This window comes from Dipteris shenzhenensis, chromosome 16 (genome assembly GCF_047967505.1).
Source record: "Dipteris shenzhenensis isolate YYH24624 ecotype China chromosome 16, Dip_SZ_1.0, whole genome shotgun sequence".
NCBI lineage: Eukaryota > Viridiplantae > Streptophyta > Polypodiopsida > Gleicheniales > Dipteridaceae > Dipteris > Dipteris shenzhenensis.
In genome coordinates, this window is record NC_141611.1 from 15,069,978 (window position 1) to 15,214,156 (window position 144,179).

At 44.6% G+C, this 144,179-nt stretch overlaps 3 protein-coding genes and 1 pseudogene across 3 annotated transcripts; 1 reads left to right on the forward strand and 3 right to left on the reverse strand.

The window, feature by feature from the left end:
* Positions 1–19,955: 19,955 nt before the first annotated feature.
* Positions 19,956–92,852, reverse strand: LOC147892598 (uncharacterized). Its single transcript, XM_087386755.1, has 17 exons — positions 92,628–92,852; positions 81,204–81,476; positions 72,751–72,862; positions 57,786–57,865; positions 45,609–45,631; positions 45,361–45,442; positions 45,098–45,246; positions 44,770–44,923; positions 44,552–44,659; positions 38,136–38,249; positions 37,940–38,000; positions 33,658–33,780; positions 33,251–33,438; positions 33,023–33,091; positions 32,788–32,934; positions 30,767–30,820; positions 19,956–20,483 (listed from the first exon to the last, which is right to left on the reverse strand). Exons 1-17 carry the CDS (start codon positions 92,850–92,852, stop codon positions 20,424–20,426), a joined length of 2,022 nt encoding a protein of 673 aa, XP_087242881.1. The 3' UTR covers positions 19,956–20,423.
* On the reverse strand, positions 92,504–93,623 carry LOC147892599 (uncharacterized). The gene is made up of 2 exons (XM_087387675.1): positions 92,993–93,623; positions 92,504–92,874 (listed from the first exon to the last, which is right to left on the reverse strand). The coding sequence occupies exon 1, from the start codon at positions 93,467–93,469 to the stop codon at positions 93,002–93,004; it is 468 nt and encodes a 155-aa protein (XP_087243801.1). The 5' UTR covers positions 93,470–93,623; the 3' UTR covers positions 92,504–92,874; positions 92,993–93,001.
* Positions 93,624–111,952: 18,329 nt separating this feature from the next.
* Positions 111,953–133,258, reverse strand: LOC147892600 (uncharacterized). The gene is made up of 5 exons (XM_087387151.1): positions 130,525–133,258; positions 130,022–130,273; positions 115,041–115,121; positions 114,168–114,842; positions 111,953–112,216 (listed from the first exon to the last, which is right to left on the reverse strand). The coding sequence occupies exons 1-5, from the start codon at positions 131,878–131,880 to the stop codon at positions 112,160–112,162; spliced, it is 2,421 nt and encodes an 806-aa protein (XP_087243277.1). The 5' UTR covers positions 131,881–133,258; the 3' UTR covers positions 111,953–112,159.
* Positions 133,259–139,263: 6,005 nt separating this feature from the next.
* LOC147892601 (uncharacterized) lies at positions 139,264–140,942 on the forward strand (annotated as a pseudogene).
* Positions 140,943–144,179: the final 3,237 nt, after the last annotated feature.

The window sequence follows — 144,179 nt, forward strand, 5'->3', positions numbered from 1 at the left end:
GCTGGCTGAACTGAGAGAATAATGCACTCACATGGCACAAACACAAGTGGAAGAAGTCAACGTCGGCCTGGAAAGGAATGAGGAATGAGGCCCATGGGAGCTGCTTTATATAGGCGACCAAACTGACCGACCAGAGGCTGGATCTGACTGACCAGACCCTTGGTCTGTCCCGGTATGTCCATGCTGGGGACAGGTCTGCTGTAGTGCTCGGCTGCCACAGGCTGCCGCGTGGCTGTTTACCAGGCACTAATGTGAGGCCTGCATGTTATCATGGTGCCTACATGGCATTTGCGTGGCATCTGCGTGGCTACGCACTGTTGATGCGCGTCTGGTAGGTCTCATGTGCTTTGGAAATGCAGTCTTTCATGGACTCCATGGTCTGCTCATAAGTCTCTGTAATGCGATCGGCCTCGTACACATTTGTGGATATTGTTGTGAGAAGGGACTTGAACTTCTTGTCGAAGATTGCTTCATAGGGAGTCCTACTCACATGGGTAGAATAGGTGTCGATTCAGGATCCCCTGGACCAATTCAAGAGTGCTTGCAACCCCTCTATGTCTGCCAACTATGGAATCATGCATATCATGGAGTATGATAGCTCGGAATTGGGGCAGCACACAAAGGTGTCCTTTGAAAACAATCATCCATCATGTATAGCATAATCGTCAGGCTGGTTATCAAGCATGACCTTGTACCAATGGACCTGGAAATCTGAGTTGGTATTGTACTGGTTTGCATCGTTGCAAGAGAAGACTCCTCAAGTATGGAGGTGACCATGCCCCTTCTAGTGAGAGTAGCAGCCACGGCATTTTATGACGGGGGCTACTACTCAATCATTCTGCCAAATTGTTAAAAAGTCTGGCTCCATCAAACCTGTCGGGACCACTGGGCAGCTGGCATAGTCTAAAGCCTCATCAATGCTTGATGATCTGATCGAACAGTGAAATCGTGTCCATACAGAAAATGTTTACATGTTTTTAAAGCATCAATCATTGCACATAGCTTCTTATCATAAATTGAATAAGTAATCTTGGCCGGAATCAACTTGCGCCCTCAAATGCAACTGGATGACCGTTTTGCTCAAGGGCTGCTCCTATGGCATAGTCACTAATGTTGGTTTGTACATCAAAGGGGTGATTCCACTGAACCAATGCAAGGCGTGGAGTTGTGGTAACTTCTTCCTTCAACTGAGCAAAGGCTGAAAGGGCTGCTGGAGGAAAGTGAATGGGCTTCTTCTTGGTCTCTACTCCTTGTAAAAGATTGGTGATGGGTAGGGCAATCTTTATCAAGTCTTTGATGTGCTTTCTATATGCCTTTCAAATGCCCATGAACATGTAGACCTCCTGAGCTGATGTAGCCACCTCCCACTCCACACTGGCTTTCACTTTGACTTGATCCAAGCGAACACCCGTTAGAGTGATGATGTAGATTAAAAAATGTACCTCCTCCATGGTGGTGTGGTTGGAAACTTTGATCTGAAACCGTCTATCAGACAGGGATGTCCAATCGCACCACTTCTATTCGCTATTAGCACGGTCCCACTGATGAATCTTTTCAAAAGAGTAGTTCAGCTTGGGGAGATGCAGGGGGTAAGTTTGCCATCAAGAAATCAGTTGTCTTCCCAGCTATTTGCTGATGACATCATGGTATTTATGCAGGAGAATGAGAAAGGGATGGTGTCTCTCAGGCAGATAATGGACATGTTCTACTGTGCCTCGGGGTCTTCTTGTAGTAGCTGGTAGAAGTCATATGCTTTGAGAACTTGTTTGGACCCGCTCCTTGAGTCGGCTAAGGTGTTGCCAGTCTCATGGATTCGCCGTGGTGAGGTGGTAAGATATCGGGGAGCACCCATTGGTCTGGGTGTCTGAGTTAAGCAGAGTTTTCTACGGTTTAAAGATGTGTTGGTACAAAAATTGAGATAAAAAAGAAACTACTCTTCTTGGCATTGATGTACAGTCGGTTGTCCAAGAGCTGAAGAACCTATTGAACATGCATGACATGTTGTGCGGATGGGAATATCATTTAAAAAGTCAAAGGGGCTTTTATTGATAAGAGGCTTGAAAATTGTAGCATCATGCAATTGAATGTCGTTGGCGCCGCCGTTAAACCAAAGGGAATCACAATGAATTTGTAGTGAGCCTTCTTCACGTGCGAGTGCAAAATGTTGACTTTGGACATCTAGCTCGTGAACTGGATATGATGGTACCCACTATGGCTGAAAATGTTTCTGAGGTAGATAGCATAGTAGGAGAAATGGGATGGCTTTTGAAGAAACCCACATATAGAGTAGACTTCTCTATGAAAATTTCTGTATGATCCATCTTATAACTTTTAGTTAATGGAGACCCTCTCTCAACCTAGCCTCATGAAAGGTTTATCCAAAGAAACCTCATTGAAGTAAGCCATCAAGGTAGTTTCGCCAGCGAAACCCTTTTGAAGTAGGTCTTCCAAGGTAGTTTTGCTGGTGAAACTACCATGGACAACACTTTTAAAAGTGGCATAATTTTCACATCCAATGTCCAAATATAGTCATTCAGTCACTCAAATTGATCGGAAATTTTCCTTTGAGTACATCTACGGGGTTTTTATTTTGAAAAATCTTGCATATATAGTAATAAATTATACATCTATTTTATGAGAGTGATATATAAGCCCAAGCTAATACTTATTCATAGTAATTTAAACTTCTTTAGAAACGTATCCATAAATATCTTGTTATTTATGCTATCAAAATACTAGAAAGCTCTTGTCATATTGATATAAATGTGTTTAATAAGTAATTATATATGTATAATATTATTACATTGAGAGTGATTATGAGGGATGTTTCTTAAAGGAATTATTTTGTAACACTTTTTAAAGGTAATAATAGGGGTACAAAAGACGCCTATGAAGAAGAAAATTTAAGTTATGTGAAATTGAATGAGCGACAATTGTGTATGTTTTTATGATAAAGGGATCTAGTTTTAGTGAAAATAAAAGTGTAAAAACCATGTTTCCTAAAGAAATGCAAATTTTTAAATCTCTTGAAAAACACGCTCGGATAAACTTGCTTTCTCATGGGTTTTTGCTCGTAAAATTGACGCATCCTGCTGTGCAGGATTCTTGGGAAAAATGAGAATGTTATAAAAAAAGACAAGACACTTTTACTAATAAGAGGTTTGAAAATCTGCAGCATCATGCGATTGAATGTCGCTAGCACTTCTTTGTGAAATCAATATGCATCACAATGAACTCATACTGAGCCTTCTCCATGGGAAAGGTCAACTTCACAATATTCGGCTCATGAATACGGATCTGATGGTACTTGCTCTTTAGCTCAATCTTTGAGCACATCTTGGACCCCTTCGGATGCTCCAACATGTAATGGATCCTCGTCATGAGAAACCTGCTCTTGACTATTAGCTTGTTGAGTGCACGGTAGTCCACATATCTTGGCAGTGCTATCCCTCTTCTGGACAAGAGTATTGGGGTCTTTTCAGATCTTGTTTGTACCATAAAATTGTGGTTGTCCTTGAATGAATCTCCCTATCTCAAGCAAGAAATTCTGAGCTCTAATACCTATTGAATGACACATTTAGACATGGGCTAAGCTCCTCAATCATCATCATTGACAATGATGCTAGGAAGGCCATATACACAAGATGGCAAGAACACAAATTTACAAATGATGATCCTACTTCTACAAGCCATGGCTTGGTCTCATTGATTCCAACATTGGATTGCTTTTTGAAGAAATGATGCAGTTGCTAGGAAGATACTCCCTGTTCAGGAGGCAATAACATAATTATGCACCTATAAGCCACAACTCAATCTTTGTCTAACTTTCATATAGGATTGATGCACTCTATCCTGTTCAGGAGGCAATAACATAATTATGCACCTATAAGCCACAACTCAATCTTTGTCTAACTTTCATATAGGATTGATGCACTCTATCAAGGATTTTGGCGGATCAAAAAATGTAAAAAGAAAATGATCACTTCTAGAGTCATTGACGGTGAGAGATGGTCATATGATCAAAGATATGCTTTCTCGAGACGATTCTCGAGACGACATGTGTAGCAAATTTACTATAGAGATTAATACACTATTTACCTTCGCTACATACTAGTCTTGCCATAATGATGCGATTCGGAAGCAGGTTGTGTAAAAAATGCTAGAACATGCTTGAAGTTTGAATTTTTTGTAAAGAACCCAGAACATGCTTGAATTTTAAAGGATCGTTTTGAAAGTTCTACTAGTGCTTGCAGAGGAGAACAAGCTTTCTAGTGTTTTGACTATGGAATCGGAGGGATTTGTATGTTGGTGATCGATGGAGGAAATGAACAATGATCCATTACAGCATATTTAGTTGCAAGTAGTGAGCAATGAGGGTAGATTTAGTAGTCGTCGTGAGTAGAGGCACTGTCTTCAAGACTTGACAGTGTTTGTTTGCCAGGCAATGAGCTTGGTGGCCATCCTAAGCAAAGGGGCATTACGTGCAATTAGAAGAGCTCACTAAGGCTGGGTTCACACAACCGGCCTACCTAGCTTTCTAAATGAAAGCTGGGCAGGTCGAGGCTCGCCTGTGTTCACAGTGCACACCAACTTGCTCAGCCTAGCACTCATAAATGCAATGGTCATCTGTAGCGATTGTCATTGGAGGATTTTGACTTTCACAGTCCCGTGAAAAATTATGACATCTACTTGGGCGGCTGGTTCAAGCTTGGGCTAAGGGATGGTGCTGCTCAAATTTTGCAGGCACCGGATATCTTTTGCATCGAATCATGGTGCGACTACTCAATCAATGCCCCTTTTACATCCTTGGCCATCGCTCAATGTGAACCAGCCTAAGGCCCTTTACAGACTTTTCCAATGTAAGGGCATTCCTCTGAAAAAGGCTTGGGCAGGGGTCTTTACATACCATCTAGAAAAGTATCACATAAGAAACTCATAAATTAATATGATTGATGGATAAGTAGTTGCCCAAGCTTGGGCTGTAAAGCTTGGCCACCTAGGAATTCAATTTTGATGGCCGCATAGTCAGCACCATGTCAGGCAACAACAAAAAATTGATTGGGTAGCCTGTAAACACATTGTGCCCGCCATCCTCCTCATGCACTCATTGGTTGGAGAAATCCCCCGGCTTGGGCGATCCTGTCTGCAAATAGCCTAATTTTGTGGCTAATGAGAAGGGCATGTTATCATGTGTGTACCAAGAAATGTGCTACTAAACAAAAGCCATTGGTAATAATTGATTGTGAGGTGAGGTTCATTATTATGACCCTCATGATCATGATTGGAATCCTTATACGATTGTCCAAGTAAGAAGGGTTGGTGGACCATTGATTTCTTCATACAAGTGCACCTTCATTGTACAAATGGGATAAATATAAGACCATTCTCCCTATCTATATAGTTATTATTCAAGAATGCATATCTTAGGAAATCCACTTCTCTATCTCAATCCTCTAAAGCAAGAAAACTCCTCTCATACCTTAACTGTTCATTTAACTCCTCTCATGGCCTCTCCATAACCAGCATGCAAACATCATTGAGTTCCATATTCTAGTTTCAGGTTCACAATAATTCGGTCTACATCCAAATTAGGGCATCATTCTGCTACTATGGGTCCATCATTCTACTCTAGGACCATAATCCCAATCTAATCCATTGCAACCCATATGTCCAACCTCTGAATCGTGAGAATATATGTAATAGTGTCCATGGGAATTTGTTGTTGAAAGAATCCTGAGAATAAACATCACGGTTTGTATTCAAGCACATGCAACTTTTATTTAACCATTTTTGAACACTTGCCAATTGCGTACTTCCTTATGTCAACCTTATTGCCCTTTGAAGCCTTCCCTTCTTTTCAATCACGAGCTCAAATACTAATTTTGACATAGCTCATGCCGTGGAAATGCCTCTAGTCTACTTTTGTCCTTTTGTTCACTCAAATTGTGGGAGTTGAAGGTGCTTATGCAAGGATTGGATGGGGGATTGTTGGAACTTTATATTGAGGGATGTTCAATTATGGAAAGTGAGCTCCCGTTCTTTGCAAATACTTCTTCTTCCCACACATATGTTTGCTTGAATGTTGCCATTGAGGTGAGGTGCAAGCTTTAGATATAGAAAAAATTAATCATTATGTAATTGAGTCTTCACTATCAATAAACAAGTATGTGTGATAGTACATACATAATCTAATAAACCATGGATACAAGGTGGATCAACGTCATATTGTGCTAAGCTGGTGCAGGAAGATCATGATTCAATCTCATCCTAGGATATCTTGGAGAATGTTGGTCCTTCTTGTTCACTGATGCATGGAACTTAGATTGAGTGAGCACAAGGGGAAGAGTCTGATTGCCTCCACAACTAAAGAAGGTGGCCAATATGTTGACCTTAAAGCTTGATTGTCCTTGCTACGTACTCGACTCTGATGAAGGTTCGCACTAAAGGAAAAACTTAAGAGATCATGGCTGAAACTTGAACTGCACACATTCTAGTTATTAAATATATTTTCAATTGGTGCAAAAAAGATGAGTGAAGAATATCCTGATGTTGATGATCTAGATGAAGGTGGACCAAATATATTAATCACGATGGAGGTGGAGCAGTCACAGTCAAAGGTGTTGAAGCATCAACTACCTTTGAAGTTTGGGGGAAAAAGAATGTCAATGGAACTCCCTCTTTCATATGGATAAGGTAAATGGAATTGATAGCATGGTCTAGAAGTATGATGGTCACATATGGCTCTTTATGTCCATGATATCCAAAATTACTAATTTCTATTGTGATAAAATCATGTAGGTTTGTAAGGGTTGTTGCTTTAGCAACGGGGGAAGGATTTGGTTACTTAAATTTTTTTCTATTTATTCCTTTTTCCACAATCGTCGTTTTCTGGGATAGGTTTTATTAGATGAAACATGTTCAAGATGTCCATCATCCTAATTAGACCTTGTAAATTGAATCCAAATAAATGTCCATCATCCTGATTGAACCTTGTAAATTGAATTCAAATAACCAAAGAGGAGTGGAGATTTATGCAATTCGTGTCTACAATTTGATCACATACATCGTCATGAATCGAAATACAATGGCATGTCATATATATGACACAAGGTACTTAGACACACTTTTGTCATCTTTGGTATTAAAACTAGACTTTGGTTCTTCAATACCTTGGTCATCTTTGGTATTAAAATTACAGTTTGGTCATGTTTCATATTTAAAAAAATGTTTAAAATTGTCTTGCATAAGAGCTGATTTGACAATAACCACATGTGACGTAAAGAAGAAGATTCAAGTAGCCAAGTCTTGTTTTGGGAAATGTTGAATGCTATTGAGAAACTGTGTGATTACCATCCACAGGTTCATGGCAAATGAAGCAAGGGAAATTGGAATGTAGCGAGAATAGTTTTCCATAGGGGGACCCAAGACTCAATAAGAAGGCCAAGTGTGATAGTGTCTATTCCATTGGCGACAAAGCTTGCACAAATGTGGAAAATCAAAACCAACACCTTGCCATGTGTGAAAGATGGAGATTGTGCACTGGTATAAGGAAGAGGCAAGCACGGAGAGTATGATGATGGTGAGAAGGCCATGCACTCAAAAACAATATCCAATACATGAATGTATGGTTAAGTTGGTGGAAAGTGAAGAAACCTATGTTTGCGATATGAGTCATTAACCTACTTTGATTGTGTTGGATCTAAAGAAAATTCTCTTCAATATTTATTGAATTGAATATATGTGGCAAAGAGTCCATCAAAAGAGACATGTAGTCCGTAGACAAATCTGGCTGAGAGCATGCATGGAAGTTGTTTGTCTGGGAAAGGTTACAAGAGTAAGACAACTCTTTATGATGCATGTGTATAAGACATGGAAAATGCCTTCATGCAAAGTGCTAAGTTAGCATGTATATTTGATGGGAAAGCATGTTGAGGAAGGTCCTAGTTTAGAAGTAATCATAAATTGAGCAGCCTCAAGGGACATTCCCATGCCAACCTCAAGTAGCATACCAAGAACTTCAAGGACACCAATGTTTGAAGGACACCAATGTTTGAAGAGCTGCAACTATACAAGAATTCACATCATCCAGGTTAATGTGATGGAGAATATCAAGTGGAAACAAAGAGGATTACAAAGGGAAAGTAGTTCTCAGTATCAAGATGGAGTCTAGAATGGCATGACTTCAATACAGCACGAAGGACAAGGTGCAGGAGAGAGGTTGTTTACTGTGGAAGAGAAATTGCATATAACTTGATGGGCATTTGAAGAACCCAAATGAACGTCGAGGTCAAATGCTTTGGCATGATAGATGGTAAAGCAAAATGTAATCAATGCATTCAAAACTATGCAAGAGGTGGTACCGTCTCCTCGCCTCTTTTCCAAAAGACATCACCTAGGACTAGGAGGTCCAAAACTACAAAACTAGGTGGTTTTGTAATGATGATACCACTCATATATGTCCCATGGATCATAATATCATGTCATGAGATTTCCAAAACTCCCATGTGTTTGGATAGTGGAAGAACGAACAAACATCACATCAAAAGAGCTAAATACTCTGCTCTTTGACAATCATAGGATGCAAATTGTGGATGGGTCTAGTAAGGCTTCACCAACACCAAGTGATCATGGGAGCAGCATGTACACCAAATGATGTACCCAAGGGGTCATCAAGACATTCATGATGCAAGGAGGTGAAAAAAGAATACAAAGTGCACAGTGCCTATCATAGCTGAGATTTCAATTGAGCCTTTAAAGCAGACAATTTTTCATACGGCAAGAAAGGGCTCTAAAAACAATCAAGACAGAGCCCTTGTGTACATATCCTGATTTCAAAAAAAGAGAGTGCACATCTAGACCTTACTTGGCATGCAAACGTTTATGATGTATTTTCTTGCATGTGTTGGCGTTTCACAAGCATGAGAATATATTGTGCATCAACCCACCCTTTCAATTGTAGCAATAGACCTAAACCATCCGAGATGGTATGTGTAGTAGCCCCCTATTCTTTGTTAGTGCTGTCCTCAAAAGAATTATGCAACTTCAAAATTTTTGTCATGATGATTGTATTGTATGACCCTTTTTTGGTGGTTATGATGACAATGCATATATGAGTTCTCCTGTACGAGACCTCGATTACTATCATCCCTTTGCATGCAATGGTGGCCCATAGCAAAAATGAAGATGAGTGTAGTCACATCAGAAAGACCTTTGCAAAATACCCAAATTGATTTGTTTGTTTTGAGCAACCCAAATCTTAGTGAGGAAACTATCTGCGCGAACAGGTAGTCTTACCTCATCTTCACAAACTCTTCCCTTGTCATTGGTTCTTGCATTGGCTTGTCTCCATAGAACGTCAATGTTGAATTCTTTAGGATGGACTAGCTCTCTATGTGGCAACCAACTTCAAACATGGAAACAAATTTTCTAAAATGACGATTTCCATGTTGCTGACATGTCATGCTTCCTTATAAATCAATACATAAGATTTCAAAGAAGTGGAAATCAAGGCAATGGAGTTGTAGTGATACTGCTTCTAAGCTCCCAAATAGACTGACAATGCACGAGAGCTCCATGAGTCATTGGAGAATTGAACTTTGGCCAGTCATCCGTCACAATGGGAAGAGAAAAGATAAATGGTAGGTGTGATCCAAAAATTCAAGAGGACACACCAATTAGTGGCAGTGGTACACTACTCTAAGAAGGTCATCACATGAATCGAGGGCAGTAGTCAATTTGCTGAGCAAAACTTGGTGCACTTCTCATCAAAGCAACGTGGTGCCCAAGAGGTAAAGGCCTTAGAATAAATGCACAATAAAGCAGAAGCTAAAAGGAAACAACTACTCATGGTGCTGTGGTAGAATTCAAGGCGGTGCTACAAAAATTCCACGACAACCTACAATTGTGACTTGTGACGCAAGCTACAATGTTGAGAAGTAGGCATGTAGATATCACAAACGAAGCCTAGAGGCCTTAGTATTCATGTCAAGGGCCACAAATTTGAAGCTACAATAGACGAGGATCTAGATGATGCCAATATCATCATGTGTTACGCTCACTTGCAAGGTGTAAGGTTTCAAAGGCCTTAGCTAGCCGAATAGCAAGATGAGATATGTCCAAAGGAGTGACCAAAAGGAAATTTGCAAGTAGCACATCGTAACATTACAATGAAACAAGCCAACTTTACCAAACATCATAACATTAGAGGAAATCCACAAGTAGCACATCATAACATTATAGTGTTAGGCAATCACCATTACCAAACTGCAAGAGGTCTAGGTAAGTGGAAGCACATTTTAAAAAGATTGATTATGCATGACGTTGGCATCATGTGTTAGGATCACTTGCAAGGTGTAAGGTTTCAAAGGCCTAGCTAGCCGAATAGCAAGACGAGATCTGTAACGAATGTCCAAAGGAGTGGCCAAAAGGAAATCTACAAGTAGTACATCATAACATTACAGTGAAACATGCCAACTTTACCAAACATCATAACATTATAGGAAATACACAAGTAGCACATCATAACATCATAGTGTTAGGCAATCACCTTTACCAAACTGCAACAGGTCTAGGTAAGTGGAAGCACCTTTCAAAAAGATTGATTATGGGGGTCGTCTCTACAACCAGGGTTCAAATTTGAACACCATCCTCACCAATATCCAAGACTTCATTCCAAAAGTCACTCTCAAAGTTTTCTGAACTCATACACAACGGTCAGCTCTACACTTTGTAGTTGGTCTTGGTCCAGTATCTTCACGGTGAGCAAGAAGTAGCTGAGTGTTCTAACCTAAATTAGTTGACAAAATGTGACTTACGAATACAATGCTAACAAATACCACATGAGAAGATATGAGTCAAGCAACATCTTATTCACAAGCAGGTTGGAAATAGTCTTAGAGTATTATAACCATATCCAATGGGAAAGCACCAAAGAGGTCAAGTTATTATGAAATAATTCCAAGGCATTGGACATTCTCACTGTATGTCTAAAAGACACATGTATTGTGTCCATTTATTGAATTAATTAGTTAAAATTTGACGCCGTTTGTCAAATAATATTTTCAATGATATACAAAATACATTCTCTCTCTACCTTATAAATGCAACTAGATGATAATTAGGCCTTCACATTGTCACTTTTCATTTTGTGTACTCCAATTTCAAGGATTGAAGTTTACCATGATACAAAGACAACAAATAAGCCATTGACTACAAGTAGCACATCATAACATCATACATCACACATCAACATCCAATTTTATACAAACATGCAAGGTAAGCTTACACAACACAACTCAAATTCCAATTTCCAATCCTCATGCATCATTAGGTGAAACATCGATGTGCTTCGCTGTGATTACTCCAATGCCTTCCAAGTGGTAATTTGTTGTCATCAACATAAATATTTGAGTTAACCCAATTCTTGCTTTGACTTAAACCAATCCTTTCTAAAGTTGAATGGACTCTCTTCAATCTATATATATAATATGCTAAGAGTAAATATCTCTAGTGCATGTTCATCTGATCGCTAACAGAATCTCCTCCTGAAGGGGATCTTATGCGTATGCAAAGAGCAGCTTCACTCTTGGAGTAAAAGGAAAGATCAACAAGGAATGTCATGCTCTGTGAGGCTAGACATAATAGGAGAGTAGAAATGAAGAAGACACATGGAGAGGATCAATGTGCTAGACTAGGAGACCTTGAATCTGTTGAAAGAGCTTTTGGAAGTTTATGGAGAGAGAGAGAGAGAGAGAGAGAGAGAGAGAGAGAGTGACCTTAGTAGATCTTGTTCTCTCCCAGTTCAAAAAGCTGAATATGGAAAGTAGGGGGCGGACGTAACCAAGTGGATCAAGGCAATGGATTATGGATCCATCACACGCGGGTTCAATCCCCATCGTTCGCCCATCAAGTTGGAGAACTCGTCTTTATCGTGAGATGAATAAAACAGCATACCAACTTCCCACTATCCCATGCAGAAACATGACCAACGCTTGTCATCTTTACTAGCATCCTTCACTTCACAGCTGTGACATCAGCCATGAGTGAGATATATGTTTGCATCTAAGGCTAAGTTCGTATTTATTAAGTCACAACTCAAAAGTGGCAAAGAAAAAGGGAAGATGAAGCTAGAGAGCAGTCAAATTTAGACTAAATTTTTAGAAAGGGGCCTAAAAGGAAGGAAATGAAGAATCAACTACATCATTTGAGCCAAGGAAGGAAATGGCATGCTTTATAAAGAAGTATCCTTGAAAATATTAAATTTGAATACTTCTTTTTCCATTCTCCTTACGCATAGAACAATTGGCTACCAATGGATATCATTTTTTCTATTTATCTGGTCTAATACACTTGCACATTATTCTCAAAGATTGGCCATGAGAACGCTAGACCTGTATATTTCTATGCCCCTCAATGTAACCAACATTTGATATATTTAAATCCCGTTGCATCATTCTTTCTTTACCGTACAATCTATTTCATCATTGCTATTTCTACCATTCATTTTCATCTCACAATTCTTTGATGCAAGCACAAATATGTCTGTAAGAAGCCTTCATTGACATACATCATATGAGCCAAGGAAGGAAATGGCATGCTTTTTACAGAAGTATCCTTGAAAATATTAAATTTGAATACTTCTTTTTCCAATCTCCTTATGCAAAGAACAATTGGCTAGCAATGGATATCATTTTTTCTATTTATCTAGTCTAATACACTTGCACATTATTCTCAAAGATTGGCCATGAGAACGCTAGACCTGTAAATTTCTATGCCCCTCAATGTAACCAACGCTTGATATATATATATATTTTTTGCGCAAAAAGTAGTGCTAGTTATATTACTTGAAAGCGAGAGTACAAGAAGGCCTGAAGGCCAACGCGCTGTAATCACAAAACAGATTCAGCCCGAGAAGTCAAAAAGCTAAATACAAGCCTCCTAGGGCATAATCATCGGAGAGTGGACAAACAGCCACGGTGGAGGGGCGTAATGCCACTGAAGACTCTGAGTGGAGTGCTGGAAGAATAACTCCCGGTGGTCCTAGTCGCGAAGGAAACGTTGTCTCTTTTCCTTCCCTGCCCGGGACTCTCCCTGAATCTGATCCCACTGACCCTTGAGCATGTGAATGATCGTGCTCCAGAAATTTGCGAGGGTCTGGGTAGTAGAAGAAGTCTGAGCTCCTACAGTCTGCGCGCATTTGGAAGTCCAGATATGCTAGCTTGTGATGCTCCCTATGATCTCCCAAACTGGGTGCCGAGGCATCGCTCCTGCATTTGTCTCTGTCAAATGCCATGGGAAGCTGTCCATGTATGCCCAAGTGGCCTGCGTGATGAAAAAGACGGGATCCTGTCTAGAGAACTCATAGGCCAAGTGATGTCCCGGCTCAGTGCTACACCAACAAACGGCTCCCCAAGTGATCGGTCCTAGCTCAGGTGTAGCCCTAGCTAAGATCCCCATGATTCCCTTCCAAACCGTCTGTGTGTGCGAGCAGCTCCAAAGGCAATGCTTCAGGGACGACTCCTCCTGAAGACACATCTGACAATGCCCCTCCTGCCCCATCTCTCTTAGCCATCTACCAACTGGAAGCCCCTTGTGTGCCACCATCCAAAGGAAGTAGGAGATGTTCCTCGGACGCCAACTAGCCCAGAGAGTCTTCCAGAAGGTGCGAAGAAAGACCAAGGATATCCTCTGGGCATACAACCTATGTGCTTGTGTGGGTAGCCCACGCTGGAAAGCCCCAAGAGCACGCCGGCCCGTGCGCGCACTGTAAGAAAAGAAGGGGGTAAGCTTCTCTGAGGTCTCCGACGGTGGCCAAAGCCACTCCCCTGGGTCCCACTCCACCTCTGACAAGGAACGGCCCTCCCATATCCAGAGTCTCCAATCCTGGTCCTGCATAATCAGGGGGTCTATATGCCAAGTCTTCCCTTGCAGCCCTACAATGCGAAGGCGCTGCCAGGGAAGCTAGGGGTCGATCACGGCCTCTCTGCTCTGTAGGCGACTGTCATTAGTGATGGAGAAGAAATGTACCGAAGAACCCGAGAAGAGGCTTTCCACCACCAAAGGAATGCCTCGTGGAGTGAACTGTCCTAGCCACCTCTCATCTCCCGGGAAGAGCTGTCCGGTGCCTACGAGAATCCTCCAACATGCAGGGATGGCAACATCAATCTCCGCTCGCCGAGCCTGGATCCCACGTGCCGTACTTACTGTTGCTGCCAGCTCGCCTGGGCTCATCCTACTATAGACATCCCTCCAAACCCGGAACGAGCACGCGGGCCCATGCACCCAAAGCACCCAAGGGATATGGGATCTCTCTCCAAGCTGACGACCTGTATCATCTGTCACCTGGCTGCTCCAAATCAAGGACTGTCTGTCTGTCTCCTCTCGGCAGCTAGGGGGAACCTGAGAAAGGCTGTGTCGCAGCTTCCTCCATACCGAAATGAGGCTACAGAGGAAGGGGGAACGGGGCTGAGTCAAAGGAGCTGAAGTGAAGATCCATCGAATAGAAGGCTGCCAAACACCCCCTCTCTGGGGAGTACACCCACTGAGACCATGCTGTAGCAAGAGCTTCCACGTCTGTCCTCCTGGGGTCAGACCGCGGATGACTAGCTTGCCAAGAAGTGCCTGACTCTGCAGCTCTGGATCTATAATGCCAAGGCCGCCCTCTGCCTGGGGAAGAATGACCGTCTGCCAGGCGACCCTAGCTCTGGTGGTGCCGGAACCGTCTGAACCAGACCATAGGAAGTTCCGCACCAATCTCCTCAACTGGGCTACACAAGACCTCGAAAAACACCAACAAGAGGCCACATACCAAGCAGTGGCAAGAAGGACCTGGTTGACCACAAGGGCCCTGCCTGCCAAGGAAAGCCGAGCCGTGCTCCAGAAAGCAAGCTTCCGTCGTATGGAGGCTAGGACCGGCAAGAACTGCTGAGCCGGTGTGATGTCCAGGCCTACCTGGAATCCCAGGTAACGTGTCGTCTATCCTCTAGGGATCCAGCGAAACCCCAAGAAAATACCCCAATGTGAGCTGGCTCCCGGATCTGTAAGAAAACCAACTGACTTATGCCAGTTGATTTTCGCCCCAACCGCAAGGCAAAAAATCTCTAGGGATAGTCTCACTCGCTTCCAGTGACTCGACATCATCCTGCACATATAGGGCTGTGTCGTCTACATACTCGGAGTCCAGCAGCTCGGCATTCTCTCGAATAGGGAGACGCATCCCACGAAGACCAGTGGTACGAGCTCGAAGGAAGTGTGTCATGGCCTCCGCAAAAAATAGAAAGAGGTAAGGCGCTAATGGACAGCCCTGACGCACCGAGCGCTCGAGTGTGAATCTCTCCCCCATCCTGCCGCTAATGATAACCCGATTGGAGGCCGATCTGTAAAGGCTAGCAATACCTCTGATCCACTCGTCCGGGAAATCGAACCGAGCGAGTGTACCTTCCAAGAAGGACCAGTCTACCCTGTCGTACGCCTTCTCAAAGTCGAGAAGGAGTATGGCAAGGTGCTGGCCACTATGCTGGGCCCATTCCGTCGCCTCTGAGAAAGTGAAGATGTCCAAGATGCTGCGATCTTGGACAAAACCAGTCTGAGTGTCATGAATCAAGTCGTGTAGCAGGGGGCGGATGCGACTGCTGATCATCTTGGCGAGGATTTTGTAGGCGGTCGGGAGGAGGGTGATTGGGCGCCACTGTCTGATCTCCTGGCGGTCCCCCCCTTTGGGGATGAGGCAAATCAAGCCTGTCGCAAGGCTCTCTAGCATCTGCCCACTGGAGAAGATGTGCTGGAAGGCTGCGAGCAAGGGTCGGTGGATCTGCTCCCAAAAGGTGGTAAAGAAAGCTCTAGAGAGGCCATCCTCACCTGGGCATTTTTGCCCATCAATAGCACTCACCGCATCTTGCAACTCCGCAACAGTGAAAGGTGCGAGAAGGGTGTCGCTCATGCTGGGCTGCACGAGTCTCGGTGTAGACCTCCACACCTCCTTTCTGCAAATGCGGCCACGAGGGTCTGGGGGCTCCTGCTGGAATAATGATCTGTAGAAGTCTGTCGCCAAGTCCCGGACCTCATCTGGATCTGTCCTGACACTACCATCCTGCGTCCTAAGGGAACGGAGCTGCTCCCCTGCTGACCTCTGTCCATGAGTCTTAAAGAACTCACTGCACATCCTGTCGCCTTTCCTATCCCAGAAGGACTTGGAAGCATGAAATGAAAACTCTGAGCGACGCTGGGTAATCTCCTCTAGCATGGCTCGGGCCCGAACCTCCTGCTGTCTGAGCTCCTCAGAGCCAGGAGAAGACTGCTGCATCCTCTGAATCGAGGCGAGATCACGTCTGAGACCCCTCTCCCATGCCCAACACCGCTGTCGGACCTGAATCGCCTCCTGCTGGCAAATGCGGCTAGACTCAGCAAGCGCCTGAGCTACCTGTGCTGCCATATCCCTGGTGGGTCCCACTCTTGCTACCAAAGGTCCACTATCCTGCTGTGAACCGCTGCTCTGGTGTAGATGGAATCTGGGATCCGGCATGAATGTGGAGGTGAGGAAGAGGCCGAGTCCAGGACTAGGATGACTGGGGCATGGTCTGAAAGTGTCGTCCCTGGAACCACTCCTGACTCTCCTCCTCTGCCAAGCGCCCAATCACTAACATAGAAACGGTCCAACCGCTCCAGGAGTCTGCCTCCCTCCCTCCTGTAGCCCCAAAAGAAGTCCAGACTCCCAGGCCATCTGCGAAAGGACGGCTCTCTCCAGCTGTCCCGACCTCCCACTACAAAGAGGAAGGAGTCCCAATCTGCCTGCTCTGCCTGAGCTATACCGAGAAACTCTCGGCCCCTTCCCTGCTGATCCTCTAAAGTCTCAAGGTTGTTGAAGTCCCCTCCTACAATCCAAGAGTCCATCTCTGGCAACAGGTCTGTCAAGGATCTCCAAAAAACGGATCTACGTCTGAGATCAGTCGGTGCGCAGATATTGAGGATACCGATGCAGGATCCCTCAATATGCAGGCCCACCCAAAGCGCACGTCCTGGGATCAAAGTGCCAAAACCAAATACATGTTGAACTAGAGAAGCGTCGATGGAGGTGCAGACACCCCCGCTTCTCCCCTGCTCGCCAATCGAAGGTTCCCAGTAGGTGTGGGAGCCTCCTGTGAGGACCTTCCCACAAATACTGGTCTGTGATGCCGAAAGCTTGTGTTCCTGTAGTAGGAGCACATCTACCTTTCCCACCAAGGCTGGCTGGAGCTCCTGTCTGAGCACCATCTTCTTGGGGCCATGGGTGCCTGATGAGTGGAACCCGTTAACGTTCCAAGAGATAATGCGTAAACTCATGAGGAGGGAAGGTGGGCCACAAACAGCTGTCTGCTTGCGGTCGAAGTCGAAGTGGTCGGAGGATGTCCTATGTGGAGACGAAGGCGCTTTTGTGAAGGTTTCGAAGGGAGGTCGGATCATCGGACCCATCCTCTAAAACCTTCAGCAGAGGGGAAAGGCCCTTCGTCCCGTGGTGGTAAGCTCTCTCTAACCAGCTCGACGCCTCTGCCAGGGAAATGCCGTAGAAGCCCGCAACCTCTGAAGTCCTCCAGGGACGAAGCCCTTCCGCGTAGGCCCACTCCAGCGGTGGCCTAATAATGACAAGGAGTCGGAAACGTTTGGCGCTGTGGCACCAACGCAGACGAACATCACCCTCATGCCACTGCTGCTGAAGAAGCTCCGCTGCTCTGCTACCAATCCAGTCCTGCACCTGCTCCTAGGTCTGGTCACGTATTGTCTCCCAAACATTTTCATTCGTCCATTGCTCACTCCCTTCACTGGAGATAGTGAAGGAATAGCTAGGACCATCGTGCGGAGCCAGAATGGACACCTTACCCTCCGCCCCCTTGCGGAGGAAGAAAATGCTGATGTCTAGGCATGCGGGAAAGGAGCCAATACCCGCTGCATCCAAGTAGTCCCAAGGACCTGCTCGGTAGAACTCCAATGGAAGAGCTCTAGGAGCAGCCCTTGGGCTTGGGGACGAAGATGAGGAGTCTGAACCGGAGGGAGGGGAGCTGGCCACCTGTGGGGAAGGGCCTCTCCCCGTCGTCGGGCCCGGAGGGATGGACGAGGGTGAGGTCTGTGCTGGCTTCGGGGCTGCAGGTGTTGCAGATGGAGGGGGGGATTCCTTCTATATCATGCTCGAGAAAGAGAGTGGCGCGGAAACCATTGGTGCAGGGGGGAACCTGGAGGGGGTGGGGGTCGAAGAATCGAGGAGGAGGGGGGAGGGGGGGGAGGGCGGGATGAGGGCTGAGGGGGAGGCTGGCTGACCTTCTCCTTACCCTTCTCCTTCCCCTTATCGGACTGCTGATGAGTAGGGATCATCTGAGGGGGCTCTTGCTGTGGCTGGGAAGGTTTTTTGGGGCCTGCTTTGTTGCCCTTCCGTTTTCGTTTGACTTCCGTCCAGCCTTCCCCTTCCAGAGGGGATGTCGCTGACTGGAGCAGAGTATCCTGAGCTGCCTGAGGACATGAGCGAGCCTGGTGCTCGAAGCCGTGGCATCTCAGACACTGGTTTGGGCGACCAGTGACCAGAATGCGCTGCGTCACCACACCTGTGTCTGTCTCTATCTCGAACTCCGAGGGGATGCTCTGTGGATCAAGGACTGCCACTTTGACACGTGGCACCCCTTGGGCTGCCGCCGCATCAATGTAGGTGTCTTGCATAGGCCAACCAAAGTGCGCCCCCAGGTCCTTGATGATCGGGCGAAGCTCGGTTGCGAGACCTGGGAAGATAAGGGTAACTGGGTGTCGAGGAATACGAAAGTGGGCGTCGAAGTCCGCTACACTGAAGCCCCTGTACCAAGGGACCATGAGAATGATCTTCCCACACACAGAAGTAGGGGATCGTCTCACCATGTCGCTCGCAGCCTGTGCTGAGGAGAGCTTAAGCCAGAAAATGCCACGTCCCATGAGTGCAACCTCCTCAATGTGATTGTCCTCGAGGTAGAGGGTGGACTGCAACCAGTCCCTGATGTTTGCTCGTGAAGGGGAGTAGCCAATGACCCTCCCATAAACTGATGTCAGGGAGAAGTCCGTGGCGGCCTGCTTCACCAAGGAGACCTGGTGCTCTGTCAAAGTGACGCGATAGGCTGATGGAGGGAGGGGGTCCGTCTGGGCCACCGGTTCCGGACACGTAGCCGCCATATCGCTTGACTAACTGCGAACTCCCAAGGTGGGGAAGGAAAGGAAGAGGAAGGGGGGAGGAATGGGAAGCGGAGCGCGAGCGAAAAAAAAAAAAATCGGGTGAGGTGAGGTGAGGTGAGGTGAGGCGAGGGTGGGGTGAGGTGAGTGGAGTGGAAGTCGGGTGAGGTGAGCGGAGAGGGAGTGAGGTGAGCGGAGAGGGTGGGGGCGTGGAGCGGGCGGGTGGGTGGGGAGCGTGGAGCGGAAAGGGGTGGGGAGCGTGGAGCGGACGGGTGAGGCGGGTGGGTGGGGAGCGTGGAGTGGAAAGGGGTGGGGAGCGTGGAGCGGAGCGGGTGAGGCGGGTGGGTGGGGAGCGTGGAGCGGAGAGCTTGGAGCGAGGAGCGGAGCGGGTGAGGCGGGTGGGTGGGGGCGTGGAGCGGAGAGGGTGGGGAGCGACGAGCGGAGGGGCGGTGAGGAGAGGGGGAGGGGGAGCGTGACGGAGAGGAGGAGGAGCGTGGAGGAGAGGGGGCGGCTGGCTGCGCGGCAGCAGCTAGCGGAAGGAGAGGAAGGGGCCGCGCAGAAAGCGAGGGGGGGGTAGACGGGGCACGACGGGGAGGGAGGGAGCTCGCAGGAGCGGGTCGTGACAGCACACCATTTCTCACGCTTGATATATTTATATCCTGTTGCATCAATCTTTCTTTACCGTACAGTCTATTTCATCATTGCTATTTCTTCATTTTCATCTCGCAATTTTTTAATGCAAGCACAAACATGTAAGAAGCCTTCATTGGCATACATAAATAATTTAACAGTAAGCTTGGGCACTATCTGTAATACTCAATTCTGAATTGGCATATATGTCATGTACAATGATCTTTACAAATGACGTTTCTGTCTATACAAAGCAAGCATAAAGCATCCCAGAATATTCTTACACTGTTGAAACCTTCAAATTCTACTGTTAACTCTAACCAGGGCACCAGGAATACAGAACTCTAACAAAGTTGAAAGGTCCATGAGCTTTTGAGCATATTCAATTCTTCTCTCTCCCGCGCCTTTGCCCTGCATCCAATAGACTTGATGACCCACCTCAAGACAGAAAATAGGCTTCAGCAGTCAATGTGTCGTGGAACTGGGTATGCATAATGGAGAGTCAGGATGGTTCCACCAACAGGCACCAGCATGAAGCATGTGTCTGCATTATCGTTGAGGGAAGGACATTTTTTTGACAAAGTGCTAATGCCAAGCCAATCATTTTTTAGAACTGGGAATTTGAAAACAATTTCCCTTCATCTATCCATCGGAGGTAGCGCATAGGGTGTTAGCTCCCCTATCTCTTTCTTTTCATTCTGCATTGAAGACACGGAAATATTAACTAAGTCAGTATTGAATGGCGTAAGCATAGGTAAGCCCTAAGATCACACAGTGTCTTTCCAGTTATCTCAGCATGTACGACTTTGCCCCTAATCTCTTCAAAGAATTATCAGTCATATTTCTTCAGAACCAATATATGGTGACAGAGGTCCTTTATATGACTTATCTTCAAAAAGGTTCAAGAGATCAGAAATATTTTCCCAGACCAATGTGGCATAGGGCTGAGTGTGTGTGTGTGTGCGTTTTTCTTTTTTTTTTTTGGGGGGGGGGGGGGGGGGGGGGGTTTGCACACACATGGGGGTTCACAGAAAAGTTGTATCACAGAAGATTAGTAATCAAGATACAGAGATTCTACAGTATTCTATTAGCCAAGATTCTTTTGTTACATTCAGGACCAGCACTGTGCCAAGACATTACCTCAGCATATTGCTAAAATGAATGCAGACTGACTTCCTCGTAGGTAACTGGAATCCACAACAGATGAAGGCTTATACAGAGCAGGGATTGAATGGATGGGATGTTGGAAGCATCTTGGAAGACAGGTGAATCAGATCTTCCAGAATTAAGTTATCATTGTATATCTTAATTGTATATCTCATAACACAGAAGATGTCAGCCAAAGTATGGCCTGAATTGGAAAGATATGAAGAGAGAAATCAACCCCATACAATATGTGATGTCACAAATGCCTTAAGCAGGACCTCTCTTGTAAGCAATCCAGAGCGGCCAACACAAAGGGCACTGGGTGTGGACCTCTTCCCTACAGCTGTGTAAGCCTCCTCACACCCCAAAAAGAGCCAGCTGGGATAAGAGGAGGGGCTTCAATCAACTCATCTATCTAAGGATCATCAATTTACAACTTCTTATATGGGGCTATTGTCCCCCCAGTTAACGTGTCATAAGCGCATCCAAGAGTTCTCTATCCCTCTCAATTACAATGCCACATGAGGGACTTGGCCCCCACACACATATTCCAGCAACCCCCCATGACCCAAGCACCAAATGCGAGATTTGACCACCCAAACAGGGCCAGGCACCAAGTAGGAGATCTGAACAGCCACAGAGGGCCAGGCCAAGCATTAAATTCGACCCGTGCAGAACAGGTCACACAGCCATCAGAAATCTTTAATCAAGGCACCTGTGGGAAGTCACATCCCACACTGCAGCCACAATCAACGCTGCCAGTGTGCACAGTCAGTCGATGCCATGCAGTAGCCGCTGTCATGCAACACACTGTGCAGCACAGTCCAGTCTTCAATTCGCAGGCTCCAGTTCACGGTCTCTGATACCATGTAAGCGACCCAAAGAGGGCCGCGTGTCCACACAGGACTGCCGGGTGCGGAGGGTCCTATACCTCCACCCCATAACATTGCAAGCCTCCTCACACCCAAAAAGAGCCAGCTGGGATGAGAGGAGGGGATTTAACCAACTCATATATCCAAGGATCATCAATTTACAACTCCACATATGGAACTATTGTCCCCCAAGTCCACGTGTCACAAGCACATACAAGGGCGCCTCTATCCGTTTCAATTACAATACCACATGAGGGAATTGGCCCACACACACATAATCCAACATATTCAAACATCCCTGTCTTCAATAGACATCTTGTATGCAAGAAGCATTCACACGACCTTGAGGTGGAAAGAGGCAGATGAGAGACGCAGGGTGGAGAGGCTGATATAGGCAGCGCAGAAGAGGTAGCAGAAGGGCCTATACAATATTGTTATGCCAGGTACCCCCAAACTAGATCCAGTCCAAGGGGGGCTTGGTTGACGGTCTTTTCCTCAATTTCCCGAGTTGACTAACTACGCCTGTGCCCGAGCTCGGGTTGTAAGTGCACGTTTTGTAGAAGGGACCCTCTCATGTAGAAGATGCTCTGTCTTGCACTCCTCAGGTTGCTGTGCAAGGCTTCCACAAGAAACGACGTGGGAAGGAACATTTGCCAGCATGTAACTAACAAAACCGGGTGATGTGCAGAGTGGGTGAACTGTATGGAGACAGGCACTTATACACTTAAACAGAAAGAGAGTGGAATACCAGTTGTATAATGAACAATGTCTGTATCACTGGAATAGAACTGATTACAGCAGCTTATAGCTGCACACACGCACAACAGACTTCACACTTGGTCACCTTCACTCACCTCGACTTAGGCTTGAAGCTCTATGAGCTAGCAGCCTTGCTCTAGACTCTCTATGGCCTAAGTACTCACTCCCAGCTCACTACAAATTGATTAAGTCTGAGCTCTCCCTACCTAACACCTTCCTATGTAAGTGAGCTCACCGCCTGAATGAGGACGGTTGAGCCTACCGCCTTCTAACCCTGTACTCTCCCTAAAGGACGGGGCCTTATTCTATGATTGGCCACCACTGCTTGCATTACTCCATGATTGGTGGAGGTGCACCGTCCTGGAAGAAGGTTCTGACCAAACCCGCACGCCTCTTCTGTGTGAACCTGCCTGAGCTCCTTTGTGCCAAGTTGGAACTCAACCTGAGCTGCCTGTTAACTGGGGTTAACACTCACCTCGACTTATTGTGACCTGTGACTTCACAGCTTGTATTTGGCCATTCTTTCCAAGCATTGCTCGAATGAGAGAGTCTCGCCAATAGTCTACTTTCGGCCGCAGGCTCGTCTGCGCCGTCTCTTTGGTAGGGCTAGAGTTTGTTGTTGTTGCTGCTGCTGCTTTGTCGGAGGGGTCTTTCTCTTAGGGTCGTTGGGGCTGGGCATCGTTGTTGTGCATGAGTCCTTTGGTGGAAGCCACCATCGGCTAACCTTCAGCCACTAGCTCTATTGGTGCAATTGGTGGGGTAGCTTGTGTTTGGGGAGTTATAGAAGACGAGTCGGTGCCCCATGGAGACACTCTTGGTATCTGTCATTCTGCTTCACACTGCCATGTTGGCGATACAGGGGGCCAAGGGTATATGCCATTGATATCCACTGGTGGGACTTCCAGACACCTCTCCCACACGTCGATCCAGTCACAGACCATCTACCCAAGTTAAGGGCTCACCGGATCCATTTATTATATGAGGGCTGACAGAGATCTGTTATATGCCCAAAAAATGTCTTATCTTCCATTAATGCATTCCCGAGAGTTGCTCCATCGGTATATACTTCACTTAGCGCCTTAATGCGCTATTCCTGGTGCATCATCAGCTTCCTCTGGGAGGCTATGGTCTCCTAGGCTTGTACTGGTGCAACAAAAAGCCATGGTCCCTTGATGCGCTATTCCTGGTGCATCATCAGCTTCCTCTGGGAGGCTATGGTCTCCTGAGCTTGTACTAGCGCAACAAAAGGCCATGGTCGAGCTGGCGCTATTCATGCTCGGTCTGTAGCTGGGTAAGCTTTTTGTCTCTCTCTTTTTCCCTATCTGTTATTGAGCTCAACAATTTCATCATACCAGCTCCTTAGCTCCCATTTGTATCGTGCGGGTTCCTAGGGCTTGTAGAACAGAGCCTACGGAGGTATCCATGTATGGGCCATGTAATGTATGGTATGAGCTGCCTCCATGATTGATTCTCTGAGCTACTGCCAATTCCCAACAACTACCTTTGGTCCAAATAGGTCGTCCAAATAAAAGAGGGGATTGTTATCCTCACCTGTCTTGAAGGAGGCAAGCGAGGTACTTGCTTGATAGTTTGTGGAGAAAGGACTTGGAATATTCGAGCCTAGTGCTGCTAATCATTCTCCTCCTCTTGAATCTTTCCCTTCCCCTTGCCACCCTTCTGCTTCTTGGAAGTATCAAATGCATCTAGGACTTCTGAGGCATTGCCCCCCTGTGGCTATTTATCTGAACTCGGGGCATGAAGGTCAATGATTGCATCTACAGCTTTAGAGGCTATATGGTCCAGCCATGCCATCGCAGTTTCTACTTCTACTAGAGGCACAATGCCTGTACTTGGACTTAGAGCTTTGGAGATGACAACAGTTGTTTGGACCTACCTTTCCGCTTCTGCTGCTATTCTTTGCACTTCAACTGTAGCTTCCTCCGACCTAGTTGGCGTCTGAAGGTCCCTTAGGATTTCCTGCTTTCTTATTGGACTTGGTAACTGGTGGTTCCAACTGTGCAGAGCTGATCTGTGGGTGGGACTTCCTTGCTGTGTTGCAATTCCCGTATGTCGTGACCTCCTGTATCACTCGTGCCAGGTCCCGAGGTGACCTGGATGCTTCTCGACATCCTTCGCTTTGCTGATGCGGTACCCCTGTAACTAGTGGAAGACACCTTCCTCAAACTGCTGGTCAAAATGGGTTGAGTTTTGTTGATCTTTCTTATTAGAGTGCTTGACTGGCAATGGTGCCAACTTAAAAACTTCGGCATACAGCCACTTGTCCAGGTGAACCCGTTGACCTTGAATGCTAATGCTATGTGCATTGACCTCATACGAGTTGAGGAGCTTCTCTGCCACTTTAGAACTCGACATATCGAACCATGGTGAATTCACCATGTCCAATAGCTTGTTGCGCTTCAACATCTTAACAGTTGTCGCGCGGTGGATTCAATCGGATATGGCCCTTGGAGTTGCAGAGCCACCTTCTATCATTTTGCTGGTCTTTCTCCTCTCCTTGAAGTTGAAGAAGGCACAGGTGTGGTTGGGTTCGGAAAGACAACCAAAACGAAGATGGAAGGATAGCTGAGGTCATGAGAGCGATTGTAGAAGCGGATGTGAGAGATGGGTAGCAATGAGTAGGAGTACTGTGAGTTGTTGCATGGAGCAACGGCTTGTTGAAGTTGACATGCTGCCACTTCCAATGTCCCATGTGACACCTCAGCCGGAGCCCACTCAATGTAGTTCTCATGATTAGTGCTAGTAATGGAGAGTTTAAGAGACTCATTGCCACATAGCATCCCATCAGGGCTTTGTAGACTGTCTACTGTAACCAAACTCGTAGTTGCCCTCCTGTATGGCTTGACTCGGCTTTCATTCATCAACTCAGGAATTACCCTTTCTTCCAAGTCAGCCATCTCAACGGTACTATTATCATGCACCCAATTAGCTTATATGGACCGTTCCAACCAAAAATGAACTTCCTTTGCATCATACAACAGCACGAGCATACCCTTTTCGGATTTTTGGGCATTGTATACCTGTCATGCCAAGCCTTCCTCCTCCAAGTGGCTCATTATTATTTGGACAATTAAGTAGAGTGCCACTGTTACTATTTAACAGTGGCCCCGAACGTGGGAAATGCTATTTGGCTACTCTGCTCCACGCTCCCCACTTCCAACTCTCATTCGCTCATCCGCTCCCCTGCTTTGCTATTTGGCTAAAGTTGCTCCACGCTCCCTTCTTCTAGCTCTCATAAGCTCATTGCTTGTGGATTGTCCAGCTGCTCAAAGTGTCTAATAGTGCTCCCTTAAGATGTGGCCAGGACGCCACGGGCCATACGTGTCTCCACCTGGGACATGGCAAGTTGGTTGACAGAGGAACGACATGCTTTCCCCATCGAGATGGTATGTCAAGCCTACAAGATGGATGGAATGAGTGTCACGTGCTTGGATATATCAGAAACCAAAAGCGGAAGCACAAAGGAGAGAGAGGGAGGGAGAAGAATACAAAGAGACACGCAGATGGGGCAACCAAAAGCTTAATGGAGGATTCCAAATACAAAGGTTAGGAGCCTTTAAATAGGCTAGTCAACCCATGCACAAAAGGGCCGACCCTCTACCCAAGAGACTAATCCCGTACTACACCCAATTGCCCCCCCCCTCGTAGGCACACAGCCTACTCACACACTGTGGGCGGGCACACCCACAATAAGGCCCTCTCTAGATGCACACATGAGATGCCCTATTCTAACACCCTCTCTGCAGCTCAGGTGTGCACAGAATCCGTAGAAGAATGCCGATGAAGATGCAACCATGGACACTCCAGCATCGCGAATACTGGATACACCTCGGAAAGAGCACCTGTCTGCCTCGCATCTCGGAATACACTGTCACCACAAACAGAGGAGGATCTGCTTGCCCACTCCAGCTTCCCTCACGTGGAACCTTGAGCTATGGACACACCATGCTCCGCCTTATCCACTGTCAACCTTGACGTAGGACCTTGAGCTATGTACACGACATGGTCTATATCGTTCCCTATCAGTCAACATGAACACATCATGCCTCGAATGATGAACTCAGAACACATCCCCTCCATATCCACTTCCGTACCATGCAATGACCTCGAAACTCATCCTATTCAAAAGTTGGTACCACGCCAGAGTAATTTCAACACGAGCTATTGCTAGCCCATTCTCCCGCCCACAAGCCCTCTCTTGCCGTGACAAGTGGGGGGAACATTCACTGCTCAGAAAAGTTCTGGGACATGACAATCCTGAGCAAGGTCTGCTCTCGGATTATCACCCTGTGCCTTTGTCGATGAAATCGCGTCACTCTCTTTAGATTTGCCCTTGTTCTTAGACCGACAATCTTTTGCCTGATGACCTTGCTTCCCGCATTCAAAGCACTTGCCCTGGAATTTCCTCTTCTCTATCGATGTCGCGAGTGCTTGCTCATCACCTTGAGACACCTTCAGCTTACCCTGGGACACAAGGACAGTTTCCTCCTCCATGAGAAGAGAGCAGAGATATTTGAAATCCAACTGATGGCTCGTGACCTGGCACCGCAAGGATCGAGCAACCATGTCATACTGCTCCGAAAGCTTCGTGAGGATAAGTGCAACCAACTGTCCAAGAGACAAAGCAGCACCCATTGCCGCTAACTGATCATGAATGATCTTCACCTTGACCAAAAACAGCTGCATCGAGCCACTCTTGGAGAAATCAATATTGTAAAGCTGACCTTGCAATGTGATAGCTCGCATAGATGAATTTCGTTCATAGAGATCCGATAACATGGACCATACTGTAGCGGCACTATCCAATGTTTGCACCACCAAAGAGACCTCCTTCGAAATAGTTCGCACCAGTGCCGAGTGTGCCTTCGAGTCGCGGCTTTCCCAATCCTCCAATTCCTCAAGAAACTCGTCCTCCTGAACCTTGGTCCACCGTTTTGGACTCTCGGGTCATGCCGGCTTCTTCTCATGGCCCTAAATGAGGTTCCACAGACCCTTGTGGATGAACCAAACTTGCATGTTCAGCTTCCAATGTGCGTAGTTCGTTCCATCGAGCTTGTCTTCTTGGCTGGTACACGGGGGAGCCATTGAATTCGAGAGCACCAAAGTCGTTTACAACGTCTTCACTTCAGCTTCCCTTGCTTGCACTCTCAATCTCAAGCTCTTCTACGAGCTATTCAGCCGATCAACGCCTTCTTCTTTGCCTTGACCGCTAGCACATTGTCACCCATGCGTAGCCTTTTCTTGCTGGATCTTGATAATGTTCAACCTTGAATTGTCACCAACCTTGGTACGGCTATAGCTGCGACGTTGCCCTTGCTGCTCATGCTAGGCATGCCAACAAGCTAGTGACGATCTCAGCCTCAACAGGAAATGTGCCAACTAGCACTTTGTTATTGCACAGCCTTTAGCTCGCCGACCTGTACACGCTTACGAGCTGCTGTCCAAAGCTTTCATGCTGCCGTTGGAACCACTGCCTCCTTTGGGTTGCGCTGAATAGATCAGCCTTGCAATCGTCTTCATTCTCCCTCATCCCAGGTCTAAGCCAAGTCTACCCAAGCTCTGATACCATATCAGAAACCAGAAGCGGAAGCACAAAGGAGAGAGAGGGAGGGAGAAGAATACGAAGAGACACACAGATGGGGCAACCAAAAGCTTAATGGAGGAGTCCAAATACAAAGGTTAGGAGCCTTTAAATAGGCTAGTCAACCCATGCACAAAAGGGCCGACCCTCTACCCAAGAGACTAATCCTGTACTACACCCAATTGCCCCCCCCCTCGTAGGCACAAAGCCTACTCACACACCCTGGGCGGGCACACCCACAACAAGGCCCTCTCTAGACGCACACATGAGATGCCCTATTCTAACAGGATATTCAATACTCTCTCCCTCACTCTTGCCAAAGACCTAAGTTCTCTCCAAAGGACATTGCCTGTGTCACAGCCTCCAACATCTAGGTAGCATGTTGCAATTTAGTGATCGGGGGGCAGCTTATTGGCCTGCAGCCACTCCATCAATATCTAGAGGAATGACATGGCAGGTTGGTTGACAGAGGAACGACATGCTTTCCCCATTGAGACGGTATGTCAAGCCTACAGGATGGATGGACTGAAAGAAAGAAAGAAAGTTGTATTAACATCTTCAAGAGACCTCACGGGTCTATGAGACAAGATACAAGATATATGTAACCCATACAAGCCACTGTGGGCTGAAGCACAAGTGCACACTAAGGCCCTTGCTGAGTGCTAAATGATAAGAATGCAAAAAAAAAACCTAGTACAACTAGTACAAAACATAGTAGGAAAAAGAGGGCAATCAACTACTTAGAACCAGAGCTCCAAGTACATGTGGAGGCTCTATATAGCCCAGCTCCTTGATGGCCCTCTGATGTGATGGATGGACTGAGTGTCACGTGCTTGGATATTCAATACTCTGTCCCTCACTCTTGCTAGCGACCTAAGTTCTCTCCAAAGGACATTGCTAGCATCACAACCTTCAACATCTAGGTAGCATGTTGCAATTTAGTGATCGGAGGGCAGCACACTGGGCCTGCAGCCACTCCATCAATATCTAGCATGATATCAAAAGCCTGTGAACCACTTGGGAATAAGGAAAAGATATCTAGAAAGACTGCCAACGTGTCAAGTGTAATGTGGACCCCATGATGTGGCACCGTGGTCAACTATGATCTTGCACCGGGAGTGGTTTGGCGTGTGAGCATTTTGTACACCGTCATGGGTCAAGGAATCTGCTTGCTGTATAACCTTCTACCCTGGTTGTCGGCACCTATTTCAGGGATATACCTAGATGAATCCAGGTACATTCCCAAACTCATCCTCTAAAAACACAACATAGTGCAGTTTCAATCTCATGATAGTCACTCACAAGGTTGAAAACCATAAACTCCAGGGACTAGCTACTATGACATCCCCACGGATGTCATCAGCGCCCAACAATGGGTGTAGACCATAGTATAAAAATATGCTCTCACACGTACAAATCCACACCCACACATACTTGAGCATCCATTTATACCAAGTCTTCGTACTGAGTTTCTGTCAGCACTCCAGAGGTGAAGGGTAGACTCAGCCATGACGAAGGTTAGCACTAAACAAGAAGGCTAATCAAAAGGTAGTCCAAAATCTATTCATTCAAGCTACAACTGCTTGTGAAGTCTAAACGTTTTCATTTTAGTCTCTCCCCAACGCTATTTCAGGGATACTCTAGGCAATGAGCTGGGATCCTAAGGAGCAGATTGCATACCAGCCAGCTGCCCATTTTTTATTGATCAAGCATCTCATGGATTGAAGATTTGTACCATTTTCTCAAGTTTTCTAATCTCTCAAGGGGGAAAAAAACAATGTTTATTATTCAAACTTCGAGGTTCATTTTTACCATCTACAATCTGCAATTTGTTATGTGGACGTGTTCTAAGTGATTTCTGCTTCCTAGGAACTTAGGGAGGGCTACCAAGGGGGTTAGTGACAGGTGTAGTATATTATTTTTCCCTGCAAAATACCAAACGTTTTAAATTGTATCATTATTCAAATGTTTGATTGAAACAAGCGTCTGGTTGGAACTGTCCCAAAGATACTTTTGGTCTAATGAGGATGTCAATAAGTTCTTTCATTCTTTGTCTATGTAAGGGAAAAGGCTGTAGGGGGGTGTGCAAAGATAGAGGAAAAAGTTGCACAAGACAAAGTGAGAAGAGGAATAGTGCAGAAAAAGGGAAACAGAAAAGGAAAGGTCAGACTACAAGGATGAAACAGAGCCTGTGAGAAGGCACACGTGGAAAGTGAAGGGAGAGAGGGAGGAAGAATGTCATGTCCTAGAAAGGATGGGCAGCAAGACAATGCTCTGAAAGGGGTGGGTAGCAGACTTGCTGAACTTGAAATGAGCTTAGCATTTTTCCCGTGTCACTGAAAAACAAGGATGAACTTGTAAAAGAACTCTATACATTATAGGATTACTTTTCTGCTTGCTAAAGTGGTTACACGTATGATCAAGCTCAATATTAAAGAGGAAATTGATTACTCTCTGCTTGCTACAGTCGTTAGACACATGATTAAGCTCAATATTAAATAAGAAATCGATTACTTTCTGCTTGCTAAAGAAGTTAGACACATGATCAAGTTCAATATTAAACAGGAAATCGATTGTATCTGACTTCTTTAGAGTAAAGGAGTACCAGGAGCTGTGTTACATTCCATTCGTTTCGAAAAAGTAACACTGGTCTTCCCCACTGCAAAGAAAACACAAAGGTGCTAAAATCAACCTTGTCGCACAATTGGAGCTGCAAAATATAAATGGAACTCTTGCACATATAACTTCCGACCACCACAAGGAAAAGATGTATGAAACATTCAACCTACACACTACATATACATCTAGCACACATCTGTGTGTGTGTGAAAACACATACATACACATATTTTAACAGGCTGTATGAAATCATTTCAAAAGAGGACACCACTTGGGTCTATGTGCCAGTGTAAGTCCAATCAGTAGAGCAAGCAGTAACTCCTTCAGCCTGTTACTCTTCTAGTGTTACGGATGCCTTCCATTGAAGCGTAACGCCATCCTTAGTATCATTATTATCATTGCTCAGCAAGTGCATCCAGTTTATGTGGCATGGGCTTACTGGTAAACTAAGCTATTAAAACAGCCAGATATGAACCTTTTCCAAGATACAGACAGGTTGAACCCTCTGTGAATACCTAGTATCTCATGGGAAACCACACACCCACATAGCCTAGAATTCTGTAGACTGACTGGATATAGCCTTATCCAACACATGCTTTTAAGCAAACGGTGAACCAAATACCCATTATGTCAAAGATCTACTCCTCATAAACATCTGCTAGCCCCCAAATTGTGTGAAGGAACCGGTGATGAAGGCTATGTTTCCAACTGATTTGAGGGCACAATTGCTTTGCTTCATCTATGTTTACAAGGCAGAATAGAGCCAGTTATATTCCCAGTCGAGAACATGAAAAAATCAAATCAGAGGGCAATACCAGGTACAAAATCAATACACTACAAGGGATTTCAGGTACTACTGGCTGGGCTAGCCAGAATTCAAGATTCCAATTTTATGAGGGAAACTGATGGGAGTACTCATTCATAACTATCATAAGAGCCCTTTTCAAGGAGTTAGAAACCTTAGATGACTCAGAGTGGAGGGTGTATCTTGGAAATGTTATGTGATTCAGTTTCAAAACAGAATTTCTGGCACCTGGACACCTACCAAAGTGCTCCAGTCTGATTGGAAATGGGCAAAGTGGACGCTTCAGTTACATGATGAGAAAATTAGGAGAAGAAGCTCAGGAATGGGGGTCGATTGGAACCCTACTGATCATTTTTCTCACTACTGAAGAAGGGGAGCACTGATTTGAAATGGTAGGAACCAATGACCTGGTGAGATTGCCCCTTATAAAGCCATGCAGTTTGTTCCTTGCCATGACATCCCACTATTAGTGGTTGCTGTAAGAGCCAGAAGTGCAGGCAGACTATTAAGGCAAGCATATTTGCACGACATATCGACATTTTTGTGCCAGCTTCTCCTTGTTATGAACAATTCCTTGTCTGTTGACTCCAGCATAACTATGAAAGCCCACTACTAGGGGCAGACATCAAAGAAGCAATGAGTGCAGGGAACTGGTTTTACCTGAGATGAAATACCATGAGAATATGAGAAAATTCCTACCAAGGGCTAATATGTACCTTTATCAAGCATTACCACCTAGTCAACTCCTTGTTACGGTCTAGAGGTACATATGGTTGTTCACACATTGGTCTTCACAGATCGTTCAAACATTTGTACCAAAGGAGTGTGTGGGTCAAGTAAAGTGGCAACTTACACGTCCAAACACGTCATGGTTATAAGTATGGATGAGCACGCCCGTTACATGTGGATCTGACTCAGGAGGCCCTCATCCACGGATGCGTATATTACCTAATACTTTCCTCCACAGACATTGCTGCTCATCACAGAATGCTGGGCAGAAAACAAGGGAAACAGATATCCATCGACATGGATGCAAGCCTCTGTTACTGGTGGCAAGGCAGTTAACACTAAAAGTTCACAAGGGTTATATACTGAGGGACTTTCAACCACCAACATGGATGCATGTGATTAACATCAATATCTTGCAAAAGAAAACATGGGAATGAAATTTTCAAAACACAATAGCTAGTTTTGTGTCTGACCCAGTCTTTCACTGTGGCACAATTGTATAGCTTGCCAGCCTTCTCAATAGCAGACCAGCCTCCGGTAACCCATCTAGCAACACTGTAACCCAGAGGCTCAAGCTGCACCTCCACTCCATATTCACTCAACATTCTGTGCTCTAATACCTGAACAAAGGTTGCTGAAAAGTCAAATCTCAGCTCTTCATATACATTCATTCCTCAGCAAATCATTGGCACATCTAATGATTATAACCTCGAACTGTAGTTGCCCAACAGCAGCGAGAATCGGATCTGTCCTTCCTGTATCAACAGAGTAGAGTACCTGCCAGTATGTAACAGCTTCAGAGTTGCAGAAAGCAACCACCTATGTTTCAGGTTGTGCTAAGAAATTGATCCTCATGATCAAGTAACATTTCAAAGGAACTGCTGCAATGGGGAACTGATATTCAAGGTTGATACAAATATACTGAATGACCATCACCTGAACAGCACCCTCCCCTAGAAGTTCTGTTAGGCCTTTCTGAAACTGCTTATACTTAGAAGGGTTGGGATTGCGCATGTAGCAAAACAATTCTGGAGAAAATGAAGGAATCCCAGGGAATGACAGACGCGGGCCAGTGTAGATAGTATCTCCAATGGCAAATGCATTTGGATTGTTCAGCCCAATAACTGCAGGGTACAAATGAAAATAAAATGTGTGCTCAGAGGAATGGGTAAATAGCCATTAAACAAAGCTGACAATTTCTATACCTGTTTGGAAAATTGATCACTGTTTTTCAGGTGCGCTCTTTCAATCTTTTTTCTACCTTAAGCCTCCTCACTCATCTAGTTGGAATTGTAATGAATTAAGATGCAGGGTGCTATTAAGGTTCAGATAAAAGTACTCACCATCTCCTGCAAAACCAGTCTCTATAGTTGAACGATCTTGCGCGAACATCTTCTGTGGCCTTGTCAAAGATAATGATTTACCTGTCCTAGCTAGTTGAACTTTCATGCCCTTCGTAAACTGACCTGCCACGGAAAATAGGAAACTGTCTTGAGGGTATTAAACATGTCAACATATCAAGTCACAAGAATATTTATTAATGCTGAATGAAACCTTCATAATCAAATTACTGCTGGTTCCATGCTTAGGGTCATAGTAATTAAAAATGAGGAACACTAGCTGAGAGAGAGAGAGAGAGAGAGAGAGAGAGAGAGAGAGAGAGAAGGACATGAAAAGTGATGTAAAGTACATTTGTAACTCAACCCACGCTTAACCCAGGGTTAACCATGGTTAAATGTAGTAATGGTTTGGCCGTGAGGGAATGCCTAGGGGAAGTGCAGACTTCCTAGAAGTTCCTAGGGGCAAAGTCTAGGTGCACCACTAGGTCCTAGGGGCAAGGCAAAGGCTTTAGAGAGGGGTCTAAAAGTTGGGCCAAGGACAACCAACGTCGTCCTTGGTATGGTGGTTAGGAGCTTTAATAAAGGGCCAAGTGTCATGCATGCAGGTGCATGCCCTTCTACCACCTACCATCTCTCTCCCCTCACCCTCCTAGAGCATTGTAGGCCTAGCTGAAGCCTTCTACACAGAATTCGTGGCATCTTCCTATCTCTCTAGCTGCATTTGCTGCTTGCACAATGCATTTTGCTGCTGCTCTGACCTTTTACCCAGCTCCTGCACACATCAGAGCCAGCCCATGTGCTAGCACAAGCCCCAAGGCTGCTGTACGGTTGTGGCACGAATCCCCAAGCGATTTGTGGCACTAAAAGCAGGCCGTACGGACTGTACAGCCTTGTAAGGACAGGGGCACGGTTCCCAAGGTGGCGGCTGAGGCTGGTTGAAGCGAGGATTCAAGGCATAGATCGCGGTGTTGAGGCTCTGGGGCAGATCTGCAAACCTATGGTCCTCTCTAGCCTTTTCTTGCCCCTCTACCGCTCTCATTCTTCCTTTTTCTCTTCTCCCGGTAGCTGGAAACCTCCTGCACCTTGCGGGGAGCCTGGACGGAGGATAGGCGCAAGGAAAGAGCTCGCCCCTCTGCCACAGATAGCGGGAATACGTTCCAGGTTCTGTTTTTCATTGTTCTTTCTTGCTTTGGATCTTTTGCAGTGCACGTGTGTTGTTTGCAGTCCTTTCTGGTCTCTCTCAAGTTCTAGCAAGTACCCAGAGGCAAGGGTGTTCTTGGAAAAGGCCTAAGGACAATGTGGATGCATGTGATAGCCTTGAGGCTGCTTTGAGCACAGTTTACTAGAGGATTGGATGCCTGACTGCCTCTCTGTTGGCTCAGGTCAGAAATGGATGCCTGAGATTGCCTTGCCAGTTGGTATTCTAGTGGTGCACTTGGATTAGATGCCCACAGGATAGATAGAGGATTTTGTAGAGAGGAACAGTGCAGGGGTGGACCCCTGTTGTAAAGTATTTTCCATTCAGAAGCATTAAATAAATACCGAAAGGGGTGCCAAGGAACTTGGGGCCAGTGGGTGTGGTGTACTGTTTTTCAATGAGCAGGGGCATTCTAGTCTCCCCTAGTTGTTGTTAAAGTTCATTTCTGAGTTTTGCTAAGTGGTTGAAGGAAATAAAGTTTGCTCTATGGCTGTAATTGAGGTTTAAGATAGAGTAGAAGAAGATCACTGCCCTTTAGATTCCTGAAGGCTGGTTACAGAGAGAGAGAGAGAGAGAGAGGGGGGGAGAGAGAGAGATTAATGTCTTCTAGGGGCCTCACGGGCCTATGAGACAAGGTACACAAAAAAAAAAAAAATCTCATACAAGCCACCATCTCTTACAGAAGGGCTCACTAGGGCCCCTGCTAAGTGCTATACTACCTACTTCTTGTCATGTTGTCTGTTTGATTAAGCCAGTTGAGTGGAGTGTCTCCATTCTAGGATCTTGTGGTCGTTCCTTGGACATGCCTTTCATGCTTGATAATCGGTTCTTGAAGGACAGAGCTTTGTCAAAGTAAGAGCATGGTGTGCTGCCTTCAAGACTAGCGGATGTGATCAGGAAAACCGGCTTTCCAATATGTATAAGGCCTTAAGGTGTGCAGTCTTCGACTGCCCCAACGATCTGGTTGTGGCAACTCTGTTGTCTGAAGTTGAATCCACTATCCACACTATGGAACTACAGAATGCAGAGGTAGCTAGGATCAAAAGCAGACAGCTTTGGCTCCAGGTTGGTGATTGCCCCTCCAAACTGTTTTTCAAGTCAATTAACAGGAAGTACTTGAAGTAAGCTTTAGATGGAGTGCAGGACCGGAATGGTAATCTGGTAACTGAGTATTGGCACATAGCTAAGGTTTCCCTGACTGAGTTGAGTAGTATTGTTGGAGAGGAAGGTGAAAGGGATCAGGCTTGGCAGCTTTGTCTACCCCTAGACTCGGGATAGGTTCTTGTGGCATGTATGATGCAACGATCTCATCAAAATACAAGACTGGTTCTTGTGCTTCTACCTTGTTCATGGAGTTGGAGCTCCTGCATGTGGAAAGCCAATGAATCCATAGAGAAAGTCCATTGGTCCACACCATTAAAAATGACAAGATCATGTATCATGCCCATGTCCAAGAAAGCATGCCTATAAGATGTGACCGGGGCTCGCCTGTCTGAAAGTATAGGGATATCCCTGCCTCATATAGATCAAAATTTGGCAATGAAATAGAGTCATCTTGAGAACTCCAGAGGTGACACCTGATGTGTACCTGTCCTCGTGTTGCAGTTCCCAACAAGGAGGACTTTCTGGCAGTTGAGAAGTCCATGACGTCTGGATGCAGGGCTGTGTACGGTGAAGTCTCAGCCTCCTCATGTAGATCTCTAGCAAAGTGTGAGGTCTTGGGGAGAAAGTAGCAGTCTGCAATGAAGAGGTCTTGTCGGGAGGAGTGTTGGATCTGAATCCACAGAAATCTCGAGGCTGCCTCCCATGTGTATGCTTGAAGCTACTATCCCTACTTCAAAGTCAACACTGCAGCTACTGGTTTTTCCAGAGCGGATGTGAGGTAGAGGAGAGAGAGAGAGAGAGAGAGAGAGAGAGAGAGAGAGAGAGTTCTTCTTGTTCAGAAACACAAATTCAAGGCAATAATGTTGCACCATTGTCAGTGCTTGTACTGATAACAAGCAGCAGATGGAAGTAGAGGGAGCATTTATTCTCCATTGCAACAAGATGTTGCCCTGAAACTGTGAAAGATGGAGGCTTAAAGGGGGCAAAGAAGTTTGTGTTGTTCTTCAGCTTCCAAATTGTACCCTTGGTCTCTTCTTTCTGTACAATTCCACTCTTGCAAGTTGGAGGATGTCATTATAGATCAATCCTTGTAGGCTTAAAGGAGTTTCTCAAGCTGACTTCTAGATTGTTGGGAAGGTGATTTCAACATGAAGATCAAATTTCATTTTGGAAAAGAAAAGAAAATTTATGTAACGCAGCATATAATTCAAATACAAAAAAAGGACACTGGAAATACTGCCATCAACATAAAGAAGAGATTGCTCATGAAAATCAGACATTTTTTTAAATGCCTGGACATGCAATATTAAAGAATTATGATTTCCTTAATGAAACATATAACCAAAAATCAATTGACAATTAAAAGAAAAGGAGTCAGAATGAAGATTCATGTGGCCATTATGTCCATCCAGACCTGGAGGAGATTCTAAAAACGAAGGTTTGAGTAGTAAAACACAAATGCATATTGATATTTTCCACTGAATGCACACTACCAGCAAGTTATTCAGGTAGATAGGATTTGTGGCACTACGATTGGCTCAGAGATTAAAATGCAAATTACACACCCCCTTGCAGCCAGTCGAATGGTTGCGGTTGTGATTCTAGACTAATCAGGGAGAGAATCCAGGTTTTGGAGGCATGGGACATTTTTCACCCTTTTTTACTTCACAGGAGGTGGCATCAAAGCCATCTAGCCAGAAGCATTGGATCTTAAGAAAACCCTCTACTGGCGCTCCCTCCTAACATATTCACAACGTGATCTGTAATAAATTTGTTGTTTTTATTGAAACCAAAGGAAAAAAGAATAAGCATAATTATCAACAACAAAATCTTATAAATATTTTCAACACAAACTACCTGGAAAGATAAAGAAACCACTTACAAACCATAATCACTAAAAAACCATGATTCACGACACTCTCACAGTTTTTCTTTGCAATAAAGCTTATCATGCCAATCAACTGCGCAACAAACTATTCTCACCAGAACAAACACGAACAAAAGCAACCTTATCCCGGTGTTTTGGATCCATGTTTGCTTGTATCTGTAAAAATGCCAAGTTCCTTCCATGTTAAGTAACAATGGAATAGAGGCCGTATTACTAGAATAAGTGTGCTTCTCTCAATTATATCTATACAACAAGAATGGATGACTTCTCTTCACAGTACGGTTACATTACCTTGAAGACAAATCCAGAAAATTCAGGATGGTCAGGGTAGATTATCCCTTTGTCAGCTATATGGGGTACCGGTTGTTGAGCATACTTGAGAAAACTTTCAAGAAATAATTTCACCTGCACACAAACTTGCTTCCTTGTGAAGATATTCATCCACAGAAAGTCATGTCTTCAAAATTTGTAAAACACATCGCCCCTACATCATCTAATTGGAGCCTTAGCAAGGGACATCCCTCTTTAAATTTTTCTCCTCTTTAATTCTAAGAATATATCAATTTTTACTCAGAAACTAAACATGCCTTCAAGAATAATCATTTATAGAGGACCTGAAGTAGACTGTGGTACGCCCCTCCAAGAGGTTAAGTTCAAGAATCTGTCACTCTCAATGCTCTTTTAGCAAATTGTATAGTAGTAAGCTCCACAAACTCATATCAAAGACAATATTCCAAAATTTCAGAAATCACTTATAATTTGGATGCACATGACCTCTATCGCAGATTATTTATAATGACCTCCTTGGATGCATATCAAGGGGTTATTTGCTGTTTTGTACAGGTTGTAATATCTCCCTCCTTCCATCTTTGTGTCCTTTTCCTCAAAATATTTATAAGACATTTGTTCTTCTCCAACTCTCTTCATCCTCTTCTATCTGCTCGCCTCCCATATTCATAGTCCCATCTTTACCTCGTATGATTCCACACTCACTTGTCCACCACTCCACCGCCATCCTCTACTTTTGCTGCTCCCCTTACCTCATCAACATCACTGTTGCAATATCTCATAGTAGACAAGCCTCACCCTCCCCTGTGGCATTGCCGGCCTCACATCATGGCATAGACATTTATAAATGGCTTTTGGATGAGACAACCTCAATCCCATCTTGTGTGCAGGTTGCAAGTTCTTGCTCCAAGTGTGGCCAACTGTCCATGCCTCGTGGAGAAGATTTGGATAGGAAGAACTTCAAGCTCCTGTTCTCCCACCTTTACCTTGCATTTTTAAGTCGACCCTCCTCAACATGGTTTTCAGTGATGCCTCGTGAGGCACAATAGAGGCCCTTGCCAAGCCTTCGAAGCCTACAAAACATGCATCTAGATGAGGGGTTGCTAAGCCCTAACTTGGGTGAAATCCGGACCAAACTCTATAGCTCCTAATCTGAACCACCAAGAATTAGCAAGGATCTCCTTAAGGGAGGTGGTGAGCCCTCCACCCAACCGTAGGTCCACTATAGAAGATCACCCTCTGAGCCTAAAATTCGCCAAGCACTGAGCCACATCCATCGTCACAACACCTGTGTCCCATACCATGGGAGTGCACCACTCCATATGTTTGTCTAGATTAGGCATAGGCCTGATCTAGATATCCACCCCGTAGAATTGTCCACAAATGAGTCCTCTGTTATATATATAGCCCTTAGTCCACAAATGAGCCCTCAATTCACATAACTACCTACGGAGGTGTCCCTAATTCAAGAGCACCCATGAAACTTTTAGGCTAGGTGGGACCCTAAGTTGGGAGAAGGAGCTTTCTGAGTTAAAACTAGATCTTCTGCCTCTGCCTAGGCTGTTTCCAGGATTGCCTGATGGAGACACGCAAAGATTGAGGAGAGACGTGTTTAGGAGATTCACATCAAGCTTGATTTGTCAAGCTCAAAGCGTCCAACACATGCTGCAGCACTGCAAGCATTCCAAGGAGTTGTCTCTGCCCCATTTCCCAGGACTGCCCATTCTCATTGCACTACCAGTCCTGCAGAAGACAAAAACGCACCTCCTCCTAGAGACCTGTCATCTGCCTGAGAACCTAGAATAAACACAACAGAAAATGCATGAGAGACGCGCAAAGATTGAGGAGAGACGTGTTGAGGAGATTCACGTCAAGCTTGATTTGTCAAGCTCAAAGCGTCCAACGCATGCTGCAGCACTGCAAGCATTCCAAGGGGTTTTGTCTCTACCCCATTTCCCAGGACTGCGCATTCTCATTGCACTACCAGTCCTGCAGAAGACAAAAACGCATGTCCTCCTAGAGGCCTGTCATCTGCCTGAGAACCTAGAACAAACACAACAGAAAATGCATGAAACCAGTGCTGTCATACGTCTTACCATAGATGCTGGACCAGATGTCCCTGTACTTAGAGACACCTCAAAAAACACAGTTCAAGGAGAGAATGCTGGAACTAAAAAAAGTATGACTATATCTGTAACACTTGATGAAGAGGCATTAGGAGAACCCATGCTTTGATTGGCATTCTGTCTCACTCCCGACCTCCAGGTGCTACTATTAAGTCTTGCGTGAGCAGCTTTTGGGTAAATAAAGGGATGGTAGTCCCTAATGTTAGGTTTCTTAGGAGGGGTATTATGTGTTTGTGACTAGGAGATGGCAACCAAGATACACCACCAAGGATTATGAACTATAAGAAATCAACCCCTCTATCTAGTGAGTTGGTATCCTTATTTTACTCTTATAAGGTGAGGTCCACCTAGTCGAATTGCTAGTCTTGCCCCTAGCTTGTGCAATGAGGCTGCAACCCTGTGTGCGGGTCTAGGAGTGGTTCTTGGGGTTGAGAAAGAACAGTTAATTGATCCTAGAGGAAACCCACAAGTTTGTATTCAGGTTGATCCAGTTGAAGACCTTCCCAGTACCCTATCCAAAATGGAAATGTTTATAAGGAACAACAGCTAGACATGCCTAATTCTTGCTTTCTATAAAGGGTTTCTAGCCACATTGTCAAGAAAGTCGATAGAAATTTTGTAAAACTATCTCCAAAAGTCAACGGAGAGTCAAGAGCAAATTTGTAGAACCATCTCTGTAACAACCCCCAACCAGGTCTGGTCAACCCTAAAACCCGGTGGGATATTCTCATCAGCTCCATAACTAGAAACCCTAACAGAACACGGCCAAGCCCAAAAGCAACCCATGCAGGTCAGGCATCCGCCATAGACACAACCCATAAGGGTTGGCGCTAGCAGCTCCTCTCCCAACCATAGGCTCATCTGAGCCACCCCTGAGCTAGATGTCTAAACCACCTGGATATGAGAGCCAACTAGCCCCAGGATTCAAACTTGCGTCCCATAACACAAGCCCTTCAACCTAGCTGCTGCCGTCTGGCCAGCAGGTCTTCGTCACTGAGGAAGGCATCCTCAGGACACCTAATAATGAGCCCCTATCCTATACTTATAGGTTAGGTATTCTGCTTCATTGGCTTTAGCCATATTCTTAGCTAGGCTACTCTAAAGCAAGCATCCCTTGCTTTATGCTCAAGCCTTAGCCCAACTTGGCTTACCTTGACTTGGCTAGCACTCCACTGCCAAGTAGCAGGCTAGCTCACCCCATGTGATCTAGACCTCACAATTGCTAGATTCCATCTATCCCTAGGTTATCCTTAGTGTCGGATTAGACCCTATGCTGACCCTAGATCTAGTCCTAGATCCTTGCCAGCTAGGCCTAGGGTTTAGCAAACCCTATACCTGTGTTACGTCTAGTCATGGATGTAACCTCTCCTTCCCTTAAAGTAAGACTTATACTGGTATAAGTCAGGGTAGGAAGACAAACTCGAGCTGCAACTAATTTACAGCCCTCAACTTTCTATCCGAAAGTTGTCAATGACCCACTCGCTGGGTAGCAAGTCTATGGTCATCCGTTACCCAACTACTTTAGGGTAACAAACAGTAGCCCATTGGGTAGGTTTGGCCACACCCATTCACTAATGGCTGAACATCTGATACTCCATGGTATCTAGCAACTAGGAGTTACTACCCTGAACTCCTCTGGTCATCCTCATTACCAAAGAATGAACCTTCATCTACCAAATGCGGGCCCCATGGTAGAGGTTTGCCAAGCCACCAAATGAAAGCAAGCCCATAGAAGAGGCGATCGATATCCGAAGCTTTCATTGACCCCTCCGGCACATTCCCAATGCCCTTGGTTCCACAAATTGATGTCACTACTTGCATACAAGTGGAGCTCATTAACTATATTAGCACCTTCGATCTCACAACTTAGTAAGCAATGAACCTTCTATGCCATGTGGTGGAAAAATTCATGCCACCAAGAGTTGTCAAGCTCAAAGCTCAAAGATTAGAAGAAGAAAATGAGTCTATAGGTAACATATGAGGACCAAAAATAGTGGCAAGATGGGGTAGCAAGGCCATTGAGCAGCGAGCAATAGCCTTCCACAAAGCTAATGAAGTGCAAAGGGAATCAAGGGCAGTGCACAAAAAAAGAAAGAAGCTGAAGCATGAAAACATAAGAAGAATCAAGCCAAGTATGCATATGCACACAGCAATGGGATGATGATAACAGTGCTACTACATCACAACTTCCGTCCTCACCATGGGCTCCAAGATTTGTTTTTCTATAGTGGTGTTTCTATGATTGTGGCTATGTTGTATTTGCTTTGGGTGTTGATGCCCACTTAGAGGCTCCACCCTTTCAGCTCATTGCATCAAGTTCTTTTAGTCGCATAGACCCTTCCATCTTTTGAAGACTTTTAGTAAGCTCTCTCTCTCTCTCTCTCTCTCTCTCTCTCTCTCTCTGACCCACCAACGAAGTGCTCGCTTTTCGACACCCTAGTGAGACCAACTGCCATGTATGCAGCACCGTTCTGGGGGTGTGATATTTCAGCAGCAGAGTGGAAGAGATTTGAGCGGCTACAGATAATCATGGGATCCAGGATGATTCGTAGTAAGCCCTCAGTCCCCCATCAGATAGTACACGCAGAGTTTGCTATGACCCCTCTTCAGATCGATGCCACCTTTCAGACAGTGACCTTCCTCCATAGAGTCTGGGATCTACCTCGTGAGAGGCTACCGAGACTGGCATTGGAATCCTCTATCTGACTGGCAGAGAGTGGGTTTGATATAGCATGGTATTCACGCGTCTCTGCTTGGTTCGCCAGTCATGGCATTCAGATGGACAGGCTCCCTCCTTTTCAGTATAGCATGGATGCACCCCCCGAGCTGATTCCACGAGATGAGATTAACCGCATCATACGGTTAGACCTCCTCCAGCTTCACACACTTCGGACTTGGGGGGAGGACCAGGATTTTCCCACCAAGACCCAGCTCTACTATGACCATTTCTTGAGAGTATCGGAGGATGGCCTCAGCATCAGACCCCAGCATCTTGAGGACAGAGGAGTCTCACATGCACTGAGGATTGCCATTGGACAGATGCGAGTCTCCTCCCATCAGCTGAGGATTGAGGCAGGGAGAGCTGCAGGCATACCCAGAGAGCAGCGGACTTGTATGCTATGCACAATGGGTCCGGTCGAGACCGAGGAGCACTTTCTTTGTATATGTCCCGCCTACTACAAGATCCAAGGGTGCTACCATTGCATTTTTCAGGAGGGACACGGGTTTGGCCCACTCTTACGACTGATCCACTTCCACGATCAGGTCTGTATTGGGCTCAACCTAATGGAGATGCGGAGACACAGAGAGACACTACTGCGACGGATCAGAGAGCAGTAGGATGCGACCACCACGTCACAGGACACTGAGGTGGACCGAGCGCAAAGGCAGGTCACCAACTTCTATGCATTTGAGTCAGCTCCAGGGGGCACTCGGGAGTAGAGGAGGAGCAGCTAGCTGACATGAGAGATAGATGGGTCAGTAGAGGGAGTCGACACGACAACACTACTGGACGAGGGTCACGGGGATCTCACATGCGACAAGAGACCAGAGCACACACGATTGAGGTTAGACCTATCTCAGCTCTTCTCAGAGGCGACCGACAGAGACGTGGCATTACACTTGACATACCCCATCGGATCCAGAGATCTAGGAGACCACGCCCCCCACCACAGCGCCAGACAGCTCGACAGATGCAGATACGTGAGCTCTTTGTCACACCAGAGAGCTATCACGGAGCCTGGATACATGGAGCCGGATCATGTTCTTGGAGCATTAGCCCTGCGCGCCTAACATGCCCCACTCATGTTACACACTATTTAGCTTTTCTGGCCTGACTTGATATGATGTACTACATTAGTATTTTCAGTTTATGTGTTTTCTAGTACTCAGCGAGGGCCTTAGCGAGCCCTTTGCCCCAGCCCCCTATGGCTTGTATGAGTTTACTTTGTTTTCGCACATTTGTCCCATAGGCCTGCGAGGCCTCCCGCAGACGTTAATACATCTTTCTTTCTTTCTTTCTCTCTCTCCCTCTCTCTCTCTCTCTCTCTCTCTCATGCACACACATACACATTTTTTTTTAAAAGGGAGTATATCATTAAGAGAACATGTACATTCGAAGCTGCTCTAAGGGGTAGCAACTTCTACTCAAGAACTCACTCTTTGACAATACACAAAGATTGGTACAAACAAAAGATGACAGATAATAAAATGGCAGGCGTGTCCCTTAGATAACAACATCAGTTTATGTTGGAGCAGCAGTTGAAGTGGAATTTTTTTTGAGAATACACTTACCCCAAAATTATTCATAGCACTGCCAAAAAATACAGGTGACAACTGGCCAGAATGGATCTTTGCAAGATCCAGAGGTGGTGCCAGTTCCTCAAGAAACTCAATCTCCTCCTGTGAAAACAACTCACAATCTAAATAGAGAGAATCCAATGTTAAATATGATACATCCCCTCCAAAAACATCTTCTTGTTGAAGTGCAAACGTTTTGTTAAGGAGACCACCTCTAATTGTGCATACATGTCTTCTGGAATAATGTCCTTTAGCACAGGATCCCCCCAGGAAAGAACACGTACAGAAGCTTCCTTGCTTCCATGCCTCTGGTCCCTCTCAAACAGATGTACTTGTTTGTCTGGTCTGTAATATAATCCCATGAACCTACAGTGAATCATGCATCAAAGATGGGACGACTTAAGCCCTCAATGTGATACTCTGTTTACATCTAGCATTGAATTGCCACTGAAAAAAGTGAGCTGTAAAGAAAAAAAAAGAACCCTCACACAAAAAACTATGTACTGAACCACACTGAGCATTTTCCCTAGAAAGACGAACCTGTCACCTGAGCCAATGGGCCAATCTACTGCATGTGTGGAAAGCCCAAACTCCTTTTCTATCTCATCTAAGAGTTCTAAGGGCTGCAAGGCTGGACGATCCATCTTGTTTATAAACGTAAATATTGGAAGATCACGCATTCTGCATACCTGAAGTAATATTCCAATCAAAAACATATCACATAAACAAGCACATCGACTTGGATAGTTTAATAAATTCCATCAATCAGAAGTTCTTTTTTTGGCCTGATCTGTAAAGCAAACCTCAAACAGCTTCTTTGTTTGTGGCTCCAAACCCTTGCCAGCATCCACCAGCATAACTGCGTTATCCGCAGCAGCCAAGGTGCTGGAGAAATTTTTGAAAATGACCACTTACCTGTATCAGAGCTTTTTGCAACTAACAAAAAAGTGTTGAATATGACAAGTGCAGCAATTAGATCTAGATAAGGACAAGTCAATTCAGACAAATATAGGAATGCATTTAGCACACTCATTGGAAGAAAGCACCTTACCGATACGTATCTTCACCAAAATCCTGCAAATAAAAATAGAGAACTTAGGCAGCTATTCACACAGCCCAACACTCTTTATTGGTTTGTAAAAAAAGAAACAATTTGTTTGACGTAGCACACGAAGTGACAGAGGACTTCTCATTTATGACATTATCTAGAAAAGCATGATTTATCACATTCCTCTATAAAAGCATCACTTTTGCAATAACAAAAATAAAAGGTGGACTTATCTCATTATATTAAAGACTCTACAACAGTAGAAAACAAATATTAAAGCTGTTGAAAGGCCTCTGTTAAAAGATGATCAGCCAGAATCCACCAGAGCGTGATCACTGAGTTTTATTAGTCGGATAGAACGGACCAGCAGTCCCAAGGGAGATGGCATGACGAAGACTGGAGCAAGAGACATGACAAACCTGTGAGCGTGTCCATGCATAGATTAAGCTTGGGGATCTTGGGGATCTTCCCTCCGTGTTTGCCAGACCAGGGGCACCGCTCCACAGGTGTGGCAGTGGCACTTGTCTAATGGAGAGCTACAGCTAGGAGACCACAGTGGACCACGTAGACTGACCAACATTAACGCTCTATCAGGGGTTTCAGGCCCCTGCAGCACTGGCCACCACTGGAGTCTCTCTCGGTCAAGAACCTCTTATCCATTCTCAGCCACCCAGTGGACTTGGCTCCTCAAACAGCATATAGAGGACCACCATAGTAATACCAAACTGTAGTTCCCATCCTCTCCATGGGATCAAATACTTTGTAGGTTTGCATTTGTCTTGGGTGCAGCTGCCCGCTTAGAGCCTCTAACCCATTCAGCTCATCGTATTTGGTTCATAGACACTTCGGTCTTTCAAAGACTTTAATAAACTTTCTTTCATTCTTTCTCAATTCAAGAAGGAGCAAGCCCAAATTTGATAATTCTTGGAGACTAAGCAAAGATTACTCACAAGAGAAACCCTGGATAGTCAAATTGAAGGATGCAAAGGCAAGATTTGTCATCGTGGCGAAGAGGGCTGCCTTGAAAGGGAGTCCTATCTTTGCCAATGATAGTCTCATGCAGATGCAAATAATGGCCTTTAAATATTTTCATATACAACAAAGATGAAGTGCCAAGACAGTATACAGCAAGTAAGATAGAAAAGGTGCATTTAGTACAGCCCAGAATATATCCAATTGTACAAATTCATATTAAAAATAAAAAGAGAAAACGAAAGACAAGATAAATGAGCTAACAAAATTTGTTGAAAAACAAAAGGTAGGCATCCCTAGCAAGAAAAGCAATGCTTATGTCGTATCAATGCCCAAGCATAAGCAGCTATACTATTTTTCTAGAGACCCACGGCGTCTGTCACAGGGACGTGATTTTTATGTGCAAATAAACCCGTGGATACTTTGGCCGTGGGGGACTGGCCTAGAGGAAGTGCAAACTTCCTAAAAGCCCCTAAAATCTGATGTTAAAGTAGGGTCGAATTCTAAGGGCACCCACTACGTGCAAGGACTAGGCCAAGACCTGCTCCCACCTAGCTGCTCCTGCTGCCAGTCCTCCCCACCATCTTCCGCCTCCCTTCAGCCTCCTCCTTCCTCCGCCTTCTCCTGCCTCCATCCCCGCCTCCTCCTTCCCCCTCTTTCCCCCACCTCCACTCCTCTCCCTCCTCCTGCCATCTCCCGCCTCCAGCCCCGCCTCCACTCCACCACCTCCTCTACCTCTTCTCTGCCGCCCTCCCACCTCCATCCCTCCGCCTCCCCCCCCCCCACCTCATCTCTCTCCCCTTACCGCCTCCCTTCCTACTCCCCTTCCGCCTCCTTCCCTTTCTCCTCCTCCCTGCCTCCTGCCCCTTCTCCGCCTTCTTTTCCGTCTCCCCCCCGCCTCCTTGCCCTCCTTCTCCATCTCCCTCCCCGCCCTCCTCTCAATCATTCAACCCAGCACCTGGTCCTTATGCAAGAGTTGCAAAGGGCAGCGGTAGGGCAAGCAATGGACTTCCTTTTGATAGAGGAGCACATGTTCTCAGCATCAGACATCCAACCATGCCATCACCTTCTTCCTGGGAGAGGCCCAGAGGTGTGGTCTCCTGCCGTAGGACGGAGCGGAGGGGTCTGCAACTCGGTCTCCCAAGCGGTGGCCCCAGAGGTCTACGATCAGGGTGAACTTATCTCAGGGAAGGCAGTTTGGATGGGAGTCACGATGGGAGAGTCCAGGATGGGATCTTGAATGTGTATGCCCTGACGTGCAGACACCACCGTCTGACCTTTTTGAGGAGGCTAACACAGAATCTGTCATATTTTAATTCCTGGATCGTTGGAGGAGACTTCAACAACCTAGAGTTTGGGGAGGACAAGCAGGGGGGTGCCTCCTTTTCCGAGATACCACCAACAGAGCGGAGCACGTGGAAGAAGTTCATCTTCACAATCAGTGGCAGAGACCCGTGGAGAGAGCAAGAGTTCAACAGGATCTCTGGCAGCCTCCTCTTCTCATTTGGCCAGAGGCGACATGATGAGAAACTGGATCGCTTATACGTTGGGGACTGGGCACTCCACAGAGGTGGCTCTACAGGGATTCTAGTAGGCACCACGATGTCAGACCACTCTCCAGCAGTATTATACCTAGAGCAGTCTCTCGTGGTCTTCCCCAAAAGGGAGTCCACATTCCAGAGGACCTACTCCAGGATGAGGAGGTTCAGCTAGTTATTGTAGAGATTTGGCTGTAGCCAGAGTCGGTACCCTGCGAGGGCTGGGCTTCGTGAGTGGCAAATGCGATTGAGAGGAGCAGCCAGGAATTGCATTCTCACACCCTTAGGCGGAGGAGGGCGCTTCAAGAGCGTGAGCATGCACGGCGACGAGACCTCGTCTCCATAGAGAGGCTCAAGGAACAGGACCCATGATCCTAGTGGCTCAGGGATAGATTTGAGAGTGCGTGCCTTGAGCTTCTGTGTTCGGCGGGCTGAGTTTTCCTACCACTCTACCCGCGCCTGCTGGTCTCAACAGGGGGATAGAATGACGAAGCAGTTTTTCAGACCAATGGGCCTCGATCGGTAAGCACACAGCTACAGCAATTACGGAATCTGCAGGGCATCTTGCACACTAATCTAGAAATAAAATTTAGAGCTAACAACAGATTTCTACAGCCATCTCTTTCAGGCGGAGAGGGTGACTCCAGCTTGCCTTGTGGCCCATGAGTTAGTTTGGGACCATGTTCCGACAATAGTTTGGAGGGAGTCGTACGAGAGCCTGGAGGAGCCTTTCACGAATGAGGAGCTTTGGGAAGCCCTCAAGGCCCTTCTGACCCACAAGTGTATTGGCAAATATGGTTTGACTTCGGTCTTCTTTCATAACTTATGGGAGATCATTGCCAACCTTTTCCGCTCAGCCTGCCAGGAGATCTTCAACATAGGCTCCCTTACTTACTCAGTCCCTGAGCAGGGAATGGATTTATTTGATCCCGAAAGGGGGAGATAGGCCATACATCCGGCAGTGGAGACTGATCACCCTGCTAAACACCACATACAAGATCCTTGCTAAGGTCTTGAGTTTGCGGTTGCCACCTATCTCACTGACATCATCCACGACACACAGACTTGATAGGAGAGCAGCATCTTGGACTACATTTTCACGTTCTAGGAGACAGTGGATTGGGCCAAGGAGGAGTCACATCCTTTGGTCATCCTTCTCTTGGATTTTGAGAAGGCTTACGACAGGGTGAAGTGGTCTTTCTTGGAGGGCACTATGCAGAGGTTGGGTTTCTCACACAGATGGATTAGAGGAGTCTCTACACTCTATGCATGGAGCTCAAGTTAGATGCTTATAGGTGGACACATGGGTAAGGCCTTTTTTCTCTTGCGCTCGGTCTGCCAAGGCTGTCCCCTAGCTCCCTTTCTCTTCCTCTTTGTGGGGAGGCGTTGGGCCACTACTTGAGATCGCAGGTGCCGAGCCTCACAGGGTTGAGGCTCCCACTCAAACGGGAGGAAGAGCTGTTGGATTCCGAGTTTGCAAATGACACAACCTTGTATGTAGAGGGCACCATAGTGAGCTCGGAGAGAGTCCGGGGAGCTCTGGGTACTTAATGTGAGGCCTCCGGTGCACGGATAAACTAGACAAAATCCATCGGCTTCGTCACAGGCTATGAGGTGACACATGAGATTTGAGAGTGGGGGAGTGCCTTTGGCTTCCACAGGACACCATGCGACCAGACAACAAGATACCTCTTGGGTGTCAGGTGGGTATTCATATTACAGTAGAGCACCTGATCGCCCCGATTCTTAAGAGTGTTCGGCGCAAGCTTCTCTACAAGAGCTCAGCCAAACTCTCCCTAGCGGGTCGTGCCTTAGTAGCAAACCAAGTCCACGGCTTTGTACATTGCCTCCTGTTAGTGCTTTCACAGAGGGTGCATTGGACAGCTCCGATGCTTAGTTCGGAATTTCCTTTGGGCAGGTTCAAACAACATGAGGAATACCAGAGCCCGAGTCCCTTGGCAGACGGTGATTATGCCACAGGCATAGGGAGGCTTGGATATCATTGATCCGGAGATGCAGAGCAATCTGGATGGGATTCATTGGCAGATGATTAGAGTCGTGGGCTGATTAAGGAAGTAGTGGCACATTGATCCTCCCAGCATCCTAGAGCAGGATGCCCCTAGATGGAGCCTCTAGCTTTGGGAAGGTAAGCCCCTGAGGGAGGTCCAGTGGGATTGGTTTTGGCCTTTCAGGATCGGCCTCACCGAGCAAGTGGACAAGGTGCCCTTCTTTTCCTATACCACTCGGATTAGCAAGAGGCTTCAGATGGACTCTTCGACATCGATCTCCTACTTTTTTTGGCTGGCCGCCCACGGAGGCTTGCCCATAGGCCGTGGTTGGAGCAGATGCGGGTGAAAGGGCAGTGTCACTGCTACTCTGTTGGAGTTCTAGAAAGATCCCTCACTGTCTTTAGAGCTGTCGTAGCGCAGAGAGGATCTGAATGGGAGCCCTCTGGATTATGACACGCATGCAGAGCCTTCAGAGGGACTACACCTGGGGGATGGTGGCTGGGTTGACTGAGGGAGGTCATGCATTCCAGATTGATAAGGTCTCTCCAGCTGGCCGAATACAGGGTCAAAGCATTCAGAGGATAGAGCTCCATGAGGCGGTCCCTCCTGATAGCCCGGATCCTCATTCCCCTCCACAGGATAGCGTGTGAGAGGTAGTAGCCAGTATCCCGTCGTGGAACATTTGGGTCGCTCGCTATAGTTTGGTTTTCTTCTTTCAACCTTTATCGGGTTTTTCCATACTCAGCACCTTCGGGGCTGCTGTTTTGTATGAAGTTTTTTCAAGCATTAATAGAAGGTTCCTTTCTTTGAAAAAAACAAAAAAAAGTACTAGGCCAAGGCAAGGAAAAGAGGGATCAAAATGTTGGGCCCAAGGTAAGGCATAGGTGTGTCCTTGGTGAGTGGGTTAGAGGCCTTAATGAGCCACATGGCAATCCTTTCTTTGCATGTGATGGCATGTGGTTTTCTCTCTCTACCTTGGACTTTGAGACTTCTCATTTTTCAAGTACGGCTCTTCCTGCTCACCCGTGATCATCCGTACGGATTTTCTTCACACCCTTTATAGCTGTACGATCTGTACGGATCGCCTAGCATGTATTCCAAGGCAGATTGTGGTGGTATGGATCTCCTTCACGCAGCCCAAGGCAGATTCCCTAGCTGTACGAATTATTTGGCACACCATTCGAGGCTGTTTTGCCCATTGTAAGGCCTGTTATACATATTTCGAGGCTGGCTGTACGGTCCTTCTCCACGCATTTTGAGAACTTGTGCCTTCTCTCTCTTTGGGTGCTAGTGCGTGCTTGGGATTGGATGCCTATTGAAGCCAGAATTGGCTTGGACAGTGGAATTGCCAATGAAGCAGAGTACAAGGGTGAGCCCTTGTTGTAAAAGCATTTTCCATTGCCAGAAGAAATAAATAAATACCGAAATAGGCGCCAAAGCATTTGGGGCCAATCTGCGTCTCTTGTGTATGGTTTCTGAGGAGGGGCATTCTAGCCTCCATTTCATTGTTCTTAATGTTTGCTCTTGCCCTTTAGCTTGCTAGAGGCCGGTTTTAGTGGGGTTCCATTGCCACGATAATCACCATCTTCTCATAGAGGTGAGCCCTGGGCCTTTGCTGCATTTCTATTCCAGCCACAAATTTCAATGGAAGCCAAGAAATGCTTCCAAGGCTCCATTCAACAAAGGGAAAAACCATGATAGGCCAGGCTTTAATTGGCTGTCACATGAGGAAAGGAAAGCTTTGGTGGAGACCAATAAATGCTTTTGCAAGGAAGAGGGGCATGTGGCACAGGAATGCCCAAAATGCAATCTTAAAGGGAAAATGGATGATAGGGATGAGCAAAAAGGCAAGAAGTCTAAGCCTTCTACGGGATGGATGCCTGATGTGATCGGTAAGTAGCCCAATGGGGATGCTATGGAGCTTTGTAAGGCATGAGGCAAAGTGAGAGATCAGATGTCATTTATCTTCTTTGACTCAAGGGCTCGTGCAAACTTTCTCTCTCCGGAGTTGGCACTCAAACTTGGAATCCGTGCGCAGAGGAGATGGGGCCTACAAAGCGAGGCAGGCTTGGCTTGTCCTGAGTTTAGCACTCTAGTCAATCCTATAATTGACAGTGAAGGTAGTGGAGCACTTTTTCTACTGGCCACTTTGAGACGGGAGGTGGATGCCTTTGTCAGAAAATGCATCATCTGCCAGAAGAGCTTGCAAAATGTACGGATTTGCAGCAACCTGTACGGACGTAATGTACGGATGTAGTGATTCCTATGTACGGACGTATGGTCCTCCTTCCTGTACGGACAATCGGCGCAGATCTGTACGAAACAAGTAGTACGGTGCACGTACGGCTGATGTACTGACTAGCTGCGAATGTACGACTATACGACGAATGTACTACTGTACGGAACAGTCCATCTGACTTGTACAGACAGCATCGCAGGACCAGCGTACGGACGACGAGCTGCAGTACGGAAGTCCGTACGTTGTACGGCGGCTGTAGCTGATGCAGGTTGTACGGACGATGAAGCGGAAGGCTGTACAGTCCAGGAGCGCAGGTTGTAGGGCAGAGTGTACGACACCTAGAGGCTGGTGCGCAGGTTGAGCTACGTGAGCTTGGGAGCTGAAGTAGAAGATGTGGGAGCTAGTCTAGAAAGCGAGAGCTCAGGATCTAAGAGCACTCTCACACACGGACAATGGCAAAAGTCCGGGGAGAGAAGTAGATGCTCTGATACCAAATGTTAGAAAAGAGAGTATGAGAGCTAGAGAGCTGAACGTAGTGCTTGCAATAGAAGAAGTGAGTAATACAAGAAGTGGGATAGGTTTTGTCTAAGTGACAAAACCTTATCCTTCACTAACCGTAGTTAGTGAACTAACTAGGGTTAGGGAAAAAAACCTCTAAATGAGGGAAAAGTGCCCCTAACCTACTTATTACATTACATTGGTCACTGCTAAATTATAATAATAATTCTAACAAGATCATCCCACCCACTCAGTTGGTTCGACACCTTGGTTATCCTTTGGGCTGGGGACTTACTCGTCGACAGCAACTTGGCCTTTACATGTTCACCTCCGAATAGTGCAGTCAATACTTGTGGCATACATTCAATTTTATTTGCCTTTGATCATGTTCACCAAGGCAGATCTTCATTCCTTTATGTATGTCATTATGGAGATCTTTTGGCGTTCCAAACATGGCAGAAAAAGTCTCAGATTGCTTTCGGTGCATCAAATTTGTTCCCCTAAGATGCATGGAGGTTTGAATATCATAAATATCCAAGAGCACATCCTTGCTCACAGGGGGAAAATGTTGCTGCAATTTCTGAAAGGTGATCAGCCCTGGGCTCTCATGATTCAATCTCTGGTCACACATATCAGTACTCCTACTTTTGGTCATTGGCAACCCATTCAGTGGGATTTCTTGTTTGGGTGCATTGATGGCACTTTGCATGGCTGCCCTATGGTCTCCAGCTTGCTTCTTGACTAGAAGCATATTCTGTCTCACTTGAAATGGCATGGTCAACACTCTCTGATGGGTAGTTCTTTGCGGGTTGAAAGCATTCACTGGTCCAAAGTTTTTCAGCCTTCGCTTGCTTTACAGGAATTTCTTTTAAAGGGATCAATATTGTTGCTAATGTTATTCATGATGATGGCTCTATGCTTCCCTTTTCCCTAGCAGCCACACAGTATGGTTTGGGTTCTCATTATCGTACTTTGTGACAGCAAATCCCTTGTATGCTTTTGCCTTTGGTTCCGATTCCCCCTTTGGAACTCCAAGATCGATTACAGGATTGGACATTGACTTCCCCTGGGTCCTCCTCTCGTCCTTTGAGGTTATCTCAGATTACTATGCCTGCATTATACAAAATCCTTTTGCCTCACCCCTAGGTTTCAGAAAGGGGTAATTCTCTTTGGCGAATGCATCGGTCAACTAAGTGGTGGAGAAAAAGACTGCGGCAACTTTGGGCATATAAGGTTCCACTTCGGCAACATGTTTTTTTATGGCGAATGCTTCTGGGAATTTTTCCATTTGGACAGTTGCTAGCCCGTAGCTACATTGCTCCTGCTTTATGTCATCGGTGTTTGATTTCTCAGGAGACTGTGCCTCATTTATTCTGGCATTGCCTGTCTTCTCGGCAGTTTCTGGATTCTCTTCGATAGAGGCTACGAGTGAGATTCTAGACTGTTCTCTTCGAAAAATTTCCCTGGCTCTTTGGTTTTCATCCATAGTGACCGGAGTTTCATCTTTCCTTTGTTTGGGTTCGCTATTGGGCACTTTGGACTTTATGGATCCCAATTTTTCTTTGTTTGCTTTCTTTAAGCATTCTCTACAGCAATCTTTCTTTGATTGCTTGCAGACTCGCCAAATAGATCAGGATGTATATTTGGTTTATACTGAGATCTTCAGTTGATGTATTTTCTAGCGCCTCTTTTTTGAGGTGACTATTCTTGTAATATAATCAATCAAAGTTTTCACTTAAAAAAAAGTGTGTACATAAATACATCTGATTTATCTATGTATATGTATATTTAAAAATTTTAAATTTATTTGGTTATAAATATGTTTGGATGTATAATCAAACACACACTTTTTTTTGGAGGGGTAAAAGGGAGCATATCATTAAGCAGAAATGTACATTCGAAGCTACACCAAGGGGGAGTAACTTCTACTCAAGAACAACATACAGTGAAAGAACGCTTCTAACTAGACTCGAGGAAGATCTTCTTGGACGTACACATCCGAAAGGGATTGCTGCGGGAATATTTATCGATTTTCTGATCCACACACACACACATATTTTTTAGTGAAATTTTTGTTGCTTTATATTACAAGAGAGCTTCCCAAAAAGGGAAAGCTGGACAATACATCAACAAAAAATCTTAGTATAAGAAAGATATACATCAGAATCTATGAAGTGAGTTTGCAGACAATCAAAGAGAGATTGCTGCAAAGATCTACGGAAGAAAAAGAAACACACACACTTTTTTTTTTTTGGGGGGGTAATTCCACAGTCATAATATTACAATTTCAATATTTTACAAAGAGATTCTCGAAAGAGTAGAATCTGATGCACATCAAAAACACAAGAAAACAATCTCCATGCAAGAGCTATGAAGATCACCCTCCTGACAGGCATCATAAACAGATTGTCTCAAAGAGGCTCTGAAAAACTGATATCGCTGAGTAAAACTGTCTGTGCAGATACGCCATGTTATATTCAGTCCACAAAGTCCAAAGAGCCCAATATCTACACACTTTTTTAGTGAAATTTCATATTTCTGTGTGGGAAACCTCAAAGGAGGTAAAAACCCACCAAATAAGTACAAGGAAAAAATTTACAAGTAAAGCCTCAGAGCAAAAGTCATGAGGCAGCCAAAGTAAAAAGTTACATATCAAGCTAGAGGAGGATCAAACACAGCATCCTCCAGTTTCAAATTGTTGTTCTGTAAAAACTGATGCACTGATGAAACCAAGCCATCAATAAAAACAAGCTGTTTTTTGCCCTTGTGATTCTTCTTGATATAGGCTGGTACCCGAAATTTCTGAATCACAGGGTCAAAAACCTGTTGTAACATGGAATGAAAAGATTCCAATAAAAAAGGTACTTCTACATCCCAAACAGAAGAAGACTCTGGCACAAGCATCAAAGGCAAAGAGGCTAAATCAACATCTGTATCCTCCGATGGAAGAGCTACATCTAATAAAGCAGGACTCAGCATTTCAGCTTCATTCTGAGGATCAACCTAAGAAAGAGCAAGGGCAACATCCTGAGAGAGAGCATGCAGATCATCCTGTAAAATCCCCTCTGCAAGGGGCACATCCATATCCTAAGGAGAAGGAGACTAATGGTGCTTAACAGGGGTGCAATCCTAAGCTTCTTCAGCAAGAGGAAGATTGGCATGTGATTTATCTACCTTCCTCCAATAGTGCTTCGGAGCAATAGAAGGCTTCTCCAAAGAAGCCATAGCAGAAACCGGAGGAGAAGGGAGAGCAACCTTGACAGCTGAAGAAGGAGCAGGAGTGGGCCTGGATGTAGAAGGGCAATCACGTGCAAAATGACCAACCTGTCGGCACCGATAACATGCAGTGGGAAAAGATGTAAAATGCAGCCTGATGCGCATCGGATGGGCAAATCCCAAATCAAGATCCAGAGTAGATGGCACAGGCTGCGTCATATCCCACAAAACGCAAAGGCGAACATCACGGGAAGCTTGCAAGAACTCCTGTCGCGGAACATGAAGAGGCCTTCCCAAAAGCGTTGCAAGAGTAGGAAGATGCTGAAGAAGAGGCACAGGCAGCGCTTTGAGAGTAATCCAAACTGGACAGTGAGTCAGAAGAGTAGCAGAAAGATCGAAAAGTGGATCCCATGGCATCACATAAGCGAAGAAACCAGCCCCAGGAACACCAGCACGACTGACTAGCCGCTCCACCACATCAGTCGAAGAAACATGGGCATAATAAAATCCTTTGGCCAGAAAGACAAAGGACGAAATACAATCCGGACCCATTACGGCTTCAACCCAACGACGAAGATGAGCAGCAGAAAGAACCCTGCCCATAAAGTAGAGACAGACTCCAAATTGCTGAGCCTATCAAAGACCTGAAACCAGAAGGGCAGAATCCAATGAACAAAACAAATGGGGAACCCGATGAAGGAACATCTGTGACAGAGGCTGAGCATAACTGACGCAGAAGATCCAGCTACAGGGAAGAAGAAGGGCCATCTGCGAGATCAAGCTTTGCCAATTTGAAAGAGGATGAAGAAGGCAAAGCACCGCGCTTCCGTCAAATGAAAACTCAAGCAAGAGGAACAGAGGAAGCAAAAAAAACAAAAGATGTTTTGGGAGCATGTACGGATGACCGTACAAACTGTACGGATGGTACGGACGGGGAAACGTGTACGGATTTTGCGAATACGGATGGAGCATGTGGATTAGGTACGGATGAAGTAGGTACACGTGTACATGTATGGAGGGTTGTACGAAGGGCTGAACCGAAGGCTGTACAGAGAACTACAAGCGTCGGGAGGGCTGTACGGGCTGTACGGAATTCTGTACAGCTGACGGCAGCTGTACGGATGGCGATGAATACTGCAAGGTGGAAGACCAGGGCTGTACGGGCAAAACCAGGGAGGGAACAGAGGAAGACACAGAGTCGACCAGGGCTGCGGGGGCTCCAGAGCTCTCCATCGCCTCGCACCTCTCCAATATCTCTACACACACACACACACACAAACACACTTTTTTTTGTAAGAGAAATTTTGCATTAAGAAAGCATTTACATTCATAGCTGTCCCAAAGTGGGACAACTACCACTCATAATAAAATATTGACAAGTAAAAGCAGCAAAAGCTGCTCCACAAAAGAACGGCTAGTACAGAAGAACTTAAAACACTCATAAAACACTTCTAGCTCACACACACTCTTTTTTTTTTTGGGGGGGGGGGGGGGGCGGGGGGGGGGGGGGTGTGAAAACTATGAATCCTTTATATTACAAAGAAGCTATCCCAAAACTGGGAAGCTGAAAAAGTACATCAAGAGAAAATATCCATGTAGGACAGATATACATCATAGTCTATGTAGTGAGCTGCAGACAATCAAAGAGTGATTTGATTGTTGGTAAAACACTTCTAGCTCACACACACACACACAGTGCGAGAGAGACCTGGTGTCCAGGTGTGTCAAGCAAAGTGATTTGAAAGCCTTCTGTCTCAAAGACCAATGCCGTTGATGTGATAGAGATCCCTACAAGGTACAAAACAAAGCACTAATTTAAAGAGGGGAAAAAACAAACGTCCACATAGAAAAAACCCACCAAATATATATCAATATGAACTAGGAACATGATCTAAGAGCATGCTTAAACTCAACATGAACCCATTTGAACAAATTAAGGAACATGCTAATTTAAAAACATGTGCTTGATTGAAAGAGCAGAAAAAGTGTGAACATCCATAATTGTTTAGATAATACATCTTTACAAAAAGAAGGATTTACCACAGAACAGGACAAAGATTACAATACTATGATGCACATTGGAAATGTGTATTATTCACACTTATAGGACACTAATACCATGGCTTATTTCAGAGAATCTGCATACTAAATTGAGCACCTTGGCACAGCCTCCCACACTAGTGTCACAGAAAACCCTCCAAACACCCCAAATGGCTATTAATTAATTTTTTACCAGAGAACTGATCACTAGAGCTGTCTACAGAGGCATATGGACCTATCGTGAGGGTTACGGGTAGTAAGGCTACATGGCAGAGGGGCTACAGGTGCAGCATAGAAAAGCTGCGTGGATGGAGAAGGCCAAGAAGGAGACTGCCAAGGCCTATTTATAGGCCTGGTAGTAGATGATCAGCAGCACAGATTGGAGGCAACAAAACCTCTCGACTAGCTTGCCCTCCTCTGAGTTGTCAATAGCTTTAATGGAAAATATGTCCCCTCTAGAGGATGCAATGATGCCCTGAATAAAGTAGGCCCTAGTGTCACTCCATCCATCTCCCATCGCTGTGACACCACATCTCAGCCATGTCTTCGATAGGACTCAAAGGCTGCTCTGTGGCAGACTTCTCTGTCTTCAAAATTTTGGTGTGTGGATGATGGTCCGAAGGCTCAAATCTCTTCCACCATATCTATAGGACGTAAGGATTGCAAGCTTTTATCATGGGTACATCCGCTCCATAAAAGAAATGGACCAACATGTGTCCTCCCACGATGCCACAAGGCCACAACACTATCATGTATGGCTAACCAGGTTGGCAGTGGTAGCCGCACCTATATGTGCGGATGCAGCTCTACTCCCCAATAAGGATTCCCCAATAAGGATGCAGGAATAGATGCAGAAACAAAAGCAAGGGTGCCACCACACGTGAAGAACCTGATGTACCTAGGGCTGGCAATGCTCGACCTCAAGGATCAAGAATCACAAGGCATAATCCAATATTGTCCAACCTCTCTGCAATGCCTTCAAATGTGAGAAGTCTACTACTGGCACTAAAAGACAAGGGGAGATGCCTTGCCCCCTCACTCCCAATAAATGAGCTCGAAACGGTCCATACCTCCCCTTTTTGTTACTTTACAAAAGCGACAATTCCACTTGTGTACTCCTCTTCTTATCGCTTTGTCGTCCTTGGCGAGGGAATCAACTTCCAAACACCAAGGAGAAATATGATCGGTCTCAATGCCATGAGAAGGGAACCACTAAAAAGAGAAGATGAAAGGAGAGAGAGGAGTAGGGAGAGGAGTAGGGAGTTGTTAAAAAATGCAGCAAATGGAAATTTTGGGGCTGAAAAATCTGTTGAAGCCTGTAATACGAGGGGGAGAGGGACTCAGACAAATGAGGGGCCTGAGAGGAGGGAGCTCTCAGCTGAGATGAGGAGATTGAGTAGTAAAAGGAGGGAAGAGGGGCTAAGAGGAGAGGGCTGAGAGGAGGGCAAGGCAGAAAACAGGCTCAAACAAGAGTCACAGCAACAAACAATGCCAAAACGGCACTATTTTGTCTTTTTTTCTTGAAACCAGTGGCGGCTAGTGATTGAGGATCTACTACTAATGCAACTAGCAGGGCCTCAAAAGCCAACAAAGATTCCCGTAAATAAGGACAATGACAAACCCTATTCAAAAGCCACAGAAGTTAAGCGTAGACACATCATCTACAATCTCTAAAACAAAAGAAGCGGATCAAGGACATCAAAGGAAACATGTAGGCGACGAAACACACACCCCACACAAAATAGGTTGCCCAAGAGCCTCAAGTCACCCTGGATGAAGCCAAAGAGAGTCAAAACAGGGAAGAGAAGAGGAAGGTTGAGATGGAGAAGGCCATTAACCTTACTCAATCAAATGATGAAGAGAACATGTTTCAGGCACCCTAGTTCCAACCAATAATGAAAGGACCAAAGCTTAGATATTGCTAGGTGCTTTGCAAATTGGGAGAAAGAAAGAAAGAAAGAAAGTTTATTAAAGTCTTCGGAAGACCGATGGGTCTATGAGACTCTGAAAAACCTGATACAAACGGGCTGTGGTAGTGGAGCTACTAAAAGAGCATCCACACCAATGCAAAATGCAAAAAATGCAGAATGGTAAGTACTAAGTCCTAAGTACAACATAGTCATGTTGATGGTCGACTATATATCAATCTCAGCATCATCATCAACATCATCATCATCATCATCATCATCAGCAAGACATCAGAATGGATGAGGCAATGGAGTGTTTTCGGCCACTCAAAGGTGCAGTCCTGACACGTCTCTTGGTCGTAGCTCTGCGTCTAACTAGGGCTACTATGACCCCCGTCTCAATCAAGGCTCCGACTCTAAACAAGGAGGAGATGTCCCCAAGTGTAATCTGTGTGTCAACCTTCTGTCTGAGTTGTCGAGTCACAGGCTCCAAGTCACAGTCATGTCGAGGCCTCGTCTCATGGGGGTCCATGTGATCTGGCTGAAACAACTCCGTGATAGAGCTTTGAGAGGGATTAGCCAAGGAAGAAGTATGCTCCTGTCTCCTGTGTGTCAACCTTCTGTCTGAGTTGTCGGGTCACAGGCTCCAGGTCACGGTCATGTCGAGGTCTCGTCTCGTGGGGGTCCATGTGATCTGGCTGAAACAACTCCGTGATAGAGCTCTGAGAGGGATCAGCCAAGGAAAAAGTATGCTCCTATCTCTATGCTCGGAGTATCCTCTCGCAGTTCTAAGTACCCCATGAATGAAACCTGCAAAACACTGCTAGTCTAGGTAGGAGAGGAAACGGGCCAAAATGCGATAGCTATCTCTGAAAAGGCAGTAGAAACACCCTCGGATCTCATAGTAAACAGGATACCTGAAGATGAAATGCTCCTCTGTCTCAACCTCCTGCATGTCACACAATGTGCATATGCGCCTCTCCTTGCGGAGTCGCTCTGCTCTGCCACTCTCGATACAAAGTCTCTGTGAACAGACCCGAAACTGCTCAAGAGAGATACTCAGCAAGTGGGGTAGGTGAATCTGCGTGTATCCTGGTGGGTCAATGAAACCCTCCGCTGTGTTATGTAAGAAGTGATCTCTGTAGAAGCTAAGCTTCACTGGGAGTTCATTCGGTCCAAACAGGTCAGAAATGTGTGTAGCTGTAATAGGAGGGGAGAAAACGGAGCATCCATGCTGTACTGAAAGGGAGGTAGTCTATCCATGTGGAGCCCCAGTCGCTCAAACCATCTCTCTGTGCGTGCATACCAACACCTCTGATCCCCTCCTGTTGCAAGTTCCATAGAAGAGGGCAGAGCTATCCATGGTACCCTGCTCCGCCAGAGGTGTAATCCCCATACTCCTTTTCACTCGGTACAGATATGTGATGACCTGGCTTTAATGATCTAGTGAGGAACGGATGGCTTACCGCGAATCATCCATGATAACATGAGAACCTGTAGCCGCTCCACACGAGCCCACTCTGTATCCGACAAGTCTGGCCCCCAACATGGGCTGTCGTACATCCCCACTGGACGAACCAAGGAGTCAAAAAGCAACCCCTTGGTATGTGGATCCTGAAAGTGCAAGCGGAAGCACTGCCTCTCTAGTCTGGCCAATGAAGCATATCCTCTGCTCAAGTGTGCCTGCATCACGGGTTTCATAGTGAAGTGGGTCCGAAAAAGATAAACCCAAGATAAGTGTATGATGAAACTATCTCAACAGGTGACCCATCAAATGTGAACTCCTCCTGGCGCGTGATGGCTCAAGATGTATTAAAGATCATGACCTTGGTTTTATCCAGGTTGACCTTCAAATCATGAGACTCACAAAAGGACTGTAGTGCGTCAAGGTGTCTCTGGAGCCCCTCGGCTAAGGAACACAAGAGAGCCACGTCATCTGTGTAGAGCAATATTCGAATCAGTGTGCTCGCAAGAGAGCAACCTACCCCCCCTTGTCTACATCATTGTTCAAGCTCGTCAATGTAGATGCCAAACAAGGTAGGCGATCAAGGACACCATTGTTTGACTCCGATAGTGCTCATGATCTCGTCTGTCCACCCGGATCTTGCCCGGACTCTACCTGAAACTCTCTCGTAAAGTGCCATGACAACCCAAATGATCTCCTGGTCATAACCCAAGTCCTGTAGGCGCCGGATGAGACGGGCTCTCGAAACCGTGTCAAATGCCTTGCGGAAATCCACAAAGCAACAATAAACCCCCTGCTTCCGTGCCCTCGTCTCCTCGATGATACATCTGAGCGTAATAATGTGGTCCATGGTTCCATGATCACGCCGGAATCTGGCATGTCCTGCTGTTCTAAGTCCTCCACACTCTGCAAATCTGCTAGCCTCGGAATCAAGTACTAATGCATAAACCTTGGACATGACATGTCCAATCATAATGGTCCTATAGTTCTCCGGGCTCATGGGATCCCCTGCCTTGTAGATGGGTGAGATAGTGTTAATGGTCCAGGTGCGTGGAAACCCCAAACAAACATCTTTATTAAAGAGCTTTGCTAAGATCAAGGCTAGGAGGTTAATCCCATATGCAATGAACTCAGTGCATAGTCCCTCATGATCCTTAGCTCGGTCATTATGAAGTTTCATTACGTCATCCCTTACCCCTCCTCTAGTGAAGAGGGTGCAGGATGTGGGGCGTGGCATGTGTGAGAGGTTAGGGACTGGCTGATTTGGGATGTCATTAAGTGTGCGTGCATAATCAAACCAGATCTGAGTATCAGTGAGTGGTGAGGAGGACATTCTTTCTAGAAATCTCCACCAGAAGTCCTTAGAGTTGTTACTAAATAAAATGTTCAATAGCTCCTCCTCGTTCCGACGAACGAAGTCTAGTTTCTTCCTCCGTACCAATCCACGGTACTCGCGTAGCGTATCTGGTGCGCTGGGAAGACTATTTTTTGTTTCGAATCTGAGCTGACAGCGTAAAGCCTTACACTCATCATCGTACCCGCTATTACAGAGTACATTCCCAATGTGAAGGGCAGCCTCGTGTAGTGAGCGGGTGACCAGGGCAGCACGACCCTCTAAAAGGGATATGAAGTCAATATAAGCGAGAAGTATATACAGACGGCCAGAGTAAGTAAGTGATCACGCTCAAAGCGTATATCGTGGTAGGTGGAGTAAGAACTCAGTGGGGTGGAAGGTGCTATGCAAAGGGGAGTGGAGATGCTAAAGAAAAGATAGGTATGATTAGCCCGTGGAGGGAGGGGTGCTACAGTGAAGTCAGTGATGCGAGATGTGAAGGCAAGGAATCCCATGACGTAATCAACAACGCTGGAGCCTCCCCCATGTGGAAAGCACGTGAAACCACCTGAGGCGGGCCATATGTCAAGACCATTATAGATAATGAGATCATGCGTCCTGCTGAGGTCTAATAGGACCTGCCCATAAGATGTGAATGGACCTTGTCTGTCAGCCGAAACCCGTAGCATACCTGCCTCCTCAAGGTCAATGTCTAGCAATAGAGTGGAATCATCCCTGAAGTCGAGGAGTGGTACCTGACGGGCGCCTGTCCTTGCGTGGTTCTAGTGATGCCCTATAGGCCATGGTATGTGCCTTGTAGGCATAAATATAGGCACTTGTAGTGTAAGTGCCTTTTAGGCCACATAGGACACTTAGTCCTATGTGACACCTAGGACACTTAGTCCTAGGTCTAGGTACTTGTATCTTGTACTCCTCCTTTTTTCTATTATCCAAGTTTGACGTGACAGCTAAGACTTGTGCAACGCTTTGCTATCTGCACTCTCTCTCTCTCTCAATCGATCCTACAGTGGTATCAGAGCTAGATTTGACTCGTCTTCCAGCCTCGGACCTTCATTTCTCCCTGCACTCCTTTCCGTATAGTTTCGTACGACTGTAAAGACAACCGTACTCAGCCTGCACGTAGGATGACTGTACTGCGCCGTACATCTCTCCGTATAGGTGTACGGAAGATCTAGTACCTGTTCCGTACTGCATTCTGTACCTACATCGCCATACCTGCACGTGGGAGCATACCTGCTCCGTACTTGCACCGTACAACTCCATACCTGAGCAGCTGTACAGATCCGTACATGCGTCGATGTACAGCCGTACATCTTCCGTACAAAAGTACGAAAGGTCTTATTATTGATGTCGTATACTCTCCGTACAACCGTAAGCTGTATTTTGTACTTGCGCCTTCGTACAGTCACGTGTGCACGTACCAGGCTACCGTACAGCTCCGTACAATTGTCGTACATTTCTGTACACCGTACATATGTTCCATACATACGCCGTACATTGTACCTGCACAGTACTTGTTCCAAGATTTGTTTGGAAAGCCTATATTTTGAGGTCCATACCCTTGGACAGTACATTTGAGTCAGATTTTCAAGACATTGAGTCTTTTTCTGCACGACATTGAGTTAGATTCGCATACATTGGGTCACATTTGCAAAAAATTTCAGCAAAATTTGGGGCTTTTCTGTGTTGCCCTCTTTTTGGCCTATTTGCCCTCAATAAATTTGGGGCTTTTGCCAGATTTGCTGTTTTGCAGCGAACATTGCCTGCCACAGTCACATTTGGGTCAGATCTGCATTTGCCCTTTTGATTTGGGTCGGAAATTTGCAGATATTTGCTGTCATTTTTGGACAGCTAGCTTTTTGCAGTGATAGCCTTGAGGCTTTTGGGTTTTCACGTCTCTTTCAGGGTATCACATTTGCTATGGCTGGGAACAATCAAGATCTATTTGGCGTTCTTCGTGAAGATGATAAGTTGGGTGGCACCAACTATCCGATGTGGTCTTATCTCATGAAGCATATTCTTGTTGCAAAGCATTTGTGGAATATTGTTTTTGGGGTTGATCTGAGGCCAACCAATGCTACAGTGGTTGCCTCTACTGTTGGTCCCTTTGTAGGGGTTACTCCTCCTAATGCCTCATCTTCTAGCACTCCTGCTACTACTCTTCCAGCTCAGGAACAGACAAGATGGGATGCAAGAGATGCAAACGCACATTCATGTATTGCTTTATCATGCAAGAGAATCATTATTCCACACATCCGGTCTTGCAGGACAGCAAAGGATGCTTGGGATAAATTGGCTTCTCTCTATCAGATTCGCAATGAGGCACATGTTGCATATTTGAGAAGGCAATTACAAGAAGTCATCATGAATGAAGGTGACTCTATGGATGCATACCTGACAAAGGTCAAGGACCTCATGGAACAACTTGCCAACATTGATGAGGTGGTGCCAAATTCACAGCTTGCCAGTACCACATTGAATGGACAGCCAGATACATATCAAGGGTTTGCTACAACCCTTCGATTAGTGGCCATGGGTAATCCACACCATTATTCTTTTGATCAGCTAGTTACTTTGCTTTTGCAGGAAGAGCAAAGTAGAGCTAATAGACAAGCCATTATTCATGATCATGCATTTGCTTCACAGCAAACAGGAAGAGGCAAGGCTTCCAAGCCTATGGGCATGCCAAAATCTGCGCATAGCAGCTGCAATTCCTCCCATGCGTCTAAAAATACAGCAGATAAGTCAAAGAAGAAAAGATGCAACTATTGTCGCAAGCCTAGACATGACATTTTAGAATGCAGGAAGTGCATTGCTTCGGAGAAAAAGAAAGCAGGATTGACAGTTAATGTCTCTCATGCTATTGAATCCCATGAGCCAGAAGATGCTTCACATGCACATGCTCTTCAGGATGATTGGGCATGGGCTGTCCATTGCTCATTTGATCCCTCCAAAGCTGATGCATTCTTTACTGCTAATGATGCTCAGTCCCCTGGTACTTTGATAGTGGTGCTTCCAAGCATGTCACATCTTGCAAATAGTTGTTTCATTCTTTAGATGATGCACCTCGAGGGGGGACTATCACATGTGCTAATAATGCTTCCTATGCTGTAAAAGGAATTGGAGATGTGCAGCTCATCCATTTCAAGCCATCCTGTCACTCTGACAAATGTTCTTTTTGTGCCTGGAATTGAAGTCAACTTGATTTCAATTTCAGCAATTTGTTTCAGAGTAATTTTTGATGGCTACAGATGCCTAGTTTATGATCTTCATGATGACAATGCCATAATTCTCACTGGCACTTTGCAAAAGGGGCTTTATCACCTTGATCATCACTCAGCTGCACTTTCTATTAAAGCATTTGCTATTTCAGATTCACAGCTTGCTGAAACTCATCTTTGGCATGAGAGAATGGGTCATCTCAATTATAGAGCTCTTGCAAAGCTACACTCACAGCAGGCCGCAAATGATGTACCTCAAACTCACACAGTTTCCAAACATGTGTGTAAGGGTTGTCTTTTGGGTAAGATGCATCGGTTTCCTTTTCAAAAGAATTGTCCTAAACTCTCACAAAGGAAATTGCAACTAGTATACAGTGATGTCTGTGGCCCAATGAGGACAAATGCCATTGGGGGGTACAAATATTTTATGACTCTCATTGATGATTTCACAAGATATTGCTGGGTATATCCTTTAAGAGCCAAATCTAAAGTTTTCTTATGCTTTCAGAGGTGGCTGAATATGGTTGAGAATGAATCAAGATGCAAGCTTGTCACCCTCAACACAGATAAGGGGGGAGAGTATATGTCTAAGGAGTTTGATGCATTTCTGTCTTCACGGGGCATTATTCACTCATGCACTGCTCCTTACACTCCTTAGTAGAATCTTGTTTCTGAAAGGAAAAACAAGTCCACAATGGAGATGGCCAGATGCATGCTTAAGGCCAAGTCTTTGCCCAATAAATTTTGGATTGATGCAGTGATGTGTGCCAACTATGTGCTGAATAGATCACCTACACAGGCATTGAAGACTGTTACACCTTATGAAGCATGGAAAGGCAGGAAGCCTTCACTTTCACACATGAGAGTTTTTGGGTCTCTTGCATATGTTCATGTACCATCTCAACTGAGACATAAGCTTGATGATAAGGCAATCAAATGCATATTTATTGGTTACAGCCAAGAGAGCAGAGGGTATCACTTATATCAACCAAATACTCGGAAGATTATTGTCAGTAGAGATGTAATCTTTGCTGAACACTCAGCTTCTCCTCTTGTGGACTGCAAAGCTAAGCCAGATGTTGGCATGTTTGATACCTTTGAATCTTGGTTACCTCTGCCATCCTCAGAAGAGGACCCAGCAACATGAGCCTCCTGCAGGCCCTCCACCAAGCAACGATCAGCCACTACCCCATGCTGATTTGCAGGTTTCTCTTACAGCACAAAATGATCCCACTATTCATGATGCAGTCATTGAAGAAAGAGCTGTCAATAGACAGCAAAGGCAAGTTCCCAGATGGCTTCTTGATACATTGAGGGACAGCAAACAAGATCAGCCTTTTGCTGCCCGGACAAGATCAGGGAATAGACAGATGCATGGTCACTTTCTTGAATTTGCACTCCTTGCTACAGCTTGCAACCAAGAGCCCTTGTGCCATAAAGATGCTTTTGACAGCAAAGAGTGGATGGATGCAATGAGAGCTGAGTTACAATCCATTGCCAAAAATGACACATGGGAATTAGTAGATCTCCCTCCTAGCAAGCATGCCATTGGTACCCGGTGGGTCTACAAATTAAAAAGGAAATCTGATGGCAGCATAGATCGATACAAAGCCCGTCTTGTTGCAAAAGGGTATGCCCAACAACAAGGCATTAACTTTGAGGAGACATTTGCTCCCACATCCAGGATTACTACCATTAGATGTGTCATTGCCATTGCAGCCCATCATCATTGGCAAGTGCACCAACTTGACATCAAGACTGCTTTTCTTCATGGGGATGCAAGAAGAAGTATATGTCACACAACCTCCTGGCTTTGAGGTTGTTAATTTTGAAAATAAGGTATACCGGCTTAGAAAATCCCTTTATGGTTTGAAGCAGGCACCCAGGGCATGGTATGCCAAAATTCATGCACACTTACTATCCCTTGGTTTTCAGAATAGCCCCACAGAACCCACTCTTTATGGCCGTGGGAGTGGATCTGATTTTTTAGTGCTGATTTTATATGTGGATGATATGCTCATCACGGGCCCAGATACTCAGCAAATTGCAGCTTTCAAGGCTGATTTGGAGCAGGATTTTGAAATGTCAGACATGGGACCGCTCCACTATTATTTGGGCATTCAGTTTGCTCATGTTGAGGGGGGTATCATAATGTCTCAGTCCAAGTATATTGGACAGCTCCTTGATCGTTTTCTAGTGGACCCAATGGACCCTGGCTTCAAATTCTCAGCTCATGATGGGAGCCCACCATGTGATATCACTCTTTATCAGTAGGCTGTTGGATGCCTTATTTATTTATGTCACACTAGACCTGACTTGCAGTATGCAGTATCTCAGCTCAGCAGATTCGTGCACATGCCCCCAGTTCACAGCATTGGCAGGCAGTGAAGAGAGTCTTCAGATATCTCAGAGGAACTGAGGATTTAGCCCTCTTCTATGGTGATCAGGGTTCACTTACCATGCATGCTTACACAGATAGTGACTGGGCAGGATGTTCCGACACCAAAGTGTCACATACTGGCAATTGTTTTTTGCTTGGCAATTCATGTATCTCTTGGCTCAGCAAGAAGCAACCAGCAGTTGCCACATCTAGCTGTGAGGCCTGAGTACAGGGCAGCTTTCACCGCTACAGTAGAGTGTGTTTGGCTTCGACAGTTACGTACAAATCTTGGTATTCGCCAGACATCCTCCACTATTGTCTGCACTAACAACCAAACTGCTTTGGCCATTGCACGTAACCCAGTGTTTCATGCGCGTACCAAGCATATTGAAGCTCACTATCATTATGTTCAGGAGCGGTTGTCAGCAAGAGACATAGAGTTGTCCTATCTTTCCACAGAGGACAACATGGCAGATATGTTTACAAAGGCACTTCCTCGTCCCAAGTTCAAATTCTTCCAACAGACTTTACACTTGGTTCCCTTTGTTACATGATCTGACACCCCTTGTACATTCATAGGTGGCTATATCCTTTTGGATGAACATGTGGCACCATGATTAGAAAATACCAGGTATTCTGAGACGTTTCCAGAGTACTTCAGCCCATCCCATGGAGGGGGGTTTGTAGGCCATCTCCTGGTGGTTCTAGTGATGCCCTATAGGTCATGGTATGTGCCTTGTAGGAATAAATATAGGCACTTGTAGTGTTAGTGCCTTTTAGGCCACATAGGACACTTAGTCCTATGTGACACCTAGGACACTTAGTCCTAGGTCTAGGTACTTGTAACTTGTACTCCTTTTTTCTATTATCCAAGTTTGACGTGACGGTAAGACTTGTGCGACGCTTTGCTATCTACACTCTCTCTCTCTCAATCAATCCTACACTTCTCCGCGGCTAGAGAAGTCAACAATGGACTGATAAAGAGCAGCAAATGGAGATGTCTCATTCTCACCTTGGATATCTCTGGCAAAGTGGGAGGTCTCGGGGGGAAAGTAGCAAACTGCAACAAACAGATCCAGTTGTCCATGTGCCGAATCCAGATCCAAAGAAACCAGGAATGTGCATCTCTCTGCTCTACTAAAATAGTCCCCAAAAACGTGGATCTGAAAAGGACTGCAACACCACCTGAACCTTGAACTCCCCCTGTATCCCTCATCTCATCTCTGTAGGCAAACTCCCATGTATATCCGCTGACTACTGGAAGTGGGTGCTCTGGACTCTCATGTGTCCCTATATAAAAGATTATGTCGTGACCTATATAGGATTCCGAGAAGTTCCCTGGTTCTGACCATAAGATACCATTACAGTTCCAAATGATGCACGATAGGGTCTCGGATATCTGAGTCTCATAGACCCCGCTTCCCTATGTAGGGGAGGGGACAAGTGCCCTACGAGGGCCTGTAAGAAGTCATCCCTCTCGTACCATTGCCCACTTTTCCTCCTTACGAGCTTGATCCCGCTGCTGTAGCAAAGAGCGTCTCTCCTCAACCTGTAGAGGGGTGAGATCCTCATCCATGGAGATCGCTGGCTGATCTCGAAGGACTGACCTGCGTCGTAGAGCTGAAAGTCGTGCCTGAGTGTCATGGAACCGTATGATCAAGGGTTGCTCTCAGTTGGGATCTCTCCCCACCCGCCATGCCCTCTCTATCCTGTGTTCAGCCACACCTAGAGTAGCGGCTACGAAAGCAATCGCATCGGCCATCAGTGTAGCCTCAGTGCGTGGGATCCCGCGTACTCTGAGGTTGAGAGCCTTACTGGCTCTCTGCTACTGCTCCATGAGGGTAGCCGAAATGGTTACCCTTGTGGGTTCTCATTTGGCCACGTCAACCCATCTGGATGTCTCCTCAATAGCAAATTGCATGCTCGCAATCTGTGCCTCGACAATCGGGGTACTCCCTGGGACTGTGTGCATGACTATGACCTCCTGCCGGAGCTGCAGGATATCCTGTCTAAGTCCCTGAATGAGACCAGCCTACTCCCGAATGGCTGTATGATGCGGCTCTACTCCTGGTTGAAGTGGACCTGCTCCCGTGCGAGTCAGCTCCATCTCGCGCTCACGGAAACTATGTATCTCCATGAGCAAGGTCTCCCAGGCCTCTGGTGTATCAGCCCACCCATGTCCTAGCTGAAACTATGATGGCTGTGGCATGAAAGTGTGGGGCTGAGTCCAGAAGCTCGACGGTGATTGGGTGAACTGGGTGAGGTACGAAGATGACAGTGGAATGGACGAGGCAGTCCCAATGAGATGTGGGAGCGTGGGCTGACTGAGAGGGAGAGGGGAGAGTGAAGCGTAATGCGGAGTAGTGTATGACACCTCCGAAGTAGGTGTCATAAGTGGTGCGAGAGCTGTAACAAGAGAGGAAGGGAAGGAAACAACCAGCGCCGCGAGCATAAGTATGTCACTGATAGTGGCTGTAGATGTAGCTGGGAAAATGGGAGCTGTATCTGAAACTAGTGCTTAAGTGTAAGCTGAAGTCGAAAGTAAGGATGTAGAGGGAGCAGAGACTGGAATTGGAGCTGAGACTGAAGCGGGGGCTGAAGTCAAAGTGGAGATAGAGGGAGCTGAGGCTGGAACTGAAACTGAAACTGAAGCGGGGACTGAAGTTGAAGTAGATATAGAGGCTAAAGCTGAGGCTGAGGCTGAGGTGGGTCCTTCCTTTGCCTATCTACCCCAAGTTCACTTCGGTTGTAACGTGTGTTTACATCCTCAAGTTTCAGTTGTGTCGTTTGCTTTTTTTTGTTGTTGTCGTCTTTCTTGGCTTTGTCCCCCATTTCTCTTGGACCTATTTGTGCCTTCTTTGGTGCAGGTCTTAGTGCCCAATCAGGAGCGGGAGCACTGGCTCCCTCCCCATGGCAAGAGGCACGCCCAGGGCGAGGGGGTGCAGTCGGAGGGGGCGAGGCGGAGTGACAGCCAGAGGTGGAGAGGCTGAGGCGGCGTAAGAGGGAAGGGCGGGGAGGAGCAGGGAGCCTATATGGACAGTGGGCTGAGGAGGAGAGGGGTGGAAGGCCTAGGCCTAGGCAAGGAGCCTAGGTGGAGAGAGGCTGCCGACGGGAGGGGCAGTGCACAGCAGCAGTGGGAGGCCCAGCATGAGTGGCAGCAGCAGCGGTTTCGACAACATCAGCAAAGTACATTATGGAGAAACTCCTTGCGTGTGAAACAAATCATCCTGAGGAAGGGAGCTGTTCAATAGTCACTTGTAAGGTGTCATTCTTGTGCAGTTGTTGGGGATGAGTGTGAAGAGCTTATGAGAATGTTTTGCCGAATAGTAGTAGTTGGGTTGTGGGCAGTGCTGTTCATGAGCAATTGTGTGTAAACAGATGCAAAAGGTGAAGGTAGGGGAGATGTATGCAAGGGAGGAAGATGAAGCCAAGGGGGTGTCACGTGCAGCAAGTGCCCACTAGTACTACATCAGGCAGATGATGAAGCAATGAATGAAGTTCTCTTTCTTCACGAATCTGATCTAAGACTATTGGCAAATGTATACTCTTGTACCCGCAAATGAATTCGCATATACACGTTCTATCTTCTGCGGGCAGTATGTATCCATCTAGTAATAAGATACTTCATTGCGGAGCCCATAATGTGGGCAATCTAAACAAACGTCTGAGCAAAATGAAGCATAGTGTTTGGCCCATACGTAGCTAACGATAAATGTGTCTATCTTAGTGTGCCATGCCTTGCTTGCCTTAAACCATATAATGCCTTTTTCAGCCCGCACACCATGTGTTTGTTTCCATTTGTATTAAAATTATGGTGATAGAGAAACGAGTAACTCAAAAGAGTTATACCTATAATTTTTGTGTTCTGAAAAATGAATTTTCTATGTGAGCACGTGTAAAATATTGAGATGTTAACCCATTGAAGATAAATCTGTTTAAAGTCGCCTACCAACTCCCTTCCTTTCTTTGTTATTTGGTTTGTTTTTATAATTAAAAAATTTGTAAGATTGGAGATATTCTAGCCTTATGAGGGTATACATTGAGATGTTATTGGGTCCTACTTGGGCACTTGTGGACCACCATAAGATACTTTAATGAAAGACGTATTCAAATGAAATGGCCGAACACAACATGTAAAAGAAAAGTGCACTTCTAATACATGCGACCAACAGTACGGACTAAAACCTATTGCATCCCCACAATTTTCATAACAGCTCATCAATGAGTCTAGATCATGGTATAAACACATGAGCTCTCATACACGCCTGCAAAATATGTACTAGAAAAAATACTTCAATAGCCATACCTCTTTGCTTCTCAAGTTCCATCCAGTCAGATGTGGCATGCCTAGCTGCTCTCCGAGCCTTGACAGCACCTGCCTCATGTATGGCCCCTCCATAAAGCAACAACTTCTCTGTCTACACCAATGATAAATTTATCAGTTCACTTTCAGTACAAATAAACTTACGAAAAAACTTTACCTCCTTTTCTAAATGCCCAAAGGATGACAGGTTAAAAGAATACGGTCAAAAGGCTATAAACAAGAGGTAAAAGTACTCGTGAGCATTGCTTTTGATAGCAAATTTTTAAACTTGTGGAAAATAGGATGAAACTCTGAATTACCTACGCTGTGTTACTCTACCTTTGCATTAATAAGTTCATATAAGTTTATAGTGTTAACTAAACACAATGCAATAAAAAGACACATACTTTAATGTGTGAATGTGTGAATGTGTGTATGCGTACGATTGGATGTATGCATCCGTGGATGTGTATATGTGTTATTATGTAACAAACTATGTAAGCCCTACGTGTGATGTTTTGTGGATTTTAGTGGTATTCGTGTGAGAGGTCGTACCAAGAGTTTTATAAATGCATTTTTGCTATGGAAGTGGAAGTGGGGTGTTATGTGGATTTTCGGTTGTAACCTATTTTCACGTTGGTCGAGTTATCAAGACCTCGGTTGTGTAATTAAACGTAGGAAACTCTAGCAAGCAAGGGAAATAGATTACAAGAAGGGATGATTGTGATATGTACAGGCTTTCTATGTAGTAACGGATTATTAGAAGTTTATCTTTCTTCTTCACTCTTGTTTCCCATAGGCGAGAATCTTAAAATTGTCTATCTAGTTATAGTGTATGTGTGGGACTAAAAGATTGGAAGAGACAAGATGGATCAAAAGAAGGAAGAATTGTGATATGTAAGGCTTCTTGTTGTGAAGCAACAAATGAATAGGAGATGATGTCTTTTGCTAAGCCCTTGTGGAATTTTCCTCTCTCCTTCACTCTTGCTTCCCACAGACGAGGATGTTATTGTGACATGTACAAGCTTCTTACTATGAAGCAAGAGATGAATAGAAGATGATGTTTTTTGCTGGGCACTTATAAAATTTCTTTTTCTCCTTCACTCTTGCTTCTCTTATTGCTATTCTTTTTGTTCTTCTTCCATGTAGTTTTCAATGTTGGTGATAAGTTGGAAGGCAATGTTTTCCAGCGCTTCAAACTTTGTACATGTTGTCATATGTAGTACCTTGTTGCAATGCTAAACTATTTTTTGTATTTCGCAAAGTACCATCCTGTTTTCTTTTTGGTGTAATGTCAAACTATCTGGTAGACTGTCATCATGTTGTTTTTTTGTGCAAGTATAAGCTTTATTGTGCTTGAATCTCAAGCACTGTTGTGGTTGAAACTATAAAGTAACTTGAAATTATATATAACTGTGAATTGATTCTGTTTTGCTTTGCGCAACTTTTGTTGAAAATGTATGGTGCTTGTTAATAGAAACAAGATTACAAGGATAGCTACTTAGTTTCTTGAAACAGTACAAGTTGCTGGTACATCATCCAAAGGCATCTTAGAACATTGAGCCCATAACTTGTGGAATCTTTTTCTACATCAGACATCTCTTCCCTCTAGATCTCTGTGGGGGCACAGATTTTCAAAGAAACTCTAACTTGTTCTTGAGTATGTGGATAAGACATTTAGTTATATTAGATGTAGTGCTAAGCATGGTCGGATACCATAAATAGGCAAGGTATTCTAATACATATACAAATGTACACAAGCTAGAAAGATTCAAATTCCTCGAGCTCGAAAAAAAGTTCAACAATGTGTATACAAGATTATGCATGAAAAGCTAGTAGAGCTGCCCTAGCCTTAGTAACTTCTGCTTGTTTATTGTTTTTTGATGTAGTTCGCTGGTCAAATTTTCCTACAATCTTAACTATAGAGCCAGACAATATTTCTATGTGGTCGATCAGCAAAACGGGAGACCGAATTTCTGTGTATATTCCTAAAAGATATTTTTGCAAATGCCCTGATTCCTCCTACAAAACCAAAGTTGGAGCAAGTTGAATTGCCTATAATTCTTTGTTAAGGAAATAGCATCATCAATCGCATCCGTTTGAAGATCAATAAAGTAGAGTTTTTTGCTTTATAAGTCTAGTTCTAATTATGTCTTTTCCTTGATATTATCAATTGCATTTTGCAGTTAGTGTAGTTATAGTAATAGCATAATAGGAAGGAGTGGGTGGACCTCTTTCCAACTCGTTGGGAAACTCTCGACACATTTTATGCATGGACTTGTTGAATTCTTTTACAACCATCATACCTCAATACTCAAATCCATCATGATGCCCTGGAAAGGACCTTTGGGGATTGGTAAGGCTGAAGCAATCCTGCCGTCTTCTGATGGGACACGTTTACCTTTTGGCAGATTTGGCATCTCTAAACATAGTTGTATACATCCTTCCCATTTTAGGCCAGTAAAAATATCGCTCTAGCTTCTCCAATGTACTATTGATGCGTCAATGCCCGCCTGTGAGAGCGTCATGGGCATCATGGAGTAGAGCCTGCCACTTGTCTTTGAGCACACAAAGTCTTTGCCTAGAGGATAACCATCCATCTTAAATTGAATAATGGTCGGGTGCAAGAGTCTCGGCAAACTAATATTGAGTGCCAAACTCAGTGGAGTTCGCGTACTGTGTTTTCATAGAGTCAAGGTCCTTCCCTTTAAACTCTGATACCATGGCCTTCTCTATGGTCTGAATGGCTTTCCTGCTGAGAGCGTCCGCAATGGGGTTGTTCTTCCCGGAACATACTCAATCATGCCCACGAACTATTGGAACATCTGACTCAATCAAGATTACCGATCGCTCCACTGGGAGCTGGGCATTGTCTGCAAACCACTTTAAAGCTTGGTGGTCTGTCTTGACGATGAAGGTCCATCCATAGAGGAACAGCTTCCAGTGTTTTAATGCTTGGATAACGTTGAGTAATTCTCTGTCGTAAAGGACTGCCCCGAGGGCTACATTGCTGGCATCGGTGATGACCAAGAATGGATCATCCCATGATGCGATCTTCATTACTGCAGCTGTTGTGGCCAACCGTTGTAGGTCATGGAGGGCCTACAAAGCTGCGCTGGTCACTGATATCTTCTATCAGCGAGTCTTCACCCCTTTCAATAAGTCATTTAAGGGGATTGAGGTGGTGGAGAATCCAGACATATGTGAACTGTAGGCCTGGCAAAGCCCTACAAAAGATCGGATCTCCTGGGCCATCATGGGGACTGCCCAACTGGTGATAGCTTCCAAGCGAATGCCATTGGTGCTGATGATGTAACCGAAGTACTGGACTTCCATCAGGCCGAACTCACTTTTCTTAGCATTGAGATATAATTGATTATCGCACAAAAGTTGTAGAGCTTTCTGCACATCCCGTATATGCTGCTCCGGTGTGGCTGAGAAGATTAAGATATCATCTAGAAAGATGAACAAGCACAATCCTATATGCTCAGCGAACACCCGCGACATCATCTTGTTGAAAGTTGGTGGTGCATTTTTTAGACCGAATGGCGTGATGAGCTCGCTTTGTCTTGAACGCTGTCTTTGGAATGTCAGCATCAAAGATGCAGACCTGGTGATAACCGCTCTTAAGGTCTATCTTGGAAAAATACTTAGCACCGTTTAAGCGTTCTAAGATATATATAAATATACCTTTGTAAGACTAGAATATGTCCAATCATACAAATTTAGATTTTTTGTTGTTCTAATGGAACTCCTGGATTAGATCGGCCATGGCCTAGCCCGAAGGAGGAGCTGCTGGCTGCACTGAATTGAGCTGACAGTGAACATACACCAATGCGCATACGGCCTTTGCGAATAGCATGAGCTGGTTGGACGTGGGAGATCAATGGGATGCCAGGAATGCTTATGTCCCAGCGGATGATGGCCGGCTCAGGTAGTCCTTCTAGAATGGTGAAGGAATCATGCCACCAATCAGGCACAAGTGAATATTCTCGAAACCACTGGATACCCAGTATCATGTCGCAACCTAAAAGAGGTGTGAGTATGAAATCATGCTAGGAAGAGGCCTTCTAAACTAAGAAAGAGAATTTTTCAGCCTAGTGTGTGGCCAATGTGTAAACCCGTCCACCGCAAGCTCATGAGGCACTAAAGTGCACCCCATCTTTTTGGTGAGTTGAGGGTAGATAGAGTCTTCTGAACTTCCCATGTCAAATAAGACAACAAATCGTTGTCCTTTAGCCGTGCCATAGGCTCTGATGAGGGCTTTATTTTGCTCGTCAAGTATGTCCTCCTTCTTATCTTCAAAAACCACCGAGGGTACGGTGTTCAAAGCAAGTAGAACTGCATTTGTAGTTGTGGTAGGCAGAGCTGGGAGTGCCAAAGCACTGGCCACGGTAGAAGTTGGCGGTTTCACAACCTTCTCAGCCAACCATTTGGGGCAATCCTTCTTTCCATGCCCAGCAATGTGGTGACAATGGAGACAAGGGTGCTCCGCCTGGTAACGCTTCTGCTCGTCAGGCTATAAGTATCCTCCCATAATGCCCACCGTAGCTTTTTCATCTGAAGTCATCTTGGGCTTAGTCTCCTTTTTCTAACCAGCTGATTATTGGTTGTCCTTCTTTTAAAAGCTATTGTCCTTTGAACGAGGGCCTTTACCCACTAGGTTGTTGGATTGTTGCAGGGCTTTGGCTGCTAGTTGGACCTACTTAGGCTTTCCCCCGTTTAGCATCATTTCTTGATTCTGAGCTAGGGTAAGCGCACGCTCGTAAGTGAGCGGAACGAAATTACGTACCGAGAATCGAATGTTAGAATCTAACCCCCTAATGAACTGCTTGAGCTTGTTGGTCTCGGACAAACCTAACTGTTGGGTCAAGGTAATCACTTTATTACTATATCCAAATTCACCTCATACTTATGGAGGGATCTGTTCGAAAAATGTTCGCACAAAGCTCCAAATGTCCAGCGCTTTTCATCCGCAAACCGATGAGCAATCGTTCGCAGTCCGAGTGGGAGCACTACCTTCCATTAGTACACACCATATTGAACGATACCTATACTTCAAGTATTGGGCGTACCCCGTATGAAGCGGCTTTCAGCAGGAGGTTCTCTTCACTCCTCACCAGGATGATATCACCATCCCTCGAGGCCAACAAAACTACAGAATCCATGGCCGAGATAACAGAGTCAGTTAAAGACTGCCTCGCCAAAGCTCAAGCAACATACACGCGGCAAGCCAATAAGTCCCGACAAGATGTCAATTATAAAGAAGTCGATTGGGTTTATCTAAGGATTATAAAGCAAAGGCTAAAACAGGTGGGCAAGCGATGCCCTAAGTTATCCTTCAATAGTTTCAGACCATTCCCCATCATTAAGAAGATCAACGATGTCTCTATGAAGCTGCAGTTTACCCAAAAGTTGGACGATCTCTTAGCGATATCTCTGATGAGCAGAAACCCGAGGTGATCGACGAGGCAGAGGTCATTGAACCGGAGTAGATTGTCCTCCACAAATGGAAGCATGGGTCCAGATGCCGGATCCGCGAATTCTACACGAAGTTTTGAGATCGAGAAACCCATGAAGCGGTGTGGCTATACGAAAGTTTCTTCTAAGAGTTCCCGCAGATATTAGCGGACTACCACCAAGTTAAGGAGGGGGGAATGTCACATGCAACCATGCACTTGAGAAATAGTTCCCATGATAAGATATTTTGTCGTATGCCATGACCTCATTGTGATCCCTTGTCCAGGACAATAAGGCACGAGCTACGTAGGTCAGTCTCTCAGCCTTAGGCCAAGTCAGAAAGTCAGTCCTTGTTCACTAGTACCAGTGCAGCCCGTTGCACCTCCAGAGATCCCCCGCACAGCAGCAAGAGTTAGCAGTGCAGATCAGCCTCTAAGAGAGGAGTACACGCAGCACAGCCAGGTTTGCACCAGCAAACGGAATAAGGTTTGTTGTCTGTTTCAGCAGCTCTTTCTTTTAGAGTTTTCTCAGCTCACTCACAGCTCTTATCACTCAGCTCTCAGTTCACATTTCAGCTCTCTCTTAGCTTCCATTACTCTCAGCTTTCCATCTTTCCTTCATCTCTCACTCACGCAGCTCTGCTGCATGCCCGGGGACAGCACAAGCCTCTTCAATAGTCTTGCACAGTGGTCCAAATCTTCAATGTGGGCAGCATGGTCTTGGTCAAGATTTGGGTTGCTTCTCAGGCATTTGTGAGTCAGCTCTCCGTATTGAATGGTCATCCTCAAAGTTGTCTCTCGAGCTCTCTGAAGGAGTGTCAGTTGTATTCCTTTGCAGTTCTCCAAGATATAAAGCAAATTCTTCCCCATTTGGAGAGGGGGTCCCTCAGTAGGTACAGGACCGAATCTGGTATCGTATACATTATCTCTCTAACCCTACTCTCTCTCTATCTCTTATGGTGCATACGCACACACCTCGCACAAAGGTTTGAAGAAGGTCTTGCTGCACATTACTTGATCATTCACCGTTGCATCTTACATCACAAACATCGTAGTGGTCTGTGAAGTTGAGCACAATGGTCACGAGATCAATATGTCACAGGCATCTATAGCCGTGGCATGTTGCCAGCAAATATGTCACGAGCCATGGCATGTTGCCAACAGCTGGCAAACTGCCAGCTGCCACAACAGCCACTACATGGCCATACAAGTGCCACACCAAACAGCTGCCATGTGGCAGTCAAAATGCCAGGTCGGCTATCATTCAAACCTGACCTTGGGAAGGGACAGTTCAGGGCCTGGTCAGGTCATTGCAGGGCCTAGTCGGGATATTTCAGGGGCCCAGGGGCCTATAAAAGGCAGCCTCCACAGCCTCATTCTTGACCTTTGTTTGGGGCTAGAGTTGGGCTTTCCTCTCAGCCACCAGCAGCAGCAGGTCAGCATGGATCAGGCCGGGACAGAGCAGCAGACCCGCCTTCCCTGCGATCCCTACAAGACTTCAGACAAGGTCCCGGCTCAGCACCGGACAGCAGCAGCAGAGCCACATCAGAGACGCCCCTTTCGCCATCAATTTGCACCTACCCTTAAAAAAATCAAATGGGCGCACAGGAAATCTCAGCCTATTGGTGAGCTGATTTTAGTAGAGCTAGCCGGACATTCTAATGCATTTACTGAGCAGGGGAACTCTCAGTGTGAAGTCCTTCCCCTAGCCCAAGCTTCCATGGATGCTAATTGGATGTTTATGCTTATCCTTACTCAAAGGGGGTACACGATCCTAGGTATATTTTTCAAACAAGTACTTATCGAATGGGAATGCCACTTTGCACACAAGTCAATACTGCCTAGGTTGAGGAACGTGCAAAGTCTTGTGTCCATTGGACATGCTTTGCATAGTCGATCACACATTATACACCATTTTGTTCCTAGTGTTATGCACAATCGTCATAAAATACGTTTGCAAGTGTATTATCCGAACAAGTACTTATGGGATGGGTGCACCACTTTGTATGCAAGTCAATACGACCTAGGTTGAGGCGTGTACAAAGTTTTGTGCCCATCGGAGAAATGTAGATTCGATAATATTAGCAAATTCTTGATATGTGTATATGTGTGTGTGTGTGTGGCAAACAATTTTGATACAACAAAGTAAACACCTAGTGCACAAATTATGCACTTCATACCTTGAGTATTGTGTCCAAATAAAAGCTGAAATAAGCTTGAAGCCAAGATGAGCTGCATGAATCAAAACGTGCTTACAAATTGGCAAAAATACTACTCCCAATGTCATTGTAGGCATAGTCTTCAGGTCTTCATAGGCTTCTTTCGAAGGATTTTTTTTTGTAAGGATTCCCATCTCTCTACCCTTGCCTAGGGGAATCTTGCTCACATAGCAATTACTACTGCATAATATGCATTTGGGATCCTTTTTTTGAATGTCAGGTGTCTGTTTTAGAGCTTGTATAAGATCTAAAAGGGCTTTAAAAATTGTATCACACTGAAATTAGAATTGTATTGAATGCCCCAAAGATAGATCACCATCGAGATGATAGTGAACACAAGCTTGTCGACCAAACGTAGTAGAAGCAGACGACCTCTTGGCTTGCCCAACCAGCGCAGGCTCACTTGGGAAACTGAATGGCGGCCACCTAGCCAACTTTCTATCAGCCTGTCTACACAATAGCCCCGGAAAGTGGCATTGGGTGCTAAATATCCCTTCGTACTCTTTCATTCTTGGGCTGGTGCTCGTTGAATCGTTGGTATGCTCTCGCTTGCATTGCATAATTGACGACATAGAATGCAGTGTGAAATACTGAGAGTTGCACCTTAATGAATGGCGCTGAGTGCAGTGCATTTGTACAGCGTCTCGGGATATGATTATGCTCTAATCAAAGTACTTCGTGTATACGTAACAATTGAATTTTGTCTACGTAAAGCTAATTTAATTGCACTATCGGATACAATGAATTTTTGGAATGTAAAGATGAATGAAGCACCTACCAGCGTTGTTTTTCCTGCATCAGGATGGGAGATAATTGCGAAATTGCGCCTGCGAGCAATCTCTTTAGCGAAGTTGGTGACGGGGGAAGCAGCAACGTCCGACTGGTGATTGGATGACTGATGTTCCGAGCCGAGAAACGGAGAGGGGGAAGGAGGAGGCTCATCAATGGCAAAGGGATGGTTATGGAGGTGAATGGGAGAAGATGGGAGGGGGGAGGAAACGAGGGAGTCAGCGAGGGCGGAGGATATGGGAAGGTGTGTGCTTGCGCTGGGCTGAAGGCAGCAATGCACAGAATGGAAGGTTGAGCTCAGAGAGCTTCTCCCAGGGATTAGCCCCAAGGCCACATTCACACAAGCCATAGCCACCACATGTCCTCGAGAAAACTTTGCCTCCTCGATTTATAGGGGAATGGCCACGTCCCCTCCCACGATCCCGGCGCGCCGCACCACGGATGTCTGGGGGAGAACTTTTAGAGAAGGAAAGTGCTCGAAATCCAATCCGCTCCGTGAGCCATATTCTAGGCACTTTAGAAGAAAGAATAATATTTCTTTCCATGTCATGCCACTGGGTGGCGCCCTGGTCATCATCAGACGTCAATCCTGGGGATCTATAGAGGAATGGGCCAAGGAACGGTGCCACAAATCCGGCTAGCAGCCAGAGGCATCTATACAGGAATCGGCCCAGGGCAGAACTTTTGGAGAAGAAAAGTGCTCGAAATTGGACGCACGATCAGAGGCCATGAGTCGTATTCCAAGCACCTAGAAAGTCCAACCACGATTCATCCCCCAATTGGAGGGCCGGAGGGAGGGCTTAAGTGATTAACCTTGGGTGAATTTTGTAATTGTGGGGGATGATTTTGTGCTTTTTGCTAGTTGAATTCGATGGAGATTTAATCTCCATTGTCCCATTGGGCCACTTTCATAGAAAGCCGATGAGGCCGAGATTGGATCAATCGAGAGGATCAAATTTGGGTCCCCCAACCTCTAGACTGACAGCCTTACCAACTAGATAGGCTCTCCTTGGTGTACAATGATGTGTCATTTATTGCATTTATTTATACTTTGCACATCGAGCATTTGCATCTTGTGAAGCCAACCGTGGATGGCTGCCTCACAATCTTTCTTGCAAGGGTGGACATAAGAGTTTTGGGTGCTGGGTGTCCGCAAACAGGTGTGAAACCACCACCCTTAGATGCACATGATCCAATCAAAATCCGATAGGCAATCACTTGGATAGTAGATCCACAAGATGCCCATTGCTAGGAGAATCCTTATTTCGTTGTGGGTGTTGGGTATCCGCACCTGCATGTGAAACACGTTCTGGTCTCGATAGCCGATAAGCAAGCACTTGATAGCAAATCACACAATATGCCCATTCCCAGGAGATCACACAAGATGCCCATTGTGGCTTGGAGAATCCTTATCCCAAAAGAAGCAATGTTCTTCTCCTCCAACCCTTGCATGCCTGTGTAAACCGATTGCATCTATCAAACATCCAATTGCCTTCCATTAGAGCTCCGGCAACACCAACTCAGCACGTGGTTGCTTGAACTTTGCCGGAAGTGTTGCATGTGCCTAGGGTCTCTCTCTCTCTCTCTCTCTCTCTCTCTCTCTCTCTCATCTTCCCAAGCTCTATTTGTTTATTGGGTGCACATTGCACCACCTCTTTAGACCCCTTTGATCTCCACTTCAAACCTTGTGGCTTTGGTTCCTCAAGAGCATCTTCATCCCCCCCCTCAACATATCTATCTATAGCCCTTATGACATTGTGGTATTTTTGTGGGAAATGGAAAATTCAATGCCAAGGTGGCATGTGGTCCCCACCTTTTTTCCCCACAAGACTAGTGAGCTCTTTGAGATCAATGGTTTTGTGGGAAAAAAGGATTTTTGAAGCATTTGAGGGTTGACCAAACATTATGATATCTAAAGCCCTAATGATGTGGTTTTAAGCCTAATGACATGGTGGGAAAGGTGGTTTTATTCCCTATGTTTCATAATGTTGAAAATATGGACTTTATGTCATTTTCAACCCTCAAATGCTTCACAGAGTGTTTTTTCCTTGATGTTAAGAGCTTCAAGTGGTCTTGTGGGAAATGGGAAAAAAGAGGGGGGACCACTTCCCACTTTGGCATTGAAGTTCCCATTTCCAAGAAAACTACCACAATATCACGTTAATATTGAATATCCCATTTCCCACAAAACTACCACAATGTAATTAGGCTGTAACATGGGGAATTAGTTTTTCCCATAAAAACCCTGTCCCATCATGTCATTAGGCTTATCTATCTATTAACAAGAGAGAGTGGTTATGACCATTGAAAGAACATGGACCCATGTATTCACTCTGATCAATGTGCACCATTACGTTTCTCTAGAGCAATATAATGTCCCCCTCAACATATCTATCTAACCATTTACACATCGATCTAACCATTACATTTCTCTAGAGCAACATAGTGTCCCCTTCAACACATCTATCTAACTATGAACAAGTGATAGTGGTTATGACCATTGAAAAACATGGGCTCTTACATCTAATCGGATCAAAACAATTATGATATCACAACTCTTTGTTCTTTGCATCTATCTTTGAGAGATACTTCAAGTGTATAAGTCTCAATCTTTGAGCAATGCAACTCTCAGATTTGTGCAACTATTAATCCATCAACAACGCAAGTTTCAGTTCTTTGTAGCTATCAATACTTTAACTATACATGTAGAGCGCTACACATCTGACACGTTAGTGAAAACACCAACATCATTAGAAGTCAGATAAGCGATGCAAGAAAATTCCAAAACTCTCAAGTGGAGTCCTTTTATTATTAACTTTTCCTGCCCTTCCCCCCCCCAGCCCCCCAATAGTGATGCAAGAACATAACTTTTCAATTCAATTCAAAGATAATAACAATACATGGATCAATGCTTAATCATGTCTAGTTCAACAAAACGAAGTGCAGGTTCATCATCTTCATTTTGGATAGACCACTCCATGACATACTTCTCATTCAGAACACATGTAAAGAAACTCCCTAGCAGGGTCTAGTGGACATCCCGCCTTGTTTATTTCTTGCCCAACATCACTAATACTATAACATCAGCTTGATTATATTTAACAAAGGAAGAAGATGTAGGGGTCTTAAAGTTTACAAATCAAAAGGGCCAATTAGATGCAACACCCCTTATCCTCCCAAAAAAAAAAAAAACCCCTATCCTCCATTCCCACTAGAATCAAAATGCGATCCCCCATATGAAACTTAGATGACACATATGATATACACTCTCCCAATTTTAGAATACACAAATACTACCTAGGGGGGGACAAGTGAAGGGTAGCACAAAGATTCTTACCACTTTGTCTTACTTGCCCAAATCTATAATATTACCCGTTAGACTATGCACATCTTCTTATATCATGCACTCATGGAGCCACCTCAACCATGTACCTTTGACCCTCTTATTAAACATTATGTGAATCGACCTGGGGTGTTGTGACCCGGGGTGGATGGGCATGGGGCCACCAGTACCAAGTTGTGCCTCATCGTGGGTGGGGAGGCGAGAATGTGCAGACTCATCTACATTTGCACTCCCAGCATGACAAGACCTCTCCTACTCTTGCTAGGGTGAGGCGTGTAGCTAGGGGTGGTAGAGTAAGGTGTGGTGGAGTGCTCGACGATGACAGGGGTGGAGAAGGGGCCAATGGGAAGCTGCACCATCTTAGCCACATCTACGGGGCTGCACCTCACCCCAACAACTACCCTTCTTACTCTTCCTAGAGGAAATACATCGGCCGCCAGGTAACAATGCCTGACTAAATGTGGCAGGCGACCCCCTATCAAGTAGGAAATGTCAATGCTCTAGCACTAGGGAGACCCGATGCACTAGGAGAGGCATGAGATGAGGTAACCCGAGACTGGTATCTCTCGAGGTCTCTTGGGCTCATCTGTGCTACGAAGTCCTTTGGACTCATCAGCAGTCCATGGCCCCCCCTAGAATGGTTGAACTACTTAGAAGAGGAAGATGTGCACTATGAATCCATGTTGAATAAATAAAACATAAACCCAAACAAAAAAAGAAAGCTGAATAAATAAGACTCCATGTAATATTTATCAACTTAAATTGAAACCTTTTCTATAGGGTAAGCATGTAGGGAGGGTAAGAAGTCGCGAATGTGTCAGCTTTTGATATAGATAAATGCCACATGTAAATAATGGTTTACAAAATGACCCACCACCATTGGATTCATTTGGACATTCCAAATGTCCATTAGCAATCACTTTATATTACACACTAAGTGGTAAAATTTAATAATTTAGGATGGCTTAAGGTTCTTTAGTTGAGATGAAACTTTGCATGGAGTAGCGTTGTGCATACTCCATGAGATCAAGGGAGAAAAGAGACAAAAAGAGAAAAAGAGGAAAAGAGAGAAAGAGGAAGAGAGCAAGAAAGAAAGAAAGAAAGAAAGAGAGGAAGAGAGGAAGAGAGCAATGCAGATAAAGAGAGGAAAAGATAGGGAGAGAGAAAGAGAGAAAGAGAGGCAAAGACAGAAAGAGAAAGAGACAAAAGAGAGAAATAGAGAGAGAGAGAGAGAGAGAGAGAGAGAGAGAGAGAGAGAGAGAGGAAGAGAGAAAGATACGAAAAGAGAGAAAGATCAAGTGAGAAAGAGATGGAAAGAAGAGAAGTAGAAGAAAGAAGAAGAGACGAACAAAGAAAAAGAGAAAGAGAGAAAGAGGAAAAGAGAGAATGAGAGCAATAAAGAGAAAGAGCGAAAGAGAGGAAAAGAGAGAAAGAGATAGAAAGAAAAGAAGTAGAAGAAAGAAGAAGAGAGGAAGAGAGAGAGAAAGAGAGAAAGAGAGAAGAAGAACGAGAGAAGAAAGAAAGTAGGTGAAAGAGAGAAAGCAAGGAAAAGAGAGGAAGAGAGAAAGAGAGGAAAAGCAAAAAGAGAGAAAGAGTGAAAGTGTGAAAGAGAGGAAATGAGAGAAAGAGGAAGAGAGACAAAGAGAAGCAAAGGAAGAGAGAGGAAGAGAGAAAGAGAAGAAAAGAGAGAGAGAGAAACAGGAAGAGAGAAAAGAGAGAAAGAGAGAAAGAGAGAGAAAGAGAAAGAGAAAGAGAGAAAAAGGGAATGCCTTGTCTCTATATAACCCATGGCTTCTATATGGGCATTTCATTACTTTGAGTATACGAGTTTGTCTTTGTGTTTGTTGTGATCTTCATGATGTTAGTATCAGTCTCAACTTATGAAGCTGCAAGTGCATCTTCCTCCATGTCACCTCAAAATGCAAGCTTCATCAACCCCCAAGTGCCTTTCATCTCTTCATACACCTAAAAATTAGTGGTGGTGATGTGTCTATCTCTTCATATGAACCTACTAACAAGCTAATAGATCTTTTTATGTCCTCATACAAGCCTAACTCATTTAGATCAGGGATTGAATAAGAATAAGTAGTGCATGAGTTCAAAAGCTACTAGTTCAAAGTTTGGAGGATAGAGGTGAAGGATTTTGGGGTATCTTTGTTTATGTAGGAAATTATCAAACCTTAAACTCAAACTCGATCAACCCATGAAACTCCTCCACCATCCCCTAAGTCTCATTATCCCTCCCCTCCCAATCATAGATCCACTAAAAGACTTTACCTTTGCTCAACCCATGAAACTCCTCCGTCATCCCCTAAGTCTCATTATCCCTCCCCTCCTAATTATAGATCCACCTGCATACCCTCCCCATAGCCCTTGGCCCAATTTGCCTCCATTTGATTTTCTATTGAGGAGCAAATGAGTTTGGAAATCTTCAAGATATCGAGTCTTAAAATTTTTTATCCAAATTGTTTCATTAAGAAAATAGCTCAGAAGTCCATCTTACTTCTAAGTTGCTCCTATGATACTAGCACAAAGTGATGATCCACTAGCCATAGCGGTAGGTAGTGAGCCTCTAGTAGCTCCACAGCCTCATGAGCTCCATAAAATAAGACAAAGAAAAGGTGTAAATTGACACCAAGCAAGTCCCATAGATAGAATGAGTCTACACAACAAGTGCTTAGATCTAAAATTACAAAGTAGAGGGTATTAAAGGAATATGAGAAATATACAAAATTCAAGGAAGAGATGATAGGAAGAAAATCAAGTAGAAAAGAGGCTATGGAGCCACATGTAGGTAGCGATGCAGGATGCAATGGTAAAGAGATATGGAAGACCAGGCATAAAGGCATTCCAAGAAATCAAAAAGTTCTAGATAACTATCAAAAATCTAATCCCTCATGATCTTTTTCCAATGTGTTGTGAGATTGCATAGAATTTCAAGCATGATGTGTGAGTTAGTAGATGTGCTATGTGAGTGAGATTGCATAGAATTATAAACATGATGTGTGATTTAGTACAAGTGCTATATGAGCACTCTACGAGGCTAGAGAGTAGATTTTTTGAAGATGCAACCTTGTGTGCCATCTACACAAAGAACATTACCATTATGGAAAAATACTTGCAAAGAGCCCTAGCTTTGACCCTCCCTCACACCATAGATTTTTTGTGTATCTTGCCCTTGGAGGCTCTTTGCCCTTGGTTGCACCTTGTAAATATGTCATTTTTGGGGGGTAACTTCAGTTAATACAAATATTTTGAAATTCTGCTACATCAACTTGTATATATTTCCATTTTTGTGTTTATCTATGTTGAATTTGGTGCATTTCATGACTTTTCACGAAGAAATATAAAAATTTGTAGGGGTAGATAAAGGAATTTGAGTATTTGACATAGAAGGCAAAGTTCATTGGGACACATGTTTTGTCTGAAGTAATTAAAACCTACCATGGTGTAAATTCATACATTTGGACACCCTCTAAATGGCAAATTTCATATCATGGTAGGTTTTGGTGTTTTCACATGGAACATGCCATCTTGATGAACTTTACCTTCTATGCCCAGTTATATTCCTTCTAGATTTGTAAAAAATGATCATTAGATTGGCCAAACTTGGTCAAGATCACTTTATTGACTTGGAATTTACATCATAATGCCCTAATTTTAATTTAGGATAGTAGATGCAATATCGAGAACAACAATCATTGGAATATGACAAGAATACTAAAACAATTATAACTTTTGCACTTTAACTTCAATTTTAGATATAGAAGAAGGAAAAGTGATAAGTTTACATAAAAAATATTCACCATTTAATTGTAGATGGACGAGAAAATCTGGCCATCAATGGATGAGAACATTATCACAATAGTTGTTTGTACTACAAAGAGTCTTCATGGCTATCTCTCTTCTTTAGTAGCTCTAATACATTTAGAATAGGGGGTTTTGGATCCCCGAGTAAGTTCCTACATCTAAACCTTATAGAAACACTAGTAAGGCTATCCTCTTTTGCACCCAAGGACAAAGCTATGCTGTCAATGCCATCCCTTGAATATTTGAGGCAAATGCATTAAGGGTGGCCATGCGTTGGATCAAAATGACATTATTGACATTCTAATTCATGCTTAAATCCCTAGAGACCCACCATAAGGCCTTGCACTTCAATAACTTTGTAGGCCCTCATGGTGAAAATTTTCTTGCAAAAATTATACAGCCATTAGGTTAGAAGATTAAAAAAACTCATTATAGTAGAAGACCATCAAAATAGTTCAATTCATAGCTCATGGTTGCTTATAATCATAGCATTGTCTTATTCTATGCCTTCTTTTCTTTTAATATTGATTTCTTTTCTATTCCTATGAGAGGTGAAAGATTCTTTGTTGGTGGAATGCATTCATTAGGTAGGAAATCATAAATTAACTTGTTTGCATCTCTCAACATAGGCATTGCATCTCTAGATTATTCTCCATTATTTGGTCTTTTGATCCCAAAAATGTGGTACCTTGACATTGGTGTCAACATCAAAACCACAAAGGACCCCCAATGCCTCATCCCCTTGCAAACCCAAAAGCACCCCCTATGCCTCATCCTCTCGCAAACCAAAAAGCACATTGATGTAATGGAAGAATACTAGGTGCTCTTTTCCATCAACAATGAGGAATGACAAAACATATCTCTCTTGCTAGGTCCATGGAAGTACTCTCCCAGTAGATGGATGCTCTATGCTAGATGGGGGATCCATGGAAGCATGTTGGAGTAGTTCAAATTATTTGGCTACTTTTATCTCTTTGCTTTCCTAGTTAAGAGTCTCTTTCATGTATAGTTCAGTCATCTCTAGGGAGAAGATCAATAGAGCTACAAAAGGGAATACCTGAGGGTGAGGGCTCTTCTTCTAATTGACCTTCCTAGAGAAGGAAAATAAAGTTCATATCCGATAATAAGAACCTATTTCCTTAAATCCATCATTCATAAGCTTAGCACAAAAGTGACCCAACTGCTTCAAAACTTGGGTCCCTCATTGTAGAGAATCATGAGGTAATCTGTTGAGACCCATCTTTTCACAGACTCATCAAGTTGATATGCAAAATGCTTAATGTAGTCTTGCATGTACTTTGATGATTTTTTCAAACTCATCCTTGGCTCTCATATGCCTAGGACAAAAGCTCATTTTCCCTATCCAAAAATGGATTCCATGAGATGAATGATACAATCAAATGGTTGCTACAGTGAGAAGTAAGGTAATTTTAAGAGTAGAACTATGGCTCTCTAAAAGTGAAAGAGAAAAGTGGAAGTGAAATTTCCTCTTACCCTGACATACAACAAACCCTATAAATATAAATTGTAAAATAAATTCCAAATAGTATTTGAAAACTTTAGATCTGAAACCACACAATAAAAGCAGCAAAATAAATTTCCCTCTACTATTTTCTATGTCTTCCCATTCATGAAGCAAATGTTTACAAATTCCAAATACTATTTCCTATTTCCTCCAATTCATGAAGCAAATTCTCACATACCAAAATCCACAATAATATATTTAATGCCTACACTAGTGAAGCACGTTGTTTATTGTCTTAGTGTTGTAGGAGGGATGAAACTAGCACCACGCACACACTTCTCTACATGGGGGATCCATGGAATCATGTTGGAGTAGTTCAAAGCTAAAGTCGAACCCTTTTACCATTTAAGCTAAAGTCGAAGGAATTTGAAATTCCATCATCCTCCTCCATCGCTCCCATATAGTCCATTGTGATGTGGTGGCCACAATCTTGACGTTTCCCTCATCAACATCAATAGATAAAATTACCCCTATTTTCATCATTTTTAGAGTCAAGGGGAATCTAACAACTTACTTGTTTTCTTCCAATGCCTGTATTGGAGATCTAAATAAACCACATTTCCTTACACATCACTCTTTTATTCACCTAACCTAGTTCCCCAACACAAGTTCAAGACCATTTTCATCCAAACTCTTACACAACCACGGAGTTTTTGTTCATTCCAAGAAAAGCTTCATGACATTGAAACACATCACTCTTCTATTCACTTGACCTGGTTCCCCACCAGTCCCTCCCAAGTAAAACTTCAAGACCATTTTCATCTACATGCTTGCATGACCACGGAGTTTTGTTTTGTGCATCTAAAAGGCAAGGAACAAAAATGTGCAGAGGCATACACCAAGAAAACCTTACCCATATGGATCCAAATGGGTAAGGTTGTCCACATCCTTTGTGACCTTGTCCTTGTATGATTGCAATGTCCTTGAGTCCACCATGCTACAATCCATATCTTGTACTTGTGGTGGTCAAATGCTTTGAAGATGGCCATATCTTGTCCTTGGAGTAATGTATGTTGTATTCTACCATTAGACATTTCTCTTTTGAAAAGAGGAACTCTTTTATCCTACATGCATTTTCTTACCTAGATCCTAATGAGTGGCAGCGGTGAACCTACCTACTATGAAACACTCGACTAGTTCCCACTCTTCAAAGTATAAAGGAAATTCATCTTTCATGTGGCATGAATAACTGCTATTTAAAATTCAGCATAAAGTTTCCAAATGGACTCATTAAAATCATAGGTAAATAAGGCACATGAAAAGAAAGACTTACAATGTGACAATATCCTAAATTCATTGATTGATGGAGGCAAGGACATGTCCTTTTCAATGTAAATGTGTTACACCTTTGCAAGCCATGTGTTCTTCCCAAACTTAAACTTCAAGATGAAGCCCTTCAACGCATATGTGAAATGTCATCTCCTTGTTATTGGGAAGCTTATGTGGACCCTTAGTAGATCCTTTCATGACTATCTAGTCATTCAATCTATAGGTGCAAGGGATCCACTCATCCAATACATTTTTTATGTTCTAAACACACTAGAGGTCACAATATTGCATGATCTTGTTGTTTTGTTTTCACAATTCTTGCAGGGCAATGCAGAGTTATAGGAAGAAGATCAAGAAATAAAGTTCACAAAACAACAAGAATGGACCTCTAATACAAGACATGTGGATAAACTATAGCTTGGAGGGAGAGAGCAGCCCCCAATAGAGACAGAGGAGAGAGAGGGATTCTCCAGTCTCCTATGAGAAAGCATTTATGTCATCAGCAAATATCTGCAAGTAAAGCTGATCCCCATTAGGTAGAAGGATCGACAATCAAGCAAAGATTGATGATTTACACTGAGGGCAATGGAGGCAATTCTAAAGTGCACATTGGTACAGGATGGATAATGCAAATTTGCACCATGTGTGTGTAAGGTCTTGTCTCCCCGCAGCCCAGAAGCTTGAATCCAACAAATTTTGTTGGACACATTGCCCATCCAATGGAACCCTTCCAACCTCTTATAGCCAATCTGTACCTTCATGCTCGTGCTGATCGAGCTACGAACACTCTACTACAACAATCCGACGTTGTGCAACCTCTAGCCAGAGGGGCACCGCACCTTCCTCACATGGAAATTAGCCACAGTGAGAGTGAACGAGTGGACCACTCATGAATGCATGATGGGCAAATAAAGTAAGGAGTGAGGAGCATGTGTTGCATGTGAAGCTGGTAAGTAGTGTTGTGAAAGAAAGTGTGTTCCATGTGAAGTGTGGTAAATCATCAATGTGGAGGAGGCGTAGCCGAAAACTTAGGGACTAACATGTGAGATGGATGCGGTGTGCACGTAGGCTTCACAGCGGGCAATACGTGACACGATTCAATTCGCATCTAAACGGGTGGATAATAGATATGCACATTCAATTCACTTCAGTTCTGATGAGGCGAAGCCGCTCTGCTAGTCTTTCGGAGCACATGTTTTGCCGTGTGTGTTTTTGTTGACGATAGAAAGAAGGAAGATAGCAAAACAGTAGACGAACACCCTCAGCAAATAGTATCCCGCAGCGAGTGGATTACGAAGGGAGATTATCAACGCAGTAAGCGCATAACGAATGAATCTGTGCTTCAATTATGCAGCACGCAAGAAATGCGAGCTTTACCATATATTGTTTAAAACGCAGCTTGATATATACAATTGCTATGGAGAACAATATTCCAAGAATGTGCACTGCGCTAGACGAGATCAAACCCAGTTTGATGCACTCTCGTTGATTGTTAACCGGCGCCGTTGTCCTATAAAATTTATCTCCCGCAATTCCACAGCATATCCTGCTCTAAAAGAGAAGAGGAATTGCATCGTGAATGCGGAGCGCTGCGTGCTAGCTTCCACCGATATGGATTTTGCACTCGACGAGTTGGGTCGATCTGTATCAAGGCGGAATTTTCCAAGATCTGTTTTCTTCTCCATTGCCATTCTATCCCTAAGCTAGCGCTACCTGTAAAAGAAGCCCAATCCTGCCGGCCATTAATGCTCTCACTCATTCAAGAACGCAGAGAAAGCTATGCAGTAGAGATGCTCAACTTATCCCCACTAATATTTGGCCGATCTCCGACCTTTTGCATCTAAGACTCTGCAGCATAGAATTCCATCAAATCGTTCAGGTTAAGATCCCGCAAAGACGGGTCGTCGTTCTCCACCAGCCAGATAAAGAACTCGAAGAGGATGGCATCGCAATCCAGGCAGATCGGGCGCACCCAGTCGCCTCTCTTGGTCCGCACGCCCTTGCAAAGGCATTCCAGATCGTCCCAATCCTCCATAGCCCACTGGGACTGCGAGCGGCTCTTTTGCAGCAAGTCCTGAAACAGCCAGTGATCGAGGATGTGGGGCTCGACGAAGAAGACCTGGATGGCGTGCTGGTCCTTGCCGGCGACGATGGGGATGGGGCACTTGCCTTTACGGGAGGAGAAGAAAGCAGAGGGGGGGGGATCCTTGGAGAGGTGGAGGGGCTGGTAACCGGAGGAGGAGGGCTTGGGGGAGGGACGCCATTTGGAGAGGACGTCTTTGAGGCCGGAGCAAGAATTGGAGGACATGGAGGAGAGGAAGAGAAGGAGATGGAAGGGAGGAGGTATGGAGATGGAGGCTATGGCGATGGAGCTTTGTGTGACTAGCTATGGCGATGAATGAGTGAGAGAGACAATGCTAAGTTTTGTTTTCTTCTTTGTGTGTGTGTGTGTGTGTATTCGACCGTTGATGAAGGGGAGGTAGTAGCCAGCTGACAAAGAAAGAAGACAAACCCACACAAAATTTAAGGGATTTTCTTTTCTTGGTATTGTCGCCTGACGCGCTTTAGACCCACCCCCGTGGGCCATACACATGGGCCACACACACACACACACACACACACACATACGTATACACACTCACGCCCATGAAACAAGAGGATCACTTCCCTATCTAGCACACACCCCTCGGAATCACACCCCTTCCCCCTCACCGCCTCTACATGACCTCGAATGCTTGCAAAACTCGAGTTCCACACATCTTTCCACCCAATCCCCCTCGGATCCAAATGTGGTACTGTGTCGCCTAGCTAGAGATGGAAAACTGGTCTATAGCTTAGCATTTTGGGACCAGCTTGCTACAACCAATCCTATTGTAGGTTTTAAGTTGATTTGGGCATGTTGCAGGGGTCTTTGTTTGAGATGGCTGAGGACCAGAGAGTCGACTATTGGTGGGGACAGTTTCTCGTGCCAAAATGAGGCCCCTTGACGTCAAAATGCCACTTTTTGGCATTTTTGCTCAGCAAGTGCTGAGCTAGAATGTTCCCTAAAGGTCCAAGGGTTGAGGATTAATCTCCATAATCCAACTAGAACATTTTCATGTGGCCCCTTGGTTTTTACCTACCCGATTCTAGAATTTAGTCACCAACCATAGTAACAACTAAGAGATTCACACGTTAAAGGAACCACGATAAAAGTATTGAATCCCTCCCTCCGGCCCTTCACGTGGGGGAATGAACGAAAGCCACTTTCCGATTGAAGTGCTCCACAATCCAGCTCACCGGCTCCCACCAACCGCTCATTGCGTGAGCCGAATTCAAGAGCAATTTCCTCTTGAGAAATGCTCCCCGAGCCCATTCCCCTATACATCCAACATGATGACCATCGTCACATCCACCCCACTATTATAGCTCTTGATTCAAGGGCCCCTCATTCTTGGCCTATGCTTAAATGGATTGTTGCCATTTTCAACTTCTTTTGCAAGTGAAGGTGGTAGCCAAGCTATCCAAACGCCAACACGTGTAATTCATATTGCAATTCCACTACCTATGACTGGTGAGGGAGTTTAGCAATATTTTGCTACAAGCTAACTAGCAAGGGTGTTGATTGCACAATATTTGACCTAGTGATACATATTTTGGCCCTCCATGAAGTAGTATACTTGACCTCAATGTGCCCATTTTCACCCTCCATGAAGTCCTTGAATGTATGACCCTCAAAATGATCGAAATTCATGCCAAAGAGGGCTCAATATGAATATGCCTTCAACACATACACACACTTCTTTTTTATGAAAATCACACACACACACTCACACACACTTTTTTTTGTGTGGAATCACACACACACACACACACACACACATGCTTCACGATCATGCACCCATCCACACACGTACACAATCCCCCGCCCTTTCCTATCTCTAGGTTTTCATAACCTTCATAGTCTCCTTCATGCATCCTTGTCTCTTTGATGTAGGCGTGAGCAAAAGTCTCTAGCCATCCTTCCTCTCCCTTGCAAAGCTCGCACCTACCAAGTGATGATCACATCCCTCCCCTGCTAATGGACAAGTGCAACCCTCTCTCCCCCCTCCTCACCCAACCTTCATTATTTCCTTACATCCAAATTCCAAGAAATTTCAAAGCATGTACTACCAACTTATTCCCAATCAACCTTCAATGATCGTGCCCACCCAACTATGCCTCTACAAACAATAATTCAATGCATTCCCCAAGAAAGGGACAGCATAAAAGACTAAGACACAGTTCGAAAATAATTAGAATGCTGGCTAGACAATGTAGGCTAGAGCATAACTAGAATGTTGGCAAGAAATAATTAGAATGTTGGCTAGGCAATGTAGATTTTTCAAACACAATTGTGAACATCGATTCTCAAGCTAACCAGTCATTACAAACCCAAAATTCTCTCATAGATATGGACACCCCACCATAAATCCTTGGAGATTCCACTACCTTTGTGCATAGAAAAGACTCACCCACCTTGTCATTGTCACCATCTTGCTTCTATTGCCATACATCAAACTACTTTCCCCCATCTTGCAAGTCCAATGCTCATAGCCGATTCCAAACCTGAAATTCTCTCATGGGAATCTCCAACCCACTGCAAAGCCTTGTAGATTCCACATAAAGCTCACCCACCTTCTCATTATCACCATTTTGCCTTTATTGCTATCCCCCTATCGAATCACTTTCCCCCATCTCTCGAGTCAAGTGTTAAGCCTAAGTACACACCCTCTTCCTATCACGTGATCCACGTCATATGTCACATTTGGCAAGACAAATCTTGCTCAAAATACATACAATTTCAGCCTTCCACAATGCTTCTTGTGTGACTTTTACACACATTAAAGCCTATTCTAAATATATAAATAATAAGCACTACATTGGCTTGTGAGCATGTAAGTTTGCATACCTTTGTTTTAAATTTAATTTGTGTTGAGACATTGCTACAAGCAAACAAAAGGATCGTTCATTTTTGGCATGAACTTATCCACATATTTTGTAAGCACCTTTCAAGATTTCTATTTGGAGCATTCCAAGGCCATTCTCTATATATTCCCCTTTTCATGCTTCTAGGTATATGCTAAATGTACACCATGATCTCTCTCTCTCTCTCTCTCTCTCTCTCTCTCTCACACACACACACACACACACACGTGTGTCTAAGGCACATTCACTCATGTGTGTGTGTCATGTATGCATGCATGTGTGTGTGTGTGTGTGTGTGTGTGAGAGAGAGAGAGAGAGAGAGAGAGAGAGAGAGAGAGGGAGAGAGAGAGAGAGAGAGAGAGAGAGAGAGAGAGAGAGAGAGAAGGCATTCGTGGTTGTCCAAGCATTACACGGTTAATCATTTTAAGAATGATAAAAGCGGTAAATGATGAAGAAAGATAAAAGTGGTGTCATAGGTATGATAGCATATCTTTTCTAAATCTCATGCTTCCATCTCAAGATAGTGCCACATGTAAGTACTAGAAGGAACTCTTTCAAGTAAGCTTTCAATTTTCAAGCTACAAAACAATGATGTGATTAACTTGTATAAAGTATTTATCTTTACAGACTCACTATATATCATTATCAATAATTTTCACCAAGGATATTCACATGCATGTGCACGTTTGCACATCCCAATTAGAAGTAAAAAAAAGAGAGCATTTGCATGTGTCTTCCACATCTTAGAAAATAAATACACTCAATATCTTTACGACTTGCATTCTCGGTTTCCTTAAATTTTCAAGCATAACCATAAGAAATTCTTTCATTTCATCACAACCCATAAAAAAGAACAATATTCACAAATTTTCATACCACATGAACTTGACTTGTAAGTTGTAATGTTATCATCTCATTTGGCATACTCCATTTAGTTTCATTTTCATCCCATCTAATTAAATTTACATCTCTTTCTTTCATTACCTAGAGGTATCTAAAGCTCTTCAAGAGTTTAATGGTCTTCCATCCATACATACAAGTTCACATTTATAGTACCTTTTTGTCCCCTAATACTTTATCTATAACATAGTGTTGCTAAAATTGTATTATTTGGACTTCCTTGAGATTGAACTATGACAAGGTCTCATTTTAGTGTGCATTGTTGATTCCCAAATTTACATTTATATTGCTTCTAGGAAAGTAAGAATATCATATCTTGGGATGTGCCTTGCTAACAACACTATGATGACAATAATGTTGAAATTCTCACATGATAAACCTCTTCATTAAATGACATGTGGGCTTGATAGGCATGGGCCTATTACTATATACAAATTTCCCATACCACTTGCATGCTAGTAAGTTTGAATTTCTTTCTTTTGTGAATAAATACACCCCTTGTGTATGTAAAACTTATATTAAAAGTGATATTCAAATATCTCCTCTTATTGAGCGTATGTGGTAGGGTTACATAATTTCTACTGATGCCCTTGAGCATGTGGGTGGTTTCATCTATAATACTAGAAAGAAGTGTAAGTTCAAGTACTATAAATGCAGATTCTGAAGGATGAGATGATTGCCTAAACAACATGACTTGTCTTCCCCCGTTAGACCATCAAATACGATTGCATATAAAGAGGATAGCATTGTGCACAAACGAGAACAAAATAAAATATTTCTTTTTAAAAGAAAAATATTGAGACTTTTTAATCATGATTGAAAACACTATTGCACAATATCATTATGGAAAGAAAGCATGCAAAAAGAACGCTTGAATTTAAGAGTATTTTTCATAGAGTTTTCAAAATTATCAATGTTCACCTAAATTTCCTAAAAACATGATACATAGTCCTTATGGTTTACTAACATCGCGGTTTGTATGAGGACATAAAAAGATCTGTTAGCTTGCTAGTAGGTTCATATGAAGAGAGAGACATATCACCACAACTAATTTTTAGGTGTATAAAGAGACGAAAGGCACTTGGGGGTTGATGAAGCTTGCATTTTGACGTGACATGGAGGAAGATGCACTTGCAGCATCATAAGTTGAGACTGATACTGACATCGTGAAGATCATAGCAAATATGAAGAGGAACTCGTTGTAATGAAATGCCCATTTAGAAGCCATGGGTTATATAGAGACAAGGGATTCAAGGGTAGTAAATGTACATCCTCATGCAACCTAAAAATGGAATCCAAAAAGCACTAAACTAAGAGAAAAGAATGGGTTTTTGAGGTCCATATTTGAAAAAGTAGAAGTATAAACCCTAGACTTGAAAAATCTATGGATCATGACCTAATTATACTATTTGATAAAATCCTAAGGCTTTGCCCTAATTGTTCAGTATTCCCAAAGTCTGCCATTTCCCTACTCCCAATACTAATTAGCTCCCAAAACCCATGCTTGCACACAAGATGGCCACAAATCCTAAGAATTAATTAGAATATTTAGATTCCTTTTGATATTTTTTAGTTTTCATGTAAATTATTTTCAAGGAAAGTCTTGATTTAATTTTTAATAAAACATGTTCACAAAAAATGGAAACGAAAAATTTTTTAATTGTAAAAGATTTTTTTTTTCCCATTCCAAATTCTCGGAGCCTTCATGATAACCCAATCCCTTGGATTGGATTAGCATAACGTATCATGTTGATCCAATCCTGATCCAATCCCCATGATTAGATTAGCATGTAGTGTCAAGCAAATTCATGCTGAGATTTGTACATGAGGATGATTAGAGTATCATGATTGGAGGATGTAGATCTTGGATAAGATTTGGCATGGATATGGGGGACTTGGTAGCCTATAAATTAGGGTGGTACCTTTGTGGTTTGCATGGATAACATTGTAGCCTTTCATTTACAAGACTGTTGATAGCTAATCCCATTTTGGTTTGGCTCACCTTGTCCTTTGGTTCACCATCTTCTCTCTTCTTCCCTTGTGAGCATATATTTTCACCTTGAGCACTCTTCCTCTTGCATTTCAACTTGTACCAGAGATTAGGCTCTTCTCCCACTTCATTACTCTTGCAATATTATAAGATTTTGAAAGTCCTCTTGGGCAGCTATCAATCATTTTTTAAATATTGATTCATGGTGCTGGAGCTTGTTTTCATCCCCGTTTTATTGCTTGTGGCTAGTTTCTTGTTGTTCAACCAGCCAAGTCACCTCCCTCCATTGCCTTGCTAATTACCAATGATTTGGTGGCTATGGAGTTACTATTCGTAGCACTTTTTCCTTGGTCTACCAATTCCATTCCATGTAAAAATCATGGCTGCTCATCATTGGAAGTTTGCACTATTGCAAGCTTGACTTAAAACATTTTTCAACTCACAAGGTGACCTATTTTTTGGAAAATTTTAGAAGCAATTCATCGTCTATGTAGAGGATTTTTTTCTCAGTTCATTTGGAGGCTTGGTTAAGGGCCATTTTTTGTCTCATCCAAACTTCGCTTCTTTGGTTTCTTCTACATCTTCCCAGTTGTTTCTTGGCCTCTATAGGCTCTTCTCTTGCAACAATTTAATATTTTGGTAAGCTCTTTCAATAGTTCTAATAAGGATTTACATTTACTACATCATCGTTTTTTGAGAGTTATCTCTATTTCATCAATGTTGTTGGATCATCCATTCTCTATTTGGGGTCACATGTTCTCATTTCCTACATTGGCAGCCTTCTTAGCATTTAAAGCATCTTTTTCTAGGAAATTTGAAAGTACTAAGCCTCTAGTGGGTCATTTGTTCTCCATTTTCTACATTGACAACTTTCTTGGCATTTTAAGCTCTTTTACCTGGCAGTTTTGGAAGCACTAGCTATTTGATTGAAGGAGGAATCTTTGTCAATGTGTTTCTTAGTGGCAAAATCCTAAGAGTTTTCTTGTATTTCTATACTACCTTATACTCTCAAATACAAAAGTGGTTGAGTAGCGAACCTTATTCTGAGTGAACTCTCTTCTATGTTCTACCCAACTATGTTGCGAGGCCTTTTCTCCTTCAATGATGTTTCTTGTTTGCAAGTTCTTTTTGGTCACCTTTGGCTAAGGTTCAACATGCCTCCAATGGCTCACATGTGGTAGGATAAATTCAACCTTAAAGTCCTTAGTTTTCCACAATACAAAGTCTTTTTGATCACTTGATAAGGTCTTTTTTATCACAAGGTCTTTTTGACCATCACAACGTCTTTTTTATCACTTGATAAGGACCTTATTTTGTGCTTTGTACTCTTGTGTTCTTCTATTATACCATGGTTGTTCATACTTTGTCTAAAGGTTATTTTTACACTTCAAGGTCAATCATTTCATAAAGGGAGATGGTTTTCTTTATTGGTTGTTTTTAATTATTTCTTGAGCATCAATGGCCTAAGAGAATTTAATTGGCAAACGCTTTGTAAAATGACAAATATTTATGAAAATAAAATTGTTAATTGAGAGTCTATTGCCATATTTTTTTGGGAGAAATTATGATCTCATGAGAGTGCCAAAAAATATGAGCAAGCCTTGCTCATGTTTTCCTTGATAATAGACGAGTTCATCCATCATTATGGCAAAGTCTTCACATCAAAATTGTTATGGGATATTTTGGAGAGGTCACTTTCATAGTGGCATACCTTTCTTGACTCTATTTTATGCTTGTATCTTCATGTAAATTATGGGAATTTTATGCGACATGCCTTATATCTATAGAAGAGAAAATTGGATCTTCTCCAACTGGATAATTCATGACCTTTAAGGGAATCAATTTGACTGCACACATTGAGGAAGAAAATAGTTTAAAGCATAACAATTCTCTCTAGATTATAAATATGATTTTGAATGAAAGAGTCTCTACATAAAAAAGGAGCAAATACCTCCCATTACTGTGAATGTAAACCATAAGACATCAATTTTTTTGAAACACCAAATTCTTATGCTGATAGCCTTGACATTTATTAGTTGACCTTGGGTGATCACCCTATTTGGAAGTACATTGGAGGCAGGCAACAAACATTGGAGGGGTTAACAGTTCAATTTGCTCATCCATAAGAAATTGGAAACCAATCCTGATGCCATCTCCCAAACGAGGACACGAAAAATACAATACAATTTTTTGGGAAAAAAAACATGCAGAAAAAAACCTGATGCCATCTGGTCAACGTACAGACTAATACATGCAAACATTAACATGCAGTCACCCCCCTTCCTCCACCTCCCTGCCCATTCCCCACCTCCCTACGCCTCGCCCCCTCCCTATGCCTCCACCTCCCTCCCCCCTCCCTCGGCCACCCTACTCTCTCCAGCTCCACCCTCCCTCTGCCTACCTCCTCTATGCCAAAGGCCACCCTGCTCCCTCCGTCTCGCCTCTCTACGCTTCACCACCCTGCTCCCTTTGCCTCTCCCTCCCTACCCTCGGCCACCCTCCCTCCGCCTCCACCTTGGCCATGCTGTGTCTGCTTCGTCCCCCCCACAACTGCATCATGAAACACATTGCAAATAAAGACCAGCCTGGAATCTTCGAGCGCCCCTCCCCTCATTGCGTTGCCCCTCCCCTCATCACGCTGCCCCACATCCGGATTGCCTTCGCTCACCATGTCCATTCGAGATGTCTATCAATGATTTTCATCAAAAAATTGCCTAGATCATGGTAATTGACATGGTAATTCAGCATACCATATAATCAATACCTCGATAGTGGATTTGATGTGACATCCATGCATGCGAGGAATGTATGAACATACCATGATCGAGGTGTCTTTCACACACGTATGTATATGAGACATGTAGAACCATACCTCGATCGTGGTTTTCATGCAACACCTATGCACGTGAAGGATCCGTGAAACGACCACAATCAAGGTTCTTTATGCCAACTCAGCATGCCAACATACCTCACGATCAAGGTACTTTTGTGACAAATCAACATTTGAAAAAACCATGCAAGCATACAACGTAGGACTTGCCTCGCCAAATGCTAAACATATGCCACATCAACATACCACATTTGAGGTATTTAGAATGCCAACTCAATGCCATGGGTGTATGATGTGTCATCCATGGATACCACGATCGAGGTATCAAATACCACGATTGAGATATTTGGCTTCCCAACACACTGCCACGGGTGCACAGAGTGTCGTACCCAAATACCATGATCGAGGTTTTTGGATGCACACGTAGGCTACCATGCACCTAGAAAGAGGTAGGCATGTTGGATGCCACATAACCACGTTTGAGGTTTGTTTTTGCTGACCTGTGATTTCTGCACAATACCTCCACATGTTGAAGTTCGATTGCATGTAGTACCACGATTGAGGTAGTGCAATCCTTTGTATTTGTGAGTTGGGAGTGTCACACTTTTCCTGGAGTGGTCAAAAAGTGGACACCCTTAGCTTGCTACCACCCGGTAGTACATATTACATATTGATTTGGTGCCCTAGGCTGTTTGCTCATGTTTTGGGATAGTTGGGGGCCGTGAGAAAGCCTAGAGTTCTATGGGGACTGCTCATACCAGCCAAGAAGGCTGTAAGGCTATCGCCCAGCCATGGCAGCTCCAAGGCCAAGGCGGGGGGCACAATAGTGATAGCAAGATGGCACATGCTACAAGGCTTGCAGTAGGGAGACACAAGCAGTGTGCCATGTAGGAGCAAAGAGGCACCACCAGTGTGACAGTCGAGGGAGCAAGGGAGGTGGTGTGGGGAGGGAGGGAGGGAGGAGACGTGGGGGAGGTAGGTGGGTGGAGAGAGAGAGAGAGAGAGAGAGAGAGAGAGAGAGAGAGAGAGATGCATGTTTGTGTGTGTGAGTCTGGTCAAGTGTGGCCCGCTTTGGTCGGTCAAAATCGCCTCACCCTAGCTGTTGACATGTGATACTAGAGAGAGAGAGGGGGGGGAGAGAGAGAGAGATAGAGAGATTCATGTTTGTGTGTTAGTCGAAATCTCTCCAAGTGTACCTCTCTCCTTTGGATCAATATTGCATAGAAAATTTGTCAATCGAGCAAGAGTTTGATCGCAACCCCTCCCTTAGATCGAGTTGTCGCTGAAAGCTTCTGCAATGTCTATGAGAAAGATGGGAATTTATTTAAATAGCCAACCCACAACAAAGCAATCTGACTCTGGTGTCCATGCGCCCTTGGGATTTGGACATGCATTCAGGTTGGCATGTGACTCCGGCACAAACCATGGAAATGCCTTTGGAGGAACATGGGCCAGATGTTGCTGATACTTGTTTTTAGTTCAGTGTAGGCTTCTTCCCCAATCAATGATTCCTGCTCGCACCGACTCGTCATCCACTATTAAATCCAACATGTAGTTGGTTGCTTGTAGATCTGTGTGAGCATATATTTGTTTGCGGATTGCTCTCAAAGTAGTTGCGAGAGCAGCAATAATAGACAAAGCATGTTGGCTTAACAAACTTGGTGAGCGGGGAATTCTGGTCAAAGCGAGGTTCTTCTCTTGGATGTATAGCTTTAACCTATCTCACATATGTTCCATAAAGCTATGGGAGACACATCAGCATATCATGCACACTATCTCCATTGAAAAGTGGAGTGACAACCCAAAGTTCTTGGGGGTGTGAGTATCCTATTACCCGACAGATAACTCTATGGACCCAGTGTCATTGCTAGCTCATTCTTTAGTGATGCTTGATCATGGGCATCATATCTATTACTCATCTTGCTAGCGTACCATGATGTTGGTCTAAGACTTGGGACACCCAAAACTTGTACTTGATAAATTTTCACTTCCCCTCCTTTGCCCACTGGTTCATCATTTTTAGTGTTTCCAATGGAAAGTGCACTCTGTGAGAGCACATGTTGGCATATACTATACATAGTTGTATTTGTGCCCTCCCTTCAACTTGGGCTCGATCAATGTTTGAATTTGGCCCACCAGCCATCTTAGAGAAATGAACCAAGGGACTAGTCACTTTTCCTATAGCCCTTTTCTCCTTTATATTTTTTCTTGGCCAGAAGCTTGCGACTCCTTCCACTCAGTGGTCCAGAGTGCAAGCTTTTCCATTAACTTGCAAGGTGACATTTCTCACCTTAGCGAATATGTCACCTCTCCATTCGGTCGTACACAGTACAAGCTTCTCCTCTCCATTAACATGCAAGGTGACATTTCTCGCCTTAGCGAATATATCCCATTGACCTATTATATCTCCCAATACTCGAGGGAAATATTGCTCCACCATCGATTTCACATTAGACATTAACAATCGGATCCTACCATATGTTCTAACAACCAAGCATTTGAATCTTAACCTTTAGCTTGACTGTCTCGATCTCTTGTGTTGCCATGATGGATGAATGTATAGTGATCTAAAGCACACAACAATCATTATGTAAGCACTAAAACTACTTTAAAATAAAGAAACACAATAATTACACATGCACTGCTAATGTTAATTGCAACAATATGCAACATAATTGACTCTCATGATGCAAAACAATTTCATAAAACTTTCACACCATAGAATAACAAAATACAAAACACATTTTGGTTTCTAAAACAATGGATCGTTAATGTCAATTAAGCCATATCCCACTCCCAGAAGCATACAACATAATTGACTATTGTCATGCGAAGTATTTTTAATGCAATTGAAATCTTCGTAAAGTCGCTATCTAGTATTAAACTATCGAGGTGGTAGAGCCTAGAATAGGAAGCATGTAACAACATCACATAACCAAGATGATCTAAATCATGTTTGCCAATCACACAGTTGCTTGGCGAAAGTTATTATCAAGATCATCCGACAGGTAAAAGCAGGCCATCATTCGGATAAAACTTGGCTCTATTTATACATGTATATATAAATAATAAATAAATGAATGAATAAATATGCTATATCACTAGATTGAAGTTAGGCGATTCTACTGGCAAAAGCGAGCCATCACATGGCTTCGATCTTATTTCTCACAAGTGAAACATGATCGCAACGAGGCAATTTTGATTGGCCGAAGCGGGCCATCACCGAACTGCATAGTCACAATGTAAACGAAGATGTGGCAACGCAACCCATTGAGGAAATGAAGGTGTGCTTGTGAAGATAGATTACATACATTTTTACTTTGATACCATCTAATCACAATTTTAATTGCTAATTTGTGATGTCTTTGAGTTGTACATTTGGATATTAGAAGTTGCTATAATATGTATCTTCAATTCTTGGTAGTATTATCGGATTGAGGTTGTGCATTTGATTGTGCGGGGATTAAAGGCCACCGTGCCTTAACCCCGGTTATGTACATTACTCAAACACACACACATATATATATGGATGATATAGAAGATTAGGGTGTTTTGCACCCACCAAAGCTTGTATGGCTCTTTCTCTCTCTCATCTTCTTCCATTCCACTTCCGTTGTTGAGATCTCTCAGTTGGTATGAGAGCGTGGGTGTCCTAGAGCTGAGCTCGGGTGTGAGCCTAGAGCCCGAAGTTTGCTACTGCAGCTCTAAGGGAGGAAGGAGAAGCTCCATTGGGTGACTTTACCTGCATCCTGGTGTGGAGAGACCTTGCAGAACCTTTGGAAAGTTCTTTGAGTGGTTTTGGAGAAAAAAGATGACATAGAAGATTAGGGTTTTCTACACCCATCAAAACTTCTATATCGTGGGTGCTTAAAGATGACACACATATATATATGGATGACATAGAAGATTATGGGCTCTGTCTCTCTCTCATCTTCTTCCATTCTGCTTTCGTTGTTGAGATCTCTCAAATTGTTAGAGTTTGACTATTTTATTTTACCGTCGTTCAATTTGCTCAAACATGCTCAATCCATAATTAAAAATTAAAGTTGCCCTTGTTGTTCAATTTGCACAAATATACTAAATTTATAATTGAAAATTCAAGTTGTCCTTATTGTTCAATTTGCACAAACATGTTCAATCCACAATTGAAAATTCAAGCTATGCTTTCTCTATGAAATAGTTAGACAATTTTTCACACAGCATTGTTATTAGATTTTTGCTCACTCTTTGTCACCATGGCATAGCACCCTCAACTATTTGAATCTCACTTTTTGCAAAGGACAAACAAGTGCTAAAAGCTATTTTTTCCCTTTAGGGTTGAGCAGTGGTGGGCAGCATTGTTGGCCTTACCCCCATCCTAGAAGGTGAGCATATATAAGACATAATCATCTATGGGAGGAGATATATCTACTACAACTTACCTCTTTAAACACCACTCAAGTAGCACTGAGTAGAGTATATCCCAATTTACTTTGGACCATATCTAGTTTCCTTCATCCCTTGGTATGATAGGCTCATAGTAGACGATATGGAGATGATGCGTCACCTATCAAGGGATCCCGTACACTTTGCTTCCCAAGTTTCCCCAAGGAGAACAAGTCTATTTTGTCCTATATTGGGCCTATTTTGGCATTGTACTCAAGTCGTTGACCATAGCATGAATACTCTCTAATGAGTCCTGAAAGTCATGATTGATCATAGATGACCTAGATAACATGCCAGAGGAGGTACTTTTAGAGACTTTTGTCGATGGTGTCTTTAGGTAGCGAATCGAGAACATTGTTGCAGACATATGGCCACACTTGCCCAAATTTTACAGGCTGTCCCCCTTTCCCCTAGGTTCCTCTAGATCATCAAAAGGATGGCAAGGGGGTAAGACAACCCCCCCCCCCCCCGACCCACCCCAAGAGCCATAGACTCCTCAACCACAAACTCCATGAGTCGTTCCATCAAAAGAGGTTTGGATTAGAATGGGTTGTAACAAAGTTGGAGAGCACACATCAAAGAATCAATTGACACAAGCTCGTTAGAGGCAGCTGCCAGCAGGAGAGGGGGGCTTCTCATCCCGAGGCCTCCCTCGAAGGAGTGCAACTAGATTTATCTTGTCTTGAGCACCCAACTTCCCAAAAGAGGGATGATTTCTTCAATATCCCACTAGAATTATTGCCGCAAGTCACAAGGCAGGTTCTATCTATAGAGGTTCCAATAGCTCCATGAACAACACCTAGCATCCCTCCCTTCCCCCACCTCCGGCTCCACATTCCCCCCCCTCACCCACGCACACACCTAACCATTTGACTACTCTCACTCCCCTCCCTCTTGAAATACAGAAATCCCTCCCCCCCCCCCCCCCCCCGTGGCCTGCAGATCGGTTTGCCTCTCCACCCCCTCTCACGATATGAACATATGCAATGGTATGGTCATGTAGCCTAGTTTGAGTTTAATTAGTCTAGTCTATTTTATATTCTCATATACAGATTGCATGTATAGCCCAAGAGTTGTGCTACTATTTAGTGGATCTTTCAAGTTGAGTTGAGTCAAGCTCTCTTGTGAAATATGTTCTTGTGTGTTGCTTTCCATTTTGTGACTCTCCACAATTAGTATTACAGTAGTGGTTTGCTCTTTTCTCTAATTGCTCCAATATGTAATTCATGCACGAACATTTCTTGTCCAGTCGTGGACATATTTTTCATGTGTTTATATGTGGCAATCTTTGCATGAAGTCATGCATGTTGTGTGCTCAAGACAAAGGCATTTTTACTGTGCGAGTTTGCACCATATTCATGCTCATTTCAAGCAAGAAATTGATCTTGTTTTTTCTCTAGATAGGGACAAAATCAGCTCAGACTAGTCTAGTAGTTTCTAGATATTTCATTTTAAGCTTGTTTTTTCTCTAAACAAAAACTAAATCTATTCATGGTTGTTTCCAATTCGTTTTTCATCTCATTTTTTCTCCAGACAAAAGAAAAAACAGTTCCAAATAGATTGTGAGCAGCAAGCACCTGTGCGTGGATAGATTGGCAATTTCAAATCGTTGTTTGATAGTTCATGGCATTTCCTTCACTTCCAAAGGTTCGTTTTTTCAAGTTTGTAGATGATCCAGCTCCTTTCTATCCCTTGACTTGGTTCTCCCTTTAGTTGGAGCTATTTCCTTTTAGAATTTATTGTATTTGTGCAATGTGGGATTGCATCCCAACAGCAAGCATTGCTACCCATTTTGTGCAAGGCACATTGTAAATTTGGGGCAATTACTTTGTGGATAGTCTTGGTAGCAAAACAAAGAGCATTCCATTTTGCTCATTTCTAGTGCAAGACATTTCTTCATTTAATCGGGTTCGATGCATATACCATACATGTCTTTTAGATAGTTTTGGGACATTGACTGATGGTGACAAGTTGGATGGTTGTAACATTCCCTATGGTTTTTCATGTTGAAAATATCGTGGTTGTCAAAGGATTGTGAGACATTGTTTAGTTTTGAAGTAAGGCCTCATACTCTAGTTGTTGCTATCACGGCAAGCAATCAAGCCTCATCCACATGATCACCCCCTCCCCCTTCCCCCATTTATAGAAGACCAAAGAAAACTTGAGCGTTGAAATGCCCAAGTTTTGTCTTTGACTACAGACATTTTGAAGAGTATAAAATCACACGTTCTTGCTAAGGATGTCTGGGATAGATTAGCAAATTTGTATCATTTTAAGAATGAGGCAAGGATCAGTCGTTTGACCGATTAGCCCAAGGAGCTCTAAATGCATGATAGCGGAGCATGTGTCAAAAATCTCAGACTTGAGATATCAGCTTAATGGCATTGAGGACAAATTTTGGCTTATGCCCTCATATATCCAAGATAGATGTCTTACAAAATCATTGGTAAATGTTTGTCACTTGGATCGGTGGCATATGCTTTGGTTCCAAAAGAGCAGAGGTCAAAGCTTGATGCTAAGGGAATCAAATACATTGTTGTTGACTATAGTATTGAGAGATAAGGTTTTAGACTTTGGAATCCTGATACAAAAAACTCATCATTAGTAGAGATTTTACATTCAATGAGAATGAGAGCATGATGCCTAAGGTACTTGGGATGCCACCTAATGATGATAGTCCCCCGAATGTGATTCAATTTGAGCCTATCAGTTGCCACATCATGAGGTAAAACCTCGTGTCTCACATGCGTTTGAGGAACCAACTCCTGCCTCAAATGCTTCTAATGAGATGCCAAATAATGAGGTAGATCCTAGGCATGGATAGTCCATTGTATATCAACATCATGGCATACAAAGAGCAAGTATCACCAGTAAACCAATTCCAAGACAAGCTAGGTTGACCATTCGTAATGCACAAGGTCAACCTTCTTCATAAGGAGGACAAGGGAAAGCACAAGGCAAGCAAATACTGAGATCGATTATGCCTTGATAAGCACTATTCTAGATGCTGAAATTGAGCCTCAAAATATATAGGATGCATAGAGTTATCCCTTATGGCATGAAATCTAAAATTAGGTCCATTGAAAACAATGCCACTTGCAATTTAGTTGATCCTCCCATTTGGGATGATTGTTGTGGGCACCAAATGGATCTATAGGATTATCATTCATATGGCACATTGGAGAAATACAAAGCTTGTCTTTTACCAAGTGATATGCACAAGAAGAGCGAATGGACTATGAGCGAACTCTGCTCCGATAGTCAAAAACTTGTATAGCTAGCATATTATGGGTGGTGTGTGGACCAAATGGACGTTAAAGACTGTCTTTTTGAGTTGGGACCTATGAACAAGAGCACAAGATGGCAAGCTTAAGAAAGCACTCAATTGTCTCAAACAAGCATCGTGTGCATGGTTTATCCAAATTTTGCTAAACTACAATCTATATTGTCAAATACGTTTGATATGACAGATTTGAATTTTGGACATTGAGTTTTGGCAAACCGAGGAAGGTATATGCATGTCAAACAAAATATGCTTGAAGTCTCGTGCAAAAATTATCGAAAACAACAAACCCATAACTATTCCACTTGAGAAAGGCCTAGAGCTCAATAAGTATGACAAAGCTAAAAAGTTTGATGGCACTCTTTATAGACAATTGGTAAGGCAAGTTCATTTACTTGTGCTCTACGAGGTACGACATTGCATATGCTTCCAAGTTGCTCAATTAGTTCATGCACTCACAAGTTCAAATGAAACCAAAGGGGTCTCATATGTGTTCATGATAATCACATTTGGCTTGCATTATGATTGAAATTGCGACATTAGCCTGCATAGGTCGAGGGACATTGATGAGACACTATACTTTTGGTTATTGTTTCTCATTGGGTTTAACTTGAAAGAGCCAAAGTCTCCATTGAAGCAAAATATGAGGCACTAAACCAAGAAAAGGAAATGCATGTTCACGAACGCCATTGCAAACAATATTGTCTTTCATGCTTGTTTGAGGCACATTAAAAAGCATCATCACTACATACGGGATTATATTAAGGATGGCTTCATTAACCTCATTTACATTTGAGAACGTGGTGGGCATCTTCACCAAAATTCTTTCCACACAATACCTTCATACACCTTCAAGAAGATTTGGTAATGAGACATCTACAAACAATGTCAAGGGGGGTTGTAAAATGACATTGTTTTTATTTGTTTGTACAACCATAGGTTGCTATATCCTTATGGATGAATTCATATAACCATGATATCTTAGGTAGAGTAGGTACTCTTCAAACATTTCCAAAGTACTTCAACCACACCATTGAGTGGGGAATTCATATAACCATGATACCTTAGGTACACTAGGTACTCCTAGATCATTTCCAATGTACTTCAACCATGAAAGGGGAAACATATGCAATAGTATGGTTATGTAGGCTATTCTAGATTTCATTGTCTAGTCTATTTTATATCATCGTAACTATTCAGTGAAGATATGCAATGGTATGGTTATGTAGGCTATTCTAGATTTCATTGTCTAGTTTATTTTATATCATCGTAACTATTCAATGAACTTGTCCAATTGAGTCAAGCACTCGAGGAAGAAGTCCAATTGAGTCAAGCACTCCAAGAATACACTCGTGTCTTGCTTTCCACTTCGTGACTCTCCACCAACACACACTCGTCCCCTACTCCCCTACAGGCAGCTATTGCCACCCTTGTCACCCATCCACCTCCGAGGCCTCGTCACCCCTTCCCCTCACTCTAAGCCCACCTTTGCCACACCCCCCATGCCTCCCTCTAATAGCCCATCCCATGCCTATTCGAGTTATTTCCCTTCAGGTCCTAGTCCGATGACTTCCCTAGACTCGGCTCCTCTCTTTCAACTTGTAGGACGTAAGCACGATCCACTCCCATGAGAGTTCTAGCGCCTACAACACTAAAACTACACTAGGATACCAAAAGAATACCCTCTTGCCTTGGGGATCCCATCATGATCCACAATGGGGAACCATTGGAGCAATGGGCAGCTCCATGTACCCATTCTAGGGATTCAACTTTATGGCCACACGATATGATCAATGGACCCCAGTTCTCTTTGGCCTAAAGTTGAAGGTCCAAATGATGGAGATGTTGGAGACTAACAAATCGGGAACTCTAGCTAGCACATGGTCGCAATGGCACCTTCCACAATGCTTTCCCAGAGACAGATGCAGTTGTAGAGAGAAGTGAGACGCTCACCCCATGACCCATTGGCCCCTGAATCATTGTACAATATAGTTGGGAATCTCGCCCTCTTTTGTGATGCCTTGGACCATCAAGGTGGATTTGGAGCGAGTGATGCCTCTTCTGCAGCACTGCACAGGTCTAGGCTATTCCCCCCTAAGCCTCTAGCAAAGTCCAATAGCTCATAAGTGGCCAAGAAAGCCTCCAATCATTGGAAGGCCTTGTTCACCACCCCCTCCGTCACCTCCTTGACATAGTGGGTTGCAGCGTGGACGCTCCTGTCCATTTCCGCAATCATAGGATGTAATACGAGTTATACGCTGTAATTCTCCCCAAAAGTATTGTCACCATTCAATTGACCATGCTTACAACTTGCATACCAATATACATCTATCCAAAGAGAAAAACAAGGGAAGAATTCGATCTGCACAAAAAGATGGTATTCAAACTGTGGCCAGTAGACCAAAGCATCAACAAATGACAGAAATCATCTTCTATTGAAGTTTTTAAAAGAATTGTTACAAATAAAAGATGCCATGAACAGAAGATTACGTACAAATGAGCAACGTATTTACATCCAAACAAATTGCTTGGCGAAGCAAACCATGGCTCAACAAGGCAAAGTAACATATAAAGTTGCACAGGGGACATTTCCAGAGTGCCACGCTGATATGGACTGTTCCAGCTAACTGTTGTACTCAAAATATTTTGGATCTGCTGGGAAATCATATTCAACTCGTAGCTGCCACATTCAATTTCAGACAGACATCAAATAATCAGCAGCCACAGATAGGAATTAAAAATCAGATACTACAAAAAACAACAAAGAGAACCTGGCTGCAGCCACTTAACATACCAGTTCCAATACAAAAAGTGCAAACAAAGGGCAAAAAGTAGTTAAATGGGCCAGAAACGTTCTCTAAAATCAAGCCCTGAACGAGGGAAGACATGTTTGACCAAGGGGGGAAAAAACACTCTCTTGATTCAGGTTGATTGCATAACATCTTGCTCATCAAAGAGACCTTCATAGTTAGCCCTGGAAAATAATGCTCCATGTTTTCAAAGCACAGATAATAGCATAGAGATCTTTCTCATATAATGATAGTTTTTCCCAGCTGGATGTAGCTTTGAACTTTCAAAGGCCACTAGTCATCCACTTTTGATCAGAACGGCTCCCACAGCTCAATTACTTGCGTCAGTTTGAAGTACAGTAGAATCATTAGGATCAACCAATGTCAATAGTGGGGCTGTAGGTATCACTTGTTCAATAAGCTGAAACCTTATTTCAGCTTCCTTGGACCACTCTCCTTAAGCTAACCTTGACAAACCCATTGAGCTTCCTTAGTCCATTCTCCTTAAGCTAACCTTGGCAAATCTTGGGTAAGAGTCTAAGAGTACTTACAAGTTACAACTCTTCTAGACTGGGTCACTATAGCTTTAATTTTCTCTAGATCCATGGGTATCCCTTTCCTGAGATAATATAACCCAGGTACTTGACTTCATTACAAAAGAAGTCACACTTAGGCGTTTTAGCATACAACTCTTGCTGCTTAAATCATTCAAAAACTAACTGTAAATGCTTCATATACTCTTAGTGTCTTGCTAGAATACAAATATCAACACGAAGACTACTACAACTGCCTAGGTATTGTCTAAACACACTGTTAATCAAGGTCAAGAACATGGCATGAGCATTTGTTAACTCAGAGGGCATTACAGTAAACTGATAATGACCCTTTCAGGGTCTAAAACCAGCGTTAGGTATATCTTCAAGATGAATCCAAACCTGATGATATCCAGAACCTAAGTCAATCTTACTAACCTGATGAGAAGAAGGTATTATCTGAGGTTCCGTATGTTCCTAATCTTTGCAAAAAAATTATTTTCTGTTAATGCTCTTATGAAACATAGGATAAAAGTAGGATTCAATGATCAAGAATTGATCATGAAGCACATAGGTAAAGTGCTGACAAGGGGAGGGAAGGAAGATGGCCTCTCCACAATTAGTTCTTTGTTAGCCCAAGATAATGCAAGTTATGGCAAGAAAGGTTCGCACACGTCAACTACAATATATGTCCATACACATCACAGGCACTCCTAATGTCTGCCCGGCTTGCATGGAAGGCTCAGGATATCTAGAACCCAGGCTCGGAGGTGGCTCAACATATTGAGCCTATGGACCCACAAGATTCCTCTATTTGTTTGTATTGGTATCTTGATGATTGTAAAGGTGTCCAAGTATGATATGTTCACAACTTAAACACCTGCACAATTACTGATTTATCACTGATGCAAACAGAGAGGCTACAGCTCCCAAACATAGGCTCAATACATTGAGCCACTACCAGTGAAGTAGTGAACAGTCAGACCCTACGACGATGACAAAAGAGGTAAATCATGAATGACGCTGATGTACTTCAAATCTTTACTGCAGCACTTCTCATCCTCGAAACAGTAAGGATAACGAAGCAAAACACACTGCTTATCAAAGGAGGAGATAACAGGGAAATTTTCTTCTAAGTACAGAAAGTGGAAGCCTTTGTGAGAGAATCTCGGTTAAATCATTTTGTAGCAATTTCCATAAGGCTTTCAAGTGACACGAACAGAATCACACAACACTGATGCTGTTACATGCAAAAAGATGCCGACTTTCCAAGAATGACTGCAATGTAAATGTAGGGCAGACATCATACCTTGCCCTCATCCGAATCTGCCTGTCTTTGCGGAAAGACGACTCGAAGGTCACCGTACAAATAAAAACGCCTTTTGTCCTCCAAGCTATGATCCTCGCCAGCAGTTTGCACACGAGAGGAATCCAAAGGAGGTACGTTTGAGTTCCTGGTCTGCTGTGGGGCCTTCAGGGGAGGACAGACAAATCGCAGATGAAGAGCGTAGCGCAAAACATTTCCTCCACCTTCAGAGTTTCTTCCACTATAAATGCTACTACTCTGTACAAGGCTATAACTAGAAACATCTTTACTGGTAGGACTTTCAAGAAGGCTGCTCTTGTGTCCCTGGCAAATAGAACGGTTCCCGCTGTGGTTAGTTCCATCTAAGGAAACCGGATTGAAAAAGCTGAGTAATGTGGCATCGTTGCCACGTTTTTCCGTGTCATATGAGCTTGATGATAAGTTTTCAGGACCTCCAAATGCATCAGAAAGGTGGACTGTACATAATTTTGACATGTCACTCTCAATCCCTGTTTCTTCCTTTGACTTCAAGGTGGAGACATTAGGGCTATGCACATTTAGACTGTTCCACGATGACAGACCAGATTCGGAGTGTTCTTTTGCAGTGGCAAAAGTAACCTTTCCTGTCTTTCCAGCAGATTTAGGTGCCGATAAAAAGACCTTGTGCCGTAAAAATGTCTAGCCCAATCAATTACAAAGAGAGAGATAGAGAGAGAGAGAAAGAAGAGAGTATCAGTAAATTGCCAGTGTGGCTGCAAAAAAACTGCATCAAGATACAGATAGATCACAAAAGACTTACTAAAGAAGCAGAAAATTGGCAGCCTTTGTTTAGTATTTTAGACAGTCAAAATAAGCGATAGCTGGATATATCCATACCTTTGTCCCTGGTGGCATGTCTGTTAAGTCATAGTTACACAAGAAAGTATGCACAGGAGTCATCTCTGGGTTACTGAGAACCTGTGCAAAACAAAAAAATTTAGACAACAAATAACAGGTCTTGCACTCTTGAACAAGCTCTATCAACATAAATCAACATTAACTTTAGACAAGGAAGCTTCATTATACATCAAGATGAGGAGTAGCACAAGGCAAAAGCATTGATGTCGCAATAGTACTCTGGAAATAAGAGGACAATAAAGGCACAACAGGGGTGCAAAAAAAACAGGTCTTTTTTCTAAGGCCTAGGACTAATAATCGCCTTTCCAGTGAGCCAAATTAAAAGTGGTCATATTTAAAAAGACCCACGAGGTAGAAGTAAAATGAAGGAGGGATAAGCACCTCACCTTGTTACTTTCCTTGACTCTTTTTTAAAAATAAAAAAACGCGTAGCATGAGAAGCATCATTCTGTCTGAGCAAAGCTACTATAACACTACAAAGCAACAGAAACAAATGGCAGAGCACCCAAATCTTGGCGCGACAAAGAAGTGACCAGAATCAACCAAACTTTGCTGCTTGCAACAAAGTGAAGGTTGAGAACAGTGGAAAGCTCCACTCCAGCTTCTGAAACCACTACCAAACATATGCACTGAAAACCATCTCTAGGTGGAGAAATGAGAAGAAACAACTCCATGTAGTGGAACCCTTGAGGGCAGTACCGTTCAGCTGCAAAAGAAACATTACTGCTAGGATGTATTAATATTGTTGAAAATGGGAATTGCAGTGACAACGAGATGAGATTAGTGCCACTTAATCCTTAGGCCGAAAAAGTTGCTTAAAGCAGACCGTAAATGGGCATGGAACAAAAAAGTCATGTCAGCAAGCTTGGCAGTTGCCAGGCAATTAAGTTGTAGGCAGGCAACCAAGCAGCAAGGTTGTGTGAGCCAGATGCACTGCACTTGAGATATACAAAAGGTATGCAATAACAAGATACTAGAGTGTTAGAAATCACCCAACAGAGGGCACGCACAGCAGAAAACTGATAGAATTGCCCAGGAGCTCACACAATGTGGTGTGGGGTGTGGAATCACAAACTTCTTAAACTTATGTGCATAGCATAGGTGTGCAGACTCATCAATAGACAAGGAACCAGCCAGATATAGAAGACACCAAAATAATATATTTCCGTCCAAAGCTATGGACACGATACAAAAGAGATAGATCCAGAGTCCCACCAATGGTGTGGTCGTTAATCCTACCACAAGGTACTTCTCCTATCTGCCGGCTATCTCTAGACTTGAGCCCCGCATGCTCCACCTCGACCTTGCTGCCCTGAGTGTCATCCTAGGTAGGCAGCCCCTGTCAAGCTTTGTCTACAGCACACAGGTCCTCTTGGTCCTCCTGAATGTAGGCCCTAAGATAGCTGCTCCACTGCTCCAAACTGCTTGTGAATGGCTGCTAATAAATGAGGGCTGCAGGCCCTCCTTTTATAGGCCCTTCAAGGGGCTGGCAAAAACCGACCAGCCTGCCCATTCTGACCGACCAGTCTGTGGCTGGTCCAGCCCTATAAGGGCTCACAAACTAGGCCCCTTCATGGCCATTTGCAGGGCCGACCTGCCATGTGGCATTGCGCCACTGGACAGGGCCCTACTGCCCTAGATCCAGGGCCTTTTGCAGGCCTCACACCTGCCCATAGCATTCTCCTTCTGTCCCGCATCTTTCTGCATGCAGGCGCCTTTCTACTGCAGCATCCTTGCCTCCTGCCAGCCCTATACCAGCCACGTAGGCATCCCGTACCGGTGCGCCATCTGTCCTTGCTGGAAATCCCTGCACAATCAAGCTACTGCAGGTGCCTAAAGTCTACCTGTCTGCTCCGTACTCCTTTCACCATCAGGAGCTCCACGACTTGCCAGGTACTCTTCTTGTTAGCCCATTGGCTCTGTCTGGATAGCTGCCCACATGGCAGCTCATGTTCTGCCCATGTGGCAACCCCAATATCCCCTGGTCTACCTCCCCCATGCTCTCCTCATATGGGGACTTACAGATGGGGAGGTGACCTTTCCAACATAGAGCTGTCAAGTATGCAATAACAAGATACTAGAGCACCTAACAGCCCTCTGGATAGAGGGATTAACAGTATATGAATTGAATCATCACAGCAGATGATCATCAATGTTGCAACTGGGACTGAGAAGCAACCTTCAAGTCGCTTTTTATGGTAGAAGCACTACTACAATGAACACTGGCAGCATTGTTTTGGCCATCATTTACAAATTGGGAGTGAGACCATCATTCACAGATTGAAGCTAAACTGCATTCCCTCCCTCTTTCTTAGTGACTGTACTTGTGTAGATTCTAGCTATGTAAGCTAATGGGGTCATATGGTGCTGGGTATATGATGCAACAAGATCTATTTTTCAGGCAGACGAATCTCAAAAAAAAAAAACTTCCAACCAAGGGAAAACAGTCGACAAAAAGACCATTTCATGTCGGTCACATATGGGACTCTTCTTCCCACCATCTGCAGTGAAAAATTGCAACCTATTACAGAGATTGTGGACCTTCAAATGTTGAAAAGGGAAGCACCTGCCTATAATCCCAGTCGGGGGACATTAGGCCTGGCTCGGAGTTCTTGGGAGGGGGCATCTGGTATGGGATGCATGTCCTGTGGCTAGCTCTTGCAGTGGTCTAGACCTCAGGCTTGGGGGTGGCTCGACGTACCGAGCCTACAGCTGGGAGGTGAGCGGCTAGCTGGAATCCCTATGGGTTGTTTTGGGTGATTTGAGGACACCAGCTTGGAGTTGCTAACCCACCGAGGTCAGAAGTGACTTGACTGCTGTTTCATATAGGGAGGCTATCAAAAGTGCTCCAGTTAGAGCAGGGTTGAATCCAGTAGTAACATCCTCAAATGGATCTACAGAATACCAAACTAGGTTCTAATGTATGAGAACTTTGTTGAGAGATAAAGTACTTTGGGATATATCAAAAAAAAAGAATTGCAAATTCAAAGAGAAGTTTCCCCAACTGTATTTACAAGGGTGTAAATATCTTGAGGGGGAAGTATGTTACATCCCTAGCTAACCATGGGTCGCCAATAGCTAGCTTTAGGGCTAGAGGAGACCCTAGAGGGCAAGGCTATTGGCCTAAGACTAAGGTTAATGAAAACCATGTTGAACAGAGGCTTAAGTCATAAAAAGCATTCATGATATACTTAGCCATGGCTTACGATATATTTTGACATGAGGGCTTGTGCAATTTCTTTGGCCTCGTTATGTTTAGGGCTAAAGCTCATAGTTCTAGGCACCAGTCCCAAGCTAATCATGTGTGTGATTTTTACGCATGTGGACATTAATAGACTTTCTTTTCTTTCTTTCTCTCTCTTCTAACCCTCCTCCTTCCTCCTCCCCCTCATCCTCTCTCCCTTCCGCTCTTCTTTCCTCCTCTAATAATCAGCTCCTAATCCCTTTTCTACATTAGTATCAAAGCTCTGAACCTGGAACCTTTGCTTCTCCCCCCCCCCTTCACCCTTTCAGCCATTGGTAGCTTCAACTAAGCTCACTGTTGTACGAGGGAAACCAAGGGTAGCAGGCGTCAACGCCTGGAACATGTTATGCGACAAAGGGAGCCCGACATTCTTCATCTGTCTGTCAGCGTCACCCATCAGCCCTTCTGCTCACAATCCATCTCCATACTACCATCTTTCTGGAAGCATTGCAACTACAGCAGATTCTATCTACAGAAACTCCATAAGCCATCGAGACACACCAGCTGCTTACCCATTGTGAAATGCCCTTCCAATCTAACCAGGGCCTAGGGGCAAATTAAAGGACCAAGGGGAAAATGAGTCATGGGCTACTACGTGGCCAGCCCATGCAATTTGTTTTTTGGAAAGGAATTCCTTGGAAGCTCTTCGCAAGTCGACGTACGTAGGCAACTGGAAAACGGTCTGGATGGCGCACGCGAGATTCCGTCACAGGCTGGCTGATCATCGCGAGGGCACGGTTTTGCTTCGGGACTGAGGACAGAGAGGCATTTTGCCTTCGCAGGAGCTGTGTGCTAGTTGGAGAGATCTCCGGTCAAGTTTATGGGATCATGGGCTGATGGACAACGCAGGCATCACGTGAGCTCATGGGCTGAAGGTGCAAGGATCTCAGCCGCGGGCTGAAGCAGATAAGGGTCGACGTGTAGGCCTGAGTGGTGAGCTCGTCGACTAAAAGAAAGCCATTTAAGTATGTCCGGGCCTGGAGGCCTGAGATACAAAATTGGAGTGCCCAAGCTTGTAGAAAAGGAGGTAGGGGCAGATTTAGTGAAAGGGGGATAGACTAGCAGAAGGGGAGAGAGATAGGGAAAGAAGGGAGGAGATTGAGTACAAGAGAGAAAATGAGGTAGGAAAGAGAGGGAGAGACTGAGAGGGAGTAGGGGAGAGAGAGAGTGAGTGAGTGAGCGTAGGCAAGAAGGAGGAAGGGAGAGCAGATAGGATTAGATGTCACATCCAAAGGTACATAATAGGGGTGGATGGGGACTTATATAGTCCCTCCACATTTTCCACCTAAAGGCGTAACTTAGCCTCCTCTTCCCCTTCATTACAGCCATCCCTTCCCATAGAATTTTGCTCTCAAAATTTCAAAGTAATCTGCAACCACGTTTTCTTTCCCTTTTCAGTACTCGATGTCGAAATCATAAGCCTGAACCTTAGCCAACCACCTCTTCTGCTTCATTGACAAGTAGGGCTGCGTAAGGAAATACCCGAGTGTCCTATGATCTTCTTAACCTTGATTTTGCTACCGTACAGGTAGTGGTGCCATTTTTTGAAAGCATGTGGATCTAGTAGAGTCGGTGGCGCAGGCTTTGCAGGAGTCCAGCCAGATTTGCCAGCTTGCAGCCCTTCAGGTTCGCCAGGAGTGGTGGGGCAGAGAGAGAGCTCTTCGTAGGGACCTCGCCTCCATTCAGCGACTCCAGCAGGCAGCTCCGGGTTCGGAGGAGCTTCGAATCCAGGCCCTTCAAGCCAGAGCCCTTCTTGAGGAGACTCTCCAGCGCCGCTCAGAGTTTTCTTATCACGCCTCCCTCTCCTACTGGGCTCGGAAGGGTGACCGGATGAGCAGAGAGTTCTTCAGGACACATGGCCAGAGGGCAGCAAGGTGATCAGCTCCGGAGTCTTAGGACAGCGGAAAGGGCACATCGTTACTGATCCGGAAGAGGTCTTGGGGTTGGCTACCGACTTCTACAGGACTCTTTTCCAGCAGGAGCAGCTTGCCCCTCGTACTAGACGTTCCCGCGAGGAGGTGTGGAGGCACATTCCAGCCCTTGTTCAGCCCAGCATGCAGGCGACGTTGATGGCACCGTTCACTACTGTCGAGATGCAGGAGGCCTTGATGGTCATCGATGGGCAGAAATGCCCTGGCGAGGATGGGCTCTCTCGCGCTTTCTTCACCTCTTTCTGGGATCAGATCCATCAGCCCCTCCTAGCAGCCCTCCAGAGGATTTTCAGCAGCGGACATATGCCAGAGAGCCTCTCCTCGGGATTGATTTGCCTCATCCCGAAGGGAGGAGACCGACAGGAGATCCGTCAGTGGCGCCCGATCACTCTCCTCACCACTGCCTACAAAATCCTTGCCAAGATGATCAGCGCCAGAGTCCGGCCTCTACTTCCTGACCTCATTCATGACACTCAGACAGGCTTTGTCCAGGATCGCAGTATCCTGGATAATGTCTTTACCTTCTTAGAGGCGACGGAGTGGGCTCAGCACAGTGGGTCGCACTTAGCCATCCTACTTCTCGACTTTGAGAAGGCCTACGATCGAGTCGACTCGTCCTTCCTGGAGGGTACTTTGGAGAGACTAGGATTCCCAGTAGGATGGATTCAGGGTATCTCAGCGTTATACAAGACAGCTTCCAACAGGGTCATCATCGGCGGCAGAATGGGAGAGCGATTTCGTTTGGAGAGATCAGTGCGTCAGGGTTGCCCCCTCGCTCCTTACCTGTTTCTCTTCTTCACCGAGGCGATGACATACTACCTTCCGGCGAGGTCGACAGGGATCCGGGGTGTTCGCCTTCCCATCAGGGAGGACACGGAGCTCCTGGACTCGGAGTATGCAGATGACACAGCGCTGTACATTCAGGACGATGAGATGATGCTGGAGAGGGTGAGGCTGGCCTTAGAGGTCTTCTGCTCGGCAGCCGGTGCGACAACTGGAACAAATCAGTTGGTTTTCTCACAAACCCTGGGGCATGCTCACAGTGGGGGAGGTTTTTGGGTTTCAGATGGATCCCGCGGGGACAGACAGCTAGATATCTCGGCTTTCAGGTCGGCCTGGACATCACGCCAGCTCAACAGTTTCTCCCGGTGCTAGATTCCATTCGACGGAAGCTGGCTTTCTGGAGCACTGCTAAGCTCTCTCTTGCAGGTCATGCTCTTGTAGTCAACCAGGTTCTCCTGGCCACGACCTGGTATGTGGCCTCTTGTTGGTGCTTCTCGAGATCCAGCGTGGCACAGCTCAGGAGGTTGGTCTGGAATTTCCTGTGGTCTCGGGGGGATGGTCTCAGAGATACCAGAGCCAGGGTAGCCTGGCAGACAGTCATTCTTCCGCAGGCTGAGGGTGGCTTGGGGGTCATTGATCCTGAGCTTCAGAGTCAAGCCCTGCTGGGCAAGTTAGTTATCCGCGGTTTGACCCCAGGGGGGCAAACGTGGAAGATGTTACTTCAGCAGGGGATCAGTTCTTGCGTCCCGCGCCGAGGTGGAGAGTGGCTACCGTCCCTCCGGTGGATCTTCACCTCTGCACCGCTCACTCACCCCCGCTCCCCGCTCATTCGTAGCCTTCTCATGGTTTGGAGGCGACTCCGTCTCAGTCTCATCCAGTCCCCTCCTAGCTGTCAGGAGGAGATCGACCGCTAGCCGCTCATCTGGAACGATCAAGTCAGAGATGCCTTGGGCCTTCAGCTGGGGGAGAGGTCACATATCATGTGGGACGGTTGGATGCAGGGGCCAGCCCGGTCCCTTCGAGTTTGGAGGGACACTTACAGACACTTGGAGACCGTTGCTCTAGCAGCCGCAGCTGGAGGTGTCCGCGGAGCTCAGGCGAGACGCACAGAGATAGACGCAGCGATTCCTGCCGGTTGGTTGGCTCCACCCAAGATTCAGATCCTCATGCCTGGTAATGACCGTTGGCTTGGACAGTTCACCCCCCGTGGCATCCCACTGGTCGTTGCAGGCCAGATGGACGACACCTCTGTTTCCTTCCTCGCGGTTTGGGGGGACGGCCGACTCAGGAGAGAGGGTGTGCTCATCGACCCCCTTCTCCCGTGGCAGAGGGTTCGGGTCGTAGGCCTCGTGGGAAAGGTTTGGCGGACCGATCCTAGTATAGAGTAGGATCAGCTGCAGTTATGGTGACTCTAGCTTTGGGAGGGGCGGGCCTTGTCAGAGCTTGATTGGGACCCAGGTGAGTGGAGATGGCCAGAGGTTGTGGCAGGCCAGGGGCCGACCCCTTTCTTCGCTTACAGCATGACATTGGGCAGGAGAGTTCTCGGGAGGATGCAGAGCCGCCCGCCCACCCAACGGCCCAGTTGGTATGCTCACGGTATCTCCAGGCTATTTTTGCAAGCCTTTTGGAAGGCCTTGTGGGAGAGCTAGCGGCCGCGGAAGATTTCCTACTTCCTTTGGCTACTCACCACAAGGGTCTTCCAGTGGGGAGCTGGTTGCGGCAGGTTGGTCAGAATGGACTTTGTCAGATCTGTCATGAGGACGAGGAGTCACCAAAACACTGCCTGTGGAGCTGACTCGCGCCCAGGAAGTGTGGAGGTGGACCTTCGGGATCCTTACTCGCGCAGCACCGGAGCTAGGTTTGATCACTTGGGGCGCGTTTTGCTGGTGCAGCACCACACCTGGCTTTCATCAGTTGTTCAAGGCAGGCCCGCAGGACCCCATGTTCCTCATCACACAGGGGACTTGGGGGCCGCTAGAGGGCATTCCGCCGCACCTGGCAGAGCCTGACACAGGATCTCAGGAGAGGCAGCCAATCTGGGAGATTATTAGCAGCATCGCTGGATGGCACATTTGGACCTCGCGCTGCGCGCAGATCCTCGGTGGCACCTCTCTTTCGACTGCCCAGGTCATGATCGACATCTAGAGTGAGATTATACACACACTTAGAGGCCAGTGGGACCAGATACAGGGAGATTCCCGGGCTGGCCGGGAGAAGCGGAGACGTTTCGTCCGTGATTGGGATACGCAGGGCCTCTTCTTCGAGCATACTTCTCAGGGCCTTCAGTGGCGCTATTCACCACCTCTCTGGCTGTTCATTCACACTCGCCTGATCCCTCCGTGAGAGAGAGCTTTCTGTTTCCTTTTAGGGCTGCGTCCGATTTGTGAACGCAGCCCCGTCAGCTGCAAAACTGACCTCATGTATCTTGTTTTCGAAGTAATATAATCAGCACTGTTTTTTCGGGGGGAAAAAAAAAGTCACCTGTCTGCCACGTGTCAATGCCACGTCAGCATCTGAGCTGGCTACCACATGTACTGCCACATCAGCTGGTGTCCTCATTGCCCCATCACCTGCCATGTGTCAACTTGACACGTCAGCATATGACACGTCACTACCATGCGTCAGGTCACACGTGTGCCACATCAGCTGGCTACCTTTCCTGCCACATCAGCACCACATGGCAGATCTGCCACGTCATCATCTCTACAGCCTTCTAGAAGCTTAAGCAACGCTTGGTCTCCTTGACGAGCGATGGGGAGCCAAGCTATGTAGCGATGGCGATGGCGATGGCGGCCCAAACTATGTGTAGTTGTGGCTATGGCTCACAGAACACGTTGACGAAAGAACGCCACCCAGAAATACTTTTTGACACAATAAATCTATCGCTCTATCCATCACCCATGAGCAGCGTTCACTCCTACAAGCCCCTTAACGCCTATTCTATTCCGTCAGATGTGCGCTGTCAGGCATCCCGTCAAGATCTTCGTCGTTTCTTTTGCCATCAAACGTTTCCTTGCGTAGACCCCTCCAGGCGGAGCGACACCTTTCACGCGGAATCAAGTATACATTCAGCACAGTTCTTCACAGAGAATTATCTCTGGTATTGCTCCCCACAATGGTCACTGACGCCTATTTGTACACTCGTGCGTAAGGAAATTCCTTTACACAGCTGATTAGTCTAGACTTAGGGGCTTTCGTGCAATCATAGGCTTCGAAGTAAGCATTCCTGTCCCTTCACACTTGAAGCCCCAAACCTTCTAGCTGCCACCTCTTGGGCCAACGCCATCCTTTCTTCGGAATCAACGTCAAATCTTTACCTCTTGCTGGATCATCACAGCCTGAAAAGGCTATGAGCCTTGGCTCTGATACCAATGAAATCCTCCTCGTAAAAGACAACAGAAACACTCTCATTTCTCTCCCTCTCTCAACAGATACATTAGGGTCCAGGACAATCGTCGGGCTGGACCCCCCCCAAGGTTTTTATTCATCAGAGAGAAATCAAGTACATGAGTTCAGCGTGGAAGCTGTTCATACATAAATCCAAACGTAAAATGAATCATTACATGAGCTCTTAGGCTCCCTTTCTTGGCAACAAGCCACTTGTCAATTTCTACATTACTTTCCTAATTACATGCCAAGGGCAACTCTAGAGTCTTCAAAGCACTTGGTCACGCGAACTGCCTCCTAGACTCTTGTTAGGCTCCATTGCACTTAGGAAAACCACTCTTACTAGTACCTGCAACAATTAATTAAAGCGCACCACCATGGTACCCATTAATTGTTAGCGCTTTGCATGCAAATAACACACTGTGGACTAATTCTAGTCACGGTGGGCGTCCCCACTAAACACATGTGCACACATAACAAATATAACAAATATATATTTATTCTCTGGTTGACCGAAGCCAACGCCCTTGATCATAATTAAGGGACTTTGACCAAGGGTTGAGGCGCCTTAATTATAGTCAAGTCTCTCCAACCGAAGTTGGCACAACTCTCCGACCGACCGAAGTTGGCACATCTTGGTTAGCCGTAGTTAACCCTCTTGGCGCATGCCAAGTCTCGTTGACCGAAGTCAACACTCTCTGACCGTAGTCACCTCTGTGGTTCTCTGGTTAACCGCAGTTAACCCTCTTGATAATAAACCAAGTCTCCCCGATCGAAGTCGGGTTTACTTGACCAGAGTCAAGTATCTTTGACCGTAGTCAAATCTTTGACCGTAGTCAATTCTTTGACTATTAAAAAAACTCTTTTGACCATAATTAACCCAGATGGAAAACTCTTTAATTATGATCAAATAAATGGTCAACTGTACTTTGACTTAGGATATTTACATTATGGTGACAGTAAAGGCTAAGCAGGGTATGTGGATGACCAATGGGATGTGGAATGCCCCAGTTGTGGAATTCTGGGTCTCTCACTTAATTAAAGAATTACCGAAAGGGGTGCCAAGGTTTGGGGCAAATCAGTGTCTTTGTCTTGGTGCAGGGGCACTCTAGCTCCCAATCTATGTTTAGGTTGCTTGCTGAATATTTTAATGTGAAAGCATTGGCTGGTTATTTGTAGTTCTACTCGCCTTTAATTTATTGAAGGCCGGTTTCACTTCCAGCGCCCTTTTTCTTGCTGCAAATCACTACTTCTACTCTTGCACGCTTCCTGAGGTGTTGTATGGCTGATTCCAGTGCCACATGCACTGGCATGCGGAAACTGTTGAGGGCGAGATCCTGCTGCAAACTGTTTTTCCAGCCACCTAGAGCCACTATACCTACTGCGATTTGGATTCCCTGCCCTCCACTGAGCCCTAGATTTGCTGTGAATTGCTCTGGGAGGCATTTTTCTCTGCTGCGATCTGCCCCAAAGCCCTGAAGTTGCTACGATTTTGATTCCAGAATGGGTGTTTAGGACTTGTGGGATATGTTTCAAATGCCCTCTTCAATTGCGAACATGGCTGTAAAAAATCAGCAAGCACGGAATGATTTGGAAAGGATGGATGCACTTCTGCAGTTGGCTAAAAGGAATATGCAGGATGCCCAAGCCAAGCAGAAGAACTATGTGGGTGAACATAAGAGATATCTGTCTTTCAAAGAGGGGGATTATGTGCACTTGCATCTCCATAAGAACCGTTATGCCTCGCTAAAAGGAAATACCAATACAAAGCTTGCTCATAGGTATTACAGTCCTTACAAGATCATCCGCAAGGTTGGAGAGGTAGCATATCAATTAGAGCTACCCAGTACCTCCAAGATCCATGTGTTTTCCATGTATCTTTGCTGAAACTGCATGCGGGACAGCATGTACATGTCCTACCTGAGTTGCCACCCATGGATGAGGGTGGTCACATTCTCTATATTCCTGAGCACATTTGTGGGTTTCACAAATCAAGTAAACCGCAACAGGGTATACATTGAGTACCTCATCAGATGGAAAGGGCTTAGGATGAACAGTCATCGCAGCTAGAGAGTATTGTCCAGGAGTACCCCTATCTTTTATCAGGCTGATCAGCATCACCCATAGTCACAATGAAACGCGTCTCATTGGTAACAAAACGTTTCGAAACTTGCAACACGTTTCATTGCCAATGAAACATGGAGTACCTATACATGTACTAACCTAAATCAAAGATATTAATATTTCAGTAACTTTAGTTAAACTCTAGTTAATGTTTCAGTAAACTTCAGTTAAAAGTTTGAGATTTAAACTTTGTAATCTACATTCTAGTGTCTATATTACTAATTTTTAAAGTTCAAAGCTCACACTCTCATTTCAGTTATCTCTAGTCTTCTGTAACAACTAGCTAGTAACAACTTACAGACTAGAGTACTTCCAAAATCGTTGGGCATTATAGCCATTGTATGAAGGCATTTTGTGATCTTTTAGTTTAGTTTGAATACTTTTAGCATAGTATACGTATGTAGGGCATAAAATTTGCATTTATTAAGACCCAAATATACAAACTGAAATTTTGAAACGCCCCCTATTTTTTTGAAACGTTTCACGCTTCGAAGTATTGAAACATTTCTTTGAACTATGGCATCATCTTGATGTCCCAGCACCCTTGCGTAGCCGCTAGTACATGTAATTTTGAGGACAAAATTCTATGGGAAGGGATGGCTGTAATGAAGGGGGGGGGAGGGCTACTTCAGTGGCTCTTTAGGTGGGAAATGTGGTAAGTCTCCATCCACCGCTACATTGTACACTTCTTGATTGACATTTAATCCTATCTACTCTACCCTATCTACTCTACCTCCTTGATGTCCCAGCACCCTTGCATAGCAGCTGGTACATGTAATTTTGAGGATAAAATTCTATGGGAAGGGATGGCTGTAATTAAGGGGGGGGAAAGGCCTACTTCAGTGGCCCTTTATGTGGGAAATGTGGAGGGACTATATACACCACTACATTGTACACTTCTTGTCTTGATTGACATCTAATCCTATCTTCTCTACCTCCTTCCTCCTCTTTGCAGCCTACACTCTCTCTCTTCCGTTTCGCCTAACTATGATCAGTGGTGTCAACACATTGAATGCCAACCCAATAGCATTGGCCACTCTTATAAAAAGAGCATCACGCCTCCAAGAAAGCATCCTGGCTAAAGATAGCCAACTAGCCCCTTGCTATTGTTCTAAGTCCTCTAGCCCGACGTTAGCCTCCTTCCCATAATCCCAAGGTCTGCGTATTAAGTCCACTAATCCAAGGATTAGCAACCAGGTACATAACATCCTTCCCTCTTAGAAACATTTAATCTTAAATGAAATTAGGAAGGTTCTGCAACTAATAATTGACTCCCAAGACTTCCTCAAACCTATCCTTCCACTTGACGCCTATCCAAAGAACAATCACAAACTTCTTCCAACCCGAAGACCAAGACCAAAGGTTGCACGAGACATGATGCAACTGAGACCCACACAACAGACTCCCCTCGTGTTGACTCATACATAATCACCACAAATATCTCCTCTCTACTCTTCACCATGGGGAGACGGACTATTAGGTACAAGCTACCTCCCACATACCCCAGAGAAGGAGAAAGGGGCCTAGACAGACTAACCAGGTTGAGCACCAACACCGTGACTTCCTTTCTCTTTCTTGAGGGCACCAGCCCTTACCAAAGCCATTCTCAACCGAGAAGATCTACTCTATTCTCAACAAACCGATGGCATTGTTCCCCAAACAACATACTGAGGTTCTGACATTTTGATAGACACTTGACCGATTAGCTAACTAATGGGGATCTCCAGGCCTTCTTTTTTGTTTTCACGCATACTGATAGTCACAAGTGTACTCTATAACAAAGTAGCACGGTGTATTTCTTAGCTTTCATTGCATCTGGATTTTCTTCAATCTCATAGACCCTTCGAACTTTGGAAGCTCAACAAACTGACGGCATTGTTCCCCAGACAACATACTAAGGTTTTGACATTTTGATAAACACTTGACCGATTGGCTAACTAATGGGGATCTCCTGGCCTTCTTTTTTGTTTTCACACATACTGATAGTCACAAGAGTTGTTACCCATGTGCTAGAATCTCTACTAGCCAAGACACAAAATAGAACCCATATGGGTTAACTGTAGGCTCAATACGTCAATAAGCCTAAGATCTACACCACCAAAAGAGCTCGTCAGCTTGAAGAGCAGATCATGTGTCACATACTTTATGACCCTTCCTCTAGCTACAACTCTCAAGCCAACAGGTCTACATCCAAACGAGACATCTATCTCCAAGATGATCCAAATACGGAGCCCTTGGCTTATATTTAGAAGCCTAGCCTAGCTATCTTTAGCAACTAGCCTAACCTTGAGCTTCATACATAAAGTAGCTTTACTTTCCATAGAGCCACGGCTTTTCCTATAAAATCTAGCTTCCCAAGAATACGCAACATCTACACCTCGTCTATGTTAGCTCCAATCCCAACCTTAGATTATTTCTAACCCTAGGTCCAAACTGTGTCCTAAACCCAAATCCAATCTTAGATCTTAGGTCAGCTTGGCCTTGACCCTAAGTTATCAAGTCATGGTTAGATTCCAATAAGTCTAAGTCTAGAAGTTCAGTAAACGTCTTTTCACCCATGAGTACATTGACATGGGCAGAGCCATTGATTATCTAGACCAGATGCGCACCGCACTACTCATACATGACCTTACCTGACTTAGCTCTTAGACTCATGACGCCCGCCATGAAAACCCCCTGACAACATGAGACACCAAACTTCTACATGAGAAGTAGTAGTTAGGAGATCCCGCAACCATGACCAAGACTTGCAAACACGAGAAGTATTAGTTAGGAGATCACCGAGCTTCTACACGAGAAGTAGTAGTTAGGAGATCCCGCAACCATGACCAAGACTGCAGACATGCCAAGTCATTAGATGCAAGCCCAAAGAAGCACTCATCCCATTTGAGTTATTGTCCTTGCAGCATCTCAACGTCAGGCCGCCCTCACGCCACCCATGAGTACAATACAAAGGAGTCGTGGACGCGAGCAGCAGATCTCATATATGTTCCAAAGACACCCCCGACTCTTGGTGGAACCCCAATCAAGCCCACACAGAACCCATGCTGCTACTAATTGACACATGACATAGAATACAAGACACGTGGCATGACATGATAGAATCCACTCCTGACACATGGGGGTCCAGTAACTCATTGGAGGTGTGATAGAGATCTCTAGCACTGAAGATGTACTCTCATGTTGATTTCAGTTCTTCTTGGTCTCATAGGCTTCTTTGTCTCATAGGCTTCTTTGCCTTCTACAAACATTAATAAAACTCTCTCTCTCTCTCTCTCTCTCTCTCTCTCTCTCTCTTTGTGCATTCCACAGCTAGGTCACAAGGAAGGAGAAGTAATAGTAGGCAGAGATAGAAAGAACAAAGTCCATGGCACAGTTAAATTTTATCAAGAGAACCCGTCCTTTGATCCATGAATCCCATAAAGCTCCTAACAGTAAAATATACTGTGATATGCCCCATGTACATGCGTGTTAGGAGGGCAGACACTTACCAATTGTACACGGCCACTGACCGGAATTCTGCAGCGACTTTTACTTGCTGGGTTTTCATCAAGAGAACTCCTCTTTCTATCCTTGTTTCCCTTGTAGCTCCTAGAGGTGGAATTTCCAACAAGATCGATCGATGCGTAGTAGAGCAAAGAGCTCTCTCCATCCACACAAGTAACAGAGAATGGTAGTTTTTGCAATGGCGGGGACCAACATCCACCAGTCACACTTAGCAGAGCTAGAAATCCATCCAATTTCTGCATATTGCATGCATACTTGTGAGAATCACAAAATATGAAAAGTGTATATAACAGCTCAACCTGTTCCTCCACATTGCGAAGACAACTTGATCAAAAGCGATATGGTGGTATCACTGAAACTGCACAGATTTATTTTTCGTTGAAGAAACTGCAGAATTGATAAAATTTTAACATTACCCATCTAAAGGAATGGAAAGAAATAACCACACATCCTTTGGCTGTTTCGAGAGAAAATAATAATGAGTCACCTGACAAGGCTTTCCTGCCAAGAAGCGGCCAGACAACAGAGACTCTTCAAAAGAACCCACTAGGGATCTCCTTGTCGTGACGCCATTTATGTTTGCTATGGGCTTGGAACCCATCTGCACTGATGATGCAGGTTCATAAAAGCATCTCTGGCACTGAATCTCCTGCTTATGAGGTGTACGTGGCAGTAAATCATCACATTCATCTTCTATACATAAAGCAGATCCCTCCCTTATCCCAAATCTGCCTGTATGAAGAATCACTTTCTCTTTCAAAGTCTGCTTCGGTGGAGGGGTAACAGTGAATATAGGAGAGGATGCTGCTGCAGAAACTGAATGGCCAGCTTCAAGTTTACTTGAAGAGCTTCTTTCTATTTTTGAGAAATACTTAGGACCAAGTGGTGATAAAGAAAGACTGGAGGAGAATGGTTGTGAGAGGCGTTGACATGAGGTACCCTTCATCCACCTGTCAGCCTGTGCCTCCTGTCCTCTAGAAGGATATTCTTGTGTTAAACTAAGCCCTCTGATATGCTTCTGGGTCTTGCCAACTTGCAATGCTTGCACTTCCTTATCTGTAAGCAAGGGACCATCTGTTTGCAAACAAGTGTACGCCGGCCTAACAACCCTTCTTGCACAGCTGTCCTCACATGACCATGGAATGGGCAATCGGCTACTCTTTCTGCAATTTTCACATTTTGCCGTTTGATACACACAGAATCCTGTGCTTGCATCTTCCAACACAAACTTTGCATCTGAATCTTGCAGTTTGCTTGTGCTCTGTGTCTCATGTTCCTTTTCATGTTTAGCCTCGTCTTCCACGTATCCAAACAAACATCCATTATTATTGGACGTTATCAAATTCAAAATAGGAGAGGAAGCCTTTTTCTTTAAAGAGCCAGCAGGCTGGTAATCTATCTCATCCTGAATTCTGGCTGAAGGACTTCTCACGATTTCAGTTATCTGCTCTTGACCTGTTCTTTGAGTGTTGAAACCAACAATAATTGAGGCAGGGTTGCTACTGCCTGAGACGTCCTTTGGACTCTGCCCAACGGCAGGGCCTACTTTTCCAGGTTTTGAGTCCCCTAGTGAGGGTTGAATCCGAAGGTGGCAGGCCCGTCGAGCTTCAATGAGCTTATTCAGGTTCAAGTCTGAACCAGCTTTCCTCCCTGGGCACTGACAAAATTCAAGGTCTCCCGTGGCACCGTTTTGAATTGATATATTTCTGTCATAGATTTCAGATCCTGCACTTGGGCTATTAATACTTCGATCACAATTCCAAGACCTTCCTTGGACCGAAGCCCCACTTCGCTCATCTGCATTGTTATCAATATCACCACAATGCGGCCGTGGTAGACCCATTGCCAACGAAGTTTTGCTAACCTTTGCTTAAAACCTCGATTTCGCTTCCTTTCATAACAATTACAAAACCTACTGTACTAAGTTCATTCGACCCGAAATTTTTGTTTGAATCGTACAACCACACAGAAAGACATGCCTGCTGATACCCTATATCAAGACTTGCACTCGGTGTACTAAGTTCATTCGACCCGCAATTTTTGTTTGAATCGTACAACCACACAAAAAGACATGCCTGCTGATACCCTATATCAAGACTTGCACTCGAAATGCTAACTTAAAATGAGCGCATGCGACTTTGCTTTCATTTCAAGTTCAAAGCTCACTCAATCTTCGTTTCTTCAGAAGCCATCCACCGGAATCCACCTAAGAAAATTTGCCGAAGGAGCAACTACCCAGCATAAGAGTACCGACCCCATTCCAGCCGACTATTACCAGCGCTTCTTTCGCTTCTATCCGCGATTCCATCGTCATAGGTTAAGCTACACATAGGACAAGGATCTATGTTTTCTTTGTAAGAAGGCTCCACGGCATTGATCTCCATGCATCCGGCTGTGTTCTCTATTTGAATTTTGACGCTTACCACAATCTCGCAACAAACTGCTAAATTTCCTCCAAGCAACCTGGCGGCTCTGAATTCTCAGCGACCGGCGCGACAGTACTCATACTATATTCTCCCCTTCTGGAATCGTGCATCGGTGCTCCACACATCATTTTTCGTGGCCTTTGCCTCACAGCATGCAATCGGGCTCGCTCAAGGTGAGAGAATGGAGAGGCCAACAGCATCCAATCGTGCGTGCCCTTGATGGAGACCAAAGATCCCGTCAAAGGAGAAAGGGAATGTAGCCCTTTCTCCCTTTCTCTTCCATCGTTCTTTCGCTCCCTCGGTGTGCCTATATGCATCGACCCACAAAGCCCCAAACCACCCTTGCTATCCCAACAAATCCAACTTTCTCTGCAGCTTCAACAGAGACCCCGTTGCACATACCCCTTCGCTCCCTTTGGCCTCCTTCCTGAGCCTACAAATATCGATCTACAATAGCCTGATGAATCCAACCTACGGAAGCGCCTCTCCGTCACCAAATCCCGTTCCTCGCCCCCTCCCTAGTTCTTTCAATATCTCCTGGAGCCTATATGCATCAACCCACAAAGCCTCAAAGCAGCCCCGATAGCCAGCGCGCTCCAAGCGCAGGGGGGGGCAGCAGGAAAGGCCGAGAGCCATGGGGGTGGTGTGAGGGGAGGGGAAGGGATTGAAAGAGGGAAAAGGCGATGGAGGAATGGAGATGAAGCACGTCTGTGGTGGAGGTTGGGGGGAGGTTGCGTGGAGGGAGGGGGACCTTGAGTCCCTGGACTCCTCTGACTCACAACTTCAGCAGTGGAAGGCTGCAAGGCTTTGGTCCTGCCTCCCTGGGAACTTGTGCCTTTCTCTCTCTCTCTCTCTCTCTCTTACTGCCTCTTTCTCTCTCCCTCTCCCCTATCTAATGCATTAGTTTGTCACATACATCTCTTCTTCCTATTTAGTTTCCACAAGAGTGCCTCCTTGGACCCCGCCACACAGTCGAAGGTGTACTCTCGGCACTTTCCCACTCAAAATGGCCAACTACCGCCCATTCCCCAGAAGAGGGATGCAATAATTAAGCTTGGTGAAATTTGAATCATGGGCGTTGATAATGCTGATTAAATCTAATCGTGGGCAGGCTAGTTCAGTGGAATGTGGTCTGTTGACGTTGGGGAGCAAGTTTCCCTCTATAAAAATGGGACCATATTGGGCGGCCAAGATTAAATCTCCATCGGCCGTGGACCTTTACGACGGTAAAGAAGAGTAGAGGCTTTAGTCATGGCTCCCACTCTGCCCCTAGAGACAAACATCAAAGGACATCCACCACAAAAACAAGGTTGGGAACTTGGGGCCTTGAGCCCTCTTCTCTCTCTTACTAGTCAAAAGCCTCTTCTTCTTATCAAAGAGTTTGTCACATGCAAACACAGACCTCTAATGCTTGACATGCCCATCACCACTCACTACACACTTTCTTCCCTTTAGTACTTTCATCACCAAATGGGCCCACAAGGATAATACCTCACGTGCTTAGTGCCCCTATAGCTTCTATCATTTAAAGGCATGAAGAAACAAGATGAATTTCATTCATGTGGCCTTCCAAGAGAGAGAGAAGAAGAAGAAGAGAGAAAGAGAAGACGGAGAAGAGAGAGAGGGGGGGAGGGAGAAAAAGGTGATTAGCCTCCTCCCAACTCTTTGCAAAGGGATGAATAGTATTCAACGTGCCTGCCCAAAGTGAGAGAGAGAGAGAAATGGAAGAGGAGAGAGGGGGAATGCACTTCCAAAAAAGCACACCCAAATTTGAAAGAGATGCTCTAAAGTCAATGCACCAACCAATCACAGAATTTGCAAAATAACCACATCTTGAAAATGCTAAAAATTATTTTTGGCATCTCAAAGTTGAACCTTCACTAAGGCTACCTAAAGGCAGGCCAAAAAGAGAGTGCATATATGGATTCTTCAAAAGCACATATATGAGTTCTTCAAAAGCAGCATAAAAAGTTTGTCATTTGTCTTTTTCTTTGATCTATTGGAACAAGTGCCTAATCCTCTACTATCTTTTGGTCCACTTGGTCATCCCAAATCCATGCTAGTGCTCAGGACATCCCAAGTCCATGAATCAAAGCTAATCTTCCGATCTATCTCTTGGTGCACTCTTTATGTCCCCCCCCACATTGAGAATGAATCTTGTATATTTCCTTAGTCCCTTGTAGTACTAAGGTCATCCCAAATCCATACTAATACTAAGGTCATCCCAAGTCCATGAATCAAAGCTAATCTTATATCTAACTCTTGGTCCACTCTAGTACTACGATCAGCCCAAATCAATGCTAATCTTCTATGTGGATGGTCCCAAGTAATTGACTAGAACTTCATCGTCGCTAATTTATTGATATACTTTTGGGGCCTTACTAACCGGGTTGGTAAAGTCATTCAAATGGCATTTGATTTTAGAGGGTCCAAATGTCAAACAATTGCATCCTTACTGATAAATGCAAGTTCCAAAGATCAAGGGATGGGCAAGAAGCGAGTTTTTCGAGCGAGTTTTGAAGCGAGTTTTTTTTTACAACCACCACAATTTGTTCCACCTATTCGACTTGTGACACCTCTCTCTCTCTCTCTCTCTCTCTCTCTCTCTCTCTCTCTCTCTCTCTCTCTCTCTCTCTCAGGCTTTTGTGTTTCTTTGGGCTCCCTTAGTTTGTTGTATGTCATGTACATTTCTTTCTCCTCTCATGGGTGCTCCCTTTCAAGGTAATCCAAGAATAGCGGGCACTTCTTGTACTCTTCCTCGGGCCACTTTTGATCCAACTCGAACTCCTCATACATTGTGCTTTCGGATCATTTATCATGGCCCAATCCTAGCACTCACTCAACAAATGGCTCACGGCCTAGTTCGCCACTTTTGCAGACATGAAACTGGCATAACCAAAAGGTCAAGCCCGCTAGGTAAGTCTCTCCACTATGAAACACAAATACATCTCACAAAAAAACATGTCATGAAAGCATACTGATACACATGCCTCTAGCTTACGAGCTTTGCACTTTCCTGGGCTGTCAAGGTAGTACGGGGTGTGAAATTTTTGTGAACGTGCATGAAGTGGCACTCCCTATGTTTGCACTTGGTTTCCTGCATGTGTCTGAAGAACTTATTCTCGTCGCACTTAATTGAGTAGAAATTTCTCCAGCACCGTAAAATGTGGAGTCCAGCTTCATGCATTTTGGACCACAATGTGTCTCGTCTCAGCCAGGTCTTGAAAACCACACTTCCATCTGCATAAAAGTACCCAAAACAAGTGATCATCAATTGAGAAATGACAACACGATTCAAAAGCAAAGCAGCCTATTCATCGTGGGTTTAGGGTGTGCTAAAGCATAAGCTCAGGAATGCCCATCATGACACGCATCCCCTTGTCATCACTTGCCAGAGCTTCCATAGACCTTACTTTATCGTCCTCGATCAACCTCGACATTGCGAGGCTATAGAGTCTCTCCTCGTTGATCGCCCCCAAGGGCTTCACATCCCCAGTCCAGAGTGGTGACAGTCGTGCAAACTGAAAGTGGTTTCAATAACAATCACTTCGTACACAAGCTTGCCATCTAATCGTTATCATTCCACATGTAATCCCCACAATTTAGTTACTTGTACCATCTTGCCCCTAGTGCAAGGTCAGCCAACTTCAGGATTCAATGTGTACGCTTCAAGAGCTTGTCATTCACACTATAGTACGCTTCATTCCATTTCTTTCGAAAGTCAGCATTCGACAACTCGCTGTGGCTGTGCATGATTGGATGCAAGTGTTTGTCATACGTGTCCTGCACATGCATTCGTTGCCTTGTCATTAAACATATTACGAAAACTAGAGAAGGAAAGGGAAAAGTGTCCCATTATTGATCCTTACGTTCCACATCACCTGTGCGATGACTGGAAGAGGGTTTTTGTACCAATGCACTTTCGTTAGCTGCCTTCTTCCTATGGGCATCCAGCCACTATTTCTACTCATTTGACAATCTTCGGTGGATTGCCACACAACCCCCTTCTGTGCTAGCCGACAGTCGAAAGCAACATATTAAACGATACTTCAGTGAGGGTGAGGCAGCTAAAGACACAATGTATTCATCAGGAATCATTGAACTCACATGTTCGTCCTTGATAATGTAGACAGCAACTCTCCTTCATCTTCCGAGGGCACCTCCATTAAATGGCATTGGACGCGTATATGTCGGCGCTCGTCATTAGGAAAAGCTGGCACTCAAAAGAAAAAAAAGAAATCATGAGTTGAAAACAAATGAAATGTGGCTACTAATGTTGAATCACCCAAATCAATGGACTACAATACTTACATGTCCTTATGTCGGTTATCCACCCTGTGTGGTGATGGTTCCCATCCCAAATGTAAAATAAGGAATTGGACAAGAATGCCCACTCTATTTTCCTAATTTCTTCCTCAAATTCTTTGTGCTTCCGGAGCCAGTGCACATTCCACTCCCTTTTCACATCCTCGTCCACATCTCTCTTTTGCATCTTTGGTGTGGCGGTGGACACAATGAAGACACCCAAACCCGGCAAGTACCCACTTGAGAAGAATGTTTTCTGCATCTCTTAGGTGCGGGATATGATCTGGCGGATAGTGGGCATTGGGAGAAATTGACACAAGGGGATTGGGGGCAGAGGGATATGTTTTAATTTAGCCCAAACATTAATTCTCACTCCGTGCCTTGAGATTATAGACCTTCAAGAGACCGAACTACTCATAGTGAATGATTGTAGCTGGTCCTCAATGCACTCTCGCACGATTGTCTCGCAAGAGGCTTCCTTTCAATGGCGCCTTATCATACATGCACAAAATGATGACACCAACGTCGCCAGATCGAATGCCTTCCAACTCATGTGTCTGACGGATGCGCGCCTAAGCCACGAGATCATATTTGTCATCATACAAGATGGTGATGTCATCTCGCTTGAATACGGGTGATGTCATTCTTGCTAGGATGCAGATTGAGGATACGGTACAAAGTTAGGCTTTGTAAGACCTACATTCATGGCACAAAAACCCTCATTACAAGACAAAAAACAGAAAGATAGGGGAGGGAAAGATAGGGGGGAAAGATAGAGGCCTTTTTGAGGCACGGAGAAAGATAGGGGGGGAAAGATAGAGGCCTTTCTAAGGCAGAGAGAGAGAGAGAGAGTGTGTGTGTGTGTGTGTGTGTGTGTTTGAGAGAGAGAGAGAGAGAGAGAGAGAGAGAGAGAGAGAGAGAGATGGGAGTGTGAGTGTGTGTGTGTGTGTGTGTGTGTGTGTGTGAGAGAGAGAGAGAGAGAGAGAGAGAGAGAGAGAGAGAGAGATGTGTGTGTGTGTGTGTGTGTGTGTGTGTGAGAGAGAGAGAGAGAGAGAGAGAGAGAGAGAGAGAGAGAGAGAGATGTGTGTGTGTGTGTGTGTGTGTGTGAGAGAGAGAGAGAGAGAGAGAGAGAGAGATGTGTGTGTGTGTGTGTGTGTGTGTGAGAGAGAGAGAGAGAGAGAGAGAGAGAGAGAGAGAGAGAGATAGATAGTTTTGTAACATCGTAGAGAGAGAGAGAGAGAGAGAGAGAGAGATGGGAGAGTGTGCGTGTGTTTGTGTGTGTGTGTGAGTGAGTGAGTGAGTGAGAGAGAGAGAGAGAGAGAGAGAGAGAGATGGGAGTGTGTGTGTGTGTGTGTGTGTGTGTGAGAGAGAGAGAGAGAGAGAGAGAGAGATGGGAGTGTGTGTGTGTGTGTGTGTGAGAGAGAGAGAGAGAGAGAGGTACCTTGATAGCTCACTCACAAAGTGACTATCATGGGGGGGGTAGCTTTTCCCAAAAGCATGTTTTTTTTTTGTTTTTTCAAAAGCTTGTTTTTTAAATTAAAAAATAGGTTTTTTAAAAAAATAAAAATTTTAGTTTTTAAAAAAAATCTCAAAAAAAATGGTGAAGTTGGCGAAAAAAAGGACAAATGGCAAATTTTTTTAATAAAAATAACAAATTAGTGCATAGATCTAGTGATGCCGTCGATTTTCCTTCAAAAAGTTTGGAAATTGGAATTGCTATGCAAAAGTTATGGCTATTTTACTGTTTGGCAAAAGTTCTATATAATTTTTACTAGTCTTCATGTTTTTCTATAGGCTTGCTTGCCTTTCACACGAATCACCTCCACTTTCTAATTGTTACATAATTGCGATTGCTATGCCAAGAGCCAAGATGCTCATTTTGGGGGGGTCTTTAAAAGCTTTTTTTGTTTTTTGGGGTGGAGGTGGGGGGTAAAGCTGTTTTTTAAAATATTTGACGATAAACAAATAACAAAAAATGGCATCTTCACCCTTAAAGCGATTCTTGCATTAAATACTCATTGAACGCTTTTTGTTAGACATCAACTATATAAAGACCCCCTACCCCCCCCACCATCTCTCTCAAGCTCTCGTTCTCTCTCTATGCATACAAGTTCTACATGTGATTCCTACATGTAGTTTCTACATGCAAGTCCTACATGCGGTTCCTACATGCAACATGCACCTCCTACATGCAACTTCTATGCATGCAAGTTCCACATGTAGAGAGAGAAAGTCCTATAATTCCTACATGTAGAGAGAGAAGCTCTCCACTTGTATAAATACCCCATAATGGAATGTAGCTCACACTCTTTGAGGCATTGTGTTGAGTTCTACTTTGGTGTTCCATGTGATTGTTTCCAAGTGTCCATGCTTCTTGGCACTCCATGTCTAAAGGCATGTCTTGATAGTGCAAGTGAGAGAGAGAGAGAGAGAGGGCCCTAGCTCTCTCTCTCTCTCTCTCTCTCTCTCTCTCTCTCTCTGAGATTCCTCTTGAAATGGCTGGCCCAACTAGTGCAGGGTCTATCAACCTCAACGAAGTGTAGATCTATTTGAACTCCCTCTCGTCGGAGCCAATGATACGATATGCAAATGGAAGAACCATTGTGCTAAGTGAGGATGACCCTGTGATAGGCAAGAGCATTCGTGTGATGGCCATCACACATGTAAATGGCCGCCTGCAGACTACGCAAGTGTAAGCCATTAGGAGAGTGGATTGGGGCAGTTGTACATGATGAACACGGAGTTGTCGCGTGACTATGTGCTAGAGAGAGGAAAGAGTGCACTTGCCCACGCTCCACCCACAATAGATCTCACCCAAAGCCCAACAAATTTGAGGCAGAGACCATGCGAGTTGGACCCATCATTCCAAGCGCGAGGGAAGGCAGCCATTGCATAAGCTACACCCACAATAGATCTCATGGCTAGCCTAGGAAGCCTGAGCTCAAGGTCCCAAGTTCAAGCCATGTTGAACAACCATTAGGAGGCCATGGCATGGTACTGATCGATGATGACAATGATACAGTAGCTGCAATGGAGAGTCCTCAAGCAATCATTAGCATGTCGTCGTACATGATGTCTTCTTGGGGACATCATCGATTGCTCCATCAACTGTTGCACAATTGAACCATAGTGGAGAAGATGGAAGTTCTGACAATGTACAATGGGAACGTTGCATTCAAACTACCGCCCATGCCGCATGGACCGAGTGCAATGGACGGCATGGAGCAAAAGTATGACTGCCATTGCTAGACGAAACCAATGTCGACAACAATGACATTTCCTGGCAAAGTTCATCGTCGCAGTAGGTGTGTGGGGGAACTAGAGTTCACAAACCCCCTTTGCTCTGGCAAGTTGATTAACGGATTGTCGAACTACACTGCATCGGTCCATAGCACACCTATTTCCGAGAAATTGAGTTAGAGAATGTTGACTATGTCTCTTTGATTGCATGTTATAATCTTCTCTCGTCTGGTGTAGGAAAAATGAACAACAACTTTTTGGCTGTTGGAATGTATGCTACTGACTTGGGAACCTTGGCCTGTTTCTTTTGGAAAAGGTCCCCCATTCTTTTGGAGCAATGCGAATGTTTGGCGTCCTACATGATGGCGGGGCCTGAAATGACAAGACTCTTTTTCCACATGGGCACGCATAATCATAAGGTGCAAAGAGGTACCTTAGAGCCCACGTAAAAGACCTTAAGTGCACGGTCAAAGAGATGGTGAAGGACTTTAGTGCAGCAGGTCCTAGACACCTACAAATGTTAGTCACAAAAAAATTAGTCTCAAGTACCCTCATCCACGACCCAGGCGTCTCCCTTACGGATAATGAGTTGATGGCAATGCTTGAGGAGTTGGAGCCTCTGTTCAAAGGCACATGCAAACCATACAGGGCTAACCCAATGGCAACTACATGCAAATGTGTTTTCTTTGCATTCTTAGAAGCAACATAATGCATAGTCAAATGGACAACTTGGTGCAGGTTGAAGCATATGGTACGTGGTGCTCGAGCTGAAAGTGATGAAGGCATGGAGTCCAAACTCCTGAAGCTGAAGCAAAGATGTGCTTATAGATTTTTCCATGGAAGCCTCTTTCCGGTCAAGCATTCGATGATGAAAGCAGATGTTGACAACTCAACTTTGAAAGCACAGCAGAACAAGTGGAAATGGAGCCCATGACAGTCGATACATCTCTGGAGAAGGTAGTGGAGACTAAAGTTCACAATACCGTACGGGCAATTAGAAGGATTCCACTGCGCAACAAAGTGCAATGTCAGGGATGGCTTGGGGCATGATAGGGGAAGTGCAAGAAAAATATAAAGGACACAGCAGTAGGAGTGCGAGCTCCATCCTTTTGGGGGATGATTGAGTGGTCCACCTCCCAAGGGCAACCAAGCAATCAAGTTGGCTCTCGAAGGCAATACATGTGGTTCTACAATGACCACGTGGACCATACCTGCAATATATGCTCCTCGATCAAAAATTCCTCCGCTAGAGTTCCACAAGTATGGCTAGTAGCTTGTGGAACAAATCTCACTGAGAATGAGATAAACTCCCTAGAGACGGGAGGATTTGTTCTACACCAGGCATCGATAGAGTGTCATTCGAATGCATCTGCACCAAGATATCGATCGGGAGTCTCAGAAGCTCCAGCTACAAGGATCAATTTTTCCCTTGCTCTAGAAGCAATAGTAAAAGACCACACAGTATTGAAAGCCTTGAAACATGAAGTTTTCAAGATAGAGACTGAAAACTCGAGTGATGGGGGAAAGTTATAATGTCGACGTTGCCAAGAACCTAGCATGTAGTTATGAGGATTTCATGGATTGAGGGGAAGGCATTCCTTGCATGCAAGCATTTGTATTTTGTGTACCTTCGTGTGTTTGGGATGGATGCCAATGCGAACATGTTCGTACACCAACCCATGCTTTCAGATGACAATTTGCAAGTCATTTTCAGTGGCAACAGGAGAACATTTCCCAGAACCCCAAATATGTAGCAAAACTATTTATTTGCTTTTTTCCTTGGAACATAATTCCAGGCGCAATTATGTATCATACACCAATATCATGGAGAATTTTGGAGTATTGTGTCCCTTGTAATGTTGGGTTCAATTCACCAAAAAGATGTGTGATTAGCATGGACTTGAATGCATTGCTTGTTCTTGTTTTGTAGAAGTATTGTTGTTCTTAATGGTTTCTTCTTCTTATACAAAACTGGAGCACAAACCCTAAACCATCATTGGCAATTGGCCAATGATTGCAAAACCCATCAGGAAAAAATAGAATGCAAGGCTTTTGAGTTACAAAGCACATGTCGTGTACAATTGCTAAAGACCAAAGAGAAAGAGAGAGAGAGAGAGAGAGAGAGAGAGAGAGAGAGAGAGAGAGAGAGAGTGGGGGGGCAGTTGAGAGAGTTATATGCACTCACGCGTGCGCATGCACATACACACAAAGAGAGAGAGAGAGAGAGAGAGAGAGAGAGAGAGAGAGAGAGGGAGGGAGGGAGGGACGGACAGACGTGTTGAGAGTTCACGCTCAACATCATGTGATCATGTGTGCATAGCACCATCACGTGATCATATGTGCATAGCACTAACCTTATAGAGTGCTATAAAGGAAAGGGTTAGATCTCCTAACCCTAACCCTAAAAGGGTTTGTATATATTCTATTTTTTCAATTAATTCTAGTGTACAGTTAGTCATTTGTGGTGTGCTCTCTAGCTGTGCCCTCTCTCCTCATCTTCACTCTTCTCCTCTCCCCTCTTCATATTTTGTCATGGTATCAGAGCTCCCTTGTCTTCCGCTGAGGCATTGCGATTCTTGAGAGTGTGAGATTGAGAGTTCTCTTGAGTGATTGTGAGATTTTTTCCCTTCACTTCCGTTGAGAGAATTTCCGTCCATTGAAAGAAATTTCCGTCATTGTTCTTGAAAGACTTCCTTGATTGAAAGCAAGAGAGATTGTGAGTGATCTCTACAAGAGAATCATGTGAAAGAGTTCTTCGAGTGTATCCTTATGAGAGATAGATAAGGAGAAAATAGAGAGAATAGACATCCTATTGTTTGAGAGAAAGAGCCGAAGCTCTACTGGTTTTGAGAGGAAAGAGAGAGATTTGATTCTTCTCCTATGGGGAGAGAAAGAGATAGCTTCTTTCCATGTTGAGAGTTTTTTGAGTGAAAGTTTAGTATCCTAAACCAAGCTTCTGCAAGCACCAAACGGCTCTCCACAGCCTCCATCGTTAGCGATAGCGAAGCTCCAAGCTCCTACGATAGCCTACGGCTCCTTCTCCATAGCCACTCATAGCCTCTCAATAGAGCTCCAACCGGCCAGAAAGATTAGCCTGTTCTGTGCATTTTGCAAGAGCTTTCAGTAAGATTCATGAGCGCCATAGCGGTAAACGTGAATTTCTCCTGCTTCTGAATTCTGATGCAGAGGAAAAGGCCATAGCTGACAACGCCATCGATGGAGAAGGCGAGGCAGAATCATGCCTCGAAAATTGCAAGCTCAGCGGCTCTCAGCGGTAGAATTGGTCGATCCCCTGAAGCCGTCTCCGGCTCGAAGCAAAATCCTTAGGGAGTCCGTCACCGCCATCGCTGCCCGTACTCCGTTCTGCCTCATCTTTGGCGAAGTCTTGCACCGAGGTTGTTTTCTTCCTCGTCGCAAAACGTCGTTATCCCCTGCTACTGCTGCGCCGGTGGGAAACTCTTTGGAATTGCGTGTCTCGCTTGGATTTGGGCTTGCGAGCTGATCTACAATTGGGAGCTCGGATTTGGGCTTGCGGAACTTGTGGGTCGCAGCAATCTCGAGCTGATTGATCACCATCTCCATCCTCTTCAACAGAGCTCCAACGAAGGAGACGGAATCTTCATAGATTCCATCAAAATCTTCATAAGATTTCGATCTCCCTCCTTGAGACACGTGGCCTTATCACCAACCTTATCCACCCAGGATCACCACACACATAGGTGTGGTCAAGGATCAGCCACGTGGCACCCTAATCCACAGTGCCACGTCACTAGCACCACGTCATCTGCTACGTCAACACTGCCACGTCAGCACTGCCACATCAGCACTACCATGTCATCAGGCCACATCATCTGTGCCACATCATCTGTGCCACGTCATCAATGCCACGTCACCCTGCTGACATCATCTGTGCCACCTTAGCACTGCCACCTCAGTAGTCCAGTCAGCACTGACCCCTGCAGGCACAGTCCCTTGCCAGGCACACTGTGCACACACTGCATGTGCACACTCCTGCCACCTCAGCACAGAGCTTCACTGGCACACCTCTTGCTAAGCACAGTGCCACATCATCACTGCATGTGACTCACAGTGACACATCATCATTGAGCACCATTTGCACTCCTTTTGCCCCTCCACCTAGATCAAGTCATATCTCTTGATCCAGGAAGAA

Coding starts and splice junctions, on each gene's coding strand:
- LOC147892598 (XM_087386755.1), bottom strand. CDS start 92,852: ATGGCAATGGAGAAGAAAACAGATCTTGGAAAATTCCGCCTTGATACA. Junction 38,250..44,551: donor GTGCTATGAATAATTTTGGG/GTAAGTGTATTC, acceptor GTTTGTGTGCAG/GTGAAATTATTTCTTGAAAG. Junction 30,821..32,787: donor GTGCCACAGTGAAAGACTGG/GTCAGACACAAA, acceptor TTTTCTTTGCAG/TGGGGAAGACCAGTGTTACT.
- LOC147892599 (XM_087387675.1), bottom strand. CDS start 93,469: ATGTCCTCCAATTCTTGCTCCGGCCTCAAAGACGTCCTCTCCAAATGG.
- LOC147892600 (XM_087387151.1), bottom strand. CDS start 131,880: ATGGGTCTACCACGGCCGCATTGTGGTGATATTGATAACAATGCAGAT. Junction 114,843..115,040: donor ACATGCCACCAGGGACAAAG/GTATGGATATAT, acceptor TGATTGGGCTAG/ACATTTTTACGGCACAAGGT. Junction 112,217..114,167: donor CAGATTCGGATGAGGGCAAG/GTATGATGTCTG, acceptor TGAATGTGGCAG/CTACGAGTTGAATATGATTT.